The sequence below is a fragment of the Strix uralensis genome, chromosome 11, assembly GCF_047716275.1.
Source record: "Strix uralensis isolate ZFMK-TIS-50842 chromosome 11, bStrUra1, whole genome shotgun sequence".
Lineage (NCBI taxonomy): Eukaryota > Metazoa > Chordata > Aves > Strigiformes > Strigidae > Strix > Strix uralensis.
In genome coordinates this window covers 1,043,828-1,171,597 of record NC_133982.1, presented here as the reverse complement: position 1 = coordinate 1,171,597, position 127,770 = coordinate 1,043,828, and the positions used below count along the sequence as shown (strand labels likewise).

At 48.7% G+C, this 127,770-nt stretch overlaps 1 long non-coding RNA gene and 1 pseudogene across 1 annotated transcript in view; one reads left to right on the top strand and one right to left on the bottom strand.

The window, feature by feature from the left end:
• Positions 1–26,815: 26,815 nt before the first annotated feature.
• Positions 26,816–114,619, top strand: LOC141948420 (hydrocephalus-inducing protein homolog; annotated as a pseudogene).
• Positions 114,620–125,019: 10,400 nt separating this feature from the next.
• LOC141948202 (uncharacterized) overlaps positions 125,020–127,770 on the bottom strand; it is a 5,690-nt gene continuing 2,939 nt past the window's right edge. Inside the window, exon 2 of the long non-coding RNA XR_012630389.1 lies at positions 125,020–127,770. This exon is cut by the window's right edge and continues 90 nt beyond it. This is a non-coding gene — a long non-coding RNA (uncharacterized LOC141948202).

Below are 127,770 nucleotides of genomic sequence, written 5' to 3'. Positions count from 1 at the left end.
TTTTTCTCTTGATATTGCTGAAGGGAGGTGACTGGCAGAAAATGGCAATAGGGAAAATGATGTGGCTTTCTACATATGAATTTAAAGTGATGCTGCAAGTCGATATACGTTCTTTCAGATTTGCAGACCTCTCAAATACCTTGAGAGCAGATGGTGCCTTCAGCTGTGGGTGCAGTTCCCCAGTACAAAAGGAGATGTGTTTAAGGAATGAGGGGTGCGAAGGGGGCGCAAGGCTCTGCCTCAGTGGAAGTAGCAAAATAACCTGGTTTTGTTTTGTGGGACTCCTCCAGGGGTTTGTAGCTATGGTTAGTGCAGCGATTGTGCTGCAGGTAGAAGACTCAAGCATCACAATTTGTTAGTGTTTTGAACCTTTTTTTTTAACGTAGCAGCTATAGGCTCTGTGAGAAGTGTTGGCCCTGTAAGCCAGTGGCAAAACTGCTGCTGATTTTAATGAGGTCTTGCTTATATCCTTAAATAATATTTTAGTATCTGTTTGCTTTGTACAGCATTTATTTTCATCAGGGAATGATTTTCAGAAGTTACTGAGCATGTACTGTTTTGATGGTTTTTGTTACATCATTAAATTCTCGGTAGCTCTAAAATTTAGGTTATCAATTTTTTTTTCTTACAATGAGTTGAGAGTCCAGAAGAATAGGAATAGGAACTTTAGAATGGTCAAGACACTGCAAATAAAATTGATGTCAGTTCGGTGTATCTGAAAAGAGTGTTCTGTATATATGGGCATCTATTCAATACTAATGATAATTATGTAAGGGCACAATATCAGGTGGTAAACAAGGCATTTAGAGTTTTTATGAAGTCCAGCTGGAGCAGAGGTTAAAAAGACCAGGGATGTTAAAGTGATTGCCTGGATTTTAGGTTTTCAGAAGTTTACGAATAATGGGAAAGTAGAGGAAGAATATAAGATTTGGGAAAACTGTTTCAAAATAAAATTGAGAAGAGAGTTGTGGAAAACGTGCATGTGGAGTAGATGGGGACGAAGTAAAAGGAATATAGAGAAATTAGCTGTTAAGAGCTGACACCAGAAATGGCTTCTTTTTATCTGCTAATCTTTATTTTCTAGTGAGCAAACTCTGGGGCATCTGCTGAGATGGGGAAGAAAAAGACGTAGAGGGGAGGTGGTGGGGAATGAAAGAAAAATCAGCTGTTAAGCCTTTGTTCTACTCCACCACAAAAGGGCTGCTAGAAGAAATTCAGGGATCAGTCACATTAGCCACAAGGTAGTCTCGATCCTCTCTAAATCCTCATTTTAAAATTAACATCCCGATCTTGGTCAAATATGTTTTTGGTGGCTGACTGTCTGTGGCAGGTCTCAGCAAATTTCACACCAGTCTTTAGTACTTGCTTATGGCCCTTAAACAGGGTCTAATGTGCAGTTGTTTATTAATGATAGATTTTGTTACAGATTAAACTTTTATCGGGCAGAAATCGGAACCAGAAGCTACAAGGCTGTTTCAGACTGTCAGATCTGCAGCTCTGCTACGCTTTAATGTACAGAAAAGTTAGTTTGAACTTTTTTCATTTAGCGTTTGACATGAGCTAGGAGCATGCAAACAGCCGCCTTAGGTGGCGTAGCTAAAGGCCTAATAACTTGGTTATGCCTCTGAATCTTCTTTGTCAAGAGACACATCATTTATACCTGTAACGGTTTCAAATTAAGAGTGTTAGCAGATGAAGACGACTAGGGTGTTGCAAGACTTGAATGAAGTTTTTAGCTAACCCACCCAGTGAGTTGCTTACAGGGATACATAATATTCCCTAGACACCATGAGGATCAACTTTCTGGGGTAAATACTGCGTACATCCTGTGTGCATACATACACGTGTAAAATTCAAATGTCCTTTGTGACGGTCAGAAGGTAAGCTGTGGTGCTTTTGGTTGAAAGCTGCGCTCTGTTCTGGATGTAGAACAGGAACAGTGAATGCTTCAGAACAAAGAATTTCTTTCATTTACTTGCTCTAGTACAGTAAAATGCAAACGTAAGTTCACAGCTTTTAAAATATACTATCAACTCTCTTAAATGCTTAATAACCAGAGGGGAGAAAATAACAAAAAAACTCCTGCTCACCCTGGTCTTAAGGAGTTTAATATGTTGTGGGCGAGATGTTTCTGAAAACTGTGTATTGGCAATTGTAGCCTTAGTGCAAGAAGGCCTTAGGGTGATACTGTTCACTAGAGTGAGCAAGAAGTGACTGTGGGAAAAGGGTGTCAGAACTCTAGAGTTTGTTTTCTCATGCTTTCATTTGATTTTGGTTGAGATCCTACAGTGTGGCAATTTTATTTTGATTCTATATGCTTTGAAAATGGTCAAGGGAAGAAAAAGTATGTCTAAAGGAATCAATTCTCTACTCATATTAATGATTCTTTTTTTTCCTTATAGTTTGCAATTGCCCAGGACAATGCGTGTGACTTCCAAAATGCTGAAGTTGAACACCAGAGAAATTGTAAAACTCCTACACAGCACTATATCTTTATGCAGCATTTTCTAAATATAGGCTAAGTCCTTGTCTTAAAGAGTTTGTACAGTTAAAATAAAACAAGACTTGACGTGACACGGAACAGCTTGAGAGAGGCATGAGAGCTATTGGTGAGGAACTGTGAGGAGCTGAACAACTGTTTCAAGTCAGGGATTTGAGGGAGGCTTGAAAGGGCAGTGAAGATGGCCCACTTCCCCAGTTCAAATAAAAAAAAAGGTACAGGAGCTTGAACTCCTTTTGTTGCCCAGGTTTTTGTTTCTGGTTTTCAGAAACCACTGTTTCTTTATAATTTAGATGGTGAAAACAGTAACTATATGAAATCTATGGAGATTTTTTTTAGTAGTAAATAATGAAGGAATTAAAAGCTGTTTACAAACACATGCTGCTGGGTCTGGATCCTCAGCTAGTGTTCTAGTGCTGCTGCCTTCGGTGGAGCTAAATGCCCCCATTGCTTGTAGCTTCCTCTGAGCCTTGTGTGTGTTGGGCTGAGCAGTGCTGAGGGAAGGAAGGGTGGGATGGGCAGGCAGTGCAATAGGTTTTCAACTACAGTGCCTTTAGCATTTCTCCCTTGGTATATTGTTGGTCTCCTCCATTCCTCTTGAAACTGTTTTTCTGTCTTGGAAGTCAGAAATGAAGCTTGCAAACCCTTGGTAAATTGTGTTGCTCAGAGGACAGATGAAAACACAATATGGTGAAAAGAGCTTATGCTGATTTCCTATGGAAACAAGACTTGCTGTCCTATGTCCTGGTGTACTGTTTGTATATTAATCTGCACCAGATATTTTTGAAGTTGTTGGTTGCTTTTGCAGTATTTGTCAAAGGAATGAAAGTCTTAAAAATTATTAAGTTTTAGTAAGTTTTGAGAAATTGGAGGAGAGAGACTCCCGTACGGTCTCTGGGTGAGAGAAAAGCTGCCTGGTGAGCTCATTCTATCATCAGTGTCAAAGAGTCAACCTAGAAGAGCTTTGTGTGTGTCCTGGCTGCTGGGAGTGCTTAGACATTAAAATGAACTAGCCACAACATGCAAATCTGTAGGTAACTAGGCCTTGTTAGATCTGGTGCTCATAATTATATGTGAGAAAAAGCCTGAGTAATTATTCTAAATTTTTTTTTTGTGGTATTCTGGTTTGTTTTGGTTTTGTTTGGTTTTTTTTCTTTCTTTTGTTGTTGTTCTTTTGTTGGGTTTTGGTGGTTTTTTTTTTTTTTGGAATGGTCTTCCTCCCTCCCCCTGGGTTATTTTTCTATTACCTTTTCTAAAAGCATAGGGTGGAGCACTTGTTCAGGGTGTTGGGCTGATGAGAATTGATTTGTTTAAGCCCATAGGCTGTATCCATTTACACCACCTGAAGATCTGGCTTTGTGTTTAATCCTTACCTACCTGAAGTCCTCAAGGAGGCATGTTGTGGATATGGAGCTTTTGTGAAACTCGGCTTTTGACTGAAAAGGTAACAGGTGTTGTATATTTAAGTTAGTCTGTTTTCATTGACATCCAACAAACCGATCAGCACAAGCAAAGAAGGCCAGACTTCTTTTTTTTTGTGTGGTGTCAGAAAAGGATGGGGAAAGCCCAAACAAACCCTACTGTCAAGGTGCAGATTAATTGTTTTTGCTTTGAACTAATGCCCCTGAGTGCTTGGAAGAACATGAGCCGTGCCACTTAGTGAGCTGTGTGTTGGGCTGCCCACAGTGTACCTGAAGGAAAGATCCTGGTTCCAGGTACCAGCTGAAGAGGAGAAGCTGCTGAACTGTGCTCTGTTGCCATTCAACATCTCCCTGGTACCTCTGGCTTTAGGAGGTGAGTTAAAAGTAGAGAAGTAGGAGAAAACTTCAGAGGCCGGCATCTGTTTTTGTGTGCAATAGCAAAACCCTTACCAATGAGTAGTGTGTACAAAATCCAAGTATTTGTATTCAAGAGTGTGCAGCCCCACAGAAGTGTTTTAAGTGGCTTGTTGCTCTAGTAGCAAATGAGCTTAGAAGTAAAGCAAGAGTCTTTGTGTCGAGAGGCTTAACAGACATATGGAATGATAAGTTTCTGTACTTCAGTCTTCTAAGATTTAGAAAACTTACATTTCTGAGCTGTAGCTGATCACAATTTACTGTGGAGAACATGCAGAATAAATATTAAAGAGAGTGACTGAAAAATAATGATATGGTGTGAGAGTTTGGCACAGTAACAACAGCAAAAACCTCCTCCTGTGGTTGTTTATTTTGGAAAACAGTTCGGACAGGGCACTACAGTGATTATTCAGAGCGTGTTTCTCTATAAAACCGGGTTTGGTTTGCTCTGTCAGACAGGTGGCATTGCCGTGCTCCTGTAAAACCATTTGCTGAGCTTGTGTGCAGAAAATGCCCCTGTCTGTTGGAATGAAAACTTCCCCTGAGACAGACTGGTCTGGGGGTGCAGCAGAGTGACTCGGTGTGAAGCATCCTTTTGAAGCTGGGATTCTTGCTTTTGCACTGTGATAGTTTTGCCTTTGTTCATGTTAGTTGTGCTTCAGTCAGTGCTGGTTGTGCTTCAGTTGGGCTCTGGTTACTGTATGTGTATATTAGAAAGACCTTTTATAATTTATCGATTATGAATGATTGTTATTCAGGAAGGTTGTTTTGTGGGCTACTTTATTATCTTGAATATCGCAGACCTGTAATGCTTGGGGAGTTAACAGAGGGGTTTAATGACTCTGTGACAATAGGAACAGTTACAGGAATGGTGGGAAGAATCCTTGAATGTATTATTTTTATTTTCCTGGAGTTAATCTTCACATATCAAAGTAAATTAACCAGAATATGCTGCTTAGATGTCTTCTGGCTTCCCAAGTCAAAAGCCATTCTGAACAAAACGTGATTCCCTCTATTCCCTGTCCTACAACCCTTACTCAGTGTGCTCCTAGTGAAGTCAGTGTCACTGAACAAAGTGATATTCTACAGACATTTGGGGTGTTAAGGGAAAGATGCCAGTTACTGCGATATGTATAGGTGAAACTATTTTAGGAGATATTTTGCCATGAGGTTTTTTTTCCTTTCTTAACGAGGTTTTTGCCATTCGTTACTTAATGCATGAAGAATGAAGAGGTGTTTCTCCTGGAACGAATGCTAGGTCATAGCCTGTCATATCATTCTGGGAAGATTTTTATAAAGGGTGCAATGTTTTGTCATGAATCTAGTTTTCAAAATCAGTTGAAGACCTCTGAAGACATGTGCTGTGCTCTTAGAATGGAGTATTTGCGTGCCTTGCTTTGTCCATTTAATGCCCTGAGGGTTTTCCTACTGAGTGGCTCTACTGGGGAGGTCAAATTAGATGGGAATTGAAATCCTATCCTGGCTGGAGATGGAACAGAATATATTTCGTATTTGTTTGTTTGTCTAGGAGTAGGTGCATACAGAGATGAATTTCAGTGTAATCCTCAAACTGTTCACTATGTTGTGCTGATCTCTACAGCTCCATCTGATTGCCAAGGGACAAAAAGCCACGGATGGGCTTTAAAAGTTTCTGCCGTCGGTGCTGGTGCGACCCTTGGTTCACCGTAAGGATGCGTTGGAGCAGCTTGACAGGGTCCCTGTGCATTGCAGCCTTTGCTGCTGCTTTCCCCTTCTGTCTCTGGTTTGGGATCTGTCTGTTCAGATGGAGCAGCGTGTGGGTCCTCCCTTTTTCATCAGAACAACCCCGATCTGGAGATCCTTTGCTTTGGTTGCTCAGCCCAGCAGCTTTGGATTCAGGACCTTCTTTTTCTCCTGTACCTGAACCAGCAGCTTGCACAGCAGAGTTTTCCCAGGGAGCAGGTCTCCAGGCCTGTCCCAGCCAGAGGAGCTGTGTGCTTTCCAGCCCGTCCCTCCTTGGGACCCTTGTGCTGGCAGGCTGGTGTCACCCTGTGTGCCTCATTAGCTGCCGGCGTCTCCAGCCCCCCTGGCAGTGGCTGCACCCCTCAGCCAGCGCTGGGCTGTGCTCGGCCTTCACCTCCCCCGACACTGCCCTGCTCTGGCTGCTGGACAGATCTTGCCAGGGTCGGGACCACAGGAGGAGGGGATAGCGCACCCTGCTCGCAAGGCAAGAGCTTTCTGGCAGCTCCTGGCCATCCTGCGTTCTGGTGCGGAGGAGTTCCTGCAGCTGGAAGGGATGGGATTGCCTGGGATTGCTGGGCAGGAGCAGGCTGTCAGCTCGGGAAGAGCTGAGGAAGGCGACAACTCCCAGCAGGGTTTTCCGTGCTGAAGTGCCTCAGGCATCTCAATCCCATTTTGTCAGTGTCCTGAATGTCATAATATGTCATTACAGCTAGTCATGACCTCCAGGGACTTTGGAGAAAATACTGTCATTGCTGAAGAGCTGGGTTAATCCCTCCCTAAATCCATAAGTAATTCAGGCTGTTACTGTGGTTTCAACACTCTTCCCTAGAAAGCACAGACCGAGCGAGTGATGGAGATCAAGAAAATAATCTACAGGTACAAAATCTGAGAACTAAGCCCTGAATTTTTAAATAGTGAATAATTTATTAAGATATTTTAAATATTTAAAGTGTATTTAAAACACCATTTCAGCAACTCTCCCTTCTTTGGACTTTTCTTTCTAATTATTTTGGTTCAGGATAGAAGTTTCAGGTATCCTGTTATTCCCCCCCACAGGCTGTACTGAAATGAAGTGTTCAAGACATGAACTTGGTAATGTCACTGCTTGGGTGTAGTAAGGCACAGATACCTAAAATACTTTAAATTTCATGGTGACAATCACTTAAATGTGTGGATTTAAGAGAGAAGGCTGTAGTTAATTTGAATTACTCACACAGCTTGATGGAAGGAATGAGTGCTCTCAGGAAATGCAGTTACCAAGTTTTAAAGATTTTTGTTTTGAAGGATTTTTGCTTCCCCAATATATACATTCTCTAGATCAGTTGTGATGTAAAAAATGCAGTCAAAATAATAGTTAAGTTGTTTTTTGTGCTTAAATTATATTATCTGTGTTTATTGATTGTCATTGGCAGTGACACATGGAATGAGGTGTAGCCAGTTTTAAAAAAAATAATGCTTTCTAACATGGTCTTCGTGCAGTGGGTGTGTAAACTGGAAGCTTGGTGCCAAAGTATGTGACGAAGGTTAAAAGTCTGGATGTTTTCAAGGGAATGCAGGACAAGTTTATGGAAGTGAAATCCAAGGAGTGTTACCAAGTCTACAGAAATTCTGATGGGAAAACGGTAGGACAGGGAAGGATATTTCTGGGGGGCAGTACCTTATGCTCTTGCTGGACATAAGATTTTGCCCTGCCTGAGCCCAGTGTGCGGGCTGGCTGCATTTTAGGAGTGGCCACGCCAGATCAAAGTTCTGCAGTCACAAAGCATCCTCAAATTAAAACTGATTACAGTTGTGGAAATTAAGAACTGGAAGTCTTTGTGAGAGCTGGTTATGGCCGCAGTGCCCAACATAATACAAATTGTATGAGCTGACAATCTTATCCCGTGAGCTGAGGGAAAGCTGCTGATCTTCTCTTTGGTTTTTGAACTTTGACAATCCACTGTCCCACGTGGCCAAACAAGGGAGATCTTGTTTTCTGTGTATCAAACGATGGCAACAATTTCTTGGCAGCTGAATTAATTTCAGATTCTGTAACATGACTTCAGATTAACATTAGATTTCTCATGTCTAATGGTATTTTAGCCTCTCAACTCTATTCATAGGAAGAAAAAATCCTGAGGTGTTTGTGTTTTAAGTTTGATCTCCCCTGCATTCTTACATAGCATGTGTATGTCCCAGACCCCTTCACAGATAATGATGTGAAAAGCACTGTGGCCATGACTAGCATCACTTCTTTTCAAAAATCAGTTCTTAAACTTTTGGATTCTAGATGAACAAAAAGGTTGTTAGTGTATACTTCATAAGAGGAATTCCATTTCCAAGACTGATCTGTGCTGCATAATAAGATGAAGTCACTCGTACAGCGTTCATTTTAATAAGCTAAATGAAACATTGCAGGAATAGGAAGCAAAGATTTAGGTCACCCCTAAAATACATGAAAAAAAAAAAGTGACTTACTGAAGTAGTGGGTAACCAATCCCCATTTCACATCGGGGATGAGGCTACAATATGTCTCTGCATGGGGGAGCACTGAGCAGAAATAAAGGAGGTGTTTTTCCTGCTGTGTATTTCGTTAGTGAGACTGCTTGCTGGGATGAGTCAGGTTGGTTTCTTACATTGAAAAATAGGATGTCAGCTTGTGGAAGTTTTAAAGAAAATGAAGGAAGCTTATTCAAGAGTCAGAAAATGTTTTAACCTGGGGGTTTAAAAAAGGTCTGCTTGTTTGAATTAACAGGAAAAGAAAAAGGAACTTGATAAATATAAATAAAAATATGGTAATGTATGTGCAGGTAAGAGGAAGCTTCTTGAAATAGGGTGGTGTTTAGTTAGTTGGAAGTACAAGAGTTTGTATAAAATCTGAAATCTGAATATGAGGGAACTAATTTGTGTGGACTGTTCTATAGGAGGTCTGAAGCAGTGCTCATCTTGGTTACTCTGTCCCTAAAATCTGAGAATAGAGCTATTTCTGGGATGCATACTATCACATGGTAAACTTTAATTTAACGTTCTGTGATAGATGGATTAAAAAAGTGATCCCTTTCAAAGAGTCCGCAGTGCAGGTATCTTCTGTTTAACACTAAAATATGTTTAATATGGAAGCATTTGCACTGCTCATGCTGATTATTCTGTCCATTAATTTAATTTTTTTCACAGCTTGGAGTAGGAAAATGATCTAACCTCTTCATGTTCTTGCGTATTAGGACTGACTTAAAGCTGATGGAGAGAGTTTAATTAATTTAATTGGTTTCCATGGGACTTAAAAAAATAAACATGGATACAGTTCATTTTCTCATAGCAGACTGTTCTGTGTAAGCCTATATATTGAATGAAATTTGTCTTAAAATCTGTTGGAGGAACTTATTTTGATGTGGCCTAAGGGGTAAGATGGCTCAAGTTTTTAGGGTAAAAAGAGGGATCCAGGACCTGAAAAGTGCTTCCTCCATCCTTGGCAGCAGCTGAGGTGCCCCGGGCCACTGCCCAAGTGTCCTCTGGGTTGTCTCCAGGCGGTGTTGAAGAGGGTTCAGCTGCGGGGCTGCGGCCGCTGCTGGCACAGCTGTCCTGGGTCTGCTCTGGGGACGGCCGGAGGGGTGTCCCCGTGCCCCTGTGCCACAGGCTGTCCTCTGCAGGGCCCCATGGCCAGCCAGTGCTTCTCCTGCGCCTGGGGGTGCCTAAAACCCTGCACTTCCGTTGGGGGAGAGTGCACTTAGAGTTGTGCTGGCCTGAGAGTGCTGAGTGAAAAAGAGCAGGCGTTTTTCTAACTCAGAAATTGAGTGATTATGGATTTTGCTAACCAGAAATTTGTGTTTCTTCCCCCCACTCCCCCAGCTATGAGGGCAGCTGCTTTCCTTGTTCCCTGCTGGCCTTTTGCCTCTTCCACCCGTGGGTGCCTGTAGTTCCAGTCGCTCCCTGTCCTGTGTCTGCAGCCTGGTCGGGAGGAGCATCACAGACCCTGGCTTGGCTCTGCTTAGGCTTTGCTGGACAAGCCTGGGGTTAGACAGAGCTTCACACTGAATTCACATTGTCGTTATGAAAACGTGCAGCTCATTGGTTCTTCCAGCTAACTGAAGTGAAGGCTGGGTGGCATCTGTTTAATAAAGTCCATCATCATCTGGAGATTAAAGGGGGAAATATTTATACTCTCCTGTATCCCAGTGCATTGGCTTAGTATTTCTGTGAGCGTTCGATGCTGACCTGGAGGTTTATAAGAGACTTTACGCCACCAGTACATGACTTGAAACTTATGAACACGTTTCCATATTGAAGTTTTCTTGGACTCTGGTGGATATCTGAATACCTTACCATAGATTTGAACCCACAGAAAATGAAAGTGAGCTTTACCAGTTTTTTGTCTGAGCTGCCCAGTACAAAGACCCTAACTTATCCAGGTTTCTCTCATTTATTTCCACCATGATTCTCTGTATTTTTAGGACTTCAGGTGATATTCTTTTTCTTTCTTTCTTTCTTGGAAACAGTACTTCTCAAAAGAAATCTTTATGCCAAGTTATATTCAAACACATTAACATTTCAAGAGGAAAACAAACTGAAAACGTCTGTAGATAGTTGAGGCGTAGGGTATGTTGTCCCTCGCTGTGCCACAGCTGGATCCTTCAGAAGATTGTTGTGGTCGCATCTCATGGGGTGAAGTGTAGGAAGCGTGTGTGGCACATTTCTTGGCTGACTATGAACTTCTGACTTTCTTGTGTATAGCACAGTCCTAATGCTTTTTTAATATAGGTTTTGTGTGAGTGAGAGTTGATTTTATACTACAGTATCATAGTGTCATAAGGTATAATTACCAAGCTATAATTAAACTGGTACTGAGTTATATAGTTTAGGATGACAGATTATTTCCTTTTGGATTGAGGCCATTTCTTTCATGTGGTTTCCACGTCTCTGATTTCTTGTTCTTCAAAATATGATTAAAGACTCAGCAGACCTACACAGCTAATGACACAGTGGGAAGTTCAGTATTTTAATGACTTAGAGGCATAAAGCCCCCCCTCCATGTTTATTTCTTCATTAAAAATGTTATTTAATAATCTATGCTACTGAAATACGACAAAAATGAAACCACAAAATACAGCATCTGTGGCAAAGCTGAAGCTCGGCTGTCCAGGCCATTGCAACTCCAGGGTGGAGCTTGCGAGATGCTGACTCCACACAGGATTTTTCAGCACAGAGATGGAGTCTTGGATGCTTTGACTGTAGCAGACTGGGTTTACTGGAATAGTTATACTGCTTGACTTTGGCTGTTATACCATTACTAAAAAATAATATATGCTAAGATTAAACGACCTTTGTTTTTTTTCCTGCAATAGATCTTAGTGGACAGAAGAGGCAATTCAATCACCAGTAATTTTACTGTCTTCCTTGGGTTTGGAGGTAGCTTGTAACGAAATCGATTCTCCCAAACTCAAATGATTGTATAATGCACCAGTAGACCAAAAAAAGGTTGGCTGCAGAAGATAAACGCGCCATGGCACTTGAAGTGTATTGCAGCCTCCTTGCACACTGCATGTGCCAAAGGTGTGGTTGCAGGAGAACAGGCAGCCTGGTAGTTTGAGAGCCTGGGCCACAGAACTGCCAGCTTTGTTCACTTGTCAGTCGTGTTTCTCAATTCTGTCAGTATTTGGCCTTTGGTATCATCACGGGATGCCCAACTGTCAAGATGGGGAGCTGTTGCCTGGTGAAAGTAAGCAAGATGTAAATGCCAAAATATATCATTATGAAATTGCTTACGAATCTAGTGTTGCTTTCTTTCTGAAGGGCAATAACAGGCAAGACCTTGGCAAGTACTGATGGGCAGGTCTCTCCTACATTGGTGTGGCTAGATAAGTTTATACAAGCTGGGGACTGCAAGGTGCCATTGGGAGATCTGGACTTGTGAAAGTTTAGGTGTCGTACAACAAAGCAAACCTACAAATGCACATAGTTAAAAAGCATGTCAGAAGAAGATGAGATATTAAAAAACCTCCAAACCTTCTCTTTTGTGTCTTTTAGGAGCAGTAGTGATTCATTAGAAGGGTAGATCTAACAGGATGAGAATTATCCTAAAGAACAGCTCACACTTAATGGATAAAAAGCCAGCGTCTATCCCACTAGTGTCATCTCTCGGCAGTGGTTTTCATTTGGCTATGACAATGTGTCAGGGATGTTTCCTTAGCATCTCTTCTTATCCGTAGGCTGCAGACAACAGCTTAGTGACGGTGACTGAAATTCAGGGGAGTTTAACCATGGAGCTTGCATCTCTGGGTCTTGGAGAACCAGGTCCATGTGAGGGATAACGAGCTTCTGCTACAGCAGTAAGAGAGTTGTCTTGTGGGTGCAGCATGGGTTGGGATGTAGGACATGCAGTGTCTGATTTGTGCTCCGTTTCTCAGTCCTGAGAACTGAGTCCTGAACTTGGTTGGATAATTTGAAAATTTCTGATCTTTATCTCTTCCGATAATTTGAAGAGATGAAGATATCTTCAGGAGTGTTATTCCCATCCTGTCCCATCCATCTGAGGGCAGGAGTATGTAGACATGGGGAAGGAGTAGGAAGGTGATGGGATGGGAGGTAGTGCTGAAGTGTTGCCTGGGATCCCCCTTAACTGGCAGCTTTTCTGTTCTGGCAACATTTCTGGGAAAAAAAAAAGGGAAAAACCCCAAAATCTCTGCCTTTCCCACACCAGGCAATGATCCCACCCAAGCCCTGGCAGAGACCTGCAGCAGTCCTGGCATAACCATCAGTGTGGATGCAGGACCATGTAGAACAGCCCAGTTCTGAGGCTGGTGGTGCCTTGTCTTTCCTCCTCTCTCTCCAGAGTCTCAGGTCCAGCACACAAACGTTGCAGGCCCCGTGCTTTAGTGGCAATGCTCTCGCTGGTTGTAATGGGAGCAGGTCAGGCCCCTAATTGCAGCGATATCTCCTTAATGAGCAGAAACTCCAGCAATTTCATCAGCTGTCACTGCTCACATGAACAAAGTTCAGCTTGTGCATGACTCCAGTTGTTCTCAATATTTTTGTGTGTGTTGGATTCTCTAATCATGGTAAAACTCTCCAGAACATGTTTTTAAGGTGAAAAGTTGACCACTAGCAAAGCACTAAAACCAATAACTTTTGTTTTCCAAGTGGGGCTGTAGAAGAGCCACGAAGCCCAGCTGCAGAAGCATGTTTCACCTGACTTGTCCCTTTGCATTAAAGCACTGAGTTTTGTGTCTATCAGCCAAGAGCCGTTTACCTGGTGACAAATCATAATTGCTCATATTAAATCCAAAGTACCCCAACACATTTTCATAATTATTTCCAGTGCATTGCACAGAATTTGCCTGGTGGGCCAAGCAAACAGTTACTGAGGTTGGATTACAACCCAGAGTCCCAGATTGCAGTGCTTGTGAATACACAGAAAACCTCCTGTTAAACTCGCCTTGATGTGCTCCTGGTAATGGCACTTCATGTAGCCAGGGGTTTAATGGTTCAGGCTGTGCATGGGATCCTCCTTCTGCGTCTTGTTTCCATGTTGTTGTATCGCTCTAATCTGTGTTTGCACTTATTCATCTTTTTCTGATTGTTCCTTAGAGCAGCTTTCATTGTAATGCCAATGAAACGTGCCCTTTCTTAGGCTAAACTAGGATGTTTCCAAGGTAAAAAAATGAATTCTGCAAATTAAACCATAATTATTCTCTGGTCTTCCAGAAAGACACTTATCCTCCCTGTCTGATTCCTAGGCTGCAGTCTCACTGGGACAGGTAATGCCCTGACATTTGCATCTCTTGAGGTGGAGTTTATAGATGGCAGGGAAAGACAGATTCCTGAGGAAGTCAGTGTCAAGTTGTGCAGGCAGATAGCTCTCACCCTCTCTGTACTCCTCAAAACCCATCCTCTGGCTGTATTGCTAGCGGTCGGACTCCTGAGCCTCCCTGCAGAGAAGGGGATGCAGAGTATGGGGGAGATGAGGTCGTTTGACACCACAGGATGTTTGGAGAGCTGGATCTCTTCAGAAGTGAGAGTCAGTAGAGCCATTTCTGATCCTCTATGTTCTGGTTTTTTCTACTGACTGTGGCTTGTTTGCTTCTTGCTTGCACAAGTGAGCTGAAGTGGAGTAGACTGCAAAAGGAGTATAGTCCCCGAATCGCCCACAGTAGCCCTGATGTGTCTCTTTCTCTGCGTTGCAGCCCCTTCTCTGTGGATCCCTCCATCGGGACTCTTGGGATTGGTGATGCCATGCAAGTAACAGTGGAGTTTCACCCGCTGAAGACCAGGGATCATTCCAGTTCCCTGGTAGTTCGCTATGACACAGGTAAGTGCTGGGCACTGCGTGGTGCACGCTCTCTGCATCCTTCAGAACAGAGCCCTTTCTAAGCAGAATAATGTTAAATTTGCTTTACAAACTACTTCTAAAAGCTTTTCTTTCAAAACCTCTGCACGTTTCAGTGCTTAGAAGGGAGCAGATAAGGGGCAAAGGCTGAGTCTGTTCTGTGTGTCCTGTGTGGCTGTGTGCTGGTCCATCCCTGGTGTCAGCACGGTGTTCTCCACCCAGCACGCCCCCCGTGACAGTCATCTACCATCATTTCCCGTTGTCGCAGCCACCTTAATTCCCTCTCCAGGTGTGCCTCCCCTGTCCTTTACCTCAGGGAAAAAGTGACAAATAGTTGGTGTTTAGGGCGTTGTTAAAGTGGATCCCCTCAAGCAGGAATGAGATTTTTGGCAGGCTGTTTTGCTGGGAGTTGCTGAGTGGAGGAAGGAGGAACCTTGATTCTCCATTGCAGTGTGCACATGCAGGTGTGAAGTGTTATTCCTAGACAATGCTCCGTTTGAAGTGTAACGTGGGGAATGTGTGTCTCTGTCGGACTCTCTCTAAATGCCCCCTGTCTCTTACACACCTCTGTCCCCTGGACTGCTTCTCCGTTGTCTTGCCACAGACCCTTTTTTTTATGTTGCCCTCTACCCACCTACATCCCATACTTCACAGCATCAGGACTGAAGCAGCCAGGACTTGAGGGCTCTTGGGGTTTGGCAGGGAGTGCTCGCTGCCTCCCGAGATAGGTGTAAAATTTATACTAGGGTACGAGAAGCCAAGCTCAGGCCACAGAAATGCTGTCAGCTTTGTAAGTCACTTTAAGAGTAAGTGGGGAAAACTCAAGAGAAGGTGTGATGTTAAAATGCCTCTGTCTGCCTTGGTTCAGCAGAGGTATCTTGTGATGCTGGTCGAGACACTTCCTCAATGCCTGAATGCATTTGGTGTGCATTTTCTCTTGCCTGAAAGAGAGGTTTGTTTTGTCCCTGTTCCTGAACTTCGGTCCTGGGAAGTGTGAGGTCCTCACCTGGGTGCTGCTGTGATGCTTTAGCCCAGCAACGAGCATTTTATTGTCTTGAGTTTGTAGAAGTTCTAGAAATGCTCCTGTACCTTCCAAATGCTCTTTGTAGGCTTCTGAGTTATCACAGCTTTGTTTAATGGTTTTCAGTCAATGACACATTCACAGAGAATGGTTTGTGCTCACTCAGAGAAGCTCATTGGTTTGGGTAACACTGTCTTGACAGAACTACTGAAATTTCAGATAGAGAAGGACAAAAGGTGCCTCATTTGTATGCATATAGGGAACCTATAGGATAAATTTCAGAAGGATAGATCTTTTTCTGGGTTAGATCAGGGCTAACTACACTAGAGGTTAGGGCTGTGGGGTTTATACCATGTGAAATGAACAGTCCAAGTGAAGAATCCAGGGCCAGGATCTTCACAGCTTGCTTTGAAAACCTGAGTCTTGTTCTTACTGAAACACCTGATTCCTCCATGGTTAATCTTTGCAGAAGTGATTTTCATGGATAGGCCACAGGGACCAAACTATCTGCTGGCTCTGGGATGGGCCACCTCCCGGAACATGGTGCAGCCACCTGGGAGATGAAGGCAGGATTCGTTCCTGCCTGTCAGTGCAGCGCTGCAGTTACTTTTCAATAAACCACAGACTGAGAAGGAGAGCAAGGAATAATTAAGGGATTATCTCTCAAACTTTGAAAGCATACAAATAAGTAAAAGGCTGCTAAGATTAATTGCTGAAGTGAAACCAAAACATTTAATCAGTCTTAAAAGCTGCTTGTTGCAGGTGTAGTGCAGAGCAGCAGACAATGTTGCCCAACCTGGCGGGGCGAGCCCTGGCTGATTTGTCCTGCGCTAAGTCAGACTTCCTGTGACTTGCATACAGAAAGCAGCTGGGTTGCTCTTTCAGAGCCACCGACAGACTGTTTCTTAAGAAACAGAGGCACTAAGAGCAAAATATCAGTGTAGGGTGTTGGGAGGCATTTTCCTTGCTTTACTGTGTGTCTGTATTGACTTGCTCACAAGTGGCAGCAGTTCTCAGTGAATCACACTGTTGTTAGTGTGACTGACGCAGGATCAGGTGCATGGTGCGTGGCTTTAATTTTTGCTGAACTTGAGTCAAATCTGTCCCTAGCATTGGTTAAGCAAACATGGAGCTCTTCCCTTTGCCTGCTATTTGGTTGATTTGAATTGTGCGTCCTTTAGACTGTCCTGGTTAGGAGCACAGGTGTTGTCCCCTGGATAGACTGTCTATGTGGTGGTAGTCATGTTGCTACAAACTTTACAGGTGAGTGTGAAGAAAATGTCTTTGCTGCTAAGAGCATAATGATTTACAATGAAAATTTGACCTTCACTGCTGTACATGTCCAAACTCCTCCATTTCCCCCATGTACATGGATCTGGGTGTGAAAAATCCCAGCTCATACTGAGATGAGGGTGACTTGGGATGTTCTGGGCTACAGCACATCCCTGTTCATCACCTTAACATCAGGTTATGGTATCAGAATGGGTTTCTGAAGCCTGCATGCCAAGCAACATACGGGTTTGGAAGGGGTTCGGCACTCAGTGCCACTAAAAATCCTGTTGGTGGCTCAGCCCTTCCCAGATGACTTTTAGACCACCCCATGTGGATGTGGAAAAATAAGTTTGTGAAGTCTAGTCTCAACCAAGTCAGTATTCATAAAGCTTAGATACTCTTTTAGCTCTCAAGTGGTGCTCAAGTGAGATGCCCAAGCTGGTTGCCCTGAGTGCTGCTGTTTGTACATCAGACCCGGTTTGCTGCAGTCGTGATGTTTATTGCAACCTGCCAGTGTAGCACCAGCTTGGCGTGGGAGGGTGAACTTCGCTCAGGGGCACGTGGTTAAGGAGATGTGTGACAGCTTCCCAGAGCTGTGCCAGAGGTGCAAAACAAACTCAGCAGTCCTGTAGCACCCAGAAACAAAAACATCTGCGTCAGGCGCTCCATGGGAGTAAAGGAGGCTGCCAGAGACAGGAGGTGCTGGAGAGATGCTGGGAGTTGTGGAAGGAGGATCGCTTCTCTACTCAGAGCTCCCTAAATCCTGACTCACGTTAGACTCCTGTCTCCGAGAAGTACCTACTGTGGTCTGATGGGTGGTCTTCAAGGTGTAGGACCAGATTCTGTGCTTGTATGTGGGTGCCTGCAGTGCCCACTGGACCCTGTGGCAAGGTGTTAAAACGTGCTTCTAGTCCAGGGGATCTGTTGTGTGGTGCTGAAATTCCTCTGCACAGTTTTTCCCCATCAGTCACCACATCCCTTGGGATCTCTTTGTCAGCACAGGAAACTTCAGTAATTAGCAAAGCCCCTCTGAGCTTGTATGTGGCTGACAGACACTGTACGGAGATGCTTTTATTGCTGCCAGTAGTAAGAGTAATTACGCAGGTCATTTCCCTTTGGTGGCTCTGCGAGACTAAGCCAGAAGCAAAAGTCTGGGGGCAGGCTCTCGCCCTCTTTGAGGGGAGAGATCAGAGCCAGTACTCGTATGTGAATGTTAGGAGCCAGCGTGTCCAAGAAAAGCCAGCCCTCAGGGAGGAGTGTCTGCTCCATTACTGTCCTGTCTCCTCTTGGTGCAGAGCCCCCGAAAGCAGCTTCCCCAGAAGAGATGGGCACAGCAATAGTTCTCAGTGGCTTTAGTCCCGCTGGAAGCCTCTAGCCTCGTGCTAAAAGCCTGCTGAGGAACCACCTGGGTATTTGGCTGATTAATACCCTGTTTTCCATCAAGTTCCTACACAATTTACAGGGAGGGCTGAGTTCCTGAGCAAAGCTCTCCTCAAGCAAGTCTCAGCTTGTTTGCTGTGGATCACAGACCCAGGCTCAGAGCCGCCTTTGTGGCTCTGCGCACCTAGGGCAAGAAGGGAGCGCTCAGCTTCAGCTCCTGGATTAATTACTTCAAGGGCACATCGAAGATGCGGGCAGCATCTGCCTCCAGCTCTGTAGTTGTCAATCGGATTGAGTTTTCCTGCACTGGGTTAGTTACTGTCCCCGTGGGAAGTGGATGAAGTAACATCTCCCTTCCTGAGCCCTGGGGAGCAAAACTCGATCTCTGCCAGAATCAGGTTATTTGTGTTTGGGAGAAGAGAGCAGCTAAATATGTTTCTCCAGTGCAGCACAGTGGGAGCTGGAGATGATGTGGAGCTGAGCTTGCCCTGCCCTGGGTCGGGGAAGGCTCTGGCTGCCTCGTTCCCCTGCCTCTGAGCTTTGCTGGCTGGCCCTGACCGTACGGGTTCCCCAGCATCGCTTCCCCCCGTTGCTGCTGGCTGGATGTAGGGCAGAACGTCATCAGCCTCGTGTTACCAGCATTAGGCTGCAGCCTGGAGAAGCAAGCCCTGGCCCGAGATGTCCCCTCCCTGGCAGTGTCCCTCTAGTCTCTCTGGTGTCCCCTCCAGCCCTGCAGGCTGGCCGACAGCCAGGTGCTTAGGCTGGCCGTGCTAAGAGGTTGCTGCAGGGGATTTTGGTACTGAGCACCAGAGAGCTACCGTGAGGTGTGGTTGGGGTTGATCAGTAGCTGCCTGTGTGGGCTGCCTCTAGAGCTGCCAGCCCTCTGGGTGTCTGGAGTGAGCGTGATGAGCAGGTCGGTGATCCTCGCCATCCTCTCAGCCAGCTTGGATGCCTGTAGGATAGATACGATTTCCTTGGGGCAATGCAAGAAGGAAAAATAGCATTAAAATATTTCCTGGGTAGATCTCAACTGAATGGGAATTGCTGTCCTCAGTGTGGCAGCAACGCTCAGGGTTGCAGGGGGGTATCAGAGGTCTTCACCCTACACAGGATGCCCTGAGCCACTGCCCTGGGCAGCCTCTGCCCTTCTTGGTCTAACCACAGACGGCTTTTCTGTGCTGCAGCAGCCTCTGGAGCCATGAGTGGTAACTGCCAGCTTGAGAAAACACTGACATTTCATCTCCAATGGGGAAAATGGGGCATGAGATCACAGGAGAAATGAAGGCATGTTTACAAATGCTGCTGTGGAGCTCTTTAGTCACCTGTGCAATGACAGTGAGTTTGCGGTGATGTATTAGAGCTGTCTGGGTTTGGTGGAGATGATGGGTGACTGCAGAACTGGGTGTGCTTGGCTGGCAACAGGGGAAGCAAAGCCTGTGCATCTTGGCCACGGCGATAAACTAGAGTAGGGGCTGCATTGTATTGAAATGGGCCAGGGGGAATTGTCAGCTGTGTTAGTGACAGCTCAGCTCCCACCTGGATCAGCCTGGGCTTGCCAGCTGGGAATGTAAACGTGTCGGGATGATGAATCCCTTTCCTCAGGCAAAATTGGTGCTGGGTTTGGCTGAACTGGATTACTTCGGTGAATGAGGCCACCCATGCAAGGGCTTGGCAGTGTGTGAGTGTCACTGTACACATGCAGGAAACTCATGAAATCCCAGTCCTGGCTGTTTATTGCTGTTTGAGGCTGAACAAGTAACTGTAGCGTGGACGTGCCAGCACCTCTGAACATCTCAGCTACCCACAAGGATAAAGCATCCAAGAAAAGCACTGCCTTGCTGTGATAGTCATCTGTGGCTTTGTGTAGGCTTTGGAGAAAACAACGACCTTTGTAGAGCTCTGCTCTCTTTCCTTTAAGAACCCACTTTCGACCAAGGGTCTTGTCATCTGTCTTGCAAGGCTGGCATTGCAATCAGTGGCTTCCAGGAACTTGTTTGAAAATGAAATGAAAATCCTATTGATGTAGTCTCTAGATCAAGCCTTTTCCTTTCTCTTTTTTCTCCTTTGTAAATCCACTGAGTTATGTGGACAGGCAGCAGGGTTTAACTGAGGTTTAGCCCTTGTGCTGCATTTTCCATTCCTGAGATCACTCAAACAAGTTGCTGAGTGTTCTCAGTTTGCACTGACTTCAGCCAGAATGGAGGAGGCTCAGTACTTGTCTGAGCAGACTCCCTACCTCGTTACATACTTGAGTCATCCCTGTATTGTGCAGGATACCAGGGTGGGATTAAAAACCATTTTCTGGTTTTAATCTTAATCTTGTGCCAGTGTTTACAGGGGCTCTGACGTTGCCGTGAGTAGTGTTAAGTTACTGTTGAGCTGAATTCATGGCAACAGACCGTGAGCTGCCGTCCACCGCTGTGTGCCACTGCCACTCCAGTCCGCAGTTGTTCATCTTCATGCACTTCTCCATTCCTTCCACAGCAGGCAGATTTATAGTAGCTGCTTACAAGTGCCAAGAGGTGGGGAAATCTTCCACTTCCTAAGCAGCAGCCCCTTTTGAATCCAAAGCTTCCCTGTAGTGCACTAACCGATGTAATTCTTTTTTGTGTTTAATGCTGGCACATGGTTAGAAACTTACATTGTTCTGTGAGTTTTTAAAGAAGATCTTGTTTCCCGTGTTATCCCAAGGTGTAAGCCAGACTGATGCTGTACAAGAGGCTTCTCTAGATTTTCCTTGGGCTATCAGGCATTTAAAAACTTTGCAAAAGGATTTTTCTTTCTGCCTGTCGTAGGTGGTGAGTGCACGTTGTGCTTTTTTTCCTTCGCTTGTGAGAATTCCCAGCAGTGTGGCTGGTTTCTGTCAGACGTTTATGTTCTTGTACATCTGCTTCAAAGTGAGTGGAGGGAGTCGTATGTTGTAGGCAAAAAAAGTGTAAATAGGAGTTTGTGCAATTGTATGTTGTCTTTGCATCTTAATAGTAGCAGCACTGCAACAGACCGAGGATTGGTAACTAATACTTTATACAACTGATTGGTTATAGGCTTTTATAGTTCAAATCACTTAGATTGATGGGTGAGTCTAGTTGGTCTCTAAAGTGTTCGTTTCTGTCAAAACAGCTAATAGGTAACAACTGTTTCCTGTCTTTGTTCCCCTTTTCTAGAACTGCTTGTAATAATGAATTTTTCTTATACTGTTTTAGATAAGGCCGTTCTGCTCCTTGCAGAGTATGGCCCCTCTCCAGGGCCTTGTGTTTCAAGAGAGATGATCTGTCACTTTGAGGGTAGATGAAGGGGAATTAAGTTTGTGCTTCATTTGCTTGAGGTTTCTTCGCACAGCTTTGTAGCTCCACAACTCCATAACACCCCTCCGAACAAAAACCCTGCTCCAGCAATCCATGGAGTTGGCTGTGTGGGCACAGACTGGGGTGTATGTACTAGGAGGGTCACTTGGAAGTTAAAAATCTCCTCTGGCTGTTTTGTTCATCCTCAGGCATGCACAGAAACAGACTTCTGCGTGACGCTGCATACCCCATTTTTAGCACATGAAAGATTTCTGGAAGAATGTGGTTTTCATCTCTTTGCAGGTCATCTTTGTCCGCAGCTTGTCTACTCTATCATCAGTGGAAATCACTGACATGTTCTGAAGTGTCATTACTGGGGGATGTGTTTCAGGGCAGAACTGACCATTCATTAACCTCCTTTCCTTGTGGATCGATCAGCATCTGCTGAGAAGCAGAAGAGCAGCTTGAAGGGTCACTGATTTATTAGGTGGTCTATTGGGCATGTCTTTGCCAGGCAATCGGAATGAAAGTTCCTGCACCATTTTCCCCATGGCCAAAAGCAAAGTTTCAGCCAGTCAGGTACCCCAGCGTATCGTTACTGTAGTAGCAATAATGATTAAAAATAGCCTGCGACATCCTGGGTATGCAGCAGTGGTCTTTCATCATCTGACGGTTTCATCGTCCTTTTCAATACATTCTGCGAAGCTCCTTCATGCTGGGCAGGACAAAGCCTCCATGCTGGCTCCCAGATATTCTTGTGCTGGAGTATTTCATCCTGGAACGAGTCAAACAGTTCTTCCTAAGCACAGTGCAGAGGGGTGATGGGGAATGCTGTGGGTGCTCGGTCACAGAAGGATGGACAGCGAGAGCCTGACTCCAAGGAGATGACCTAATGTGCAGGAGAGCTGTCTGAAGAGCCTGCAGCCTGTCCTGTGGAGCACTGCTGGCTGGTCACTGCTTTCCACCTCCCTTTTCATCCCCATCTGTTGCCTTACGGTTCCTTGCAGGGCCTCTGGGGTAGAGACCCTCTTCTTGCACTGTGCTGCGTGGGCTCAGTGGTGCTTTGCTGGGGCCACGCTGGGGACTCTGACCGTTACAGCAATACCTGTGGCCACAGTAATGACGAGGGTGCTCTGAGCTTTGTTGTAGCCTGGGAATGGTTCTTTAGAAACACCTGTGTTAGCAGCAGCAGTGATTTAGTGGTGAGGTTTATAAACGAGGTCTGGAGTAAATAACGTGATGGTTTAATGATGTCTGAAGGCAGCTCCTGAACACCACTTCGGAGAAGCACTTACAAATGACTGTCGCTGCTCTGCGTTTTGCTCTAGGGCTGGAAATACAAGCGTGGGGATGGACAGACGGCCTTTCTCAGGCCGGCGGAGACTCGGTGCATCTTGTAGGTGAAGCCATTAGCTTCCCAACAGCGAAACAGCTCAGAGCAGTGCTCCTGACTCTGATCTAGTGGTAGCTCTGTGGGAGACGCAGCAAAAACCACATGGTGGGGGGGCTGGATCAGGCTGTAGGTGACTTCTCCAGCTTTCCAGAGATCACTTAGCCTGGTGAAGTGACTCGCTTCTCCGGCGGTGAAGTGGTAACAGAGACCTCTGCACGCTGTTTGAAAAACAAGGATATGCCGGCAGTGGAGGCAGCTGGGTATGATAGTAGCAGGAGCAAAAGAATTACTTATCATAGGTCGATATGGGGGTACAGTAACATCCTTTTGAGTGAAGAGCTCTGCTTTCATTGCTTGCTCGTATTTTCAGTGAAAAAGCAGCAGGACCTGTCTCTCTCCAGCTGCATTCATAGAAGAGATGAGAGCAAGGCACTGTCTTCTGACAGACTGGGCAAATGAAATTGCACTTGCTTTCCATGCTACCTAAATATTCCAAATTTGACTGTCATTCACTCCTAAAAAGATTTAAAATCCAAATTCAGCAGAGAAGGAGATACAGGGATAGAGGAAGAATATGTCTTGGTGAAGACAAAATGCATCAGGGTGCTGTTTTGTTTCTGTTCAGTCTAATCAATCTGGCTACCAGCTTCCTAATGTTTAGAGCAGTAATCAATGAAGGAAAGTACCAGCTGTGAATACTAGGAAAGCGTTCTTCATAAAACCTGAGATTTGTTTTGAAATCTTGTGCAAGGGTTTGCTCATCCATTCATTGAGCTATACTTTCAGGCTAAACAAAATCTGTCTTTGTTTAAGAACAGTTTGTACTGCTCTGAAAATTATTCCCTCTTGCACCAGGAAGATCATGTAGTATTAGAAGAATTCAGAAAGATGTTTTAGCTGTTCTGTAAATTCTCTCTTTGTCTGTTTCCCTGCACAACAGGAGCCCCACAGAGGATGACCCAATGCTAGATTTCTCACTTCAAGATAGTGAAAAGTTATCATGGTGTGCTCAGATACCTGTGTCCGTAGTCATGCAGATGGATGCTGGGATAAAACACAGGGGTGTTTCTGCTGTGTCAAAGAGCATCGCTCAGGAGTGCACAACCCAAAGCATCTGCTCTACAAAAGGTCTAGCTTTTAATTTCAAGTTCAGGCATTACTTTGTTCAGGTTGCAGGGTAAAAGCTGTGTCCTGCCACCTGTAGGAAATGTATCAAAAACATGTAAGAATGAGAGAATTGACAACCTGTAATAAGATCATGTTGTGTAAATAACGATAGGGCTGACACATCTAGATTCAGTAAATGTGCTTTCATGGCAGCCAAGCATCCCAAACCACAACCATGGACATTACCCTGTCAAGTGAAATACCTAGTGCTACATCACTGTTACAGTACAGAGGGTTTTTTTAAAAAACTTATATATTAAACAGCCAAGAGTCTTAAATGAAATGTCACATCTAATTTGACACCAAGACATGCAGCCTGCAGCCGCCTGTGGCCGACCCTGGCAGGTCCGCTCTCTGTGTCAGCTCATCGGCCTGGCAGACAGATCCGTGGCTTCCTCCTGACTCGCTGGCAGCTGTGCACACTCTCCTGGACCAAGAGATTTGTGGGTTTATGTATTCAGAACAATGCTGAATCCTCTCTGTGGTAGAAGGTGCTCCAGCAAACCTTCCAGCCTTCAGAAGAGTCCTCGGTGCCTGCAGCCAGGAGCGCAGGGGTGGCTGCGTCCCCAGCTCCTCCCCGGGAGAGCAGCAATAGGGGATGTTTAGCAAATTGTGTGGAAACAGGCAGTGCATATGCTTTCTCCCTCGTGGGCTCTGGAGTTAGCATTTTTCTGTGCTGGAGGCTTTATTCTCATCTCTGTTGAATAGCTTCTGATGGCTTTATCTTCAAAGAATTTGTCCAGTTGCTCTCTGGATTTACAGCTGTTAGCCTCTACAGCCTCCTGTCGCAGTGTGTTCCAAAGGAAGGAATTCTCCCTGGAAAAGTACTACCACTTTTGTGTCATTTCTGACTAATAACAGTATTTCAGGCCCTCAGGTTCCTGTTTTATGACAAAAAGTGACAATTTTTTCCTTATTTACATTTCCCAGGCCATTCATGCTTTTACAAACCTCTCCCATCTATCTCCCATATGATTTCTAGGATGAGGAGTCCTATTCAATCTTCTTATAAAAGCTGCTTCATACTTGTAATTGTTCCTTCTGCCCTTCTCTATTTAGCTTCAAATGCTTCAGCTTGTTTCTTTTGAGATCAGAACTATACCCAGTATTTCAGGACGCACATGGCCATGGGTTTAGACAGTGAGACGATGATAGTTTTCGTGGTGTTTATTTTGCAGTAGTTTGTCATCTTGATCGTTGTAGAGCGCTGGCTCATGTTTCCATAAACCCGAGCTTGAAGCACTGTGCATGTCTCCCATTTCTTGGCTCCTGGCTCCTTCGCTTGCCAATATATGCCAAGGATTCAGTGGGGGGAGAGGCAGTGCTTATAAAGCATACCCGCCTCTGTAACCCTCCTGAACATCAGTTATTTCTGTATGCCAAGTTGTCCGTTATAAAAAGCAGATTGTCCAGTCATTGTAAACATTGCTGCTGTCCTCGCAATGTAACTTGTCTCTGGCCACAAATCCCTACCACTCCGGACTCCCTTAAGAGCAGAGAAATTGAGGCTATACAGGCATGAAGGCTGGATTCTCCGTGTGTGGAGATGAGTGAATGACTCTAGAGATCTACTGTTTTAAGGGTGAGTCTTGCTTCATTCCCCAGTGCCCCCCCAAAAGATGGGACTCCTTTTTTTTTTTTTTTTCCCTGGAATGAATGTGATTCTGCTGTGTTGTGTCTGGCTTAGGATTTCAGGAGTCCACCCAGCACACATCCAGCTCTCTCCCTGTGTTGTTGCCCAGTAGCCGTTTAAAGGCAGGTCCGTTCGCTGGCTGCCTTGCTGTGACCTGTGCAGTGAGGAGGAGGCTCTGCCTTTGCAGAGAGATGCTCTCCATGCTATGGCCGGGTTGCTGCACTTGTCCGTTGGGGCTGGCTCTGAGGCTTTAAGCACCACTCCACAGAAATGCCGTTTCTAGAGAGCATGTCAGATGTTTGCTGTTTGCATCTCACCTGGGAAACACTTGCCTGCAAGAGGAAGAGCGGGCTTGGTACTGAAGTTTGAGCTCAGTTGACTGCCAGGAGTTACTTGGCTGGGAATAAGGAAGGTTTGAAAGCTCTGGAAATGAGGGAGCCTGTGGTGGGAGTCTGTTCGGGAGGGTGACGTGCTGGCAGGTACTCCAGCAAGGCTCCAGTCGTTAGTCAGTTGATGTGCACAGCCCGGGACACTCTCCTCTTCAGCTGGGTCTGAGGTGGAAAGCAAAGATGCCCTCGCTCTGGTCGTTCAATGGCTTGGGAAGACGCAGCGTAGACTTGCAAACTCAGGCATAAGCAACAGGGTCCCGGCTGAGGAAATGGGCTTGCAGGACTGTAATGGGCAGGTTGGGGTGGGCCATGCCCCACCAGTCTTGTTTTGACATCTCTTCACAAACCCACAGCAAGTGAGGGCGTTGCTTCTGCAACACAGTGAAGCTCTCTTCTGTGTCCCATCCTGCCCTGGGCTGTCACTTGTTCCTCTGAACCTCCATTTCCTGCCCACGTGCCCCCAGACATCTTTGCTTGTCAGCAACAAGGGGTCAGGAGAGACACAACACTGGGCAAGCCCTGACTGAGGTGGGACTCCTCAGAGTCACCCGAATGACTTGGATGCAGAATTCCCTGTGACTTGAGAGGGATGGCAACCCAAAGGCCACCTGGGCACATCTGAAAAATCTCACTGTAAATACTGTCCCCTTGGGGATAAATCTCCAGAAACACACCCAGAAATAAGGTGCTGATGGTGGTGCCCAGGACATCCTCATTCTGTACACGGGCAGCTGTCAGAATGTGATAAATGTGCTGATCCATAGAACTGCTAACACAGCTAAAAGCTGTAACAGTTTCTTCTGTTACTGGTGGTTTGCTTTGTTCCTCATACTTCCATCAGCAAGTGAGATGAGCAAAGACTCCCCTTTGCTTTTTTCCAGGTGAAGATATTCACACAAGCCTTTATGGAGCAGCTGTAGATGTCAGCATCAGGCTGGCCAGGAGCTCCCCTGACAGTTGGGAAGACTTACCTCACGCTGTCAAACCACAGATCTGTGGTCATCCACAATCGGAGTGAGATCATAGTGCACTTCCAGTGGAAGGCTTTTGTTACTCAGGAAGAGGAGGATTGTCAGAAGCTGAGGTTCGTTTGAAAGATTCGTTTCAGTAAGATACACTGCCCAAGGGTAAAACTAACGTATGGCCTCAAGGGGTGTTGGTGCATTGCATGGTTTAGGACAAGTAAACCATCTACGGCATCAGGTTACGTGTCCCTGGGCTTTAGGGTAATGGAGCTCAGTGCCTCCCATTCCAGCTCCATCCATGCTTCACCTGATGATGGTGTTTTGGGGAGGAAAGGTTGATTGCAATGACTGGATTTCCTCAGAGAGCAAATTTGCATTGGTGGGAGCACCAAACCACTGAGGTCCAGAGACCCCTGGGCTATGGAGGGTCCATGAGGCTGAGGAAAGTGTCAGCACTCGTTCCCTGGGACTGCACTGAGTAGCAGCACTTAACATAGCTGCAGGTAGCATAACTGTTACGATATTCACTGCAGCTTCTTCCACTCCAGCTTTGATAAGGTGGCAGGCTCCTTCTCCAGTAATGTGCAGGTGAAGTGCTTCGTTGGCCCAGCAAGTTGAGGCCATCCTGCTGTAGGATGTCGAATTGCCTTGCACTGTCCCGGTTTCCAGCACAACGAGGTATTTCTACCCTTCCTTAGAGACTGGGGAGGTGAAGGGTTCCGCAGGGAAGGTAGGGCAGCACAGGACAGAGCACTTCTGGGCTTCAGCACCCTGTGTCTTCATGGTGCTGAGAGATGGGGCAGGTTCTTCAAAGGGTGTCTGTGGTGAAGCTTTGAAATTCCCGTTTCAGGCAGCAAAGAAACACTTATAGCCCGGGGGGATCAACTGGAAGTGACACTTAAAAATTTGGGTGATTAAGGGAATCCTTGTGGGACTTTTCAGACTTGCATGGATGTAGGTGTATAGGAGTTAGCTCATAGCTGATCAGGAAACTGCCTTAAACTGGGACACTTTTTTAAGGGCTTCTGAGCCAGTAAAGTTCAACATAATAGGTCAAAAATGCCTTGAAGGCCAAAACTAGTTTTCCACTGTTGTCTATTTTTAATTACACAGTGTGTGACTTCCATGCAAGCTCAGTGTGTTAAAAGAAAATCTCATTACCTTCTCTGGGCACTTGCCTGGACCATTCCTTTACCGCTCTCCTCTCGCCTGCCTGTCTCAGATTGGACCCTGAGTGATCCTCTTTCCCCTCAGAAGCAACCAGGTTTTCCCACAGTTCACTTCAACCTGATTCTTTTCCAATTACATCTCGTGCCAGTTTGTGTCCTAGAGTCCGATCAGGACATTTTGTTCCTCCTACTTGCAATCTCAGGGATGGTCATAGCTCCAAGGCCACTGTCCTGCTGTCAGAGAAGCTTTTGAGATCTCAGAGCAGAGAGGACTTTCCACGAGACGAGGCAGTGCAGGACCCTGCTCTGGGCTGTGACCCCAGAAGACCTGGATCATTAGAAGGTCTATCCAGGGGTTTGTTCTGTCTCCGTCCTGCAGGAACTTTCTGGGATGTAATGGTGGAATTATTGTCCGCTGATGGAGGTTGAGTTGAGGGTTGCTCATCGGTGGCTGGAAGCCCTCCTCACACGCAGCGCTGTAGGTCAGCCATGGAGAAACATTTCCCACTGCACTCCACGGGGAGTGAGCCAAAGCAAGTATTTTTGGTGCTGGTGCCAGCCTTTGCCCGAGGCTCTGTCTGTGTACATCTAGTAACGTCCATGACAGTATTTCCTTTTGAACTGTATTTGAATTCAGCTGGGTGATGATTGCTATCCTGTTTATACTACATTGCCTCAATCTGCTACACATGGAGCCTTCCACTCATCCCCCCAGAGTTGTCACCTGCTGGTTCTTCATGGCCAGGGACTGGAGCATGCAGAGGGGACAGCGATATGCCAGCTAGGAAACAACTGCTCTGTAGCCGTGCTCCCTTATCTCTTGGTTGTGATCTTTAAACACTAGAATGATTTCTGCTACAGCTACCAAGTGAGGGAGAGATTAACTGCATCAAAGCCCTACAGAGATGGCCAAAAAGAGGAAAAAGATAAGGTGGTTCAAGGCTAGACGTAAGGGTTTGGATTCAGAGATGCTGGTCCAGACTTCTTTAGTGGGTGATGCTAGGCAAAGTCCCTTCCCCTCTCAGGGCCTCTGTTTTCATGCATATAAAGCCATTGGTTTCACCAAAGTGATGCGGTGCCTGAATTCATTGGTTTGCTTTTACAGTGCTCTGGGATCCTCTGGTGGAAGGCAGTATAGGGCACAGAGAGCACATTTAGCTTGCTTATCCCTGCAGGTCCAAAGGGGAAGAAAAGAGTGATGCCAGTAGCTTGCAGCTGAAACCCAGCTGCGTCTCCCCTTGCCAGTGAAGCCCTGCAGTGGGTGCTCCTTCATCTTGATCTGCCTCCCCCAAGCAGCTCTGTAGTAGAAGAAGCTAGTTGGGTTGTTGGTGGATTCTCCATCAGCTGTGGCAGAGGCTTTGAGCCGGGAGGCTCTCGAGGGCTGCTGGCTTTCAGAAACCTCTTCTGAGCTTGTAAGCGTGGGGTAAAACTACGTGCCGTGCCAGGGAACAGCAAGTGATAATCTGATCCGTGTGGGACCCCACGGCTCGGGGTCAGCCCCTTGCTGAGCTGCTGCTGTTCCTCCCCGAGCGCTTTGCTGCCCCTGCGCTCACACGAGTCTCTGCAAATATGTTGCTCATTAAATTATCTGCTTGGATTGTCTCTCCCCGTGACTGCAGGCTGCAGAGGCAGAAAGAGGACGAGATGGATCGTTGTCTGAGGGAGTGCAAGGTGGACCCCGCTCTCCGAGAACGCCTTTCCCTTCTCTCCCGCCCCTCCCAGAACCAGCGGGCAAAGGCACAAGGAGACTCCATGCTTTTCTCTGACGATGTGTTCACCCTTGAGCCGCTGGTAAGCGATAGCTGAGAACCTCCCTTCCTTCTCCTCCCTGGCTGAGGTCACTTGGCAGGTCCCTGCATCAGCTGGCTTGATGTGCCGAGAGAAAACGCCAGGTTTCTAGTGAGGCTGCGAGAGCTTGTTGCAGAAAGCATTTCTGTGGGCTCCTGACAGAGTAAGAGGCTGCCTAAAGCTGAGCTCTGCTGCAAGGGCTATAAATTAAGGGCACTTCATAAGTGTCCTTACACTGTTGAGAGCTATTGATATTTATGAGTAAGGGCAGAGCTTACACATAGTGTATGGGGATTAACAAAGGATATCAGAGCACTCTCAGTTCACATATTGACCTGAGAAATGAAATGGTCCTCTGTGGAAAGGAGGCCAAATTCCACCCAGGTTTGATCACAGACATACCAATCTCTTCATATAACCTGGACGGATACCACAGCTGAATCTCCCTTCCAGTGTCATCTGTGAGCCTGGACACAAGGCTGGCAGGTTTAAACGGACTTTTTGAGTTTCATTGCACATAGGTACAGAAATTTTTTTGCTTTTTCTGTTTATGCAAGCAAAACCCCATATCCTTCAGTCAGCCAGAGCCCTGGTTCTGAGTATTTGCATGGTCTGAGATGAAGAATGCCCACTGTCCAAGCAATGCAAAATCCCTTTTCATCTTGGAGTAAATCCTAGGATAATCTCAACCTCTTCTTCCTTTTAAAATAGGTGAAACTATTTTTTTTTTTCCAAGGAAGGGGATCATCTGCTCAGTTACTCCTATATCCCATATAAGGCTGAGAGCCACCAGTGTTGGCACAGCTGCAGTTTCACACCACTGTAGCTGACAGCAGCATGATGTGACCAAGCAGTTGTGTCAGAGCAGTGGGAATATTGTAGAGAGTGGGAGCCGATCAGCTGAGCATTAAGATCACCCTGTGGTGTGTCAGAGCTGGCTTTGGAGTGTGTTCCAGGGCTCCTGCTGCTTTACAGTCGGATTGTGTCTCCACAACTAGCTTAGCCTGCTCTTGAGCTCCTGAAGTGCGTTAAGGTGAGGTCCAGAAGTCCGGCTGCCCACAGCGCCGAGTCCTGGTACTCCGTGTAGTGACATACAGACATGAAGTGTAGCCTGGCCTCAAGTCTCGAGTGGAAACCTTTCCTGAATGGCTGTGTTAATGTTACACAGTTTGCTCTAGGACTGAATATAAGTGGGCTACCGCATGAGTCTCTCCCCTTCTGTACTGTCCAGCATTATCAACCTTTTGATTTCCATTAATTCCATTATTTATGGAACAATTAGGTTCACATTCAGTTTTGCTCGTGCCTGTCCTTCCCCCTGGCATATGGGTGTCTTTACATCAAATGGTAGTAAGTATTTTCTCCTCTTTATCAAATGTAGAATCTAAAAATCCACTGCTGCTGGCTTCCACAGCCTTCTCTCCGGTAACAGCCCTGTAACTTTTAGCTTGGGCAGACACCCTTCTTGCACTGCCATGTAAATCTGCTGGAGAGACCCCCCAGAGATGGGACCTTGCTGCCTCAGACCTTCTGGCCAAAAGTGGCTGCTCTCTTCTTCCCACCTCTCACCCCTGATGTGTGGGAGCACCCCACAGAAATAATGAAACCCTTGTAACAGGTGACTGGAGGAAATAATTGCTTCCAGAGGTTGGGAAGCTGGTGGAGGGAGAGTAGTCTTGGAAACGCTTTCTGGGTGGGATGGCTTTGCAGGGTTTGTGCAGAAGCTTTGCTGTGCCAGTGGACCATTAGCTGTCAGTATTTTCAGGTGCTTCAATCTGTAGAAGCTGCAGCAGGTCACTTCAGTCTGTATAGGGTTAACTAGCTGATGAAAATAACAACAGAAAAGAGGAGGGATGATTTTGGAATTACTATGTGACCGAGAACATTTTGAGCAGTCGTCCAAGCCTGTGGGGAAACAAGCTGATACGCAGCTCTGACTTTCTGAGCACATCTCAAATTTGGTTTATTTTTGCATCTACACATGGTATGTCAGCAGAGGCAGCTGTGGTAGAGGCCCAGGTGGCTGCCAAAGGACAAAGTCCTTGCTGTTTGCTGCATCCTCCCCGCCACAGCTCAGCTGTAAGTCACATTGCAGACCCATGGGAGCTGACCCCTTGGAAATGGCAACCAGAGGAGAGGGAGGACGAGGACTTGTTACTGTTATGCTGACCTTGACAAGTCATCGCTGTCCTGTCCTTGCCTGGTAGTGACTCCTCAGTGTCACGTGTGAACTCTGAGCTGATGGAGGTGGTCTTCAAGATGTCCAGGTTACGAAGGTGCTACTGTTGTTGATCCAGAGGTTTATTGCTGCAAATCTGCACCTCAGCTGGGGAATCAAGCTGGTCCCCGTCCAGATGAGAGGCTACTGCAGAGCACTGTGTTTTTTGGTGGAAGGCACCATCTCCAGTGGGAGCCGTGGTCCATCCCACAGCTCCCTGTGGATTCAGTTATTTATGGAAAGAGGCAGATGTTAGCTTTGGCACTGCCTTTCTCCTAAGTGCCCTGAGCTGACAGGATGTGCTTTGAGTATTATTTTAGTACTTCTGTTGCCAGCTCTGTCTTTTGTTTCTTTGACTGCTCTGAGCAGTGATTTCCTTCCATTGCCTTCCCCCTCTGCAAAGCAAAGCAGGTGATTTGGCCAGCAGTTGGTGGTGTCTGGCTTTTCAAGACCAGCTTTTTCTTACTCAGACTGGTGGAGATCTAGCAGATTCTCATTATTCAGGGGCTGAGGGAGGAGAAATAGGATCTGCATGTATTTACAGTTGGGCTCTTGCAGAGAGATCACTTGTGTGGCTGTAAGTCACGGTGTGCCATCCCCTCCTGTATCACCTTGCTTTATGCTGTAGCAAAGCCAGGGTACGACAGCTGGAGTGGTTGTGCTGTACCATCATACATGCACTGTCTGTATTTTATGCCACCTGCCAGTTACAGCCTGTCTGAGGCCAGAAGTGTTTCAGCCAGAAGTGTTGCAATACCATGTTCACAGCACTGCATAGTTTTACATCTGTCCTGGTTACCATCCATGGTGGTTCTCCATGCTCTGACTCAACTGCCATCCTATAGAGAACGTGCTAGCCCAGGCAGACCGCTGGCTCCTGAGGTGCCCCGAGGCTTGGACGCATGTAGCAGTAGCCTGCAAGAGTGGGTAATGAAGCATTTCCTTTCAAGCAGCAGTTCTTTTTTCCCCTGTGGGGTAGCAGGAATGCAATGAACCTCTTCAACAGTCTATTTTAATTTCCCAGGAGAAATAACTCACAGTATTTTCTTGAGTTATTTCACAGTTCTTCCCTCTGTTCTGTTGACTCTGAGTGGGCTGTGCATTAGGGAATTATTTGCAGCTGCAGCCCAATAACTCACCATGTCATAGCTCTTCAATTTTTGTGGGGGCTGTCCTTTGAGCTATAAGGGCTAAGTCAGTGGGAAGCTTTATAGTTATTTAATATTTATGCTGCAGGAGTGCCGGAGGCTCCACTCAGTTCAAGACTCTTCTGGACAAAGTAGTGAGGATACCCAGCAGGATGCAGAGTCAAAGCCTCACTTTGCTAATAGAAAAAGAACTCTGTTCGTCTCCTTCTATAAGCTGAATTTTTCCTTTCATGTAGAGTATTATTACAGTTGTCAGAGGTGCCTATATTTATGTCAACAAATACACAAAGAAACATTTGTAATGCTAGGGGTTCAGGGGATGTAAGTGGTGTCTTTGTTTAAACCTGTTGCAAGAAGTGTGAGCCTTCAGAAACCAGACGTGCCTCCGAAACTGTGCGACAAGGCTCCCTGGGACTGAGTGCCAGTGCCAGGACTCTTTGGGCGAGAAGCAGAGAGAGAAGACCCCGAGGAAGCAGCAGAGAGTTGCAGACACACTGGTAGCATGGCCCAGACTTAAATCCCTGAGCAAGAGCATGACACAGAAAAGAGCCTGTTGATTGAAAGAGGTGTGGAGCTGTAAGCAAATCCCGCCTCTTCTTGTCTGAGCCTGTGTTCAGGGAAACAGGATTGTGTGCACCTTGCAGAGAGAAACAGGATGCATCTGTCTCTCAACTTTTTTCCCAGATCATCCGTCAGCTGGAGGAGCCTGCGTGCTGGCTGGCTGCTCACGGCTCGGGGCAGAAGCAGCTGTCAGCGGGCAGGAGCCTGTTCTTCTTTTATCCCCGGGCAGGAGGGCTTGTTCTGCTTGGTGCTGAGTGCCCCCACTCACCGCAGTACGTTAAATACTTACGTGCATGTACAGGTGAAGGGTATAAGAGGCAGCACCTTCATAACTAAGAATGGAAAATTCTATTTGATTTGTTAAATCTCTCCTGATCTGAGTAAAAGTCATCATGTAGCCATAGTGCTACAGGGATATACGGGAAGGTTTGGAGGCGAGAGGGACCTTTTTCTTAAACTGACTGGTACCTCTGGAGAAATCCTACTGGAGTGTGAGCCAGTTTGGTTGCTTCGTTATAGCCCTAATTTAACAAAACGCCTCTACCAGATGCCAGTAAAGGTAAGAGACTTAGAAAGTTTTTTTGCAGCTGCTTCCAAACCCCCATAAATTTTGTTGATAAGTGTTGCTTGTTCCCTGCTCTTCATTGATGCTCTAAATAAAGGCTACAGGGCTGTGGTTGAAAACAAGAAATGTGACGTTTGAAGATAAATGGTTTGCTGTCTCCTTCTGTTTCAGGAGGGAGATATCTGGCCAAATTCCTCAGCTGAAATTAATGTGACCTTTAGACCCTGAGAAGCCAGAGTCTGTCAACAAATGGTCTACTGCGACATCTCAGGTACGGCTCCTTTCTCCTGCTTCTGTTGCCCACAGTGGAGGTGCAAGTAGTCTTGCAGCCCACTCGGTTCTTGTGTAGTTGGTAGGAAGGGTCAGTGGTCAGCAGGGTTCTGGCACATGCCCACTGTCCCTGCGGTTTCCAGGTGGTCTCCTGTCCAAGGCCAGCCCTCGGGATGTGTGGCTACAAGCCTGGATCGCTGATCCCAGAACAACCAAGGCAGTGAAGGGGTAAGTTTTCATGCCATGGGTTTGCCAGCATTTGCTCTGCTGCCAGGTGCCTGTAGAGGCCAAAGAGCTACAGAGCTGAACAGCTTCAGTGGACGAGCACCAAGTCCCTGTAGACCATTTGCCTCCAGGAGGCGTCTTTATTACACGGATGCATCATCAGACTCCTGAGGCGGTAGGAGCTGAGTTACAAATGTGCTTCCAGATCCTGGATCCCCTCTCTCTACCCCAACGCTGCCAGACCTTGGGTGAGCCCTGCTGAGCGTGGGCTGTCTGCAGAAGGACCACCTCTGGCCAGCACGTGGGAATTGTCACCTTGTGGCTCTGAGTCTGTGGTGCCTCCGGGTATGTTGCGCAGGGCTTGCTGTACTCAGCGGGGTGAGCACCCTCCCTGGAAATCAGAGTCCGAGCAGTCTGCTAGGCAAGCTTTATGCTCATTCTGTCTTACAGCAGTGCCATCGTGTCTTTTGCTGGGAGCAGTTATCTCTGGCGCACCTGAGCTGTACCGTCTCTGCCCTGGGAGAGGTGATGGCTTTGCTGTGCTAGCACGGGGCAGGGAATGCCTGCAGCAGGCTGCGGGGTTCGGGTGACCTCGCCCTTCCTCTCTGTCTCTGCGTGGTGCTGCTTAAGGTGTTTTTCAAGACTGGAGAGCGCTGTCAGGCTTCCATCCAGGGAACATTATGGTTTTTCCCCATCAAAGAGGAAGAGGTGCGAGGCCTGTGGTCCTCCAGCAGCCAGGCGCCTGTCCTGGAGTGTGCTGAAGTCACTAACCCAGCTGCTTTGTCACTTTCCTTACTGCTCTGAGCTGAGGGATACAAATGTCATGAAACAGCTTTTTATTTATACTGTAATTGTGCAGAGTTTACTTGGCAAATGCCACCTACAGTCATTACCCAGGGCTTGTGTTAACAAAGTGTCTTCCTGCCCACCAGCTGCAGTTGCTAGAGCTGTGGAAGGAAAGGATTGATTTAAAAAGTTGCTCCCAAGGGATTCCTCACTCAGTGCTGTGCTCCTGGCTCTGGGATTTTTGCTCTGGTGATGGGGGTGTCCGTCATTTTGCTGCAGGCGTCTCCAGGGGTTGTGCCAGGAGAGTGTTTTTGTTGCAGAGAAATAGGAAAACTACTTGCATACAACCCTTGAGCTGGTCTGAGAGTTATAGGAAACAGAGCTGGGCAAATGATCTGTGTTTAGAGAGAGAAGCCTGCTCTTGAAAAGGTCCTGATGAGCCCTTGGGAGAACTTAACTCCCCCACTGGCTCCTTGGAAGAGGACCTCAAGGAGGTAATTTAAATGATGCACCTAGCTCCCTCCCTTACAAACCAGAGCTGATCCGCTGTATTATCAGGGTGGAAACTGTCCCAGATTCAAGGTCCCTGAGTGCAAGAAGAGTTTAAAGAAGAAAACAGTGATCTCTAACTAGAGAGTCAGTTAACTTTGCTTCTTGATTCCTCTGAGAAGTGTGACTGCCTTCCTCATGCATGTGCATGCCAGTCACAAATCCCTTTGGAGCATCGTTTGCAGAGGGTGTGTGTCCCTTCTGGGAATGCTTGGGAGCTTTGCCCCAGTGCAGCCCTGTGAGTTGTGCAGCTGGATCTCATGCCCCACTGGAAAGGGGCTTTGCTGGCCTTCACTTTTTTGCAGGTGCCTCCATAAATTGCTTAGCAGATGCTTCTGCAGGCAGTGATTTACAGAACTAATCAGCACTGTGCAACTTGCAAAGCTGGCAGTTAAGAAGTGGTTTGAAATTTGCCCTCGGCAAATATTTAATCTCAAAATGAACTTTATAGTTATTCATGCAAATGAAGCTGTGGCTCTTGAGTGCTGGAAGGAAGCACATGGTGGGGGGCTCTGACACCTAAAACTCAGTTTTAGGTTTGTCTGTACACAGAACTGTATTGGGTTACACCTTACAAAACCCTTTCTTTAGCCACTCTTGCAGGGAGAAGCAAAATCCCAAGTGATGATCACTCCCTTACCTTGTGACAGAACTGTCCTGCATCATGTAACACTGTTTATTGGTGTGGTCAGATGAGAATCATGTTCAAAACCAGTCCCAAAGGACAGGGACATTCTGTGAAGAAGCGACTGAGTGTCAGAAAGCAGCAGAAGTTAAGGACTTTGGCAGCAAAGCCCAGTGCTGTTGGGCCACCTACACCCCTATTTATTTGAAAGTGAGGCAGCAGTGCCACCCTGTGCACCCTGTGACATGCCACTGCATTATTCCTACTGAGATCCCAGTGCTCGCTCCACAGCACCAGGTGTGGGGTTGGGACTGAGGACAAGGAGGCTGTAGCCCCTCCATGCCCTTAGCCTATGTTATGGTGGGAGTGTCACAGGGCCACAGCCCAGCTGTAGCCAGGCCTTGGGCAAAGGCTGGGTGCTCCTGGAAGCCCCAGCTCCTAGCAAAGAGGAGGACATCCTCTCTCTTTTTCCCTCTCAGCTCTCCTGAATGCTGCCTGCAGTTTAGTCTGCTGCTCCTCCTTTGGGAAAAGCCCGCTCTGCGGTTCACCTGGAAGGAGGAAGAGCAACATTTCTGGGATTTCCTAAAGTTTCAAGTTCAACGTGGGGGTAGAAGAAAAGATGGTTTCCAGAGACCTTCTGGAGAGGATGAGGACCTACTGCAGAAGGGGAAGAACTGCCACTGATTTTTTGATTGCAGTCGCCATGGGATGTGTGTCTCAGCATGATCATGGGCAAAAGCTTGTCACTTGGAAATCATTGCCATTTCCTAAGAGCTTCCATGGTTTAGACCTAGAGATTTAATGAAAATTAAGCCACATGTGATGCAAGGTAGCATCACATCTTTTGACAGGTAGCACCCAATACTGTCTCTTTTATGGTGTCTATGAAATAGAAATACACAGCCCTCCAATTAATGCCTGAGCTGTGCAACCTAACTCTCATCTCTGCTATCAGCTGGGCTTTGTCTGAATCCACTTAAAAAATGTTGAATTCAACAAAAGCTCCCTCGCTCTTCCTTTCTGGCTTGGACATTATCAAACATCCTCATTCCGTGGTTGCAAGATCAGAAAGTCAGCAATCATTGAAAGGGCTGTTCCCAGGAGAGTTTTTTCAAGTTGTGATCTAGTCACTGTGTTGTCCCACCTGGGCTGCTCTTTGCAATAGGAAGTAGTTTTGGACATTCTGGAATAACTATGCAGCAGATAAAAAAAATCAGCCTTCAATCCCTAATCTTTAATTAATGGTGAGCATTAAACAAAAGGACAGAGGAATATTTTTGCACGAAAGCTACACTGAAGGTTAGATACAACTTCTGGGCCTTTCTTTTTTCGCTTGTGCTACTCACTTTCTGTGCAGAGTAGGATGGGATGGCAGGGAGACCCAAGCCGAAACTGGAGCTAGGGTTCAGGCACTTGAGGCTGCTCCAGTGGTTCAGAACACAGACTGAAAGATCCCACACTGTCATCTTAGCAGGCTTATGGAAGAAAATGAGCACCTTAGAGTTCAGCTATAAGCCCTGCAGTCTCAGTTCCTTTGCAGCAAGGGGTGTGTGCATTAGCAGTATGTTGATGGCTTTGACCTCAGCAGTGAGGTTTTCCATAACTGTTCAGCGTGCTTCAGGTAAGGTGTCTTTACAAAGCTGAGCTCTCGGTATCATGGTGGGCATAGGTGAGTGCTTCTCTCTGGAGATCACAAAGCCCTGTCTTATTTAGGTGCTGCTGCAGGAGGTGAGCCCTGGGGCCCCAGGCACGGAGCTGTGTGTCAGTGGCTGAGCTGCTCTGCCTGCTGGAGGCAGCTCTCAGACGTGCATACCGCCGTTAGCAGGGAGCTTCGCCTTGCCTGGGCTCGTACTTCTCGGCTTCTGTGCTCTTGTCTCCGATTGCATGAGTATAGATGGCGTATTTTTATCTTCAGTTCTGTTTCATGAGCTTTGTGCCTTCACTGAATGGATTTCAGAGCTCATCTAAGCACATGGGAAGAAATTCAGAGATTGTGTTTTAAACTCAGCATCGCTTTTTCAGGGTGCAAACTGATGGCTAAATGAGAAACCAGCCGGAGGGATTGGTTAGAAATTAGAAGCCAGCCCCAAGGCATGTCTCCTGAGGGAAGGGAAGAGTCCTGTATCTCCTCCTGGAGCACCTAGAGCTGGTCCCATCCAGCCCCGAGTCAGGGATTAGCACTGAGGCAGTCTGGGCAGTCCAGGATAACAGAGGGAATTACTGTACTGAAGTGGAAATCTCTCCCCAGGCCGCGAGACCAGGCTGCCCCTGCGCATCAAAGGGGAAGGCATAGGGCCTCGGCTCCGCTTCAGCTTTGAGCAGCTGGACATCGGGAGGGTTTTTGTTGGATTAGAGCACAGCTATGAGGTGAGCAGTCGGGATTCTGAGGGGCTGGCGGGGGATCCTCATGGCTCCCAGGGCAGCAGTGAGCCTCGTGGACCTGTGGGATTCTGGCAACTCGGGTCATTGTGAGTAGGGAGTACTTGACATACTAGTCAAATTCGGGGGCTTTCCCAGAATCTGGATACTTCTGATGGGATCTGAAAGGTGCATATGTTGTTTGTGAAGTCTTAATCCCTGCTTTTTGGCAACCTTCCTTGGAGATCAGCTGGGAGGCTTCATGTGAAAAAATACCCCCTTTTGACACATGAAAGCAACACTGGGACAAAAAGATAAATATTCAGAGGCTTTTGTTTCAGCCCTGGATGCAATGCACCTTTGTACCCGGGCTGTTAAAAAGCAGCTGGAACAAATTTACTGTGTTTGAACTCCAGTCCACTGCAGCCAGGTTTTGGTTAAGTGCATGCTGCCGGTTTCTGGGAGTTGGAGGAAAGCTGTCCAGCCTCTGGCTCAGAGCTGTGTCCTGCAACGGGACTGGGAGTGCTTTCCCTTGCTGACCGGTCTCTCGCCACTCTTCAGATTTGCTGCATCTCTATGAAGAGCAAAGCATTTCTGGAAATGAAGCAAAGGACCTTTCTACATATTTGCCTCCCCCTGCCAATGGTGTCAAGTCTTCCGCAAAAAAGTAAGATAGGGCAACTGAAAGAGGTAGAAAATGAGGCAATACCTTCAAAAGCTTGACTGTGTCAGGGAAGGACACATTAAGGTGTTTTCTTACCAAAATATTGTGCTCTCTATGCATCTGTAATGGTGATACTTTATTGATTCTCTATCACTTTATTATTTTCATTACTTGAGAAAATGTGACTAGATGATACTGTTAGTGCTGTACTAAGCAGCTAGACTGGAGGTAAACATCAGCTCAGCGTAGGATCCCTAAGTGCAATTTGTAACTGAGGTGTAAACAACACGAGAGGAGAGAGTAGTTTTCAGGTTACCCTTGCAGAGCTTGAATACGTGAATATTTTTAACAGCAGCTGTAAAATTAAAAAATACAGGACATCTCTCTGCTTCTGTCTCAGTTTTTCTACCAGGTTTTACAAGGACAAACATTAGGGAGAAGAAATCCAAAGCAGATAGCTAAGTCCATGGAAATGGCAGGATTTCACCCTGCAGCAATCAGAACCTTTACCGCTTTGCTTCAGGTGGGTTTGTTGGTGCCTGACAGCGTGCTGGTACTTGCAGCAGCTGTGGGCATTTCTTGCCCAACATGAGAAGAGCTGACTCTCAACAAGTGCTGCGGGATTGTGTCACTTGATTGAGGCAGTAGATCTCTCAAGTGTTCAACAAAATAAGGCTTAGTTCTAAATTTGCAGTTTATTCTGATAACGGTAAAGTCTTAGATGGTGGCTGTGAATGAGAAATTCTTTGGAATAGATGGAGCTGCTGTGCACCGCACGCTCATCCTTTCCTGACACGTCTGTTTGAGCAAAGACTAAGAAAGTATCCCATTAAAGAAAAAATAAGAAACCTAAATCACATACCGTAGCAGGGTTGGGGAGTGCTTCTGAAGTTGGTTATAGTGCTGCCCTGAGGTGTCTTCTACATGAGTAAACTTGTTGGCTGCAACGTGTTCTGCCCTTGGGAGGATCAGACTCGTCGGGAGCAGAATCAGTTGTGTGATGATTCACTAGTAATGCTGCAACTGCCCTTCCTTGCTCTTAGGGACAGGTCTGAATCGACTTGGTGATGCTGAGCAGCTCCTCTGCACTGCAAGTCGAAGTGGGCTGCTCTGTGTCAGTGGAATAAACCCCGAGTGACTGTTTCTATGAAGCTGTCACTGCTTTGCATGAAAAACCCAAAGGCAGAACTTGTCCTGTTGCATTTTCTTTGGCTTCTGCCAAGCAGCAGCACACAGCATCTTCTGCTTTTTACAGACGTTAATTGCTTAATCAGAAAACAAATCAGCCTTCTGTAAGAAATGAAGATTCCTTATGTATTTCCCTTTTGCTTTCTTGCTGCTGCAGGTGGTCCTGTTTAACAAAGGAGCCATCGATGCTGTCTTCAACTTGGTCCCTCCAGCTACAGCTCTGGGCTCCTGCTTCACCTTCCTCCCCCAGGAGGGCATCGTTTTGCCGGACGGGCTCCAAGTCATCCGGATCTCCTTCAGTTCCACCATCCTGGGGGAGTTCACAGAAGAATTCAGGTTCAGTGTGAATGGATCCCCTGAGCCTGTGACCTTGACTATCAGGTGAGGAGGGTTATAGGAGCTTGATGGGCACATCTGTAGCTGTCTCTGGGTAATCATCTCCCACCTACCTCATTTTAGGATGAAACAGAGAAAAAAAGGTGTTGTCTAAGGTCTTAGTCTTGGCTCGGATCCTAGCATCCCCATGCTAAGAGCCAAGGCTTTTTAACCTTGACTCCAGCTTGAACCTTGCAGTTGCATCAGCAAATGAAGTGTAATTGTCTGCGAGAGGAAATCATAGAATTGTAGAATAGTTTGTGTTGGAAGGGACCTTTAAAGGTCATTTAGTCCAACCACTCTGCAATGTGCAGGGACGTCATCGACTCGATCAGGTTGTTCAGAGCCCCATCCAACCTGACCTTGGATGTTTCCAGGGATGGGGCATCTACCACTGCTCTAGGCAACCTGTGCCAGTGTCTCACCACCCTCACTGTAAAAAATTTTTTCCTTTATATCTAGTCTGAATCCTTCCTCTTTAAGTTTAAAACCATTACCCCTTGCCCTATCATGACAGGCCCTACTAAAAAGCCAGTCAAAATCTTTCTTATAAGCCCCCCTGAAGTGTGGAAAGGCCACAGTAAGGTCTCCCTGGAGCCTTCTCTTCTCTAGGCTGAACAACCCCAACTCTCTCGGCCTGTCCTCACAGGAAAGGTGTTCCATCCCTCTGATCATTCTTGTGGCCTCCTCTGGACCCACTCCAACAGGTCCATGTCTTTCGTGTGCTGAGGACCCCAGAGCTGGACACAGCACTGCAGGGGGGATCTCACCAGAGTGGAGTAGAGGGGCAGGATCAGCTCCCTCGACCTGCTGCCACCTGTAACCATGCCTCCTGTGCCCTCAATACCCAGTTTAACTTTCAAAGTCTTGGGTTCCTCTGGGAAGCAGCTTTGCCTTCATGGTTGAGGTGGGTGGCTCTGTGACTTTCCAGGACACTGTTTGCACAGAATTTGGCAGCAGCAGGTTCTCACATGTCTCTGTGTGAGGGCCCCGGGGCTTTAAGTGACTACCCATGCTGGAAAACAGTTTGACTGGAGGCGGTACAGGAAAGGTGTAGAGATGCCTGCTGCCCGGTCTGGGTACCCAGGAGCTGGAGTTACTTCTTCCTACAGGTAGCTCATTCCCCCTTGGGCCACGGCAGACAGCAGGATGGCATCAGCTTTCGGTGGTAGATGGTCTGGGCCATCCCCCCTGAACACACAGCAAGGCCAGCAGGGCTTTGGGGATGGGCCAGCCTGGGTGACTGCAGCCAGAGGCAGTGTTTTTAAAATCCTCTGTTAATAATCCATCCCAAATGGGTAGCAGCAGCGTCAGCATCATCTCTCATGCTCATGGGTTGGGACAAGCTGTCCTCTTGTGCAGCCAGCGCTGTGGTACCTCCTCTCTGCAGCCAGAGCAGTGCTGACGTGGGAGACGGGGAGCTCTGCGGCAGGTCACACGGACTCGGGCATCATCCCGTGGGCTGGTGCCACGGCAAGAGATAATCCTCACCAAGCAAAGGGTAGAAGGGGGGGGAAAAAGCTGATGATAGGAGAGGCAAAGCTCACTTCTCAGGACTGCAGCAGCATGCAAACTTGACCCAGCTGGTCTTTAACCACGGGTTGGCGGGATGACGTGGTTTAGGCAGGAAAGCTGGTGCTGGGTGCTCTGGAGCTGTGGGGCTGGCTGTGCCTCCTCGGCAACCAGCCTCCTGGGCTGGTGCTGCTGGGAGGCACTAGACAAAGGCAGTAAAGCAATGAGAGGAATCTGTGGTCGGTTTTACCAATAAGGTGAGGGAAATGGATAAAAAAGAACAAAAAGGTTATCACTTCTCAAGAGAAGAGTGGTGAGTAGGTCTGTTGACCTCAGTAGAGAAACAGTTACGTTGGCTTTGTGTTTGGAGGGAAAGTTCTGCTTTATTTGGAAATCAAGAGGGAACATTTCACAATCAAATAATTTATTCTCCTCTGTCCCTCCCCCAAATTGGTCACGGGGTTTATTGCATAAGCAGCTTTCTCCTTGAGCAAGGGCAGGTTTTGCTGGTAAGGCTGCACTTATCACAGGTAGAATACAGCACTGCTTGGACAGTGCCTGCTGCCTCTGCCCCGCAGTGGCCTTGCTCCTGGGGAAGGAAGGAAGGAGCTGTCAGAGGGATGGTTGTGTTTTGGCTTCCCCACAGCCAAATGAAGTGGTCCTTTTTTCCCCAGTGATGCCTTGGCTCCCAGTGTGCAGCACGCCCTCCCCTTCTCTGTGGCCACTGTTTGGCCAGCACCCCTCTGGGCTCAGTTTAGACCTTCTGTCTCAGTGAAAGAGGATTGCTGGTCTTTTTTTATTTATTTCTTCCTCATCCCTATACTCCTCCTCCCTGGATGGTTGCTCCTATGCAGCCCATCTGATGGCACCCCAGCACACCTGCCTGCTCCCATGCAGCTGTCCCTCAGCAGCAATTCCCATTGCAGTCCTCTCCTCCCTGAGATGGCATCTGCCTCCTTGAGCTCTCTCTTGCATTTTTTCAAGGATCCCTCTCCAGCCCCACAGCTCAAGCTGTTTGTTTTCAGATGCCCTGGAGATGTCCACCCACCAGGTGCAGCTGAGCCTCCCTCTTCGGAAGGTTTTGTGCACTGGATTTCGTCCTCCGTGGAGAAAAGCTTCTGGTTCTTTTGAACGGAGGCGAGCTGGCTGGTGGGACGCTGGTCTGCAAAGGAAGGAACGGGGATGAGAATTCAAGCAGTTCCTCTCCCGACTTGTGTTATCCTTCCTGCTCTGCCAGGACCCTGATCTCCCTTCACACATGCATTACTTAATGCTACTGTAAAACACAGTTGTTGCCAAAACCACTGCCTTTTCCCCCATTCTCTTGCAAGCTGTACTGTTATCAGCTCTGGGTTGGCCTTGCCTGAGCCTTCTGGGCAGTCATTCCAGTTTAACTTCCTAGAGCACAGATTCGATCCACTCAGCAGAAATGGCAGTCATTTCCCCACTTGCCTGGCAAGGCTCAGCCTTGGCAGTTTCCCGGTGTCATCCCCAGTTGTGGCTGGTTTGGAGGTAGTTTTCCATCATCTCCTGGCAAATGCTGTGACGGAAAGCGTGTCTGCTCCCTTTGCTCCGTCTAGAGTAAGCTGTTAGGGCTTGGGAGGTCAAGTCTGTTATGTGAGGTCCCTGGAGAGGGAACCCCACCATCAGCAGGGATTTGGTACCTGGCTCATTCTTAGGAGCTGATTCAGCTGCAAGAATCGAGAAGTAGTGTTGGATTGAAACTCCTGAAAGTCAGTTTTTGAGTGCTCTTTGACTGTGCAGTCGGAAGGTGCCAAGACCATAGGTGATCATTTGTTACTTGGAAACCAACCTTACGAGGTGCTGGATGCTTGTTTCTTTGGTGTTTGGAAAGGGATGCTGGAAATGGGACAGCACGGATGGACGCAGGTCCCTCCTGCGGGATGCTGGGATCTGTTCATGTGCAGAACATGTGGACAATGACAGTGGCAGTCCTGTGAATAAAATGAGAAGGCACTGTTCACTGCGGCCCTTGATTTTTAACTGAGGCAGAGCTGGCATTGATTGTCATCAACCATGAAGTCAATTAATAAATGTTGTGCAGCTCCAAGTACTGATTTCAGTGGATGTGAGTGAGTTTTGGAGTTTGGAGCCTGTCTGCTGAGTTGAAGGACGGGTGAGGTGGTGAGGTGGGTTCGGGACACCCGTGTTCAGCGGTTTAAGACGTGTTGCTCTTGGATGTGTCAGCTGGTGCACTGGTGACAAGCTGATACTTCCCTCCAAGATTCAACTGTCTGCTGTGTAGAACTGTTGCTGCTCTTCTCAATGGATGTTTGGGGCTCTCCTGGATTCATGTCTCAAAGTCCTGCATGTGTAATGATTGTGTGGATCAGGTCTTCTGAGAAAGGTGTTCATATACTCCATGGAAACACCAGTTCCAGCTAAGAAATACCAAAGCAGGGAACCTGTGGCTGGGAAGACTAGTCACAATGAGTCCCCTTGTGTGTGGACACCTCTGTCCCTGACATTACGGGTGGGGAAACTGAGGCACAGAGCCATCACTTGTTCAGGGACCTTCATGGGGCTAGCAGCAGCGTGGGGGCACACCCTGCCGTGGTGCCCTGAGCCTCAGCAGCAGCTGTTGGCTGCTGACCACTTTGCTTTGGCTGCCTGCTGTCCACATGGGTGCTGTGCTGAGCATAGGGGTGGCAGGTTGATTTGAAACCCACCGTGGTTCCGAGAGCAGCATTTACCCACCCGAGCGGTAAGGAAAGCTGAACGCTTTGCCATTCTCTCTAACCGAGCCAACGCCTCCTCTGCCTGTCTTTGTCCTTGCAGGGGCTGTGTCATTGGACTGACTTTTCATTTCGACGTCCCTGCCCTCCACTTCGGTGATGTCTCCTTTGGTGAGTGTGCCCTGGGCTTGGGCCACAGGTTGAGAGCTCTGTGAATTACCAAAATGGAGCACTTTAACATAAGACCATCTGTCACTTGTGTTCCTCCATAGCAGCCTTCAGGGTGTTAAAGCCAGGGCTGCTGGTTGCTTAGGCGGTCTTGTGCCATCGTGAGATCAAATAGGACCAAAGGGATAGAAAGTCAGTATTTTCTGGTGTCCTCCTAGCCTGTTCAGCCGCAATCTCCCAATTCTTGGCAGCAGAATGACTGTGAAAATCCTTGTCCCAGAAGGGCCCAGGGGACGGGACTGCAGCAGAAGGGAGTTTAAGCCACGTACTGGCCTGTAGCTGCTCTGGGTAAATGTTGCAAGGCAAGGATACCATTTACCCGCCTGACCTTTAGTGCGAGATGTTAATTAACGCTGTGAGGGCCCCTTGTCGTCACCCACCAGGTAACATGCCCAGGCAGTAGCTCTGAATCAGGCACTGATGTCCTCGGACCATGGGCTCCTCCTTCCCCACCACAAGCCCAGCTCTGCTGACAGAGCCGGCGCCTGAGCATCCAGAGCGTCTCCATTGAAACGCAGATTCTGGTTCTCCATCTCAGTCTCACAAAAGGCTTTTTACTGAGAGGATCTAGAGTTTAAATGTGAAATCAGTTGTGGATTGATTGAAGGGCCGTTATCATTCTGTGTCCAGGATACCTCTGTGTTTTCATGCTGTTCATGGACTTTTTAAGAAGACTCATTACCTTTCCTGAGCCACTTCTCCTCTCCCTCCATCACACTCTGCCACTTCTTTATTTCCTTTTGAATAAAACAACAAGAAACACACCAGGCAGAAATGTGGTTATGTAATAGGAGATTCATCCTCCCTAATCTCATTTCATTAGTAAGGCCTTTTCAGCTGAAGGCAGCTATTGTATTTTTGCTTCTTTTAACTGTGCTGCTGACTGTTGACCTGCATCTGGCAACTTTGGTTTCGTTTGGGACTGTGAAGTCTGTGTTTGTCTTTTTTGTGCCCCTCCTGCCTCCCTGCTGGAGTAACTGCTGGAGGTGGACACTGGTGTTGGACATGGAGAAACTCCCCGCTGTGACTGCAGTTGGTTTTCCTCCCTGTCTGTATTCAAATGACGCTTGGTAAGCAGGCCACGGGAGATATCTCCTTCTCGCAGAGCTGGCCAGCCAAGCCAGATGTCCACGCCAGAGCAGCCTGTGGGCTGATGTCCTGTCTCTGCAGAACACCCCACCAGGTGTGGTTGTGTCACTGGTTTTCCATGAGGGAAGGGGAGTATCACAGCTAAAGTGATGTCGACCTTTGCGGGCCAGTGTGCAGTGTGGAAGCCATGTCCCATTCGTTAGGGAAGGTGGAACATGGCTCCTGCTGATTTCTGAGCAAGCTGGGAGTTGTCATGTGCTCAGTCTGGTAGCCCCAGACAGGAGATGCCTTAAGGATCCTGCCTAGAGAAACTGTGTTAGAGTGCTTTGCATCATGCTGTCGTTCCCAGTTTCATCCTTCCTTTCTTTTACTGTAGCTTCTTCTCGATGACTTTATATACTGAAAACTGTGGGAGTGTTCGCAGAGTTCACAGGGCATTTTACGGATTGAATTTTCAGAAAAAATGGTCTGTCTGGATGGACACTCGTAAGTGAGAAATAGTTGGTGCTGGTTTGGGGGCAGGTGAGAGAGGTCCTCACAGTTAGAGAGAAACTTCTGGTGTTCAGCATCGCCAAGAGTGGGCATTTCCAAGGAAGGAATCTGTGATCAGCGTAAAAGGGAACTTAAGTGACAATTAATTCCTTGCGTAGCTTCTCAGTTAGCTGTACTTCAGATTGAAAAGAGCTAAACTCCAAACACAGTTTTATCACAACAGGCTATTCACACCAGGAATCACAGGACAGTTGGTGCATAAATTCATATTTCTGTCATTTTCCCAGGCTTTCCTCACACCTTGTCGTGTCGCCTCACTAACACCTCCTTGGTGCCCCTGACCTTCAACCTTCGCATTCCTGGGGACGGCTTGGGAGAGCCCAGTGTCAGCAGTTCTGTTCAGATGTCAGACAACACTCGCCTACTCTGGAGAAAGGGAGCCCAACGTCACCTCAGGCCAACCGAATTTACCATAAAGCCCCGCAGAGGGACCATCTGCCCCCTGGGATTCCTGGATATCCAGGTATGGGAAGAGTCCGGCCATACGTGCTCGGCGGGTGGAGCTGGAGCTTCTCTGAGGGATGAGAGGGCTTTAGCACCTCTAGCTCTGAGCATAACGTGGGTAAGATACCTGCACTAGTGTTAGGCATTTGTTAGCTGGGTTACTCTAGGGCTTTTCTGAAGGACCACTGCTTTCTTTCCGAAATCGTAAGCTGAAGATCATGTACCATATGGTCAAGTACAGAAGGCATTCGTATGTTTTTGAGAGCTGCTTTGAGCAGTTTCCTTGATTTAAAGTGGGCAGAGGAAGAATAAGGACAGAAGGTGGCTGTTAAAAAGAGAGATGTCATTGTATAAAGCAGTTTTCTTTTCTTCCCAGTCTTATTTCTCCTCTCCTGATGAGCAGAATGAGTTGTATTCACTGCGGTGATCTCCAGTGGGGACTGGAGAAGCTCTGGCAGCCATGAACTGCACAGCACCTGCTGGGCTGCATTTTGCCCTCAGCTTCCCAACGTAAAGCTGAATGTTGAAGTCAACAGATTGCCTCTGGACTTATGCTGTTGTAGTTGAGATTAAAAATTAGTCCCTTAATTTTAATACAGTGGTGAGTAGAGCATTAATCTAATCGTGCTTACATATGCCCTGGTAAGTGCAAGGTGTATTTAACAAAGCAGATTTGTCAGAAGACTTTTGTTACTCCCAGCAACTGTGCTCTGTACATGGACCAGCAGAAGAGTTAGGGCAAAATCCTCCCTTTCCCGCCCGTGGAACGAGAACTGGAGGACAGCACACGTGGACGATGGCTTTTGGGAGTGATGAAGTGTTTGATGCTCTTCTCTTCCCCCAGGTCACCCTGTGTTCCAACACTGTGAAGAGCTACGAGCTGGCACTGGTGGTGGACGTGTGCGGTGTTGGCAAGGCGGTGTCGGCGCTGCTCCTCACAGCCAGGTATCGGCGCTTTCCTTGCAGCTCGTCGTCTCTCCTCGCGCATCCATCACCACGCTGCCTTGCACGTGGTTTGCTGGCTCCATCTCCAAATGACAAGTGTTGCTTAATGAGCTAGTTCTGCCCAGCTAGATGTGAGATCGGCAGTGTTCTGAAAGCAGCACCTGTGCTCCGTGGACAGGCATGGCCCTGAGCCTTTTTCGAAGGGGAACAGTAATTCATTATTGTCCTGTTTTTCGGTGCTTGAGGTGTAATAAGTTTCCAAAGGGCCATCATTCCTCCTTCCTGCAAGTGGTGGACTTGTGCTGGATTGCAACCAAACTACAGCATTCATTTGGGCTGCAGTGAGCAGCCTGCTGAGAGCTGGTGTCTGGGTCAGTTAACGAAGGTGCATGCGAATGGGAAAGGGACTTATGGCAGGACTGGTGAGGGAAAGCACGATCTTATGAAGGGGAAAATAGTCCTTGATGTGGAAGGTGAGCTCATGTTTCAGTTCTTCCCTCTGGTTCTTTTGAGCATTAATGTTCTCAGACTTAAGCCAAAAGTTGTTCTTGCTGCAGCCAGATTCAATGCTGTTGTGCTGCAGGGGGTGTCAGTTTAATTACAAGAGGGGTGAGTTCACTGTGCTGTTCCCTCTCCCAGGCAGAGTCACCCAGTCAGTGCCTGGGCTGCAGTTTTGTAAAACAAGTGCAAATAGGGACAGACAGTGCATGGAGCCGTGGGGGTGCAGGAACTGGGAGAGGGGGATCCCCCACTGCCTAAGGCAGGGGGTGGCTTGTGCCCTCCATCGCTGGGGCAAAGGGCTGAGTTCTCAGGCAGGGCAACAGCGGTGTGGGAGAGGAGGGAGTCGTTTTCACTGAGACCCTGGAATCTTGTGCTCTTTGAGCCTTGGTGAGCGCTGGTCCTCGGTGGGAAGGCTCCCCCAGAGCTCACACCTTGCTGGGACTGTTGGGAGGGTCCTTGCAAGCCTCCTGGGGCAAAGAGCGGGCAGAGCTGATCAGGCAGCTCTGGGACAGGGCACCGTGCGCTGCCTCGGCACTTGGCAGCCTCTGCGAGGCTGAGTCCCAGGGCTCTGCCCCATCTTTACAGGAGGTGGTGGAGTCAGAAGAAGTTAAAGACGACTTATCGCCGTAGGGGTATTAAGTGTCCATTTGACAAGTGTGTTATGCTCTATTTCATGCTACTTGGGGAGTAAACGAACTCTACATTCTCGCAGTGTCTCTAATTCCCTTTTAGTCATCTCTTCGCCTAGATGCGTGGTTCCTCCACTGTGAGTGCTCGACCCCGTCGTGATGTTTGGACGGTGCTTTCTAAAATTACTTTATCAGCAGATGCTGACCCTTGTGAACGACAGCGATCTTCCAGGCTGCTACAGGATTCTCCCTCAGGTTTGGCATTGCATCTGCCTCCTGCCCTCAGATGTTATCAAGGGGTTTATTAGGGAAAAAAAGGGTTTTAGGTAAGACCTTGCTGGTTTATATTCAAACCTAAAGATTGCTGAGAAAAGGAAGCTACCTGAATATAAACTTCAGGAAGCAGTTAAATAGGAAGCTACCTGAATATAAACTTCAGGAAGCAGTTTAAACTTTTTAGGAAGCAGTTTATATTCTAGTCTTTGGGATGCTTTCATGCAGGAGAACGTAGAGGGTTGTGAAAAGCTGCTACAAGGAGGCTGCCAGCACAGGAGTGGGTGTTTGTGGGTGCAGCAGCTTTTGGCCCCCCTGAGGATGCTAAGCCCATACAAGTCTTGCATCTTGCTTTGTACCTTTCTGCTTTCTCCTGAGGATTTTTGAAAATGTGTGTGAATTGCCATTGTGTAGATGTTGAGGAGTTCAAAGTTTCCTCAAAGGTCACTCCTGTGTGTTGCGTTTCACTCTGTCCCTTACAGGAACACAAGGAGGACTCTTCTGTGTGGTACTCCAGCCCCATGCAGTGGGGGATTGTCCAGCCTCGCGGCTCAGTGGAGGTCCCATTGACCCTGGAGGCCCAGGTGACGGGAGAGCAGGACACTGTTGCTCATGTTGCAGTGTTTGGGAGTGAAGGATCCCCTCTGGTGAGTTCCAGGGGATGTGGGCCTTTGTGCGACTTATCTTAGTGGGGTGTGAAGCATCAGGCAGGGTTGCTAATTCGGGGGATCCTTCCCGGGAAAACAAGAACTTGTAATATATGCTGGTGTGGACAAGGAAAGAAGGGGTTTTTGTGGCATACGCAACAGCTAATGCCTGTGAAACAAAGATCTTCACTCCACAGTCAGTATAACTGTTCAGCAGGGATTCTTTATTCGCAGCGCTGGGCAGCACTGGGGATCGCTCCACCATGAGTGCCATGCTTACTAACAAAACTCTCTGACTAATATACACAAAAAGCATACATATGCATCAGGTTTCCTAGAAAAGACAGTCTTATGCTAATGGGTTCTCAGAATTCATTTACATAGTCTGAGCGTGCGTAGTAAAAATAGAGTGAGGGTCTTCTCCCCCCTTGGTGGTCCACATCGTCTTCCTCACACTGTCTGCTAGCTGAACTTTAGGTTTCCCATGTCCGTACATGGTCATGGAGTGACCTCATCCCTCCTTCGGCTCCTGTTTGTTTCGAGGGGGTTGGTTTAAACCAGCTTCCAGTCGCTTTTCTTGACACTGGCGTCTTCTCAGGCGCTTGTCTTGCATTTTTAGGTCCCTGTTATCAGGGATGTACTCAGGGAGTTTACCAGACTGTCCAAGGCCTGTTTTATCTCCACTAGGCAAAGAGTTACAGGTTTCAAGATGTTTTACAAGTGGGTAAGATGTCAGAGGGTAGTTAGGAAAAGAATATAAATGAAATTATATACATTGCAGTAAAATACAGGAAAAATAAAAGCTAGTGAAACACTAGTGATGGTTAATGTTAAAACTAAACGTCCTACTTTACTGGTTTCTATACATTAACAAGGTCAGGAGGTCTTGTAATCTCAAGTATACTTGCAGCCACTTCCCTTCACCTAGAGAAGAGGAAGGATGTATCATCTTAGGTGGTAATCTAAGTGTCTGACACAGCATTTAATTACGGTAGGTCAGATGGGATAAGAAGGCCAGTCTGAAGCCCAGAACAACCCCTGGGTCTCGTACTCTGCTGTGCTGTTAGATGAACAGCACTGGTGCTTCGTTAGGCCTTTTGTTCAGGAACATGCAGGGACGTCCCTGAATCCTGATAAAGCAAGTGCTGTGTAAGAGGCCATGCTGAAAGTCAGGCCCATCACTCTGAGAAACATCCATCATATCTCTTTGCCAAGAGCCCCAGCCAAAGACTCATGAGTCTCCACATTGCTTGCGCCTGGAGCACAGAGACTTTTTTTTTTCTATTAAGCTTAGAAATGGATGGGGCAAAACATTGCTGGACTAAAGCCTCCTGAAAGATGATGTTCACATTCAGGCATACACAACAGCAGCAATGACAACAAAATGTAGGCAAGAGAATGTTGTCTGTAGTGTCCTGGCTTCATCTAGCTGAAATCGAGAACAAATATAGTTAATTAAAATTTAATTTAAAATGATATCAACTTTTGAAGCAGCTGTTTTAAACCGTCTTCTCATCTCTCTGAGCATGAAAGAGGATGTCAGAGGATTCCTGGGAACCTTAAGCTTTCTGTAACAGAAAGAAAGGCTGACATTTTGAAAGTAGTTACAGGGATTTAAACTTTTAATAAAACAAGTGGAAATGATGCTGCTAAATCTCCTGAATGCCTCATGAATGTTTTTAATGATGTGAGAAGGTGTTTTAGCAAAGGGATCCATCCACATTCCTCCTCCAATAGTCTGTGCCAGTTCTGCAAGAACAGAACTTCTGGGTCTCAGACTGTCAAAAGAAAAAAATTACTGCTTGAATGATGTAATTAACAATTAATGCACATTATCCATATAATACCAGGAATACACGTCTGTGCAAATCAGAGGCAACTAACTTGCGTGATCTCTACTCTAAAGGGCCTGCTTTGCCTCTGACTTGTGCTGGCTTTCATAGGTGTAGCTTTGGGACTAAAGTCACTGTCCAAGTGTGCTGTGCAGCAGCAGATGTCAGGGAGGGTGGTCTGGAGCAAGACTGAGCAGTAAAAGGAGTGGGAGCAGGCACAAGGTAGTGGAGGGAGAGTTAACAGTGTGGAGGAGGTGTGAAAAAGCAAGCACGGGAAACAGGGTTTCTTTATCCCCTGATAACGTGAGTTTGTGGCTTTCAGATGGGATCAGTCCAGGTCCCACACTTGCTCCAGGCCTTCTGTTTTGGTTTTACAACACTGAAAAAACTTCAAACAGCCATAATTATCCCCCAGTCTAGGAGTACCCTTAGAGCTGTCTAATCATTTTAAACTTTGTCTGTTGGTTTTTTTTGATCTTTCCTACCCGCTTTCTGGAGCGGAAAATCCATTTAGTGAGCACTGGAGAAAGACCAGTTGTCTATGTGCATCCAAGTAAGATAAATTTTGGCAGTATCCAAGTTATACAAGATGCTTCCTGAACTCTCCACCTCTCCAATCAGAGTGTCATCCCTGCATCCTTCAGGGCAAAGATGGTAAGTATCTGTGGGGCTATTTTCCAACAACAATGACTGACAAGCAACCTGTGACTTGATTTTTATATGCAACATTTGCATATCACTATATGATTGAGAAAGCAACGTATTCTGTCACAATGCAGCAAGAGGAGCCTGCCTCTGGGGGCAGTTTTAGCTGGGGGACCCCTCAGTAAAACAGAGAATTTGCATAGATGTTTGAGCAGAAATGAGTCTGGATCATTTTTGCAAGTTCTCCCTTTATTTTGTGGAAGGTGTTTAGCTCTGAGTCATGTGTTTGGAGCTCCGAGACCAAGAGAACGCTGTGGCCCTTTGCTCCTGAAAGGGCATGGGTTTCCGCACTGTTTCCTTGTTAGATCTGCATTTGCTTTGTGTCGAACTGCTGTTAATGGTAGAGACTAGGGTGTGAGGTCTGTCCTCAAACTGCTCGCAGTGAGGTGAGTTTCGCACCTACTGGGGGTCAAACCAGCTGGGTTGTTGCACAAGAATGTACGTGTAAGGGTCGTGTACCTATGGAGTCTGTAAGGGTCATGTACCTACAGAGTCTGTGGACTCCGCCGCATTGCAGAGCACCTCTGGAGACTGGCTGCAGAAAAAGGCTCTTTAATTCATGGAGGCTGCGTAGTGTGAGAAGCTGCAGAGCCGAAGGAGGTTGGGTTGCTCCCTGGCAGGGGGAGCAGGGCTGATGCAGCCAGGACGGGCTCGTGTGCTGAGGCCGGGTGGGGTGTGCTCCCAACTGGAGGGGGGATCTGTGAGGGGCTTGAAAACAGGGTTCAGAGGAGGTTTGTTCTTCTCCATGCTAGGTGGGTCAGACTTCAGGGGCTGGTTAGCCCAGACCTGGCACTGTGGACTTGGTGTTGTGGATGGAGCATCAGGCAGTGTGTGAGAGTACAGGCTCAGTCCCTGGGCCAAAGAGGGGGCTGAATTTCCCTCATGCTGCTTTTCCAGCTGTTTGGGGGATAAATGCAACCTCAAAGTGGGGGATTCCCAGGGCAGCTTGCTTTGATTCCACAATGAAAACCTGCTTTCCATCTCTGCAGACAGCAAGCCATCTGGGGTGGGTGGTACTGGTGTGTGAATGATGGGGTTTGCGTGCTCATACGAGGCACTGACCCACAGAGCTGCTCAGGCACTGCTGTCCCAGTCTCACGCCTTCCCTCCCTCCCCGGGCAGCTTGCAGTGTACCCGGGGGGCTCGCAGGGTATATCTGCCTCTGCATTGCCTCAGGGCCCTAAGGTGTGGGACTGGGCAATAAATCCTATCCTGCTTCACTGCAATCTCTGCAAATATTGTGGCTAATCAATAAATAGAACAATAATACGGGGTGGTTCAGGGATAGTTTCTTTCCCTGCAGTAAGGGTGGGCTCTACTGCTCCGTAGTCCCCCCTGCTGACCCCACAGGCTTGACTTACCCCACGGTGAGCATCTTGGCTTCTCAGGACAGCTGCTGCTATCACGGAGTGTTCAAGGAAACAGGTCCTGAGAACCTGCTCGATCAGTTGTTTCAGCAAGGGGTCTTCAGACTCTTCAGCCCCCTGATGCTGAGCATGCTGGGCAGGAGCAGCACTGTGGCAGGCGAGGTGTGCTCCAGCTGCTCCCCTGCCCTCAGCAGCTGCCTCCTTTGGTGCTGCTTTGCTGCCTCAGTTGAAGTTTCGCCCTTTGCTGCTGCCTTAGGCTGCCTGGCCGTTTATTGATGGGGAGAGGACTGAATAGTTTTGGAGATAAAATTTGAGATGCAGTCGGGCGTCAGGGTGAACTGCACACGTACCTCTGAGAGCAGAGGCTGTCCCTTAGCCTAGCTGGTGGGTGACTTGGGCATCCTGCATCCAGTTGTGCCCCTGAACCCAAGTCTTGTGTTCTCTAAGATGGAAAAGCTGCTGCTTTGATTTCCTGCTTGGAGATTGCTGCAGGACGGTAAGCTGTGATTTTCCAGTCTCCCGTTTGATGGCTGATCTCAAAACTGTGGCTGTTTGCAGTTAGGCTTATAGATCATGGTCCCTGCTCAAATGAAGGTGCTATGATTCACAGCAGCATTGGATCAGCAATGTTACAGCACGCTGACTGGCAGCTCCACAAACCAAATGAGATTAAATTAAGGGACAGCAACAGGGCAAGTAAAAGGTTGGTATCTTGTTTGAAACAAGAAAGGAAAATGCTGTAATGCAGATGGCCATGGTGCCACCTTGGTGGTGGTGTTAACCATCACATGCAAATTGCTGTTCCTGTCAAGCCAAGATTTCTTCTTGCTCTATGGGAGAAAAGACCATTATCTGAGCAAGCCAAGATGCGTTTTTGTGGATAACTTCACTTTGGGGTGGTGACTTAAGGAATTACCTGGAGTCCCCCTCGTGCACAGGCTTCCCCGTACCATCTTCTCTTTCTCTGTTGGATGAGTTGAGTCTTTTATATTCTGAGTTGTAGGGAGCAGAACTGAACATTTCTGCCACCAGAAATAAATAAATAAAAACCCTCCAAGTCTGTGCATTGAGATGGGCCTTTTTTTTGGTTTGAAGAAGAGCGTAGGGACTTCGTAGCCTAGTCCTCTGTTGGCTTATCCCTGCGTGCCAGGGTGTCTGCAGGTCTGTGACCCCTGGGACCAGTGTGTCATCCCGTGCTGAATCCTGTGTGTGTCTGACATACTTTTCCTTGTCAGATTGCTTTCCCAGCTGCCAGGCAGCCCTGTTAGAGGATCCTCTGGATCCAGCAAGGAGAGGGTTTGTGCCTTTTTGGGCAGAAAAGACTGGAGGAACAGGTCAATGTGAAGGGGCTGCTGCAGCTTAGCTGGGACTGATGCGACCTGCTGAAAAAGATGGCTGTTTCTCCTCCTTGCTGCCACTGTCATCTTCTTTCCCTAAGTGTCTGATTTTTTTGCCATATTGACAAGTGCAAAAGAGTTGTATTGGTTAATGGGAGTGTTTGCTCTCCCTGCAGAAAGGAAAAAGCATCGTTCTTTGATCATTTCCTACTTGTTCTTTGTCACTCTGTCTTCTTGAGGATCTTTTATTCAGCTGCTAAGAATGACATCTCTTGGCACCACAGAAGGCAGCTGCATATCATGCCTGTGTGATCAGGAAAGAAAATACAGAGGTGTAATTTTTGTTAATCAGTGGCAGCTTTCTTCTCCCTGCATAGCCACCATGCTGGGACGGTCATGTGCCACCATAGGGAGCTAAACAGCGGTTTCCCAGTGCCTTGTAATGAGGGAGGAGGGAGAAGACCTTTCTTGGGATTTTCTCTTCTTATGACAGTCCTAATTTGGGGTCCTGACTCCTTTGACCTGATCCTTGACCTCCCTAATCCAGAGCCCTGTGCTGCTGGTGGAGCTCGCTGCTGCCTGGTTTCCAGCAGCAGTCGTACAGCCAGATGTGTTGTCTTCTTCAGGAGGGTGCCTGGTGAGTGGATCCCCCTCCACCTTCCCAGGGACGAGCTGCCGTCAGATTCAAGTGGAGCTGACATTGCAGAAGAGACCCAGTTTTCTTTATTTAAAAAAAAAAAAAGCTGTAACTGTTTATCTTCTCACTGGCATTCACTGAAGAAAAGTCAATTGATTTTCAGGCAGTGTGTAAAGGCTCATGGTCAAACGTGATGTAAGCAAGGGGAGAACACGCAGTTCCCATTCCCGTACTTGCTTCTCTCCTCATTAGTGCAGGATTTGTTTCATTTACTAATTTCATTGCTTACTATCTCAAGCTTTTGACAACATTCCCTTTATTAAAGAAATGGCCATATGGAGAGATGACAAAACATGGAGATAAGGGATGCTGCTTTAGTGATTCTGTTTCCTGTTCTGGCTGATGGGCAGTTTTGCTGATATCCAAGCGAATTGTTCAGGCTGTGGAGAGGGAAGGCTTTGAAGAGTGTGTTGGCATTGTTTGTAGCTCTCTCCAACTGCAGTTGGAGCAGACTTGAATTGACAAGAGGGGCTGGTTTTTATTTTTTTTTCCCCCCAAGCATCTGAATAATTAGCCAGCCCATCAGTGTTTGCTTGTAGCAAGACACAGGCAGACAGACAGTGCTGTGCCCTTCAAATGATATCTGCAATGCTATTTAGAAATGAGTGTTAAATTAACTTTCCAGGATATGGGCAGCACTGGCCCTGAATATGTGGTCTCTTCCAAGGTGAGCAAAACTTTTGAAGATAAGATGCACAGGCTTAAATCTTTCCAGAGCTGTCCCACCAGAGCCTCATGGTGCTCCAAAAGCTCACCTTTAGGCTTAAACCATTGCTTTGGGTTTTAAAGGCCATGTTTTGCTAATACAGCAGTACCAGTTTGCTGATTTCCACCCAGTTTGGTCTTGCCAGAGCTGGAGGGAACCATTCATTGTAGCCAACTGTGCCTGGAAACACACGGCATCAGTCATGAGCAGGGGTCATGGCCAGGAGCGTCAGTCTTGCCCTGGTGACCGGTTCTACCAAAACCTGAGGAAGGTGGAAGGCTCTGTCCCTCCCAGTATCACACAGGCTTAGGTCCAGCAGGCTTAAGTCCAGAGCATGTGGCTCTTAGAAAGGGGAGCAGAGGTGTGGAGGAGACCTTGGAAAAGGTGCCTGAAACCCAGCCACAGGGGAGAGTTTGTTTTTTATCACGTAAGGTATCTTACATGAGTTCATGCCCTTTCAGAATTGCTGTTTTTCAGTAATAGGAGAAATTGTTATTCTGCTTGTCGTATCATGCTGCACCTGTTGGTTAACTGAATTAAAGAAGGGTAGAATCTTCAAGGCAATTATGCTCCTACAAGCAAGAGTGACTCAGCCGGGTGCTTTTCCCAAAGGAAAAGCAGGAGGAGTTTGGTTATCAAACCAGGTGGCCCTGATCTCCCCAGCCCAGCAAGGAAGTGCAGATGGGATCTGGAGGGGTGAGCTATGGACCGGGGACACAAGCGGAGACAAGCTTCGTTAGCTCACTCAGCAGTCTGCTATTGGCTGAACCAAGCTTGACAAGTTAGGCTCTGTTGTCAGTGGCACTGAGTGCCACACTACTTTTTTTTTTTAGAGCCTCTGCCTTTTGATTTCATAAAACATCCCCTTGATGGTGCTCTGGGGCAGAGGCTAAACCAAAGTGGTCCCCATCCGTGCTTTTGCCGAGGAGATGCTGGTGCTGAGGTGCCAGGAGGCGGCTGGTGGTTGGTGGGAGCATCTAGCCAGCCTCATGCCCTGACCTCCACCTCCTGCTGGGGCTCAGGGCGGTTTGGGGCTCTCTTCTGCCACTGGCAGTTTGTGTGGATAAAGAGCAGCTTCAAAATGAAGAACGCAGGGTCCCCGACCTCAGGACTGCTGAAACACCTGGGACGAGACTCTGTGCACAACTGATGTAGGATGAGGTTTTATTTCCCCTTCTTGTGCAGCCTCTGTGAGGAGCGATGGGTCAGCTGACAAAGGTATGAATGCTCTCTCTCTAGAGCTGTGGCTTGGTAAAGTACAGCTGCATTTTTAATATCTGCGTTCTGCTTCCTCTTTCACTCGTGCAAGGCCAGAATGACCAGATCACTTTAATTAACTAGCTTTAAGTAGCTCTGAGAGAACTGAGTGTGATGGCTCCTCAGTCGTCCCTTAGGGCAGCCATCCCCCTCTCCCATCCCCCCATCCCTCCCCTCCCCTCCCTTGGATGCACGGTGGTGTCTTACAACCAAATTTTGGCACCTCTTACTCGCAATGGAAATCTGTCCTGGGAGAAGCTAATCATCTCAGCATTGAACTTCTTGAGTAAGTGATTGATCCCCACCCTTGCCTAGCACTCAGGGACTCTGTGCAAGCCCCTACAGGGACAAAAATAGCCACCGTCTTTGTCTATCCAGGGCACAGGGTGACTGGGTTGTGTTCTGGAGCATTCAAGGATAAGCGAGTAGCAGGAACGTTATCAGAAGTTAGATCGTGGTCTTCAAAGTGGGGGGACTTTTTAGCCTGGCTCCAAGAGATTCCTTGTCTCTGGGACACAGCCTGGATCCACGTAGGCAGAAGCTGACCTGGAAACCTGAGTGAGTCTGGCCCGGCAGAGCCTTTTGGTCTCGGCAGGTCTCCTGTTTAGTGGTGCCCCTTGGACCCACACCAAATGCTAACCGAAAGAATGAGGACACGATGCGAATCCTGCTCCTCTGGAGTGGGCTGTTGGCCCTGGCTCACCCTGGGAAATTCAAAGTCTGGCTCCATCGAGACAGCCTGTCATTATTTCTCAATCATAGTTTCTTGGGTAAAATTTACTGCCTGGCTTGTTGCCAAGCTTTGATAACTGAGCTTTGCCAGATAGCAGACATGCAGATTCACCTCTGGAGCAGAGCTATCGGGTCTCCTTTTCCGGCGAGCTACCATGAATCAGAGGGCAAAGAAAAACTAACACCCACCAGCTTGGTGTGAACGTGTTGGCTGGGTAGCCCTTGGCTGGTGGCAGCGCAGTGGATGCCTCTGAGGCTGGTGATGGGCTGCACACGGGATGCAGGGGCAGCAGAGGAAGTTGGTGGGATCCTCTGTGAGGCCCCAGAGTACACCCTGTGCCAACGACCTTCCTCTATCCCACTCTCATCTTGCTTTTTTTAAGACTTTCTTTTGCAGCTCTAGAGGACAGATTAAATGGAGCGGAGCTGATTGATTTTGCCAACACCTGAAATAATTTTGATGCCTTTGGCATGCTCCATCCTGGGATGCAGACATGCAGACCTGACCTGCTCTCTGTGCAGGGCACAGCCAGCCTAAGGAGCTATCCTAGCTGGGGCATCCTACACACGCTGCTGGGACGCTGCCTGCTCAGCAAGTTATTGCTTCCCTGGCCCGCAGATAGTCTTACCCTTGCTAGCAGAGGTCGCTTTGGGGGGTTATTTAAAATGCTTCCCAAGACTTCAAAGTGCTGCTTGGTTTTCTGATGCTCTTCTCCCTTGGGCTTGCTGGTGTCCTGTTAGAGCTGAGTGCTGCCAGTCTGACGGATGGAAACTTGAGCTAACTTCACCTGGATCAAGCATTTGCTTGGATCATGTCAGGATCATGTTGCTTTCCATTAAAAAAAAAAAAAGGGGGGGGGGAACCTCTTCTCTTACAATACTGCAGAGTTTTGGGTGAGTAGTGCCTGTTGTCCCAAACACAGCACTGAACTGTGGGGTGCAGGCACCACTGCCACCGTGATGGACACTTGGAAGCCGTACATCTGCCTCCCAGTGCGGTTCCTGCTGGCCAGGGAGCACTGTGTGCGTTTCCTCTCTGCAGGCTTGCTCCCTGGGAATGTGGTTTTAGAGGGGCCGGGGATCCAGCACCTTCACTGCCCCATCCGTGGAGGGAGGTCCATGAGAAACCAGAGGGAAGAGAGTGCTTGGGAAGCTTGGGCCATGCTTACAGGGCACGTGCCTTCCAGTTTGCTTTCTGCTTATTGCTTTACTGCCCTGCTATGGACATTTATAGCTGAATTTTCCAAAGCAGAGGGCACTGGGGCACCTCACTGCAGCTGGTGATCAGTGGGAACCGAGTGCTTCAGTTCTTCAGGGGCTGTTGAGAAGCACTGAGTAACTCTTGGGAAAGAAGGCGTTGGTGTCAGGGTTTTGATCAGCTGGTTTTGCAGAGTTATTCTTTAGGCTCTCAGCAGTATCCCCCAGCCGTGTGGCTGCTGCGGTGGGATTTGAGCAGTCCTGGCTTCCTCTGGCCTTGAGCCTTTATGCCAACCCAACCACCATTGTCAGGAAGCCAAGAGAGGTAAAGTAGCTTCCTTTGGTATGCACTCCAAAAGAGAGACTGGAGGGGGAATAACCTCCTCCTGAGGATGAGCATCCCTTGGGTTGAGAAAACTGGGTTAATGAAGTGAGTCTGTTAAAGGAAGGTAAAATACAGGTTGTAGAAGCTCCTGCATAGTTGCTGTTTCCAGACACTAGCTTGGATTTAGGGAAATGGAGCCTTTATGGTTTTTATCCTCATATCTTTAGTCCTTCCTTTTCCTGCACCCCACAAGAGACCAGGGTCCATGGTTTCCATGCTAAGTTAGTGTTTGGCTTGTCTTACAGGCTGGCAAATGCTCGTGCTGGAGGATTGAACCCAGTGAAGGAGTGATTCCCCCTGAGACAGAGGTGTCTGTGTCTGTCATAGCAAACTTGGATGACACGGAGAAATTCAAGGATGAGGTGAACCTGTTCATAGAGAACAGCCACACCTACGTTATCCTCGTCCGGGCTGTTGGCATTGGCACCACGATTGTCACCGACAAACCCTTTGCTCCGGAGCTCAACTTGGGACCCCACTTCAGGTAGGGGATCTCTCAGCGTCCGCTTCTGCCGTGGGCTCAGCAAGGAGCAGTTTTGCTGTAGTCCTTCAGGCTAGTTGTTCTTCAACGTTCAAGGTCCTGGCTCTGTTCTCCTGAAGCCACAGGGCTTCCTTTAGAAACCTTCTATGGCCATTCGAAAGTTGTTAGATACCCTCAAAAGACACCAAAATGGAAAGCAGTTGTTAAATTGTCACTGACTTGTCTTTAGCTATAATACATATATTTCCTCACTTTATCAAGTAAAGATTTGGAGGAAAACAGCAGGTCCTGGAAGCCTCTGGGTGGAAAATGCTACATTACAAGTATAAACATATTTCCCTTTGCAATAATGTTGCTTGTTTTTCCCTTCACTTGGAGTATCATCTTGCAACAGCAGAAAACCTTGGTGGTAGCTTGTTAGCAGGTTCTTCACTAAATTAATGGTGCTGTTTTGTTTGCCCTCTGCCTGCAGTCCTGGAGGAGCAGCAGAATTTCTTTGCCCCATATCACCCCTCAGTTTGCTCGCCTTCCCCGTCTCCCCTGCCAGGCAGCAGCAGCCTGAGGCGCGGGCAGGCGAGGGTGGCTGCAGGACCAGCTCTGAAAGGGAAAGGAGGAGAAGTCCACTGAGTTTGGGCGGGATAAATGGAAAGTGTTAATTAAAGAGCTTAGCTCAAAGGAGGGGATTCACTGGTCCTAACACCTGTGTCTGAAACCAGGCATGTTCCCGTAAATGGGAGAAAAACAAACCTTTTCAAAGTGCTGTCTGCCTTGTGTTGGAGACCTCTTGGGATGAGAAGAATAGTCTTCTCGAGGTGCCTGTTCCTTTCCCTGCCTGCAAAGACGGTCCCCAGTGGTCGGATACCTAAATTTTGGGGTAGAAAGAGCAGGTTGATCCTACTCTTTAGGATAGATTTCGGGGATTTAAATGTGCATGCACAAGCCACCCACATAAGCAGGGACATTGCAGGGAGGTTGACGCTTGTCCAGCGTGGCCTGTGCTCTGTGCAGCCACAAATTGGCTACCCAACGGATTGGACAATGTCAGTGTGATTTGTGTCATCGTCCTCTGCCCCCTTTCACGTCTTGGTCTGCAGACTCTGGAGTTGTTGCCATTGCTGCCGGCTGCAGGCTGCTGCCAGGTGAGCTGAGATGGGACCCACGTATTGTCTCAGATGAGTTGGGCTTTCCCAGAGCCTCAAATTCTGCATCCACCCAGAGCTTCTCCAGGCTTTCATCTGTGCTGTCCACCACATAAACCATTTCACACTAAGCTTGTACGCATCATGTTTTAACAATCTATGGCTGGTGACTGAAAGCCTGATGGGGGGGTGTGCTTGTGTTCAAAGGAGGAAGTTAAATGGCTTCTCCAAGTCCCTGGGGCTTTGACTATTGAGTTGAGCTGGACCAAGATTTTGCCATTAACACTGAGATCAATATTTCGCTCCTCTGGGATTGGGAGCAGTCCCACCAGCTGTATTCTGCCTTCTTGATGTGGAGACAGAGTTGAGCTGCTGAGCCAAGGGCACAGGGCGAGATGTGTGGGACCCACGAGAACAGCGTGGGCCTTGCACAGCCACCTCGTGTGCTGGGGCTGCAGGTGGGCGAGCAGAGGGCTGCAGCTGAGCGATGCTAAACCCCCTCCTCACCCGTCCTGAGGTGTTTCATAAAGTAAGTGAGGATGTTTTTAGAGATGGGACTGGTTTTTAACTTCACCCAAGTAAAACTGAGATAACAGCTGCTCTGCTGAGGGGGATCATGGCTACATCTAGAGAGACACCAGTTCCTGTACTCAGTGTGAAGGGAGGTTTTTGGGGATCCTCCAAGGCACAGTGATGTCTGAATACCGATCCTGTAGGGAAGCTGAGAAGAACTGAGATTCCTGTCAGCTCCTCAGCTGATGGAAAAAAACCTGTCATCTTGTCTATTTGCCTTCTCTGCTGTTGGTATGGTAGCTCTTTGCAATTCCCCAAGCTTCACCTTCTTCAAAGGACCCACAGACATCCTTCAGCTGCAGTGATGATAACACCAGCGCAAAGCAGGTGCCCTTTAGCCTCTGGATCCTGACTGCTGCATCACCTTTCCCTCTCCCGCGAGGTGTCTGAAAAAGAGAAGATATTTCATTATTTAGTTTCTGTGTCTGCAGATCTCTTCTCTGGTTCCCAGGCTTCCAGAGAAGCACAAAATCCTGTGAGCAAGCAATTCAGGTTTAATTAGAAGCTTTTCAGCTATCCCTGATGTCTGCCTGTGGTCTGCTTGACACCATGCGCTCTGATTTATCAAGTGTTATGACGCTGCAGCTGTTTGATATCGATACATCCAGAACCAGTTTCCCAAACACTGTCTAGTTTATGTAAACCATGCAGGAAGCCCAGAGCAATGCATAAACAGGAGGAAATAGCTTAGGTGGAGCCAAGCTTTGAGGCTACAGAGAGCTTGTCACTGGAGCAGGGGCAGCAGGACACCCGTTGCAGCCCGACTGTTGAGGTTTCTAGCTGGCTGTATGTGCCTGTAGATGTTCAAAGCTAACCTTAGGCTGCTGCAGGCTCTCCACTATGGGCCAAATCCTGCTCACTTTTCTCCTCTGACCAGTATCACTGCTTTTATGAGGCTACTAGAGCTGATAAGGTTGTAAGAAATTACTGTATGTGAGTGAAAATCATCTTGTGCCATTCTTCTTGAGAGAGGATACAAAACTGGAGACAAGTGGTCTGGGTTCACTTTCTGCTAATGATCTGGTTCATGCAGCTGCCTCCTCTCGGGGTCCTATTCCCTCCTCTGTATGCAAGAGTGTTTCCCTGTCCCCGGGGGATGCTGTGGTTTCTAAACATGAAAGGATCTGATATACTTAGAGAAAAACCACCTAGAAGGGTAGAAACTAATAAAAATAGTAAATAGAGGTGTATGCACTTTTGGGGTTGAAAAACTTGAAATGCATCAGGAAGGGAAGGAGTTCCGTGGCCACTTCATGTTGGTTTTTTCCCTTGTGTCCTGTTTCTGTAGCACCCCAGTGATGTCCTAACTCTGCAGTACCAGCCTCTTTCTTTAAAAAACGCGTCCTCCCTGCCACTCAGCATTGTCCTGGCCTTAGAGCAGCCCTTCTTAATCTGCGGTGCAGACCAGCAGCCCCTCTCTGCAGACGTTCAGGTGAGCAGCCGTGGGCCTTCCTGCTGGTGGGGTTTGAAGAGGGGGGAGTGTGGTGGTACGTTTCTGTTGGGAGGTCCTCTAGTAGAGAAGTTTGTTCTTTAGACTCAGTGGTAGACTGGCCTGAACTAAATCAGATTTGAAAAGAGCTGCTGAAGGAAACGAGATATCATCTGAACTGGGGAAATACATCCTGGTTCTAAGACGTGAGGAGAGGGGAGCAGGCAACTGGGTCTGGGCAAGCCATGTAGTAAAGGTGTCTCTTGGAGGCCATCGAGCTCTCCAGCAGCCATTCTCAGATAACCTCAAGAGCAGCTTGCTTTCTTCAAGGGCAGCCCTGCTTTCAGGAAGGCTGAGGAAGCTCCTCCAGCTGCTGCCTGGCCCCTGCCCTATTGTTGGTGGAAGGTATTGGACATGGGCTCTGCTAAACACTTGTTGTAGGCACGGCCACCACTTCTGTGCTGTGCCAGTGACTAGCTCCTGCAAGGGTGAGCCTGCAGTGCCATGCTGCTTGTGCCGTGATGGTAAAGGAGTTCCTCTAGAGCTGGGGCAAAAGGCCCTGGTGTGCCAGAGTGCTGATTTAGTTGTGTATTTAGCTCATCGCTTCTGTGGGTCCCGAATTCAGCAGAATAATATTTATTTTCCTTGTGTATTGATACAGAGCACAGTGAGATGAGCCTGAGATAGTCTCAGACAAGAGCTTGGTGGTGCTTGCAGTCAGGTGCACACAGTGAAGAAAACGCAGGATGAACTGAGAAGCCTACGCTGGGGTCACACATTGAACATTTACATGTTTTGTGCTGCCAGACCTTGGGACTTCATCACACTGGTGATTAATACTCTTCATTTCCTTGCAGCCCATGAAGCTGGAGATAGGGGAGGAACTTCATCTCTCCATCAGATTTAACCCTGCTTATGAAGAGGATTTGTGTAGCCGGGTAGTAGAGAAGGTTCTGAAGATACAGTTTCTTGAGCATCCTCATGAGGAGCGGGTCACCGTTCGGGGAGAAGTCTACTTTCCGAATCTCCATATCCAGCCCATGGCCCTGGACTTTGGCTGCATCTTGAACGACACTGAAGGTGTGCGTTACGTCGAGATGACCAACTGCAGCCCGCTTCTTGTCCAGTACCACTGGGTGTTCCTGATGGACAGCCATGTGAGCCAGATGAGGTATGTGCCCCTTCGCTCTCTCCTTGAAGCTCTTCTCCTTCCTCGTGTCCTGTTTGTGCTTTGCAAAGACCAAGGCTGTTTGCCTGTGATCTGACAAATTGCTTTCAACTTTCCCTGTGGGAGTAACACCTACCAGCCGTGGTCGGGCTTAGGTGCTCAGGGAATAAGTGATCTCCACCAGTTTGACGCTGGGAAGGAGACAACATTCTCCAGCCAAGCTGGGGCTGTGAGATGCTACCAACGCTTTTTGCATCGTCCATAACCTAGAGTCCTGCTTTATTTCTGGAGCTACAAACCTATACTTAGGCACTGGGACAAGAAGATATATGATGTGACCTCTTTTTCTTCCCTGCCAACCCTATGTGTTGTCATTTTACACTAAGAACCTACACAGGCACTGCCACCAGAACAATGTGCTGCCGCCTCAGTCTCTTGCTGCTGCTTTGCTGTAGCCCCCATACTGGTTCCCCTGGGAAGGAAGGCTGCTGTTGGAAAGCTGCTTTCTCAGACCTTTGTGGCCTGAGGCAAACACCACACTGGTGAAGTGAGTTTTCATCTGTTAAACTGCACATCACATTCCCCAAACAGCTATTTAGTGTTTTACAGGGAAACAGCAGGTTCTGCTGCAGCTTTGGGTACAGCTGTAGGTGTTGGTGGGAGCACTTGTTTGAACGTCCCTGGGAAGCAGGGCAAGCCAGCGCTGGGCTGTGGTTTCCAAGCCCAAGAGCAATCTTGCAGTCATGCTGGAGCACATTTATAAACACATTTCCAGCAGTTCCTCCCGCTGTGGCCTCTCTGCATAGTACAAAAGTCTAGTCTGGGCAGTTTTAATTACAGTAGCAAATGATTTTTCCATAATGCCCTAGGAAACTGAGCAAAGTTAACCATTGTGTGTTGAACTGCTGCCATTACAAATAATAGACATCATCAATAAAGAGGTTTGTTTAGAGAATTGGGATCTGGCTCAGAGGACACAACCTGCTGGGAACTGGAGATTAGCTATGGCTATGAGGAGAGCTTGGGGGAGAAGACCTCCAAAGCAGAGCCCAGGTACCTGCTGGTCCTCGACCCCCAGGATGCCCCAGCACAGGCTTGGGCTGCTTTTTGGCTTCCTTTAGGGTGAAACTGGCCTGCCAAGCCCACCCAGCCTGGTTCCTACCACCTTAGACTGCATCCTGTTCAGCCCTTTCACAAACTTGTTGAGATCCAGCTTCAGCCTCCTGCAGCCTTTCCCTAAGGAGAGGAAGAATTGAGAATCTCTCTCTTCCCAGGGCTGGAAGCCTCCTGCTTGTCTTTCTAATCACCCAGGAGCAGCCTGCTGCTCTCAGCTGGTTATGCTCAACTACTTCTTCTGCTCCCCCCTGCTTCCTAGTATTCTTAACCCTTTCCAAGCTCTAGCGCTTGTCCCCATGAAGGCATCCTGAAATGGTGAGTGTCCAGATCCCTGGCACAAAGACGGCTGGAGCACATCTCTCCTCCTTTGCTATCGGTCACGGGAGTCAATACAGTCATCTGTTGGCAGAGCTGGTTTTTGAAGCAGCTGGTACAATTGTAATTGGTGCCAATTACTTTAACTAGCATCTGCAAAATACAGCTGTCAGGCCTCGTTTAATTTTGAACAAAGACTACAATTTTATTTATTGTTAGAGCTGCTGATTTGTTCAGAGGGACCTCTGGCCAGAGTAGCATTGAGAAACGTTTTTCGATCTGATAGAGAATCAGGAGCTCACCTGATGCTTATAAATCGCCTGGCTGATGTGCAAAGCACGTGGAAGGAGAGGACTTACTGGGTCATGTTTTGCCATCTGTAAAAGCAGTGCAAGTCGGAATAACTCCAGTAAAGTCAATGGAGACTTCGTCCAGGGCTGTGACCTGTCAAGAGAGGGAAGTACTGCTGCCGAAGGATGATCTCCACAAAGAGCTGCTGTGCCTGCAGTGCCAGTGGTGGCTGGCTCTGGTCCAGCTTCGGTTGAAGCAAAGTGCCTGAGGATCTTTAGTGCCTGTCCCCTGCAAAACTGGACCAGCCACATCCTGTGGAAATACTCTGGGAGAGGCACAAGCCCTGTCAGGTGGAGCTTGAGGGGCCTCAGACCCTCCTCTGACTCTTCTCATCGAAAGTGATGGGATGGTCAAGGTCTGTGGGCTTCAGCAGGAGCCGAGGAATCTTGTGCACCCAAAAATCAAATCCTGTGGCTCCTGTTTAAAGGTGCTGGCGAGCTTTGGTTGCTGCCCCAGGAACATGAGACACTTCACTTCCGCTGCATCCATTCCCACACAATTTGTGCTTTCAAACAAGAAATCAAAATTCTCCCTCATCTCTCAAAACTGACATTTTTTTGACTTGGATAAGTAAGTGGCTGTTGAAATTGCATATGAACTTCGAGTTAATTAATATTTGGTCACAGTGGGACTGCTCGCTGCATTTAGATGAATGCCAAATCCAGCTTAATCCCTTCCAGCGTGTGCAAGACAGCAGTTGGAGGTGTCGGATCTCACCGCAGCAATGTTGCTTCTCTTCTCTGTCTCTCCGCTGCCTGGTCTGAATTTCAGTGGGTGGTTCAGTAAATACACAAACCTTAGCTCAGCAGGGGAATTTATCTAAGCAAAGAAATAGGCTTCAAGGCCATTTGGATGAAATGCTGTTCAATAGTCACTCTTGATGAGGGCAAACCTTTGCCACTACCTTCCTCAGCTGCTGGCCAGGTGGCCCAGCTCAAGCCCAGTGTTCCCACATGGTGCACTGGGAAGGCTTTTGGTTTGCGCCTGTACTATATTATTTTGTTTTCAGCTGCAAACACCCTTGAGCTGTCTGTAGCTTGCTCCAAAGTGCCTTTTTAACATGCATCTGATGGCCGGAAGGAGAAATAAAAGTGCACTGTAGGGGCCCGTAGCCTGTTCAGGTGCCTCATGGGCATGCGGTCTCTGGTGCTTTTCCCTGTGATGACCTGAGAAGAGCTTGTGCTTTGTTGGGAGGCTCGTTTTAACCCACTGCCATGGGTAGTGGGGCACCAGCGGGTAGTCTTTGGGGTCCTGGGCAAGGATGCTCCACACGTGGGTGCCATGTACTAGGGAAGCAGTCTCAGCACTATTAAAACTCTGGCATTTAATGTGAAGGGGTGGTGGCTTCTGGCTCATGTCCCTGGTGCTGGCCGGGGCTGTGGGGAGCTGGGACACTCCTCTTGCAGCACTGCAGAGTTGAGGGGACAGTCCTCATGTTGCTGGCTCTCACACAGCCTCAGCCGGCCGGGTCACATCATCCTGTGTGAATCTTCACGTGTAGTTTGCAGAAGCGGTGTGATTTCTAGCTCCTCTATTCTGGGAGGAGGGTGTGGGAAGCTGTGGCCCTAGCAGGCTCAGAAACCAAGAGACAGGCTGAGATATTTTCTTTTAACATCTCAGAGGTTGGGGACAGTGGGTGACACAAGGTTGTCCTGGCCTTAACAGGAAGGACTCCTCTCCCCCTGGTGTCAATCTGCCCATACTCCCATTAAATCCCCACTGTTAATTCCTGGATGCATTTTGTCTCACCTGAGGGGTGGCCAGGTTGGGTGAGATGGACCTGGAGGGCTTAACCCCTTGCTTTCAGCCCCTCTAGCTCCAGGCTGACCTGCTTATGTCAGGAGGCTCCATCTCTCAGCTCCATGGTGCTGGTGGAGGCACGTCCACAGCCCTTCGGCCCCTCTGGTTTGGGATGGGTCCTCTCTGCAGGTGGAGGAGCTGCTTTCTGCTCCTTGCCTTTCTCCCTGCATTCACAGCCTTGGCCAGAAGGTGCTGGAGGGAAAGAGCTTGGGCTGATGCTGAGCATCTTATCTTCCCCTTTCTTCTCCTTTTTGTCTCCCTTTTGAAGACAACCCCCTTTTCTTCAGCACCAGGAAGATTTCTTGTCCCAGGGGTCAGCTTTCTATTGACACCTTGGGTTCCTCTCTCCCTTCCTTTTCATGTTACATTTCTTGTTGTTCATTCTGATTTCCCTCACTGGAAAAAGTCCCTCGCTGTGCTTTGTGCTTCTCCACAGCAGGACTCACTAATCACATCATCTCCCAGCACCAGGTCCCAGAGGCTTCTGCTTTAGAGTGAAAAATATTGTTGTCTAGGCACCACAATCCCATGAAGTTGCCTCAAGCCATTCTATAAAACTAAGGGTAATTTCATAAGTGATTATGGATTTTGCATCTCAGGGGTTTACCTCTCCTCAGGAGCTGTTCTTAACCTACAGTATTTATCATAAGCAGCTCTGAGAGACGCGCTTTCATTTCCTCGCTAGGACGGGTCACAGCTTAGTGGTTTTGGCACAATCACCATGACAATGGCCAGACCCATGCGCTGAACTGGTGCATGGACTGGTGTGTAGCTGGAGGGCTTCGAGGTGCTCCTGGCCCTGGATGTGTCTGCCCCTGTGCTGCGGGCATCTCCCTATCACCAGGGACAGGCAGTGTCCAGCTGCAGGCTGCCCGGAGGCACCGTTGTTGCAGGTGAGGTGGATTTATTTCATCCTGAGGCAGATGCCCAAGTTAGCGGCTGCTGGAGGTGTTGAGCAGGTGGGTTACCCCTCAAGGCACCCCAATACTTGTTAAGGTGCCTCGGCTGAGAGAGGCGAAGGTTGCACTGGTGGAACTGGAGATGGACGATGCTCTGCAGGGGCAAGCGCGCGCCTTCGTCTGCTCCAGTCCTGCTTTGCTCTTCCACGTGGACGGTGCCGAGGTCGCCTTTGGGGTCCCCCATGTGGTCCCAGTAGCAGGCAGAGGGGGCTGGGGAGGGGTGACAGTGCTGCTGCCCATTGGTCCCTGCTTGGGGCAGCTCGCCTGGGCAGAGCCTTGTTCTTGCATGTTGTTGCAAGAAGGACAAGTCAGGTGGGATCTCTTGGGGGTTGTGAGGAGCAGAGCCTCTAATCCAGAAATGGAAACCAGCCTTCAATGATAAGCTGCAAAGCTAGAGACAAATACTCATTTAGGAGCACGTCGCTAAAGGCACTGAGTTCCCAGCTGGGAATGAAGCACCCACATTGCTGTAAAAGATGGGCCTTGTTTGCCCCCGGGAACACTTGCAGATAGGCGTGGTGACAGGCAGGCATGGTTCCAGTGTGTCCCTCCATGGGGCATCAGAAGGGTGAACAGAGTTACTGTGAGCACCTGCTGCAATTTGAAACAGGGAATGTAGTCTGAGTCACTGGGAATGTTTGAAAATGTTAAACTGAACACTTTTTACCGATACGTGTTGGTCAAACTATCAACTCAGTCCTGTCAGTAAGATGAGCTGTTGAACTGCTTTGCTGAATCATTTGCCAAATTGACCCTCAAATGGTTTGTGTTTAGAAGCTGCTGGGGAGGTGACCATGCCATTGGTAAGTGCCACATCGGTTATAGCCTTGTTTCAGCAGAGCTGCTGCCCTTTTAGCGCGAGGTGCGGTTGGAGCCGTTGTTTCACAACCAGGGAATACCGGTGGCACAGCAGGAGCTGAACCTTGTCATCGGCGTTTGCTGTGTATTGATTAAAAATGACCAAAGCTTCCTTCCCCAGAGCACCAGTCGCTGCTGCTTCAATGCTCCTCAGGGATCAACGGGCTGTTCAGTTGTAAGTCGCTGCCTGGAGTTGCTCAGCGTGTCTTTCCACGCTGCCCTGCGTGTGTGGGGGTGTCCTGTGCCGGGCTCCGTGGGTGCCCCTGCACGGTGCTGGGCTCTGTCGGGTTTCGGGCACAGCAGGCTCCGGGCTCTATCCCTGCTCCTGCCTTACGGCGCTTGGAGAAAGCCTCGGGCATTGCTGCTTGCTTGTGCTGACCTGCAGCTGCGGGTGGGTGTCAGGGGAAATATTCCGCATTAGCACCTGGTAGAGCTGCAGAAGTTCTGGCTTTGGCCCTCTGGGTGGGGGAGGCACAGTCTGCAGCTGTGGGTGCTTTCAGGAGGACACTGGTGGGTCTGCACTGGCTTTTTGCTCTCCGGATCTGCCCCTTTGTGTCTCAGGTTTACCTTTTTGCACAGTTCGTGTGTTTCTTCCTTTCCTGCTGTGCCTTTTACCTCCCTACAAGGCTTTCACCCGTGTCCTCTTCCGTTCCTCCTTGCAACCAGTTGCCAGCTGCCTGCGCTGCCGCTATACCAGCATCATCCCTAGGCAGCCCCATATGCTGACCTGCTCCATCCTGGTTTTGGAGCTGCTGGGTCAGACCCATTACTGAGTTCACACCACCAGTGCCCAGTCGGGGGCCGCATCCTGCCGAGGAGCTGCTCGTGCAGGCTTCCCTCCCTCCCACTGCAGGTCCACAATCAAAGTTATGTTATTTCCCAGGTTCAGCCCTCCAGTACCTAAATTTTTCATCAAACCCCGCCACTAAAGGAGGAGGGAGCCTGGTCGGAGCGCTCAGTGTCTGCAGGGAGCAGCTGCAGAGATGGAGGTGTGGAGGAGCCAGCCAAAGCCCTGGGAGCCACAGGGGATCCTGCCTAAGAGCCAGCAGATGCAGATGACTCCCTGGAAGCAAAGTTTGATTTTCTTGTACACCTACTGCTTGCGTTGCCTCCCCCAGCTTGCCACCAAAAAGCCGTGCTTGTGCCAATCCCCCTTTTTTCTGCCCTGCTGTCATGTGCCCTGAGGGCGGGCTGGGCAGCAGGGCCAGCGGCTGGACACGGGGCTTCTGGGGAGGGAGAAATCGATAGTTTTGCTTGGAGAAGCCCACTCAGATCCTACGGACCTATGCTGAGTTTGGGTTTTTTTGGCTTGTTTTTACACTGTAAAATGAGACTTTTATCTGCATCATGATGTGAAGGCTTCCAGTTTCCTTCCTGTATCAAGCTGTGCCAAGTACTGTGATCTCCATGTACCACCTTCTCAACCCCAGCTGAGAAAGCAGAAGGAAGTTCCCAGTATCAGGCCTGTGCCTTCAGCTTCCCACTCCTCTGTCCTCTCTTCAGCCATTTAACAAAGTCACCGAAGCAGAGGTCACCCTGCAGAACAGCAGGAAGATGGGATTCACCTACGTGGTGCTAAGGCCCAGCGCGGGCACCGCAGACAGCCCTCTGTCCGGCGTGCCCCTGGTCCTGCCCAGCATGGTGAGTACGGAGGTGGCGTGAGTGATTGACCCTGGCTCTGGGTCAGGCTGCCCAGGAGGGGGTTGTAGGGGAAAAAAACAAAATTAAAAAGAAAACAACCCACAAAAGCAGACAGGAGAGACAGGGCTGTAAGCAGCTGCTGCTGGGGGGCAGGGAGGGTCAAGCAAGCGTGGTCCTAATTGACGCCCTTCACGGCCTTTGCCGGCGGGTGACCCTGCAGCCACTGGCTGGAGGCACCAGCGCTTCGGTGGCTCTGGGGACCCCAACTGCTGAGCGCTCCAGCTGTGTGGGCACTGGGGCCGCACTGTGCCGGCTCTCCTGAGGATCACCTTGCCCAGGGTGTGTGATTGGACAGGGCTTACTCCTTGTCACTGCCTGTAGCACACCTGCCAGCCCCCTGCCAGCACTGAGCGGGACTTAAATGCTCTCACTTGGGCATGAAGCTGCTTTGCCAGAAATTGTAGCAGCCCCTGTACCGGTCCCCCACTCCCCCAGCTTTGCTGCTCCACAGCAGCTTTGTGGGGCAGTGAGGGGGCCAGGCAGGAGCAGGGCTGGAACAGTGAGGAGAGGAGTGTGCAGCATCCCACCATCCCAACTTCTCAGTCCTGTGTGACTGTCTTTGGGCTGGAGCAGCATTCCTGTCTAGTCCCTTTTTGCAGTGGGAAGAGGAAGCCAAACGGTGTTCACATTTCCTCATGTCTGTCTCCTACAAGGGGTGACACACTGATGCCCTCTTCCTGTGAGCTTCCAAAGACCCAGCTCTGCTCAGATACATGCAGTCAGTTGCTGTAACAGCCCCATTGGCGCTGGCAGCTTGGCAGGGCTGGCTTTCGCTGCAGCTGTGTTCTGCGCTGCACCAGGGGCTCAGGGGACCAAGTGGCAGGATCTGTCCCGCTCAGCAGCTTCTCCCGGCAGCATGAAGCGGGGTGGGGAGCCAAGGGTCCAGCCCGGTGTGCAGAGGGCGAGCCGAGGAAAGCTGCGGCTGTGTCCCTCACCCAGGGCTGTGTTGCTGTCTGCTCACATTTGCTCTCAGCCTGGTGGGAGCCTAGCCTGGGGCTCGGGCAGCCTTTCTGGAAGCCCGAAGAGGAGGTGCCCTTCCTGGCAACACCTTCCCTAGATCTCGTCCAAGTCTCTGCTCCTGCCTTTTCAGAGATGCATGTTTGCAGGTCACCGTGAGTCTGGATAGGCTCACGCACCCCCGGTGTAACTGCACAGTCAGGAGGTGTTTGGTTGGGATCATTATAAGGGGTCAGGCCCTTCAACACCAGGCTGGGAACCGCTGATGTGCTGTGGCAGGAGCTGCTGGCCATGCTGAGAGTGTGGGCACTTCACTTATTTTGCATAGTGGCTGGTAAAAGAGCTTTTTATTTCTTTAGTCTGGCTCTTGCTAGCAGAGGGTAAACACCGTTAGGGGCAGAGCTGTGCTCATGCTGAGCAAGGGGCAGTCTGTAGGTCTGTCCTGGGGGAGTGCATCCCTATGAGCCCTCTGAAGGACCTGGTGTAGGAGACTTCAGTTTCTGGATACAAGAAAGCTAGAAGGTGATGATGTTGTCTGATACTTTCTTATATATGAGAACCCGCCTTCTCTTCTCGGTGTGTCTGTCGTCTGAGCCATCCCTCCACCAAACCCTCTTTGGTGCATTCTCTCCCTCTTCTCCCACACCCTACAGGGTTATGTTGGACCTGGCAAGGAGCAAGTGCTGAAAGTCTATTACCTGCCAGGAGTGCCTGGAGCCTTCTGCAGGACTTTTCAGATCCAAGTGGGTCACCTGGAACCAGAAGAAATCTCCCTGAAAGGAGAGGGGAGCTTTCCCAGGATCTACTTGGACCTGCCCAGGAACATCAAAGGTGAGCATGGCCTGTCTGCTCCCTAGGAGGGTCCCCTGTTTCTCCCCCATGTCAGATGCCCATAGGGCAGCTCACACCTGCCTTCACCGAGCCTGGAGGTTTCAGGGCTGTCAGACCAACACTCACCCCTGGTTGCTTTCTGAGGCTCTGGCAGATGAGCCCGCGTGGGCTTTGCCCCAGGAACCATCCTGCAGAGCTTGCCAGCATGTGTCGGAGTCCTGGGGAGATGGTGGCTGGACAGAAATGCTCGGGAAAGCTGAGCACAGGCTGGCAGGGATTTTGGCAGGTTTGGATTTGCATCACATTGCGGAGGATGAGATACTCCTATGTGGGGAGGAAGATGGGTGGGAATGAACATCAGGGTTGATAGAGGAAAAGCAGCATCTACTTTCCATACATTGCTTGAGGAGGGTGTTTCTGGGAGAGGCCAGAGTCGGGGGAGTGGGGCTTCCCAGCTTAAATGGGAATGGCGCTGTGCCACGCTTCTATTTGTGGATGTTTTCTTCCTTCAGGAAATGAAAAATATGAGAAGGTCCTCAAGGAGGTGATAGAAAAGATGGAAGAAGATGGCCAGAGAGAGGAAACAGTTGTTCTGGGGGAGGCTGTGGCCGTGGAGCCACCCCCAGATCCCTTGGACGCCGTGGTGAGAATGGCTGCTGCCCCGTTTGACATGTGCCACCCTCCCCCAGTGTCATTTGGTCCCTTGCAGCTCGCAGCAGGCTTCCCGGTGCCCTGCTGGCACTTGGGACCTCCCTGCCCACACCTGGCCATGATCCTGCATCAGCTTAGCATTGCCTCTGGGACTGCCCTAGGGAGAGATCCTGAAGACCCTGCTCAAGTGATTGAATTTATGGTACTTCGTGAGGGAGATGTAGGTCATCACTGGGGCATTTGCTGCTCACCACCCAAGCCCTGCCAGGTTACAGAGCTTAATAGCAGCAGCCTGATTGTGCCCGGGGACTGTGCTGTCAGTGCTGATCTCTAAGAGACAGCAGCTTTATCGTGGCTCCCTTTACAAGAGAGCTTTTGTCCGAGCTGCTTTGGCACTGGCTGGGGGCAGGCAAAGACTTGGAGCTCTAGAAGGTTCCTGGCTTGTCTGTCTGTTTGTCTGGCCAGATCAGCTTTTGTAACAGCAACTGGGCAGGCAAAGATGTTGGAATTCATTGCCCTTGAGATGAGGCCCTGACTAAGAGCAGGAGGTGTCACAGACACTGAGCAGCGAGACAGAAGGACCCCATCACCCCTCTCAACACGAGCAGTGGGGAGCCTTGGGAAGGACCGTTGCTAACCAGCCACTGCCTTTCCTTCCTTCAGCTCGACCCTCGGCTGCAGATGCAGATGGAGCAGATGCTGATAGAGGAACACGCCCTGGAGCAGCAGAAAGCTCTCACCTCTGGTCCCCCAGAGGCCACTGCCTTTGACCAGCACGCTTGTCGGAGGCTTCTCAAGTTAGTAGGGCCTCCTGTACCCTATCTCCAGGTGCCCCGAGGGTAACACCCAGCAGTGCACCCCTGCTCCTGAGAGCTCCCTGTGTCTGCAGAGCTGGGGATAGTGGGGACTTCAGAAAGAGTCTGATCCTGGTAGCTTTGAGATGCTCCCTGTGAGCAGCTGAGTGTCCTCACTTCCACAGAACCACCCTGAGCTTTGGAGGTGCTCAGCTCCCCACAGGCGCTGGGTCCTGCTCTTAGGGAGAGCATCAAGCCCTCCCAGAGAGCACCAACACCATCCCTGCTGACCAGCTCTGAAAGAGGCAACTCAAAGCTGGCATCTTTGTTCCAGCTAACAGACCACACTGAGCAAAAAGAGTAGGGAACCACAGAGATTGACACACCTTTGACAAACCCTAAATCAGGTGGCTGGGATGCTGGTGGGACTGCAGGGCTTACCTCGGTACCTTCCCTCTGCTCCTTCATGAGGAGGCACGGGCACGGTAGGCTCCAGTTCAGGAAGATGCTCTGCAAAACAGATCACTTATGTGCTTTCCCGAGTGTGATTGCTCTGGAAAAGGACCCTCCCATGAATCTTGTAGGTGTTGATTACTGCATCTGTCGGTGCTGCTTTGGGGACAGATCTGGTTGCAGAGCAGTGAAGATTTCCTGTGCAGGCGAATCTTATGACAAGGTCCTGAAGCAGTTTCAGGCTGGGGCTGTACACCAGGCTTAGCAGTTTCACTGAGACCAGTGGAGGTCCACTGGACTTATCTACAGTGGCTTTCCATAGCAGAAGAGCTGTGACCAGTATTCATTTTAAACCAGTTTTATTTTAAGGTCCCACTGGTAGCTGATAAAACCTAGGTCCTATGCTCCTCGTGACTTACCAAAGTCTTATTACCAGGTGGTCAGGCCTTAGGTTTCATGGGCTTGAGTTGAGTTTTTACAGCAGTGAATCCAGAAATACTCACTTCATTTGCATCTTCCATGCTCTTGGAAATGTAGCCAGGCTGTGGTTTAAGGACTGTCCCTACTTCTCCTTTCAGAGCTGAGCTGCCCGAGTACCTCCTGGACTTTGGGTACGTGATTCTCGGTAACACCCCCACGCACGTCGTGAGGATCACCAACACCAGGCAGTTCCCTGTGTCCTTCCGTGCTGATAGACGGGTCCTGCGTGACACAGGTAACCAGTGCTGGAGAGACTTCACGTGGGCTTGAAGGAGCTGTCTCTGACAGATGAGCTTAACTCACTGGACATGGGGAGTTTTTTTGAGTGCTGTATGTATAACTTTTTCCTCCTTGGGACCCTCTGCCTCGTGCTTTAGAGCCTGAGTTCTCCTGGCCAGCAGTGCTCAGAGACCCGGCCTGCCCGTGCCTGCCCTAACACTTCCCTGCAGCGGCTGGATGGGCTGATCACCTTGGTCACCTCTCAGCATCTTCTACTCTTGGCTACCATGAGCATCATCTGATGGGCACTCCATGGGCTTGTGTTGCAAATAGATGGATGCTTTGTGGTTTGGAAGTGCTTTGTTTAAAGTTCATAATGCCATAGCACTTCTTTCTGTTCAGCCTTTATTGAGAAGACAGCCTGTGAGGTCTTCTGTTGTATCAAAATAGGCTTTCGAAACAGGCCTTGACATAAGGCTGCAGTACCAGCAAACGGTGACTTGCCATATCTGAAGGGTGGTCAGGTGCCTCCTCTAAATTGTTTTTCAGGGAGCACCATGGCATGGGGGGAATCTTAGTTGGAAATTCTCCTTTGGAGAGGTCTGTGCGTCCTTCCCTGGGATGCCTAGTGAAGGAATGGCTGGAGCTCCTCAACTGAGATGTTTCCTTTTTACCATGTGGGTCTTGGATTCTGGCTGTGAAAACCCTTTCTCCTTGTGCGATGACAATGGAGAAGGAGTGGCAGTCTTCTCCACAGGTACAAAGGGGTCCTTCACAGAGCTGCCAGCCAGGACATACGGCCTTAACGTGCTTGTGACACGTTCATGTCGATTGTGTATCTCAGCTGCTTTATTTTCATCTGTTCAAGGTTTCAGTGTGGATCTGGACCATGTGAAGCACCTGCTCTGCTGCGAGACCAAGGTGTTTGAAGTGCACTTCGACCCACAGAGTGCCAACCTGCCACTGGGAGAGGTGGACGTGCTCCTGCCCATCAAGGTACCCACGGTGTGCTTCCTCACCCCGCTGTGCCCGTGCACCTCTCGGGGCAGGTGGAGGGTCGGTGACAGCAGCAGATGTCACCGGGCCTCTCAGCTGGATGCTCTGTCCTTCCCTAGGTAGCAGGAGGCCCCACGTTCCACGTCCGCCTCCATGCCAGCATGGCCATGCCATCCCTCTGCATCTCTAGGGACAGACTGGAGTTCTCCACTCTCCAGTGTGGGCAGTGCCAGGAAGAAACTGTCCAGCTCCACAATCAGCTCCAGGACCCCTGTAACTGGCTCATCACTATAAATGAGCCTGTTCAGAATGTAAAGCACAGACAACGTGTAACATGTAACTTCTCAGCTGGGTTTTCTTTGCCTCTCTTGCCCTTTCTGCCCCTGTGGCTGCATGAGCACTTGGGCTACACCTCATCTGAGGAAGCTTTGGAGGGTACAGAGCAAGGCTGGCTCACCTGGACCTGTGCATTAGCTGGTGCTTCACTTCTCTGTTAGGTTTTCCCGTTCCTCCTCTTCTGAGGACGGTGCCTCCCCATCTGCCTGCCCTGACGACATGTTTTCCCTCCAGTTCTAGGCCAGGGGTGGCCGCGGCTGGTTTGGCTGTGGGTGCCTTCAGCACCATGATGGTGTCTCAGAGCACTGCAGGAACCAAGGGTCTCTCCTCACAGACCAAGGAGACCTCACACAATTGGTTTTTCTGCTCAGGTGGACAAACATTGGCCAGCAAGGGTGCGTCGGAAGGTGCCCCAGAAGTTGAAGGCTGTTGAGGCTTGAACTCAGCCGGCAGGCAGACGCCACGTGGCTGGCCGTTCACCTCCCCCTTCCTGGTGAAATAGGGGAGGAGCAAAAAAGAAGAGAATTCGTTGGTTGAATAAAAAGAAAGAATTTACTAAATATAACAAGAGAACAACAGTAACAATAGCGAGTCCAAAAAGAAACGGAGAAAATGCAGCAGTGGCTTACCGAGCACGGCGACCACCTCCACAGCAACACGCGACCGGACCAGACCCGAAATCGGTGCCCGTCCGAGAGAGCCCGGCCACCTGTATCCCTGGGCATGGCATCACATGGTGTGAAATACTCCAATGAAAGTTAACTCCATCCTGGTCAAAACTAGGATAAAGGCCCAGCCCTGTGTCTTCGAGGCGCTGCCCTCGGCTGGAGCCCTTGCTCCAGGACAGCGCTGCAACATGTGAGTCGGGTTTTCACCCACAGAAGAGGTGAGATCAGCGAGTGGTCACCCCCAGGAGGTCTGGCAGGGCAGTGTGGTAATGAGAGCCCAGTACAGGGAGGAGGAGACAGCGTCTGCCTCCACAGAGAGCTTTCTGCAAGCCCTGTACCCACTGTGCCTCAGTTTCCCCTGCAGCACACTCTTCTGAAAGGGGCTTTGAAATCCCCCTGGGGAGCTTGCTTAGCATCAGGGCACGGTGGGGTGGCTGCCTCTCGGCACATGGGGGGAAATCTGCCTGTTTGCCCTCGTCTCCCCCTTTCATGGGCCTGTTTGCAGACTGCAACGCCCTGGTGCAGAGCAGCTGGCGCGCTCGCAGGGGATAACCCTGGAAGGCCCAATATAGGCAAGTCCTGCTGCTGGTACCAGCAGACAAAACAGCCGCCAGGCACCTTCCTGGGCACGGCAGGACAGTCGCCTGGAGTGGTGTGCTGCTAGCAGTCCCTGTGGCTCTGGCCCAGCCTGCCTGCACGTTCCCAGGCAGTCTGGGAGTCAGCTGAAATGATGGAGCATTCCCAAAGGCAGTTTGCCTGTGGCCACCGTGACTTGGAAACTGGCAGTGGGTAACAGGATGGACACAAGTGCCTCCGTGCCTGGGAACAGTCCCAGGGATGTTCTAATTGCTGTAGAGTTGTAACCATCTTGTGTCTGGCTTTGATCAGAGCCAAACACTGAGCAGAGAAGACGACCCTTATTTCTAGCCAGTGAGAGCTCATCTGCCTCATTCATAGAGCTGATGTTTGCCTGAGGGAGCAGTGCCAGGCCTATGGAGCAGTCATGGAGCAGCTGGCTCAAGAGGTTGAGGAAAAGCACCAGCAGGAGCTAGAACGCTTGAGGGAGGAAGAAGAGCTGAAGAAGTTGTATAAGTGGAGCAAGGGAAAGCTTGGAAAAGACAAAGATAATGCTTCAAGGAAGAAAAGCCATCCTGGAGTCAGACAGGTGGGTGGTTGTGTTTATAGAGATGAGTGAAAGCCCTGGGGACCCTCCTGCTGAGCCGTACCACTCCTGGCGAAGCCAGCAGCCACCTGTGGTGCTGGGGATGAGTACCTGGCCGTCAGCAACACATGAGGCTGTGCTGGGAAACAGCAGCCAGTGTTTGATTGTGCTGCTGCTTCACAAGGGCTATTTTCACATGGGTTCATTGGGTAGAGCTGTTTCTCTAGGGTCATGCTGCCTTTGAGTCATGGCTTCATGTAACTCCAAGCCCTAGATAGTTTTAGTCCAGCATTTCTTCCCATTCTGCATGTGACTTACACCTCTGAGCCATGACCCACCTGGGATGTGGTGTCTTTTGCTACCTGACTGGCAGGAGATACCACCAGGGCCTTTAGGTATTCATTAACAGTCAGGCTTCCCAAAGCGTCAGCCAGACACAGGGATGGATGCTCAGCACACCAGAAACGTGCCCGGAGGACTGCACAGGAGTGAGGAGGTGTCTTAAGTTCCCTGTTTGGGTCGGGGAAGCTGTTCTGTTTCTCAGCTGGTTTGCAGGACTCCTCATCAGTCTGGTGCTGGGGAGTTTAGTTTCAGTTGAGCTCAACTGGGTACCAGCTGCGTTCTGAATTAGGATTTGTAGAGCACCTAGCACCGGTCTCAGATGAGGCGTGGGGTGCTATTGCAAAGATCGCCGCTGTCCTACAGCATTTCAGTTGGTGCTTTGAAATGCTCACCGCTTTGTCCTGCTCCTCCTGCCCAGAATACAAACGCATCCGCTAGCAACACCAGCACATCCATCGGCAAGCTGTCTGATGTCACCGAGGGGGAAGAGAAGGGATCTGCAAAGGAGCACCCAGACTCTCTTGCAAGTGACAAGGAAGATAAGAAAAAGCAGAGCAAGGCTCCGCTAACAGATGCCTGCCCAGTGGAGGTTGTGCAACCTGCAGACCCAGAACAGGGGGAAACCAAAACCGAGGCACAGAGTGACAGCAAGAACTTGGCCCTGAGGTTTAAGATCTACGAGGCATTGCAGAAGGATGTCACACATATTTTGTCATCCTGGGACAGGGCTCAGGGTATCCTGCTGTCCCCTCTGAACTAAGAGGTGGTGCAGCACCAAGTACAAGGCCAGCGCCAGCATTTATCCAGTCGCAGGGGCTGGAGGGACAGAGAGAAGGAGCTCCAGGAGGGGCTGGAGAAGGAGCGTCTGGAAAAACTGAAGGGTCTGGAGGACTCCAAGTTATCTGGGCTGGAAGGGGAAGGTGCAGAAGGGTCAGCCAGAGGCCAGGAGGTCGGGGTGCCCTGTCTGGACATCCAGGTGCTGAGCTCTGCAGATGTGACTAGGGCGATCCTGGAGAGTAGCAAGCTGCCAGCGGCAGAGCAGGTAGAGCCCTGCGAGGCTCATATCCTGAGCCTGCCGTGGTCTGGGCCCTGGTGCATTGTGTCCCACCAGGTGACAACAGCACAGAGCCTTGTCCAGGCCACTGATGATGTTCCATGATGGCTTCACAGCAGCCACATGGCTGGGGAAGTTCTTGCCATCCCTCAGATGGGTGGGAAGAGGGAGGGCTCTCTGTTCGAACATCCTCTCTGTTCGGAGAGTTTCCCAGTCTGGAAATCATTAAAAATGGTCCCAGGGCAGGGCAGCTCCTGGTCATTGTTTCCTTCAGCCGAGTCACTCAGAGTTGAGATTTCTCTCTAAGTCCCACTTCTAGGTCCTGGCACTGCTCTGGAGCCTGCCCACCCCACTGGGTGTAAAAAAGTATCTAAATAAAAAAACCCATTGCCAAAAGCTCAGTGCCTTTCAGGAAGTGTGAGGATGAAGGCGACGGGAGTATAAACAGGGTTTTCTCTTACTCTTTAGATCCTGCATGACCTGGGACTGGGTCCCTTGGGGCCTCCCATTCCACCTACCGCTTTTTACTCTGTGATCCATTACCCGGAGAAGTGGATGGTCCCTGCAGCAGGATAAGCCCTCGAGCACTTCACCTTTGTGGTGCCAGAAGGTGCCACTGCAGAAGGAAAGAAGGAAACCAGAAGTCTCTTGGATGTCCCTGTTGTGCCTGCAGTGAAGGTGCCAGGGCAGGGGCCAGGCTGCATGGGGGCATGGGGGGCGGGTGGGATGGAAAAGGATCACTGTGGAAGGGCAGTGAAGACAGGATGGGGCCCCGTGTCTGCAGGCATCCCTCCTGTCTGTTTAAAAGGGACGACTCTGCTTGAGACATAGGGCAGTTCTGTGAGATGAGAGAAAAAAAAATCAGCTAAAACCTTCAACTTCCGTTGAGGAGAGGGTCCTGGGCAAGGAGGGGTCCTGGGCAAGGAGGGGTGTTGTAGGCGAAACAAAGTCCCATAAGGAAGACCAAATCCATGGGCAGAGGGGGTTGGTGGTTTATTCTCTCTCCTGTCTGTTACCAAACCTGCAGCTTTCTCTCCAGGATGGGGGTGTCTCAGGGCAGGTCTCACCTCTCTCCCTTTCCTCTCTCCCTTGCTGTGAAGGTGTCAGAGGAGCAGGTCACGCCAAGCAGGGGCCGGTCGGGGAAGGAGAAAGCCGCGGGCAGGCGGGAGGCTGTGAGGCAGAAGCGGAGCTCCAGCCGGGGCAGGAGAGGTCTCCAGGCGCCAGGCATGGGAGCACCCACACGGCCCCCCAAGGCGCACCAAAGAGACGTGGACACAGTCCCATCCCCGGGGAAATCCATCAGGTGAGCTGTGAGGGAGGAGGTGATCCCTCTGCTTCACGTCCATCTTGCCAAATGGGGTCCATCATCCCCAGCTCTGCAGGGACCCTCTGCCGGTGCCTTCACGGGATGGTGAGTCCATGAGCCTCCTCCTTCTCTCGTTTGCTCGTTAGCAATGTCTGAAGCCTCCTCTTTAATTGCCAGGCTGAGCAGCTGCCGGTGGATAGTGCCTGCCCACGGTGAGGTGGAACTGAAGGTCCAATTCAGCTCCACGGTGCTGGGGCAGTTTGACGAGACGCTGCATTTTGAAGTCCTGGGGACAAACCGACAGTACCAGGTGCACTGCAGGGGTACCTGCCTGTATCCCACCGTCAGCCAGGACCCATGGTAAGGCTGGGGCATGGGAGCCTCCCACACTGCTTCCCCCTGAACTCAGAGCCAGGGCTGCCCCTTGTGCCCCAGTGACCTTCTGGCTTGGGCAGAGCATGCGGCCTGAGCCGCCCAGCATCTCTTCCCATGCTTGGAGCTGGGAACCAGTACTGGTACCTCAGCCACCAATAAGGGTTATGGCTTTCTGACCAGTTTTTCTACTTAGAGCGTCTCACAGCTCCTCGTTCCCCATTTTCTCTGCCCAGGCCGGTGTTTCCTCGCCGGAGGAAGAGGAAGGCGGATGATGACATCATCACCAAGCAGTGTGTCATGAACACAGGCATATTCCACTTTGGACTGCTGCTGTGTGGGAAGTCAAGAGACTGGTACGTACTCCCCGCTCCGAGCGAACATCCTGATGCGCTGCCTGCGTGGAGTGAGACGTTGGGATGGGATCTCCAGGGCCTTGGGCTTTCATGGACACGCTCGGAGACGTGCTGTCCCAGGGGCACAACTCAGGACAGGCCCAGGCAGAGATGTGGGAGCTCCGTGGGGTTGAAGGGCCACGGATGTGTGAACTTGGGTAGATAACAGGCACATGAGTCTTGGAGGAGCTGGGGAGAGATGGAGCTGATCTTCCTACCTGGGGGGTGCGTTGGTGGCCAGAGCCACGTGCTGCTTCCAGCCTGAACATGACTTGGGGCAACTTCTGTTCCCCCTCCAAATCTCACACCACCTATGAAATGAACTCTGTGGTCTTTTTTAAAGTGCTGTGAGCTCTATGGGTAGACTGAATGAGCAATTACTCTGCTGATGGTTTTGTAAACCATATGTTAATCTGTAATATTAGTAGGCCTTTATGATTTGACCTGCCAGTATGGGGAGGGAGGTGTGGGAACCTGAAAAGGAATTAAAATGGGATTTACATTTTCCTGGTCCTCGCTGCTGGATAACATCTGCCTAGAAGAGTGGTCATTGTGATTGCTGGCATATTTTTATTTTTAACATTGTCCTTTTTATTCTTTTTTTTAATTAGAAATTAAGTTCTTGTCTTCATGGGAGTTCTGGAGTGTTAGTGGTATTTTGACAACCCAAGGAAATTAAATCAAACCAGTTTAAAAAACAAAAGAGGATCTTCAGCCAGGCTGATGAATGGTCTCAGGTTTCTATTTGCCTTTTTAACCCTTTAACTTCAAATTCTGTTCCACACCTGAGAGAAGGGACATTTGTTAAATTTAGCATTTCTCTTGGGAATTAATCCTTTCTATCTCCTTCCCTCAGACTTTGAGCTAACCCGTGGAAGACAAGGCAGTCTCATGACTTTTTTGAAAGAGATAACTTAAACTATTTCTAAAACCTCTTTTCAAAAACATTTCTTTATTATAGTGTGCAGGGAAGGAAATCCAACAAAGAAGGGGGAAGAACCCATGTGCCTGGCGTGCTTTTAGTTTTCCAGGCACCTTTGAATGTAGATTTCGTAAAACGTTCTTTAAGTGGCCCGTGTGTCGTCACGCTTCTGGGGTGGAGGCACCAAGTATGGGGGCAGACATCAAAGTAATGCAAGGCTGAGCACGCATACCGTGCAATGTGCCCCTGAAAGCCATCCTTTTTCTTAGCCTGTTGGGTAGACCATGATCCTCCAGTGCAGCCTCCCACTGCCGGGACACGGTGCTGTCCTCGAGGTGTGATAAAGGCAACAGTCTCCTCTGCAGCCTTTTCCCCTTTTGTGGACAGGTACAAGGCAAAGCACTTTCCCAGCAACTGCGAGAAGATAATCATCCTCAACATCACCCCCTTGGAAGCAGAGTTTCACTTCTCCTTTGAGCATGATCTCAAAGCGGACACGTTCCTTTTAGACCCTCCCAAGCATGAGGCTGAAAGCAAATGAGAAGCAGGTAGGAGACGGGCAGGTAGAGTGGGCACTGCTTGAAGTGCCCAGGAGCTGTTCCTCCTGCTCACTGAATGCTCTTCTGTATTTCTTTTTGTGGGGACGGGGCTAGGAGCTGAGCGTTTGGGCGTACCCCACTTCAGCTGGCCTTGTGGAAGACAACCTCATCTGCCGCATTAAGGGGAACCCAGAGCCAGTGGTCTTCCACCTGTGCTGCCAGGGGGTGCAGGTGGAGCTGGGGGTCAGCCCCAAGCAGGTGCATTTCAACAAGCTGCTTCTGCACAGGTCAGTCCTCCCGTGGCCGCGCTGCTGGGACGAGAGCTGTCAGCGAGCTCCCTGTCAGCTTCTCCTGCTGGCTGTGTAGCCGCTCAGATTGGAGGCTGGGCTCGCGCCCCTCTTTCCCCCAGCAGTTCCTGGTCTCTTGCTCACTGTTCCGTGCTGGTTTGGGTGTCTCATGGCAGCCACAAGCTCTGTAGCCCCCAGCAATGCTGCTGATGGCCATCTTGATGATGCATTTGTATCTTGTCTGCTGGTTCCGAGAGAGTCCGGTTGCTGCTCCTGATCTCCCTTCTCTTGGTTACACTTTTAGCACCCAGCTCTCCTCCAGGACATCACCTCTGAGACTTGTGACAAAGAGAAAACATTTAACTGTGGTTTCAGACACTGGATAGGGCTGCTCCAAGTTGCATTCCACTGCAAGGCTAGCAGGACTGTCGAGCAGCTCGTGCTGAGTGTCTTCCTGTCTCTGCAGGAGGGACAGCAAGACCCTGGTCCTGCAAAACGGCACCCCACTGCCTGTGGCCTGGCGGCTCAGTGGGCTGGAAAAGCTCAGTGAGGACTTTTCCCGTGTTGCAAGAGGAGGGCATTGTTGGTCCCCGCACGGAGTTTGGCGTGCATCTGTAGTTCAAGGCCACGCAGGCTCTCAGCATTAAGGTGATCCGACTGGAGGTGAGGGGGACTGTGCCCGCCCTGGCAGAGCAGGGCAGAGACATCAGCCTGGTGCTCTTTAGGGTGGAGACTGTGCTTGAAGGGTACCCTGCAAAGAGAGCAAAAGGATGAGCCTTCATTAGATTCCTTTCTACGGGCATTGCAGGGGGGCCAGTCCCTCAGCAAGGGACTGTCACTGCAGGACAATGTTTTGGAAACTAAGTGGCTGCTGGGGTGCCTTTGTAGGTGAGCTTCATGGGGCAAGTATGCTGTGGAGTCAGGAAGGGATGCACCTGATGGGCACAAGGGTGCTCTGAGCCCAACTTCTGCTGCTTCAAAGGGGGTTCGCCAGAACACACGGTGCATGCCTGAGCATCCACGTTACCCCAGATAACCAGGCACTGCCTCTGCGGGGCTTACGCCTGGGTTACGAGGCTACGTGCCAAGCCCATACTACAACCACCTTGCTGCTGTGCGTGATTGAATGCTGTCCTTTGGTTGTCCAGACTTCGGCATGCTCCCTGCACCCATCCTGGAGTCCTTCTGGGGCACTTAACATAGAGCAACACGCTTTCGCTCTGGGATTTTGTTCCCCATGGTTTAGGGACTGCATTTCAGTGAGGATGCTGGGTGATTGAAGAGGAGAGAGTTGATTGTCAGTGCCACGTGCTCTGGGACACCTCACACTTCTTGAGTTGTTTTTGCATCACTGTGCTTCCCAGGGCGCTTTAGTAGCAGCGTTCCCTGCTGTAGGAGTGCAGAGTGGGGCTGACAGGGCTTCTTACTGCGGCAGAATCCTGCTGGGTCAGCCCATGAGGTGAACAGGTTAGGAAGGCTTGGGAGTCCACAAGTGCTTGTCAAGCAAGGGAGACCATGGTGGAAGCAGCCGACAGAGACAAGGACTCCTGTGTTGTCCACCAAAAGAATTTAGGAGAATGGTCTAAGGGGTGTTTGTTTCTTGCTGCCTCAGGTTTCAGATGCAGAAAATGTCCTGGGGATTGTTCAGGTTGAAAATATCCAAATCCTTGTGGAGGCCTATGATGTTGCTCTGAGCATCAACATTTCTAAAGGTCAGTGGATGCCCCCAAACCAAAGTAGTCCAGGTGTATTGCATTGCCTTGTCAGGTGGGCAACTAAAGCCGCCTGGCCTGGCATGGCATGGCATGGCATGGGATGGGATGGAAGTGTATCACGGATACGTAAAGCACGTATCCTGCACCCTGTGAGGAATGAAGCACTGTCAGGGCACAGACAGTCTCTCACTTCCCAGCTTTGAGGTGTGCGACTTCCTGCGCAGATTGACTTGGGAGCTTTGAAATGTATCTTGTCACTTGGTGTAGTCTGCAGCAGCTCAGAAATATTCACTGTTTCTTACCTGGCTCTGGGGGTTTTCTGTAGGTGCAGATGGCAGCGTGGATTTTGGAATCCTTAAGGTCCTGGATGAGACAAAGCAAGTGCTGACTCTGAAGAACAAAGGGAAGTACGAAATTGCATACAGGTGGGTCTGTGAATTCATGGTGCCACCATCTGCCCAGGCCTGCATTCTTCTTCTGTCCGTGGCTAGAACCTGTTCCCATGCTGGCTACCTCATGGCCTGGGTAAATAGAAAGCCTGGGCTCTCAGATCTCAAATATTTTAATAGAGAATCCAGCCACGCACCAGCAGTTCTTCACAGCTCAGCAGGAAGCAGAAAGTGAGACGGGGAAATTTAAGGCACTCACTGCTGAGATTCATTGCCATCCTTCGAGGGTCAGCTCCTTTCTTTATGAGACTGTAAAGGAGGGAATGAAAACATTCAGTGTCGAGGTTAGCTTGCAACACTTGTGATTGTGCTCTGTGTCAGGATCTGGGATTCCCCAAGCAGAGCTGGGCTCTTTCCCTTTTATTTTTTTTATGGGCCTATGCAAAGTCCTGGCTGTGCTGGTGGCACCTGGACTTTCAACTGCAGAGGTCTCTGTTCCTTCCCTTTCTCCCCAGTTTCAAGCTGGAAACGGCAGATACCAACATACCCGACTTGGCATCCCACCTCACTGTCCAGCCGCAGAAGGGCGTGCTGACTGTCTCCAAGCACCTCGTGCAGGTCCAGCTGCTCTTCCACCCCAAGATGGAAATGGCTATCGAGGACAAACCCATCCTGCACTGCCGGGTGAGCTGCCTGGGCCAGGCAGTGTTAGCACACCGTGTCTTGAGAGTCTAAGCAGGACACGTGCTTTCTGGGTTTAGCCGGAGCATCCTCTCTCCTACATATACAACAGTCTTTCAGAAAGCATTTGTGACATTTCCTAAGTGGAGCTGAAAATCTGGCTCTGGAGGAGGCATTTAAACAGGGAGAGTGAGCTGATGGGGACCAGAGATGGGGTCAGGGGACAGAGATAGAGGCTGTTCTCTGCTGTATTTACCAACCCCTCCTCCGGTTGCAGGTGATTGAGCCCAGTATCTGTGAGGAAGGTGAGACCATCGCCATCATCCCAGTGAGGGTGTCAGCAAAAGCTGTGTTCAGCAAGAACAGCATTTACCCTGCCTCATTCATCAGCTTTGGTGCCCTGGTGAACGGCAGCAGGAAAACCTGCACCTTCATGCTGGAGAACAAAGGCACCCTCGACTTCAAATTCCTCATCTACAGAGCAGACCGGAATGCAGCTCTATCGCCAAGGAAAAGGTGAGAGAAGACCTGCACCACCCTTCCTGCCTGAGGAGGCACCACTGCATGGCAGCCAGAACACCTGGGTTATTGTCCATCTGCATCGCTGGCTTGTGAACGGGGAGCAGAAAAATGCCTCCGTATCCCCCTGTGCAGGACAAAGCTGGGGATGGAGCTGTTCTATCCATAAGCTACAGCAATAGGTGGTGCAGGCAGCCCTCCGGGGGCAGGAGGGCTTTGCTCCATGGGGAGGAAGGCCAGCTTTGGCCCCAGAGAAAGGCAGGTGGAGCTCAGCATGATGTTCTCTGCTTTCTCCTCTCAGTGCACATCAAAGGAAATCCGCCTGCTCCCAGGAGAGTGAGAATTTAAGCAAAATGACTCTCTTGGTCAAGCAAAGCAAACACTCGCTGCAGAAGGATGCAAACCCCTTTATGCAGGTGGGTGGCTCCTGCTCCCCAAGGCGTGCTGCTGCTGATGGTGTGGGAGGACGCTGCTGTGCCCCAGGTGGGTGATGAGACATGGTCTGCATGATGGAGGTCTGTCATCTCCCCACCACAGGCAGAGGCAGGAGCTGCTCAGTCCCACTGACAGTCCCATGCTCTGGCTCAGACCTGGAGTTGTGGGGTTGAGAGAGGGAAGCAGGTCCTGTGTTTGGTAGCTGCCAGCCAAAATAGGTCTGTGAATACCACAGGTGTGGAACATCCCTGTCTGAACTCCCAGTCCATAGATAGCAGATGACCTTTCTTTTTTTTCTTCCCAGTCCCCTCTCTTCTCTCCTGTCATTCCTCACAGTTATTTCTGCTCTCCTGTTTTACCCCTGGAGGTTGAAGGATCCCAGCTACCACCTTCACCCTTTACACCCAAACTCCTTTCTCTGTGCCACTCAGGACAGGCCTGCAGTTCCTTCTGGCGGGTTCATCTCATCCTGGGGCTGCCTTTGGGCTGTGGAGTCATCTCCCCGTGCCCTGGGACTGGGTGCTTGGGCCTGGCTGAAGGCCAAGGAGTGACATATTCCTTGCTGGAGAGGTGCTCAGGGCAAGGCTGGTAGTCATCAGCCTCTCCTGGGACTCTTTCTGCAGGCTCACTTCACACTAGGCATGTTCATGGTGTACCCTGGCTCTGGCTCCATCCCTCCTGTGGACCAGCAGGTGATCACAGTGGATTGCTACGCAAAGGGACTGGGGACATGCAAGGAGCACCTGTCCATCGATATCAGCGACAGAGACCCCAAGGACAATCCCGTTGGCATCCCCTATACGCTATTTGCCGAGTCCTGCCTCCCAGGTACGCCCCGTCCACAGATTCCCATGGCCAGACCTGCTGCTGATAGCACCTAAACTTCCTGCTTGGATAGAGAGCCACCCCGACCCTGAAGTCCCATCTTAAAATCCTCAGAGGTTCCAGTCCTTTTCAAGTCAGCCAGTGGGGAGAGGCTGGGAGGGATGCATGGAAGGATGAAAGGAAAGCAATACCCTCTAAGACTGAGGACAACTGAGTTCCATCCTCACAGCAAACCCCCGACCCAAGGTTGGGGTTTGCAGTGACCTGGGTAGGTTATCAAGGCTTCTGAGAGGCCAGCGGGCTCCAGGTAAATTCCGCAGGAAGGCTTCTCCATCCTCAGCCCTCCCTCTGGTCTGCTTGCAGCATTTGTGGTTGACGACGTAGAGTCCATCTTTGAGGAGCATCGAATCTGCAGCAACATCAACCTCTGCCACATCCTACAGACAGTGCAAGACAAGGGCGTGTTCGCCACAGATGAGAACAAGTTTATCTTCACTAATGTTCTGGTTAGGCACCGGGCCACAGCTCGCTTCAAGATCCACAATGTGGACAAAGTCCCCTGTGATGTGGTCCTCTCCATCAAACCCATCCACGGTAAGGTAAGATCAAGAGGCCGAGGTGACTGGTGATCTCTGAAGGCTGTGGGATAGCCTGCCTCATCCCACAGATTCCTGGTTTCCTCCTGCCTGGACTAGTCCAGCTCAGTGCAGGTCAAACTGCAGGAGAGAGCAGCAGTGCCGGGGTGACAGTTGGGTTGAATTCATCATGTCTCAATCAAGGTTTTGGCTCACCCCTCTGGGTCTTTGTGGGGAGACCTGAACCCTCCTGAGTATCTCTTGGAAGCACACTCAGAGGGGGACTTTTACTGGACTGATGTGCCAGGGCTCAAAGCAGACTATTTCCTCAGGCTCCCTGGTCTTTTCCTTCTCTTTAAAGGCCAATTCTAGGTTATTTGCAGGGTTTTCCATGCAGCCCCTACCTCCCATGGGTGCTGGGGTGGCTGCCCAGCACTTCAAAGTGAGCTTTTGCACGCCTGGGCTTTATGGCTGCTCCCTGTGCAAGGTCAGCACCACTTTGGAGTCACCCCCTGGGATGGAAGGAGCCTGTCCAGGGAAGCAGGAAGAAAGACACTCTGTCGGGACTGTTCCCCACAATGCATAGATGAATAAGACTGCATCACGTTGAAGGATGTTTCCTCCTAACACTGCTCTGTGGGTTCCCCCAAGCTTAACAGCCACATTAGCGACATTTTCAAGGTGGAACCCATTCGGATGTGTGTGCCCAGCCGCTCCCACACCTTTGCCACAGTGACCTTCACTCCGCAAAGGATGCAGAACTACCAGTGCACTTTTGAGGCTTCCCTTGATGTCCAGGCAAGGTAACTCACTCTGGGAAACCTTGGGGGTGACCTTTCTAATAGCTACCTCTCCTCAGGGAGCACCTAAGGCCCTCGTTAACTCTGACTCTTTCAGTAGGCCTAGGCAGGGTACTTAGCATTAGATCCTATAGAAAGCAGTAACTACTAGATAGAGCAGAGCAGAAAAGTAAGAGTCTTAGTTTAGCCTGTGGGAGTAACTATGAGGACAGTGTAATATTAGGTAGCCAACTGGAAGTTACTAAATCAGAAAAAAACGGAGATGTGCAACAGCTGACCTGGGGCTCTCCAAGGCCAGAGGATTAGATGCAGCGGTTTCTGTGCCAGCAAGTCAGCAGGCATTATTTCCTCCTTGTTTATGTTAAAATGAGATGATCCTATGTGATTACCAGGGCTATATTAAGATATTTGATGTTAAAGGAGCGATTGGACCCTTTATAAAAGAGGAGCCCAGTTCCTCTGTCCTGGTACCTGTGTACCGGGGCTCTGACCTGCTCTTCCCCAACCCTTTAGTCTCTGAACTGGGACGAGATAAGTCAGCTTTCTGCCATAACAAGCTATTCCTTTTTTAGTGTCCTTAGAAATAATCTTTACTGATGGTGTTATTTATTTTTCCCTTCTTGGTTTTATACTGTTTCCATGCTGTGCTTGTGCTTTTTGCACGTCTCTCATCACCGCTGCCAGCAAATTTGCCACATCTCATCTGTTGCCTCATTATTTACGTGCTGTACTGCATGATTTGATGAAGTGAAATGATATTTAACTGTTATTCTGGAAGGCTCTGGCTCTTCAGAGCAGATTCCTCTTGTGAATGGCCCTGATAGGACTGGGAGGAGAGGGGTGAGGGGGAGCTGTGTCGTGGGGTACAGGAGCACCAGCCAGGGAAAACACAGCGGGCAGCACTCGCTTCATTGCTTGCCAAGTGGTGAATGGATTAGTAGCAGCCCTAATGATTTCTCCTCTGCCTCTCCTGCAGCCCTGCAGCAGTTAAAGCACAGAGCCTGACCTTCAATATCAGTGGGGATGGGAATCTGCCTCAGGTGACAGTCCTGCGCCCGGTCCTTCACAGTAAGAGCGGGAACCCTCTGCTGCTCTTCAAGAAGCTGTTGCTGGGTGATTCAGAAAGACTCCCCCTGGTCCTTCATAACAGCGGCATCGTACCTGTCCAGGTGAGGACCTGCTCAGGGGGTGCTCTGGTCTGGGAAGGTTCCAGAAAACATGGGAAAATGACTGACTTCTGCTTTGCAGGAAGGGAATTCCTCTTGGAAATGTGTTTCTTCTGACTAGTCTGTCCTTTTCAGTTAAACACAACACAAGAAGGTTGGTGGACTACTTTTCCCCCGTCTCCCTTCTCATGTTTTGGTTCTTACCTGGGCACATGTGATGTCCTAGTTACATTAGATTGTATATGATCCCATTTTACTACATTTGAATTAAACTCTGTTGTAGTTTAATTACATTCTGCTCCTTTTAGTATTTTCTGTCCTGTTTGGTTGTATTTTAATTACATTCCAATGCCTCTGAACAGTTTTTTTTCCTGTCTGATTTTACTTAAACTTTGTGCTAACAGCTGTGTTTGAAGCAGGGTAGCATGCTGGATTCTCCATGCTGGACCAGCAGCAGTGCGGTGTCAATCCACATGCCATCCTGTACCCACACCAGTGGGGTTGTGTTCTGTGTTCCCTTTTCTTAGTTGATGATAGACCTGTTGGATGAAGGGGGAGTTTTCTTCTTGAAAGCCAGGCCCGCCACACACTGCATCTACCAAGCTGCAGGCATGGAGGAGGACGCTCCTGGAGAAGGTAAATTCAATAACCATCAAGTGTGGTCAGTCACGGGGAAGATGTGTGCCCTGCTCTTGGCTTGGCCAAGCAGCAGCCAGATGTTAGACACAGTTTCTTTCCTGGGGCTCTCTGTACCCCTAGTTTTTCATGTGGATGCTTTGTAGGGTTTCCTCCTAACAAGTTGTAGGAAGTTTTTCTGTTCTTCTGGACATGGTGGGTTGAGTTGTGGGGGACTATCACCACTTCAGTGAGGTCTTCGCTGCATTTGGGAAGTTACCAGCCTGAATGGAGGCAGCCCTTGAGCCCACAGCCAGCCAACAGAAATCAAAACCACTCTTTGACTCAGCTTTATGTATAGCAGGAGCTGGCTGGGTGCAGTTTGAGTGAGAGCTGGGTGGTACCCCAAGGTTAAGACACTTTAACAGTGATATGCACAGTGGTGTCATAGTCTTGTGACCATAGGAGGAGGGTCTGGAACCATCGGTGGGAGAACCTGTGCTTAGAGACAGCTGGGTTTCAACCTCTTATTCCTCCTATACCCCATGGAAATATTTTTCTCTCTACAGCTGTATCACTTTTCTCTGATTTCCATTGTTGTGCAGAGAGGAGGCCTCACACCGCTTCCTTGGTCCTGCATCACGGGGAATCAACGGAGTTTGATGTGCTTTTCAAACCCACCGTGGCCCAATGTGTGGAAGGGAGGATCCACCTATCAGTGGTGGACAACCCCTACGAAGAAACCAACATTCAGCTGGTGGGTGAAGGCTACGAGGATGACTTCATGCTAGATAACATCCATGAACTAATGGCAAACAGCGAGGAGAATGCTGAGGGCAATATGGAGGAAGACATAATTGAGGGTAAGAGAGGAGAGACTGACAAGATGGAGCAAGGAATAGGAAAATCCACATTTCTGCTCACCTTGTGCTGGTGCAGGTGTGGTCCAACCTTAGGAGACAGATCCTGTTGCCTTTTGTAGCCTGGAGAGCAGCCACACTTGAGAACAAAGAGAAGATCCTCTGTCAAGGGAGAAGCTTACAGGCTAGTAGGGTGGGGTCAGAGATACCAGCATTCAGCTGAGTATCTCTAAAAGGAGGTCTGCTCGCCCATGGGATACTGTGGAGATGAAGACCGTGTATGATAATCTGTGTCCTCTATGTGAGCAGGCCTGTGCTGTCACCCAGCGGAGCTGGCGGTCTGTGAGCGTGCCAGCCGTGTGCACAGAGGCAGTGCAGGCTGTACTGCATGTCTCTGCACAGCTGCAACCACATGTTTAGGGATGTGTCAGGGCGTTTCCCTGAAAGTGGTAGGATGGGGAGCAGCTGCATCTCCCAGGGGGAGGAAGGTTTGGAGCAAGGAAGAGTTGGACATAATGTGTCTGTAGATGGGGGGGGGGCAGATGGACCTCACCACACGCTGAGATCCCTTGCTCTCATTCTTAACAGCTGCCAGAGGTGGATCACATCCAGTTCGGGGACTGTCAGATCGGGACACCCTACACCGTGAGCTTCACGATCACCAATCGCAGCAGGACGGAGGCGATGTGGTTTGAGTGGCTGGCAGGCGCCCTGTTTCACTTCTCCCCCCAGGTGAGCTTGGACGGCTCTGCCTTTCCCCGCTGCTCAAGCAGTGCCCGGCGGGTTCCCGGGAGCTCGCAGGGAGTCCCCACAGACTGGTAGAGAGCCATGTAGGAGCTGCGATCCCTGGCTTTGCTGGGGCAGGGCTGTCTGCCCCACAGAAAAGGCTCCATGTTACGGGAGGTGGCATCTTTTGTTTGTACTTTATCAAACCTCAGATAGATACACAGTAAGACGCAGATTCCTGGCACAGCTGCTCAGCACATCAGTCCCTTTGCTGTCAGTCCTGCCCTTGCCAGGGATTCCAGTTTGGTCTTCGGTCTCTGGTTCTGCCTCGGTGGGACACCTCCATGCTGGCTGTGCTAAGAACATCACAGTGACCCTGAGATCTGACATCGCAGTCGCCTTCAAAAAGCACCCTGTGAGGTGTAAGGTGGCTCGGATCACTTTGCAGCTGCTGCCAGAGCAGGTTCCTGACTGGGACGACTGCCTGCACACCGTCAAGTGGGTGGATGCCATGAGGGGCCCGGCAGCCACATGGCCTGTCAAGAAGAAGGTAAGAAGCACAATAGCAAAAGCTAACTGAGCGTCCACAAGAAGAACAGCCGACGGCAGCAGGCTGCCATCTCTGCTGGCTAAGCAGCTCCTGCCTCCTCCTGACATTTAATCCACCCGTGCGGTTAACCAGCAGTGCATTTCAGGAGAGAGGTGGATGCACGGTGGCCTGATACACCCCCACAAGATGGGGAAGTCTTTTTGACAAGAGACATTTTGCCACTTGCAAACTATTGGTCTCTGCCAAAAGCAGAAGTGTTGCAGCCTGTGTTGAATGCCACATTTTATGATAATACATTTTATGGTGTTAAAATCTCTTCACCTGATTCAGTACCTTTTCACCAACAAGGAGTTAAATCCACTGTGCTCTGTCTCTTGTTCTGAAGTGGAGAGCAACACTAGTGCTCTTCTGTGTGTGCTGGCTAGCCCACCAGCACGCTGTGGGCGAGCTCTGAGCTCTGCCTACACTGGTACCAGAGGTTCTGGTTGTGGTCTCTGTATGGTGTAGGATGTCTCATTATGGAGCAGCCCAGGTACTGTATGGCAGTCACGCAGGAGTCTGGAGAAGTGTCATCTCCAGAAACTCTTGCTTTTTACTATTGTTGTTGCCAGACACATTTATCTTGGGTGATGGTTCTTCCCCAGTTTCTGAACCATTTTAAGACCTGTAAACCGAACTTCTTCCCCATCAGAGCATCAGCAGTCGGAGACTTTCCTAGTGAGTTCACTCCCATCCCAAAATGCCCATCCCCAGCCACCACCAGTGTGGCTGTTGCCCCGCACATGACATCTGGAAAGCACTTTCTCCTGAGACAAGAAGGAAAAGGTGCTTTCTAGGTTTGTTCAGTCTTGGGGTTCTCCATCCACAGAGCTCCAGCAGGGGAACTTAATCCTGATTTGGAAGCCTGCTGGATTTGTAGGAGGCCAGGAAAAAGGTCAGACACTACAGGGTTGAAACACAGAGGCTGATACCCGGTCATAGTCCCCATGGGTGTATTCACAGTCGTGGTGACTGCTGTGATCAGTAGGTAGAAACAAATACTATAGCGGAAGGGTCAAATTTGGTTATCTTTCGAGGGAAATAAATGGGAATGGTCCTTTCTAGCCCTTATATGTGGCTGATTTTAGAGGCCAAAAGATTCCCTGCTCAGCCTGGCTTTCTGGGCTCTGGTCAGTGATTCTTCCCTCTCCTGTTTGGAGGTGATCGAGACCGACCCGGAACCAGCTCACACTGTCCTGGAGAAGAGCATCCGCGAGGTGGAACTTCGCCTCAGTGCTGTCGTTGACTATGCCGAGTTCAAGCTGAAGACGGACATGATTGAGTTCAAGGAGACCTTGCTCTTCCAGACGAGGATGTTCACATGAGTGCTGGAGGCCAGACAGGGACCTGCAAGTGGGGACTGCCTTTGCCCAGGGCTGACCCATGTCTGCTTCCCCAGAGCTGCGCTGTGCTCTCCAGTGGCCACTGCTTTTCCTTCTACTCATGGTCCTGTGCCCGCTAAAGTTACACTGACATGTTTATTGCTCAGCCACTTAATAAACCTCTTCTGATTTCTAACAGGCTGATCAGCCTTAGAGGGGGGTGCTCCTGCCTGCTGAGTCTGAGGTTTCAGCTTCCACACATAATCTGGCACATCCCAGGGCCTGGAGATCTCCCACATGTGGACCTGAGTCCCTTCTAGGGCTTTACATTCAGTCTCACCTGCTGTTCATCCTTTTAAACAAATCCTTTATTGTTTCATCCTTTCCAAGTCCTGGCTGGGTGCTGGGGCCCATATATATGCACAGAAAGCCAAGCAGGAGATGGTGGCTGCCATCGCACCAAGGCATGCCAGCAGAGGTTCAATTCTGCTGTGCCTTTCTGCTGAGAACAGCCGTGGTTTTGTTTTCATTGCATGGTGCCTGTCCTTATCTGCTCAAGGATGGGTTTGCAGTCAAAATAACGTGAAACGGAGACGTAAGACCAGAATAAGTGTCCTGGGCACCATGTCTGCCCTTTCCTCTGTAACTTCCAAACTTGGAAATACTTCTGGGGCAGCCCAGGGCAGCAATCTAGATGTGGCAGAGTTGTCTGGGAAAGAAGATGCTACTCAGCATAAAGAAAGGGGTGTCAGGAGCCCACCACGCAGTGTTACTTCTCTACTCACTTTGTATTTATTAGGCTTTTTCTTTTTTTTTTTTTTTTAAACTCCTCCTTGCTTTCCAGTTTCCAGCTGTCCAATACAGGGAATGTGGCCCTGGAATACACCTGGATGGCGGCCGTGGAGGATGAAAGTGCAGTGAGCCATGCTGGGGAGCCGCTCCCGCCCAGTCTGGATGGTAAGGGACTGGCTCTGTGTGACAGCTCAGGGTGCCCAGGGCATTTTGGTTGGCAGCTGAGGGCTTGGGGAGATGACCATGCCGCTTCCCCCCAAAACATGAATTTCTTTTTTGTCCCTGTCTGGTTGTCCACTTTCATCAGCATCTTCCCAGCTGCAGCTGGAGACTTTTTCCCTGCCCCTTCTCTACCTCTCAGAGCCTCCTATGAGTGCTCTGACACTTGTGCTCTGCACGGGAGCTGAGCCTGGCTCGGGGGAGAGCCACGTGGTGGGTCAGGTCTGGGAAGGGGGAGATTCAGGCACCTCTTTGGGAAGTCTCTGAGACTGGGGAAAATTGATGGTGTAACGACGAGTTAGCTGACCTGCAGTCACTGTCCATGTGCAATTCCCTGATCCAGGGAAAATGCAACGTCACTGTCGAAAACTAACCCTCCTAACCCGGGCAGGGGAGTGTTTGCTGCAGGTAGAGCCCCTGCTCGCAGCAGCCATTGGAGCTCAATGGCCGGGCCGTGACTCACCAACCCGCAGTAACGCGGTTGTGTCTGAGCGCACAGTCTGCTTGGGAGCAGCGTGGTTCTGCGGGGAAACAGGGCTGTGTGTCCAAGAGGTCTCATCAGAAACAGGAGTGAGGAGAGCTGGCAACCCGTGTGTTTCCTAGCACAGGCAGCTTGCCTGATGGTCAAGATGGGACAACTCAGCCCAAGTCCTTGATGCCCTGAACATGATTATCTCCCTCCTCTGTGCGTCCTGGCATTGGCTCTTCCCCGGCACAGGGCACACTTGTGCTGAAGCCAGTCTGCTGGGCTGTGCCATCAGCTCTCTGGTCATTGGTTATGAAAGCCCAACAAAGAGGAAGGGGGGAAAGGGTGTGAAGGTCAGAGCAGCGCTGTTCCCCAAAGCCTTCTCTCCACCACATGTAACAAGCAAAACTCAATTCTGCAGGCGACAGGGGAGCAGGACTTAATGCTGTCCTTAATGCTAAGCACTGAGGCTTGTATCGGCAGTAGCGTGGCCAGCAGGGACAGGGAAGTGATCTTCCCCCTGTGCTCGGCACTTGTGAGGCCGCACCTCGATTACTGTGTTCAGTTTTGGGCCCCTCACTACAAAAAGGACATTGAATTACTCGAGCATTGTGGCATTGCTGGAGAACAACGGACATGTTGTGAGCGATCCAGACCAAGGGGCCTCACTGTAACAGCAAGCTGCAGCTGTGTTCAAGGACATAAACAAGGTCGAGACGGCCTGAGAAACTACATTCCTGGCCAAGAGATAAAGATGTTGGAATGTCGAAAACAGGGGGTCTACCTGGGGGGAGAGCAGCGCGTGGACACCACACTGGGACCAATCATAGAAGGCAGAAGGGCGAGTGAACAAGTAGCTTTAGCCTATTAACAAGAAGATAGCGCCGCGTGAAGCTTCTGATAGTGTATAAATTGATGTGTATCCTGTAATAAAGTGGCATCAACTTGATCAAATTGGTCATATAAGTTGTGTCCGGGACTTCCACGTCGGCAGAGCGTGTCCAGAGAAGGGCAACGAAGCTGGTGAAGGGTCTGGAGCACATGTCGTACGAGGAGCGGCTAAGGGAACTGGGGTTGTTTAGTCTGGAGAAGAGGAGGCTGAGGGGAGACCTCATCACCCTCTACAACTCCCTGAAAGAAGGTTGCAGAGAACTGGGGATGAGTCTCTTTAACCAAGTCATAGGCGATAGGACAAGAGGGAATGGCCTCAAGTTGCACCAGGGAAGGTTTAGACTGGATATTAGGAAGTATTTCTTTCCAGAAGGGGTTGTTGGGTGTTGGAATGGGCTGCCAGGGAGGTGGTGGAGTCCCCATCCCTGGAGGTGTTTAAGAGTAGAGTCGACATAGCGCTTAGAAATATGATGTAGTTGGGAACTGTCAGTGCTAGGTTAACGGTTGGACTGGATGATCTTCAAGGTCTTTTCCAATCTAGATGATTCTGTGATTCTGAGGCTGGCTGTACTGGGACATGAAATGATGCCCAGAAATTTATCCAGGTGCTGTAACACACACATCTCTACTGTCAGTTCCTGGACATGATTTGGGAATGAAAGCTGGCCAGAAACCATTCTGCAGAAGTTTGCATTTAGGTCCCCAGTCCTGGAGATGGAGAGAGTTTAACAGACTGGAGTGAAGCAGTTGGCTTCAGTCCTGGGCCCGTTGAATTTGCTAACATACACATAGTCTCCTGTCCGTCATCTCAGTATCTTTACGGAGTGATGTTCAGTGGTGTGTTTTGATTCAGGCAGCTCTCTGGGTCTCTGCTGGGCCTTGTCATGGTATTTGCTGCCCTGCACCCTGTTCTCCACCTGTCCTCACTTTCCCACCTGTCCCCAGGACTTTCTGGGATTATGATTTAGCGGGCAGTTACACAGAAGCAAAAAGCAAACCGTGCACTTTCCCTGTGCTTCACTGGGAGTCCTGCTGAAAACCCTTGGCCAGAGGTGCTCCAAGTGCATCCCAGCTCCCTTCTGTCCACCTGCAGCAGGAGGCAGAGTTGCTGGGAACAAAGGATTTTCTCCTTGAAAGAAGATGTCATGCTATAACCTCTTCCTTTACTGCAGGGGGTTTCCTCGCCTCCACTTCTGGTGCCTCTGTGAAGCTCCAGTCTAGCCGCTGTTCGAGCCAGCTGGGCCGCGCTCTGGAGCAGGTCTCTTCCTGAGCTCATCTCTGAACACCGTCAGTGCCACCTCACCGTTCTCTGTCAAGCCCCGCAGCAGCACCATCCCTGCAGGACAGGAGCAGCTCTTGTAGATGAAGTTCTCTCCGGTGTACGTGGGGGACTTTGAGAGCCGTATGCTCTGCAGGTAGGAAGCATCCAGGCACTTTTCAACTCGTGCTACCGCTGGGTAGTTGTGGTATTGCCTGTGATTGGGGTGGGTGGGAGTGCAGACCTGGGGACAGCCAGCCCCAGCGAGGCAGCAGAAACAACCAACATACAGGAGCAAAGGCAAATTATCATCCAGCCTTGGTAGAAGCAGGTATGGAGACACTGGGACAAGACACTGTATGAAATACTAAGCTTCTGGAGGGTTCCAAAATCTGGAACGAGAGATCCAGAAAGGCTGTCAAGGGGCCAGCTAGTCCCTAGCTATGCTTTCTTATCAGACAAGCATGGCCACCTTATCTACCTAGAAACCTGTGTGCTGCAGTCAGTCTCTGTGTTTCTGCCATTTCACCTCCACTGCCTCTGATGGGGAGTGCAGTTCTGTTTGATTTGCTGATCGGTGCTTGCATGGAGAGAGGATGCAACACTGTGCTGCACAAGGAGATAAACAAGCAGCTGGCTGGCTGGAAATGTTAGTCTGGCTAATACTGGTCCCTTTCTTTCTAGTATTCCTAACCTGAGGCCAAATCAGAAGGGCCCAGAGGTGGCTGTGGAGGGGAGAAGCCTGATGTCACTTTGACACTTTGAGCTGGAAGACTCTGACTACATCACTGCAAAAAGGCGTGTACCAGAGTTGCAGGGACCAAAGGGGGCAACGTTAGATCTCAACACAAGAGTGATTGAGTTTGAGGCAATTGGAGTGCGTGGCAGGCACAGCAGGTAAGTGTGTGGACATGGCTTCTCCTGATGACCGTCTCCTGGTCACCCTTCTTAACCAGAGACCTCTCCAGTTGCTCTTCCAAGCCTCAGGGCACATTTGTGCCTTGTCTGTGATCTGCTGACCCTTGGCCACGAGTCTGTTTTGGACCTGGCACAAGGTGGTCACTGAAGTCCAACTGGCCCATTTTTTGTTCTCTTTGTCCCTTTTTTCAGTAAGGTATGGGTCAGTCTGGGACGACCACGTAACCCCAGCTTGTGCAATAGGGCCAGTACAACCTTCGTCCCTTTGAAGAGCATCCTTGGGACATTCTTGCTCTTTTGAGATACCAGTCAGACATGGTCAATGAAGGCTGCAACCACAACCAAGAGTACCATCTTCCAAAGGAGTTTGACTGGACTTGATTTTACCATTTTCGCTTGATCTTATCGTTTTAGCATGCAAGACTTTGGCTATATCCTTGCGAATTTCTTTGTCAATAGACGTTAATCTGTAGCCACCCAGGAAACAGACAGGGCCCTTATAAAGCAGATGAAATGTTTGTGCTCCCAATCTTGTTCCACTGTACCAAATAACTCCTTCCGGGTAGTGTCGAGGACGGGCAGTGCCTGATGTCTGCTGCAGGACAGAGTCGCTAATGTCCCAGCACCACCTTAGTAGTCCTTTTTGCTTTGTGTTCCCAGGACCTTCATGGTTATGAACCCAACCAGTTCCACGTATTCCTTCCAGTGGACTTGCCAAGACCCTGAAGCCCCACCAGAACAGGTGGCCGCCTTCTGCCACACAGAGAGAGGTCGCATCCAGCCAGGGAAGCAAGCAGAGGTGGGTGCAGAAATTCAGGCTTTGGATCTTCTAGTTTTGATGACAGAAGCATGTTTGGGGGTATTACCCCTGTGACCCCTGAGCCAGCAGCTCTAAGTGGGCAAGGTCTCCTCTCTTCCCTGTGTTCCTTTAGCGAGAAAGCCCACCATGCGCGGTCGGTGCAGGGCCAAGAGCAACAAAGCACAGAAGCAGCACTGCAGGCAGCATTTGAGCCCATCATGGGGGACAGCAACAGGCTTAGGCGACTAGCTGTGTTTTGCAGGATCACCTGTCAGAAAGCAGATGCTCTTTTCTTGTAAACTGCAGCCATGATTTGTGCTCAGACGTGATTGTGAGTTCAAGCGGTATAAGCAGTCACCAACTCATTTGCTGATCCATCATGGATGTCCCTGTGCCCACTCCCAGCCTGCCAGGGTGTAAGGAGAACACATTAGCTCCAGGCAGCTTTGCTGTGTCTTAAAAGATGCTGAATTTTGGCTTGCCACAGAGTGCAAGAAAGCATCCTGTATCAGTTACTGTGGCTCACCTGAGAAGTGGTAATTCCTTAAATCTCTGTAGTTTGTTTGGTTTTGATCACATACCCAGAAATTACCCACAAAAATTACAAAGAGGCAGTTTGGTGGCACCCACGTTGTGCTGCTGTCACGGGAGCTTGACGACTCCTCTTGGCAAAGAGGATGTTACTTACCCTTGTCATATAGATCAGAGAGACTGGGGGTCTCCACGAGTGCCCTCCTCTGTGTCTGGGACAGAAGCGGGGTCTCGACCCGGTGGTGCCCTGTAGCACGTGGACAGGGCAGTAAGGTCAGTGTTAGCTCAGGGTTTGATGCCTTGTTGTTGTATCCTCTGGCATTTCATTGCATGGGATCATCATACCCTAAGCAGGGCTGACCAGGGCTTGCTCCATAGTGGAAGGCCCTGGAAGGGCAGAGTGCTGCTCCTGCTTTCTCCCAGGCCTGGGGCCTCACCAGGGCCATTGCACAGCTGCTCTCCCATAGAGCAGGCAACGTGTGGCCAGGAAAGCCAAGAGATGGCAAATGGAGCAAAAAGGGTCTTCTCTCGCCAGGTTTCCCATTACAGTCTTCTTCACACCAACACTAGAAGGAGAGGCGGTCTTCAGCCTCAAGTGCGATGTCAAGAGGAAGACCCAGCCCCTCTCCTTGAATATCAAGGCCACCAGCTATAGCGTGCACACGTCTGTCAGGTGTGAGGACAGCGACGTCTGTGTCACGGAGCTCAGTGCACAGGAGATCAACGTCATTGATTTCAAGGAGTGAGCAGCACTGCTTCCCTGAACCATTTGCCCCACAAAGGCCTGCAACGTTGGGCCTGAACCAGGAGCTTCACAGAGACGTTTGAACACAAGGGAATGTTTTTCTTCATTTATGGGTCTCTGGAGGGAGGGAGATTGATCTTTCATACAGGTCATTAGCTGAATATGAAAAATGCAGGAGCACATTAGAGAGGAGCACTTGCTGGGCCAGCTGACACTTTGCATGTGCTCTAACCCCCAGTCCTCACTGCTTTTCCCTGCAGGTACAGCTGAACAAGAATGTCTAGCATCTCTTTAGCATCCACAATAACAGCAAGTTCAGCTTCACCTTCTCGTGGGAACTGAGTGGCCCCGCAGCCTGTAAGCAGGTCCTTACTGTCACCCCTCAGACAGTCGTGCAGGCGAAGGGGAAAGCAGAGACCCAGCTGGCTTTTCACCCACAGAGGATGTGCTCTTTAAAAGACATAGAGCTGACGCTGCAGGTGAGGCACCAGGGTTTAATACGGGACCTTCACCTTCCCTACACAGCAGCTTGGCAGCAGGAGCCCAGAGCTAGGGGTGAGCTCTGTCACTGAAGAGCCTGAACGAGGCAAAGAGGCTCCTGTTGCAGAAATAAAGAGCCTGACAGCTTCTGAATGGAGTATTTTAATAAGTGCTTACCCAGGATGACTTTGGGAAGCACTTTTGTGGCAGGGCGTATCCCCCAGGCCCCCTCTGCCCCTAATCTGGGGGGGTCCTAGATGTGTGTGGAGATGGAGCTGTTTCTCCTTGCCAGGCCTCTGCTGTGCTGGTCCCACCGTGCAGAAAGGTCCTGCCAGCATGTGGCCGCACAGCTCAGCATGTGGCTGCACAAAGCAGGGCCACGACTCTCCAAAAACCCATTCCCTCTTGGACCAAGCCTTCTACCTTCTATTGCCATTCTGGAGTCTTTTGGCACTTGCTTTTCCTTATTGTCAGTGCAGCCAGCTGCCCCCCATCCTCTTCCTCGGTGTTTGCAGTTGTAGTTCCCATCTCTTCAGTGGGCTCATGCTGTCTTTCTCCTCGCCAGATCAACAAGGTTTACCTGCGTGTTCCTGGCCACTGTGGTAGTGCCCACTGTCCACTTCTCCACTACCAGACTCAACTTTGGAACCTGCTTCATCTACTACGCTGGAATGGCACCTTCCCATCAGAGCCTCATCATCACGAACCAGCCAGATAAGGATGTGAGGTAGGCCTTCTCCACACACTCCTTCGGCCCTTGCTTAGCATGTGCCTGCTCCATGTCCTCATGAGCACTGTGGGTGACATCCTGAGGACGCAGGGAGAGGAGACAGGAGAGCCCTAAGTAGCCCTGATGTTGCACACACAGCCTTGTGACACCTCTGCTCCTCTCAGCTGTGCTTTCTGCCAGTCTGAGCTGCTTGTTCACCAGCACCTCACACCTCCATGTGGACTTCCCAGGGTACGTCCTACGCCCAGGAGGGACAGTGGCGGTGCCCATCACTTTCTATCCCAGAGAGATTGCGTCTTACCATGAGCTCATCCCTTTTGAAATCAACGGTCTTTGCCAGCAAACTATTGAGGTCCGAGGAAGGGGCACGGAAATGAAGGTGAGATGAAATCCAAATCTTAAAACCCCAGGTGGCGCAGGCTGCGGGCACAGCTTTCTCGCTCATTTTCCTCGTCTCTTCCCCAGCCTACCATGTTTTAGTTTTCTGCCACAAGGGTGTCAGAAAATCTTTTCTCCTTCTTTCCTTTTGCTTTATATTAATTTCTCCTGCCTTAGGTTGACGTTGTGGTTTTTTGCTGATTAGGGATATCAAACAAACTCAGACACCAGAGTGAAAAGAGCAGGCATATTTTACTAGAAATAACTAAATAATATAACAGAATAATACAGAAAACATACAGTAAGAAAAGACAGAATAGTGCACTTAAACAAATAGGAAAATACAGGGTAATGCATCAAATCTTTGCTACCTGAGAGAGAGAATAGTGATTAAGAAAGATCCATCACCACTTGCACCCGTTCCCACCATCCAGACCCGCAGGCAGCGAGGATTTGTTGAGCCTTTCCCGGCGAGTGGGAAATCCTACGCAGTGCGTCCACCCATAGGTGAGGCATCCAAAGTTGCTGTGAGCGGGTCCAGCCTTATATACCTAAAAATCAGCAAGCCAGAATAGCTGGCACCTTTGTTTTAAGTGGAAATATCTGGTTTAAATTTCACATTAGGTTCCCCCCAGAGCCTGGCCAGGGCTCAAGGAAGAAACTAAGGGAATTTCTCTGCTTATCGGATCGGATTATGCACAAGGTCTCACATCAGGCCTCGAGGACAGGCACCTGTCTTCATGACTCTGTTATTCTATTCATATACAAAGGAAGGGAAAGATACATCCAAGATAGCTCCATCCTCCATGCATATTTCATTAATGATTACATACTGAGTTAACAGTTTTGGTTCAGGGCCTGTTGCTCAGGCTTCAACACTTCCACCCTTTATATCAGAGTAGGTGGTTTGTTATAACTTAGTATAATACCTGTTAGCACAATGGTTATAAAATATACAGGATTCATCTATAGGTCAACTCTGGCTTGGGCCTATTGTCCAAGCCTTAGCACTTCATGTGGAACCACAAGGAAAGGTGGTGAAGCTGGGAGCCCTCTCCATCGGACAGACGGTGAAGAAGATTGTCACCATAGCCAACAACAGTGCTGCTCCTCTCACTTTTAAGCTCAGTCTCAAGTCAACCATGCCAGAGCTGCAGGAAGGCCCCTTCCTTCACTGGAGAGTGCTTTGCTGTGCCTCCAGGGATGCCTGCAGGTAGCTGTGAGCTGCTCTGGGGGGAGCTAGTAGCTAATTACAGTTGTGTGCTGTCCTGTCCTCCCTGCTGGGCAGTGTGAGTGCCTCATCTGAGCCAGGTGTCAGGACTCCCCTCATAGCCAGAAGTGAGAAGAAGGTACCATTCCTCACCTGTTTCAGACACATATGTTAGGATGTATTAGGTATGGAAATGTAATCTTTAAAGACCCAAGAGTTATGGCTCTCCTGGAGCTCAAGTGAAATTACTTTGGAAGACGTAGTCCAGCTCACCGTGGCTGGATGCACACATCACAGGAAAATTCCTTTGGTAGCTGAGGATGTGTACCTGGGAATGAGTAGGACTGGGGCAATGTTGATGGGAACAGAACAGGAATGGGAAGACTCTATGGAGGATTCACAGCTCGGTTGCCCGATGAAGTAGTCTCCACTCATTTCTTTGGGCAGGTTCTCTTCTTGAAGCCCACCAATGAACTAAGCCTGAAGCCCAAAGGAGAGACCTGTAAAGTGGAAGTGATCTCCCCAAAGTGCTGCATCCAGCCGTTCACTGAAGAAGTGATGTTGGAGTGCAGTGGCCTGGTGCGCTCCCTCTTCATGGTGCGGGGCTCCTGCCAGGGCACCCACGTGAGCTTGGACCAGGAACACCTCAGCTTTGGAGTGGTGGTGCAGCAGAGCTACACATCCTGGCACCTCACCATGCAGAACACGGGCGACATAGGAGTCAAGTAATGCAAAACCCTGTCCTCTCTGGTGGCCAAGAGCTTGGGTGAGGGTTGGATGGAGCTGTAGCTTGCCCAGAGAGTTGTCCTCTGCTTTTCCATTCCAGTGGGGAGTTGTGCAGCCAAGGCTGTGCAGTCAGGCCCTGGAACTTAGCAAGGGGTACAACCAAAAGCTTGTTTACAGATGGGTGCAGCTGAGTCCTGCCCAACCTGAAGCCTTAGTGCCAGGTGGCTCAGCACCCTGCCTGAGATGCTGTGGAAAAGCCCACAAGAGAATTAGAAACGGCACGTTGTGTTCACAGTCTCCCGGTTGTTAATCGTTCCTTTCTGTCCTTGTGCTTTCCTTGGCAAGGTTTAAGTGGGACATCAAGAGCTTCAAGCCAGATTTCTGCATCAGCGCCACAAAGGGTTATATCTTCCCAGGAATGGACGTCCCCTTCGTTGTGACCTTCTGCCCCTCTAAGCTGAGCTGTGCTATCCAGTGCGAGGGCCTGCAGTGCTTCATCGAGGGCAGTGAGCCGCTCCAGCTTACGCTGGCAGGATGCTGCATGGAGACCCCTGTGTCCAAAGAGGTAACTGGAACAGAGACAGGACAGGTGCCCCCTTACCCCACCATTTGCACCACATCTCTCCCAGGGCAGGAACTAGAGGAATCTTACAGGCATAGAGTCACTCCTGCCTGTCATCCTGTCTGGGTGTCCCAGAGAGCTGAGAAAACCCCTGGGCAGGGTTCCCAAAATCTGTGAGCCCTGTAGTTGCCTTCCTCCCCTATTAAAGGTGCTGTTCCTCCAGCGAGTACCTCAGCTGTCCTGGCTCTGCCCTGCAGCACCTTTGCCATGGGGACACCCTGCAGGGCTTTTCTGAGACCCCCCCCACGTCCCCCAGAGCCACCCAGCTATAGCCACAATATGGCACCCGCACCCACATTTTTCCTGCCTGTCGGGGTGGGGGAGGGCATTCAGCACTAGGAGCGGACAAGGCATCTGCATCCAGCTCCTGGGGAACAGGGATGCCACGTGGAGGACTCCTGGCCCTTACAGGCCTTGCAGGAGCGTGCACCTGGGAGGTGTTGGCTCTTGCTCCCAAGAGAGAATCAGGAACTGCTCATCAGCCTGCCCACGAAGGGACTGCGCGGCTGCAGGACTTGTCCTTGCACAGGAGAGAGATCCTTCCAGGGCTTTCAGTTTTCTTTCTCCCCTCCTAGGGAGGCAGCAGCCCCCTTCACCCAGCATGCAAAAGACTCATTCCTCTTCCTTCTCTAAGAACCAACAATTTGATTTACGCCAAAATCTATGGCTCAAATGGAAATTTGGTATACGACAAGGAAAAGCTGCTCCCTGTGCATAAAGCTAGTCAGAGTGGAAAGGGTTCCTCGCTGTGACCAAGCAGCCTCTGTGCTCCTCTGTTGCAGACGCTGACTTTCACGTGTGCCGTGCGCGAGAAGCACAGTCAGACCATCCTCCTGTCCAACCCAAACAATAAGGACATGCACTGTGCAAGGCGTCAATTGAGGGGCAACACTGGAAGGGGCCTGAATTTTTCCACAAGCCCTACACGATCACTTACGAACCCCTAACCATGAGCTCTGAGAACAAGAAGCATCAGGTATGTGAGCTGTGCCAGCACGCTGACCCTCAGAGCATGACCCTCATTGCTTTGGGCAGGAGGTTGGACGAGATGACCTTCAGAGGTCCCCTATGAACAGAAATTATCCTGAGATCCTATGTTGGAAACTGGGTTTCTTGGTGGCTAGAGGCCAGGTGTAAGGGAAGTTCAGGTGGGAGGTCTGGACTGACTACTAAACGTACTGGAGCAGCTAACCTAAAAAGCCAGGCTGTCTGATGGTGCAGGAAATGAAGTTTGTTTTGTGCAGCTCCTGGTCGTTGCCTGTGCAGCCCAGGGGGGCTCAGAGACCCCTGTGCTCAGCCCTGTGGGCTGCACAGGCTCCCCACGCCCTGGGCATGACCACTTCTGCCTGCACTGCCCTGCTGGGGCCCTTTTGCAGCACGCAGGGAACTAGAGGGGAGAAGCTGCCTTGCCATTTCTCAGTGCCCCCCCCGGCCATGAGCAGCCAGGTGGGAAATTACACTGAGATCTCTCTTGACATCTCCTTCAGGAGCTTTGGAAAGAGCCCTTCCTGCAGGTCTGGGACTGGGCAGATGGGGGTGACTGGCCCCTCTGGTCGCATGGGCAGACCAGGGGCAAGCTCTTAAATCAAGGGGGTCAGTGCAGAAGGGCTCTGGGGTGCTGGAGCTGCTGGGGTCCTTGTCCCACTCCAGCTGACCTTCTCCCACACCAGAATTCAGGCCTGAGTGGAGGCTGGAGACTTGTGGGCACAATCTCCAGGGTGCTCAGCAGATCTGTGCCCTGTGGGGTTGGACATGCTCAGCATCTCTTTAACATACAGCCCTGCATGAAGAGTCCCGCAGTTTTCAGCTTCTCTGGAGGCAGAGGAGATGCCCCAGGGTAGGTGACTGTGACCCACTGGCACCCCAAATGAGGACTGGATATGAACTTTCCATGGCTCACCCTGGCTGGTGGGACCCTGCTGTGCCAGCTGACAGGCAGTAATGCTGGGGCAGTTGAGCTTAGCAGGGACTGCCACCCCCTTAGCACGGCTGTCCCTGCACGAGCACAGGGCTGGCAGCTGATGTGCCCAGGGAAAGGGGTGTTAGGATGGTCAGAGCAGCTCTGCTGCAGGGCCGCTGTGAGCTTGCTCTGCCCAGACATGCTGCCCGTGTCCTGTGACTGCGCCAGCCCCAGTGGGTACGACGATGCCATCTCCACCGGCGCAAGACACGGGGCTGCGGTCACAGCTCTGCCAGCTGGACCTGCCCAAAGCTGCTCAGGTGGCAGCCTGAGACATGGGACTGTCCAGGTGTGCTGAAGAGCCAGTAACTGGTCCAGGCAGAGAGCAGGCAAGCTCACTTACCCTATTTCTTGTCTCTAGGGCTCCCTCTATTTCCCATTGCCAGATGGGACAGGCTTGTACTATCTCCTGCAAGGGACTGCTGAGACCCCAAAGTGTTCAGGGACCATTTCCAGCAGGTGCCATGTAGGACTTCCTACACTGAGCTCATCCCTGTCTCCAACTGGCTGAACAGGCCACACAGTGGTGACTCTAGCCCAGGAAGTCTCATCCCATCAGCAATCCCTGCAGCAGTGCAAGGAAGAGCTTCCCACTGCCTGGAAGCTCCTTCCTGCAAGCTTTTCACTCTCCTTGGCTATTTCTGCCTGTAGGTGTCTGGGATCACACTGACCATGTTCTGCCTACGCAGACCCGTCCTGGAGGGCTTTCCTCCCAGGCGGATGAGAGCTGGCTCCCTCGGGGGCATTGAGGAAGAGAGGGGCTGGGTTGTACCCCACCATGAGGGGTGTCCTGTGGGAGTCCTTCCTGTTGACCTTCACTGCATTCTTCTCACCCACAGGTTCCTCGTGGTGGTAGACATGCTCAAACCAGAAAACCTGGAAAGCAGTTCTGTGCTGCAGGGGCTGGAATACATTGATGTGCCAGGCTCTGCCAAGAAGGACTACAAGCTCACCTTCCTCTCCTACAAGGAAGCAGTCTTTAACGCAATGGTAAGTGTGGACATGGGGCTGTGGGGCCTTCCAAGGAGCTGTTGGCTTCCTGAGAAGCTACACACCTGCTCTCATACCTCCCCGTGCCCACTGGTGGGACTGTAGGTGTCCTGGGTGGGTACTGAACAGCAGGCATCTCTCCACACCCCCCACTCACCTGTCAGTCTCTGCGAGGGTCCCACCGGGGGCTGCTAAGCACAGGTGGACCAGGACACTGGTGAGCTGGAATCAATGGGCAGTCGGGAGAGTATCAAGTAGAAATACCTCACACGCTTTCCCCAGCCTCGCACTCTTCCTTGATGGCTGCTTACAGCCGTTCTTGGAAGCAGGGTGCTGAGCTTGGTGCTCTTGAGGCTGGCTTCAGCACAGCTGGTATATTTTTATGTGCAGAATGACCAGCGCTGCCCTTTTTCTCTGATTCAGGTGACCTTCCTCAACAAGGTGACCAAGGAGTACTTGTTCTACATGGTGACTTTCAAGGCCACTGCTTCAGGACCCATCAGCACTCTTGAAGTGACCGCTGCTGTTGGGCAGAGAGTGTCTGCCACCGTCAAGGTGGACAACCCTCTGCCTGTCCCGGTGACGTTTGCTGTACATTGCAAAGTGCCCGACATCAGTGTTCCCCCACATTTCACTGTTCCTGCGCAGTCGGAGGTAGGAGCAAAGCTCATGCAGTGTGCTCTCCTCTCCTGCAGCCTTTCTGGGAGTGGGTGGTCCTGAGGGGTGACGCCCTGCATGAACCATCTGGGGCTTCTTCCCAAGGGTGACAGCTCCCACCTACTAATAATCTGGAGGGGAAGCAGAGTGTAAGAAGATGCCTAGTGGGAATCGCCCTGCGCTGGTGAAGTCTGCCATGCTACCCCTTCTGAGATGCTTCCATCAGGCCTCACAGGGCGGGTCCTTGTGCCACAGGCTCTGTATTTAGTGTGGGTATTTTCAGTTTACAGTGGCTGCAGGGCATGCCTCACCCCACTGGCAGGGAGTTTGCAGCCTCGATCGATAGGTGTTTTGTGCCCTGGGGGAGTAGAGGGGCATTTAGGGTGGGAAGCTTCTGGGATAGTGCTGGAGGGCTCTGAGCTGTTGGGGACGGTCCCCCGAGTGAACTGTCCCCCAGATGTAGCAAGGCTCTGCCCCAGAGAGAGGGACCTGGAGCAAGGGAGGGTGCTGGGCTGCCTTCCAGCACTGCTGGAGCACACCAGGGACCGATTTCCCCTGTTGCAGGCCCTGCTTTCCCCATCTCTGCCTGACTCAGTGGCTTCTCCTTTGGTTCCTCCCAGGATGATCTTGTCTTTGAGTATCAGCCTGTGAAAGTGGGCGAGAGCACCGGGTGCCTGCTGCTCCGGAGCAGCAGCTTGGGCTCTTTCTATTACAATCTGCACCTGAAAGCCACCATGAGTGGGCCGGAGAAGCCCCTCTACTTCTGCACCACACTGGGCTCTAGTCAGACCATGACCACCAAAATAATGAATTACGCCCAGCAGAAGACCAACTACCACTCCAGGTGACCCCAGCCTGCCCTGGGCCCTTGCTGGGAAGCAGCTTGTCTGGCCAGCATCAGCCCTCTCTGTCAAGGGATCCTACCCCTCTAGCTTGGCCTGGCTGAGCTGGGGTGGCCACATGAGCCCGCGGGTCTCCCCACCAATGCTGGGCTTGTCCCCAGCCGGCCTGTCTTCACTTGCAGATGTTCTCTGCTGCCCTTTCTGGAGCTGCTCTTGCAGGTTCCGTGGCCCATGCAAGACTTCCCCATTACTGCCAGGGCCGGGGTTTAAGGTCCTCCAGAACTTGGGTGCAGGGTTGTCCCTGCTGGGCACGTTTGGACAGTCCTGATGGCCATTCCTCACTGGCAAGTGGTGGGGGGGACAGGCGCAGTGACAGGCAAGGGACAGGGACCCTAGACAATGTGACGGTGGGGACCTTCTGTTTCTTCCTGAGGTGCTGGATCTGCTTTTGTGACCCGCCCCCTCCATGGTCTCTTCTCTCCCCTGTGCAGACCAACTGCGCCGGCTTCCTGACGGAGAAAACCATCGGCGTGTCCCCTGCCAACCTGGGAGGCTCGGAGGTGAGCATGGATGTGACCTTCGAGCCCTGCCAGCTGGGTGAAGCCAGGGCCACACTGCAGCTCTCCTCCCTGCTTGGTGGGGAATACAGCATCCCCCTCTTGGGCCTGGCCCTCCCCCCAAGTCCCAGGGCCCCTTCCCTATCCAGGCTGATGACAGCACCTCCATCCCCTTCAAGAACATCTTCCTGCAGCCCATGGCCTTCCAGTACCGGGTGGAGCACCTGGCCTTCACCCTCAGGGCCCCCGAGAGCTTGCGCTCCAAGCAGACCACCTCCCTCTCCGTCTCCTTCGAGGGTGGCCTGACCCCTGGCACAGCCCCCGTCACCCGCAAGATGGTGGTGTCCTGCACTGGGGCGGGGGGTGTCTCCTGAGTCTACTACCTCCGGGGCCTTCCCCCTCACAGGTGAGCTGTGCCCCCCCAGGAGCCCCTTGGGGTCAAGGCCGTGGCCGTTGGGGCGTGACCTGAGGGCGCAGTTACTGCTACAGCGGTTGCTCTGGACTAACCCCCTTCCCTTTGCAATAAACCCGCTGGCTTTGCAATAACCGTGCTAGTTTTGGACTAAACCGTTGGTTTTGGACTAAACCTGCTTGCTTTGGAGTAAACCCAGCGCAGACCGGGGTGCGGGGCCGGTGGCGCCGGGGCTGGGGCAAGTGCAGGAGTCCTCCGCACTGCGCAGGGGTGCTCTGCAGCGTGGCGGAGGGGTCCAGTGGTGGCTGAGCGGGAGGCAGCGGTCGGGTGCTGAAATATGAGCTCTGCAGGGGGTGGAAGGCGGTGGCCTACAAGGCTGAGGAGATGGATGGGGGTGGCGGGAGCTGGCCCGTGCTGCTTGGCTCACACTGCTGGCTCACACTGAGCCTGCTGTCAGCCAGCGCCCCTGCATCCCTTTCTGCAGGGATTCTCTCCAGCCACTCCTCTCCCCATTATGCTTGTGCCTGCCATAGTGCCCTCCCAAGTGCAGAAGCCGGTATTTTCATTTCTTAAATTTCATCCCATTAATGATTGCCCAGTGCTCCAATCTATCTAGATCCCTCTGCAAGGCCTCCTGTCCTTCAAGTGAGTCATCAGCACCTCCCAGTTTGGTATCACTGGCAAACTTGCCAAGGGTACGTTCAACTCCTCCAGCGAGATCATTGATAAAATACTGAACAGAGCTGGCCCTAGGACTGAATCCTGAGGAACGCCGATGGTGGCTTGTCTCCAACCAGATGTAGCCTCAGTCACTACAAGGCTTTGAGCTCTGCCCTTCAGCCAGTTCTTCACCCAGTGCACCATCAACCTGCTCATCCCACAGTTGGACAACTTGTCCAGAAGGATGCTATGAGGGACACTATCAAAAACCTTTACTAGAATCCAGAAGAACTACATCCACTGCCATCCCTTCACCACTAGGTGGGTGAAATGTCAAAACTTATAAACTTTCTCAAGTCTCAAAAACATCTAAGAAGGAAATACAAAAAAAATTCTGAGATAAGAATCCACATTAGTATATTTGTGATAAGCTTTCTTCCCAGTCCTCCTCAGTTCAGTGTAACACAGTGAAGCCGATAATATAGAAGGGGTTTTTTAACATGATGGCTAAGGATTTCAAAGTAAAACATATTTTTAACACATACAGTTAAATTAGAGAACATTTGCCAAATGATTTGTATGTGATTCTTTAAAGCGACTCGAGTTGCTGGATGATGCTGGCATCACCCCTGTGAAATCAGAGTTTCTGCTGTCACAAGCATGATTTAACATTACCATGTCACCAATCCCTTCTTCAAAAACACTGATAATATTGTGCATGCTGACATCATTCACTGAACGAAACCCATTAATTCTCCTTACTAGAAATTAGGTTTGACCCTGTAAAACATTTCAATAAATAAAGTTATTAAAACGTAGGTTTAACTAGGATGGTCTGATGCAGTTTTAAATGGTGACGCATAAATACATTCTTTCAAGTGAAGGAAGGCCTGGAACAACTGCAGAATTCATTTTGAAAAACTCATGGCTAAATGCTTCTGCAAGAATTTGAAAAAATGAGAATGCATCACATCTAGAAAACCACATTCTAGCCCCAAAAGAACGCTTAATGCGTCTAAACTAAGAGTTTAGTAATTCACAGTTTTCAGCATAATTAAAGAGGTCAAATATGTCTTTCTCTAAGTACCAAGTCAGAGAGAGAGAGAGAGAGACGGGGCTTTGCGACCAAGGCAGCCTGGCTCCCCGCAGGAGCGTCTGACCTTGTGTCTGCCGAGACGACCTCATGTAACAGCAGGGAGGGAGTCAGACCTGTGTCACTGCGGGGGGGGGGGGGGGGGGGGGGGGGCGGCGCGTGGTGTGATCACCGTCAATCGTATGGGAATCCTCTCTATTCCAAAGACTGACAACTCATTGACACCAACACGCCTCCCGTCAACCAACTCAAGCCCCCGCTGGTAATCACGGCTCACCTCTCAGGATGGGCAGAAGAAACCTTTCCCACCAGGAAAGCTGCTACTGTGCCAGTGCTCAAAATGCTCTTGCCAGAAATCATTCCCACATACGCAACGCCTGGACCCAGAGGAGCCGGCCAGGATTCTCATTCCGCAGCAGCAATACTAAGCAACATTTATCAAAGTGGAAGAATACAGTGACAGCTACATCCTCCACATCATCTGCAGTTCTCAGGACAGATGGAAAGAAGGAATAAATGACAAGTGCTAAAAAGATTAAAATAAAAGGTCTTAAAACATGGAGTCAGGTAGGTCTGAAGTTTTATCTGAATTGGAGTTTGAATCTGAAATTTTAGGGATAGCGCTTTGGGATATTCCAAGTACCCCTCGCCAACCTCTGGGCTTCTCACCAGCAGAAAGAGCGTTTGGCAGGCACTGAGCTCCACCTGGGACCTTCGTCCCTGCTAGGACCAGCCTCCTCGATGGAGATGAACGGTTGAGCCAAGACGTCCTGTTATTAGGAAGCATTTGTTTGCCAAGAGGGAGGTCAAACACTGGAACAAAATTCCTGGAGAGGTGGTTGATGCCCCAAGCCTGTCAGTGTTTAAGAGGCATCTGGACAAGGCCCTTAACAACAGGCTTTAACTTTCGGTCAGCCCTGAATTGATCAAGCAGTTGGACTGGATGGTCGCTGTACGTCCCTTCCACATGAAACAGTCTATTCTAGTCTGTTCTAAACGATACGACCTGTCTTTTTGGATGTGGCAGTCAGTGCAGTGATCGATTGATACTGAGCACTGTCTGGGAATGCAGTTAGTACTGCCAGAGTTAAATTCTTTCAGGATGTGCTATTTCAGCACCTCTTGGCCTTGCAGGGCCCTTGCAAAGAGGAAAGCATGCTCTTAAGATGCACTGCCTTGGAAACTGGTTCGTTTCCAAGCGTGACTCAAAGTGCAGGTTTTAGTTGATAAAGTAGATGTGGTTTGAAGTCCTGACTCCTGACAGGCTGTCTTCTTCCTAACAGCCCTCTGCAGAGGGGGCACTCCTGGCAAGGGAACTCATCTCTAGCCTCACTCTGCCTGCTGCTCCATCAGAGCCACGTCTGGACAGGGGCGAGGGCCTGTCTCTTCACACCTGGCTGGCATCAAAATGTTGTGATTCTTTAACTGAGTCGACATAGCCTGGCAGCTTTCCGCCCTCATTTCACTAGTTTTGCAGATTGATTCATTACCAGGCATGTGCTAGAGGATTGGTTTATATCGTTGCTTTTATTAATTTAAAAGAAAACCAATAAAAGCAGCTCCTTTGCATCTGAATAACCTCATCAGTAACTTCATCCCCCCCACCATTCCAGGCGGTTTCAGCTGTGCCCAGCGCATGGCCACCAAGGGCAGGGACAGCCCCTGGGCCTCCTGGGCACAGCGACTGCCTCGGGGCCAGCACCCCAAAGGCTTCCTCCGAAGGGTGCTGGGCGGAGGGGGCAGGCGGGGCTGTGCGTGGGGGGCCCTGTCAGTCACCCCCATGTCACAATGCTGCCCCCATGTCACAGTGTCGCCCCCGGCAACGCAGCAGTCGCAGTGCCCCGGGGCAGTATAAAAGGGGGCACCCGCCAGTGTTCAGCTGTGCCAGAGCTGCCCCAGGGGCAGCCCAAAGACATCTGAGAGGAAGCCCTTGAGGAGAGGGTGGGATTACTGGGAGGGGGCTGAGGGAGGAAGGCTGGAACCTGCTCGAGGATGCTGGAGGTTCTCTGCTGCCAGGCCAGCTCCTGGCAGGGCCACCTTCAAATCTCACCTGACGGATGGAAATCCTGCTTCAAGCCTTCCGGGAGCAGATGCAAACCCCTCAGGAGATGAGCCACCAAGCGCTGGATGTGCCCTAGGCTATCAGGCCGTTTCTGCTGGAGCACTGCAGAGCTCGCCGTCCTCACCCCTGCGGAGCCAGGGGCAGCAGCCGTAAGAAATGGGATGCAGGGATGTTGCCAGGGGTCCCAGTGCTTTGGAGCACCCGCTAGACAGGCACAGGAAAGATTCTTGCCCCCAAGGTCAATCTGACCAGGGGCATTTGGCCACTCTCGGAAGCCCCTGAGATGGCTCCAAGGTGAGGGAGAACAGGGCTTGGGCATCTCCTGGGAGGCGTGACCAGCCTGTGGGATGAGGAGGCAGGTCTTGCTCACCTGCTCAGGGAATAGCTGATCGCCAGCACTCTGGGGTCAGGAAGGAATTTTCCCCCAGGGCACATTGGCACTGGTCCCCGGGGGTTTTTTGCCTTCCTCTGCAGCACTGAGCATGACCACTTGCCAGGGCTCCTCCGGTCCCTTTTGGCTGGCTTACTGCCTGCTGCTCGTGCACCGCGAAGATGGCCTCTCATGCCCTGCAGCTGGGGGGAGGAAGGCTTTTTTCCCCCCACAGTGCGCTAGCAGGTGTCCCCGGGGGTTTTTTGCCTTCCTCTGCAGCGCTGAGCACGGCCCCTGGCCAGGGCTCCTTTGGGCCATGCTGGCCAGGTGCCTGCTGCTCCTGCTCCATGAAGGTGGCCCTCGTGCCCCACATCCGGCGGGAGGAAGCTTTCTAGAATCCCAGGGTGGGCCCCAAGGGTGGCCCCCAGGGGTTGCTGCTTGTCCTCTGTAGCACTGAGCACAGCCCCTTGTCAGGGCTCCTCTGAGCCCTTTTGGCTCCGTCCTTGCCTGCGGCTCTGGCACCACCAAGCCAGAAACACCCCTCGTGCCCAGGCTCTCCTTCCCATGCCTGGCCCAGAAGCACAGCAGAGCAGGTTTTGGAGAGCCGAAAGTATGACTGGCGTTGGCAAGTGTAATACTTTGGAAAATACCACGTACCTCCTTCTCGCTCCTCCTCTTTTCAAAGTGTGTCATTGGTCCTGGTCCTCACTCTGCAGATTCTCGCTCTTGAGGAAAGAGGGACTACCTGGCCTGCTTTCTTGCTGCCACTTTATCATCCTAAGTCAAATGTGGCATTGATAGCCCTTTCTTACAGTCTGAAACAAAGGATTTAGAAACACGAGAGCAAAACTAAGGATAAAAATAATAAAGCCCAATTAAAAGAATAAAAAGAGCAAAATTAATAATAAAAATAGCCATTCAAATATTATAAAATAGTTATAGGAATAGCTATAAAAACATATAAACACTTATAAAATTGAATTATAAAAATAGAATTCTAAAATTATATAAATCAAACGTGGCATTGATGATCTTTATACTGACTGAAACAAAGGATTTAGAAACGAGAGCAAAACTAAGGATAATAGTAAAAGCCCAATTAAAAGAATAAAAAGAGCAAAATTAATAATAAAAATAGCCATTCAAATAGTTATAAAAGTTATAGGAATAGCTATAAAAACAAATATAAACACTTATAAAATTGAATTATCACAATAGAATTCTAGAAATTATTTAAGTCAAACGTGGCATTGATGATCGTCCTTTCTTAGAGTCTGAAACAAAGGATTTAGAAACACGAGACCAAAACTAAGGACAAAAATAATAAAAAAAAGCCCAATTAAAAGAATAAAAGTAAAGAGCAAAATTAATAATAAAAATAGCCATTCAAATAGTTATAAAATAGATACAGGAATAGCTATAAAACCAAATATAAACAGTTATAAAATCAAATTATCACAACGGAATTCTAGAAATTATTTAAATCAAAGGTGGCATTGATGATAGTCCTTTCTTACAGTCTGAAACAAAGAATTTAGAAACACGAGAGCAAAACTAAGGATAAAAATAATAAAAAAAGCCCAATTAAAAGAATAAAAAGTAAAGAGCAAAATTAATAATAAAAATAGCCATTCAAATAGTTATAAAATAGTTATAGGAATAGCTATAAAAAGAAATATAACAGTTATAAAATCAAATTATCACAATAGAATTCTAGAAATTATTTAAGTCAAAGGTGGCATTGATGATAGTCCTTTCTTACAGTCTGAAACAAAGAATTTAGAAGCACGAGAGCAAAACTAAGGATAAAAATAAAAAAAAAAAAACCCAATTAAAAGAATAAAAAGTAAAGAGCAGAATTAATAATAAAAATAGCCATTCAAATAATTATAAAAATAGTTATACGAATAGCTATAAAACCAAATATAAACAGTTATACAATCGAATTATCACAACGGAATTCTAGAAATTATTTAAGTCAAAGGTCGCATTGATGATCGTCCTTTCTTAGAGTCTGAAACAAAGGATTTAGAAACACGAGAGCAAAACTAAGGATAAAAATAATTAAAAAAGCCCAATTAAAATAATAAAAATTAGAGACGAAAATTAATCATAAAAATAGCCATTCAAATAGATATAAAATAGTTATAGGAATAGCTATAAAAACAAATATAAAAAGCTATAAAATCGAATTATCACAATAGAATTCTAGAAATTATTTAAGTCAAACATGGCATTGATGATCGTCCTTTCTTACAGTCTGAAACAAAGAATTTAGAAACACGAGAGCAAAACTAAGGATAAAAATAATTTAAAAAGCCCAATTAAAAGAATAAAAGTAAAGAGCAAAATTAATAATAAAAATAGCCATTCAAATAGTTATAAAATAGTTATAGGAATAGCTATAAAAACAAATATAAACAGTTATAAAATCAAATTATCACAACGGAATTCTAGAAATTATTTAAGTCAAAGGTGGCATTGATGATCGTCCTTTCTTACAGTCTGAAACAAAGGATTTAGAAACACGAGAGCAAAACTAAGGATAAAAATAATAAAAAAAGCCCAATTAAAAGAATAAAAAGTAAAGAGCAAAATTAATAATAAAAATAGCCATTCAAATAGTTATAAAATATAGGAATAGCTATAAAAACAAATATAAACAGTTATAAAATCAAATTATCACAATAGAATTGTAAAAATTATATAAATCAAACGTGGCATTGATGATAGTCCTTTTTACTGACTGAAACAAAGAATTTAGAAACACGAGAGCAAAACTAAGCATAAAAATAATAAAAAAAGCCCAATTAAAAGAATAAAAATTAAAGATGAAAATTAATCTTAAAAATAGCCATTCAAATAGATATAAAATAGTTATAGGAATAGCTATAAAAACAAATATAAAAAGCTATAAAATCGAATTATCACAATAGAATTCTAGAAATTAAGTCAAACGTGGCATTGATGATCGTCCTTTCTTAGAGTCTGAAACAAAGAATTTAGAAACACGAGAGCAAAACTAAGGATAAAAATAATAAAAAAAGCCCAATTAAAAGAATAAAAGTAAAGAGCAAAATTAATAATAAAAATAGCCATTCAAATAGTTATAAAATATAGGAATAGCTATAAAAACAAATATAAACAGTTATAAAATCAAATTATCACAACAGAATTCTAAAAATTATTTAAGTCAAAGGTGGCATTGATGATAGTCCTTTCTTACAGTCTGAAACAAAGAATTTAGAAACACGAGACCAAAACTAAGGACAAAAATAATAAAAAAAAGCCCAATTAAAAGAATAAAAAGTAAAGAGCAAAAATAATATTAAAAATACCCATTCAAATAGTTATAAAACAGTTATAGGAATAGCTATAAAAACAAATATGAACAGTTATAAAATCGAATTATCAAAATAGAATTCTAGAAATTATATAAATCAAATGTGGCATTGATGATAGTCCTTTTTACTGACTGAAACAAAGGATTTAGAAACACGAGAGCAAAACTAAGGATAAAAATAATTAAAAAAGCCCAATTAAAAGAATAAAAGTAAAGAGCGAAATTAATAATAAAAATAGCCATTCAAATAGTTATAAAATATAGGAATAGCTATAAAAACAAATATAAACAGTTATAAAATCAAATTATCACAACGGAATTCTAGAAATTATTTAAGTCAAAGGTGGCATTGATGATAGTCCTTTCTTAGAGTCTGAAACAAAGAATTTAGAAACACGAGAGCAAAACTAAGGATAAAAATAATAAAAAAAGCCCAATTAAAAGAATAAAAAGTAAAGAGCAAAATTAATAATAAAAATAGCCATTCAAATAGTTATAAAATATAGGAATAGCTATAAAAACAAATATAAACAGTTATAAAATCAAATTATCACAATAGAATTGTAAAAATTATATAAATCAAAGGTGGCATTGATGATAGTCCTTTCTTACAGTCTGAAACAAAGAATTTAGAAACACGAGAGCAAAACTAAGCATAAAAATAATAAAAAAAGCCCAAATTAAAGAATAAAAATTAAAGACGAAAATTAATCTTAAAAATAGCCATTCAAATAGATATAAAATAGTTATAGGAATAGCTATAAAAACAAATATAAAAAGCTATAAAATCGAATTATCACAATAGAATTCTAGAAATTAAGTCAAACGTGGCATTGATGATCGTCCTTTCTTACATTCTGAAACAAAGAATTTAGAAACACGAGAGCAAAACTAAGGATAAAAATAATAAAAAAAGCCCAATTAAAAGAATAAAAGTAAAGAGCAAAATTAATAATAAAAATAGCCATTCAAATAGTTATAAAATATAGGAATAGCTATAAAAACAAATATAAACAGTTATAAAATCAAATTATCACAATAGAATTCTAGAAATTATTTAAGTCAAAGGTGGCATTGATGATCGTCCTTTCTTACAGTCTGAAACAAAGAATTTAGAAACACGAGAGCAAAACTAAGGATAAAAATAATAAAAAAAAAGTCCAATTAAAAGAATAAAAGTAAAGAGCAAAATTAATAATAAAAATAGCCATTCAAATAGTTATAAAATAGTTATAGGAATAGCTATAAAAACAAATATAAACAGTTATAAAATCAAATTATCACAACGGAATTCTAGAAATTATTTAAGTCAAAGGTAGCATTGATGATAGTCCTTTCTTACAGTCTGAAACAAAGAATTTAGAAACACGAGAGCAAAACTAAGGATAAAAATAATTTAAAAAGCCCAATTAAAAGAATAAAAAGTAAAGAGCAAAATTAATAATAAAAATAGCTATTCAAATAGTTATAGGATTAGCTAGAAAAACAAATATAAAAAGCTATAAAATCGAATTATCACAATAGAATTCTAAAAATTATATAAATCAAACGTGGCATAGATTATAGTCCTTTTTACTGACTGAAACAAAGGATTTAGAAACACGAGAGCAAAACTAAGGATAAAAATAATTAAAAAAGCCCAATTAAAATAATAAAAATTAGAGACGAAAATTAATCATAAAAATAGCCATTCAAATAGATATAAAATAGTTATAGGAATAGCTATAAAAACAAATATAAAAAGCTATAAAATCAAATTATCACAATAGAATTCTAGAAATTATTTAAGTCAAACATGGCATTGATGATCGTCCTTTCTTAAGGTCTGAAACAAAGAATTTAGAAACACGAGAGCAAAACTAAGGATAAAAATAATAAAAAAAGCCCAATTAAAAGAATAAAAAGTAAAGAGCAAAATTAATAATAAAAATAGCTATTCAAATAGTTATAGGAATATCTATAAAAACAAATATAAAAAGCTATAAAATCAAATTATCACAATAGAATTCTAAAAATTATTTAAGTCAAAGGTGGCATTGATGATCGTCCTTTCTTAGAGTCTGAAACAAAGGATTTAGAAACACGAGAGCAAAACTAAGGATAAAAATAATAAAAAAAAAAAGTCCAATTAAAAGAATAAAAAGTAAAGAGCAAAATTAATAATAAAAATAGCCATTCAAATAGTTATAAAAGTTATAGGAATAGCTATAAAAACAAATATAAACAGTTATAAAATCAAATTATCACAACGGAATTCTAGAAATTATTTAAGTCAAAGCTGGCATTGATGATCGTCCTTTCTTACAGTCTGAAACAAAGAATTTAGAAACACGAGAGCAAAACTAAGGATAAAAATAATTTTAAAAGCCCAATTAAAAGAATAAAAATTAAAGAGCAAAAATAATATTAAAAATACCCATTCAAATAGTTATAAAACAGTTATAGGAATAGCTATAAAAACAAATATGAACAGTTATAAAATCGAATTATCAAAATAGAATTCTAGAAATTATATAAATCAAATGTGGCATTGATGATAGTCCTTTTTACTGACTGAAACAAAGAATTTAGAAACACGAGAGCAAAACTAAGGATAAAAATAATAAAAAAAGCCCAATTAAAAGAATAAAAGTAAAGAGCGAAATTAATAATAAAAATAGCCATTCAAATAGTTATAAAATAGTTATAGGAATAGCTATAAAAACAAATATAAACAGTTATAAAATCAAATTATCACAACGGAATTCTAGAAATTATTTAAGTCAAAGGTGGCATTGATGATCGTCCTTTCTTACAGTCTGAAACAAAGAATTTAGAAACACGAGAGCAAAACTAAGGATAAAAATAATAAAAAAAGCCCAATTAAAAGAATAAAAGTAAAGAGCAAAATTAATAATAAAAATAGCTATTCAAATAGTTATAAAAATAGTTATAGGAATAGCTATAAACCCAAATATAAACAGTTATAAAATTGAATTATCACAATAGAATTGTAAAAATTATTTAAGTCAAAGGTCGCATTGATGATCGTCCTTTCTTACAGTCTGAAACAAAGGATTTAGAAACACGAGAGCAAAACTAAGGATAAAAATAATTTTAAAAGCCCAATTAAAAGAATAAAAAGTAAAGAGCAAAAAAATATAATAATAAAAAATAAAATTATAAAAATATAAATATTATTAAAATGTAATTATAAAAATATAATTATAAAAATCTAAAAATAATTATAAACTAGGTGCAGGAATGTTTGGGTGGTTTTTGGATGCCAGGATGGAAATTCATGTGAAAATAATTTATTCCCCAAAAAAGAGAGAAAGGTCACATTCTTAAAACTTTTCAGTTTGCTCTCAAGAGCACCTTCTCTGTGCATCAGTCAGTTATCTGCTTTCCTTTTTCCGGCAAAGATTAATATTTTCTTAACCATAATATCGACACATCTGTCCCTCCACACGACGCAGGGCATTTGTGACTTTCTGTGGCTCTCACTTGCCTTTGCCAGGCTTCAAGTGATGTTTTTTCAAGCTAAACCGAGGACTGCATCAGCCTGCTACTGGCTACACATCTGCACCATATTAATGCTTGTGAGCATCTGCTCTGAAACAGCTTGAGGAAAAGACAATAAAATCCTGTTAGCCCTTGTAACCTTTGTGATGCGTGTCCTTGAACGTGGTTTTGGAGCTGAAAAAGCCCTGACATTTCAGGCAAGTGACAGTCTCCTTGCTGTTCGTCTCACTGGGAGGGAAGTGGAAGTGGGGAAGGGAAATGGGAAATGGGGAAGGGAAGGTCTAGTTCAGCTGGAAGAAACCTACTAGGATTGTCCAGTCCCACTGCGTGACCACTTCAGTGCTGACCAAAAGTTAAAGCCTGTTGTTAAGGGCGTTGTCCAGATGCCTCTTAAACACTGACAGGCTTGGGGCATCAACCACCTCTGCAGGAATTTTGTTCCAGTGTTTGACCTCCCTCTTGGCAAACAAATGCTTCCTAATGTCCGCCCTAAACCTCCCCTGGCGCAGCTTTGAGCCTTTCCCACACACCCTCGCCCTGGATACCAGGGAGAAGAGATCAGCACCTCCCCCTCCCCTTCCCCCTCCTCAGGAAGCTCTAGAGAACAATGAGGTCACCCCTCAGCCTCCTTCTCACCAAGCTAGACAAACCCAAAGTGTTGCTGTTAGCTCTGCCTCTTTGAACCTGCCTCTCCACGTGTCAGTGGCGCTCAGGTCGCAGAGACTAATACTGCAACACCGCAATTAGCCTGCCTCATTAAACCTGCCAATCCACATATCAGTGGCGCTCAGATCGCAGACTAATGCTGCAGGAGGTTAAGACCTTCACGGGGACATCAGTACAAACACCAATATGATGGATACAAAATGTCCGTTTATTAACTGTGTATCTTACCTATATACACTCACCAAGTACCTCCTTCGTGGGTGTGTCCTTAACATTACAAGCCTATCCATCACCTTACCTCGTAACAAGGGGGGCTACAGCTATTCCTTCCGTACATCGCGAGATCTTCCGAACGCCACTCCCTACATTTCCCCCTCCCCATGCTTTATAACATCATTATTCCTGATTGATTGTCATTATTGCGCTGTTCCAAGCGGTGATGAGCAAGACCCATATGTCGATCTAAGAACAAAACATTAACCTTCTTAAACAATCTACAAACTACAGCACTAATACATGTAAAGGCGATACAAGTAGCAAGAAGCACACCACATATTCCAATAATTCCCCAAATGAGCCAATCCCAACTAAGCTAACTAGTAATCTAAGTCCACACGTTGTCAAGCTACCCAAACCATTCTGGTTTTACCAAGGTGGCTGTGATGAAGACATAGCAAGATTCTGCCCCTGTATCCAGAGGAAAACAGACGTCTTCGCGGTGATGTTCTCGCGCCCGCTCTCTCCAATATCCTGCGTGAGTTGGCAACACGCAACCAAGGAGGGTGATCCACCACCAACGCTGTAACACAAAACTCCATCTTATGTTAGATCAGGTTTTACACACCATGCAGGTATCCATTTGATTAGGCCGTCCTTTTCCACTGCTGTGTACCCACACCCAAACACCCTCAGTGACCACTCCGACTCCCAAGCTATCGCGCCCAGTTCCCTGATCTGGACCAAAGGATAGTTCTTCGTCCCCTGGGCTGGTATAAAATGTTTCCACAGGGGAGGTGTAGACTCATCGCCTCGAACAAAATGATTTAGGGTATACAAAGCGCGTCACAAAAGAGCCTGTTGGCAGTCTATGGGTATTGTCCCTCTATGACCTTCCCCCTCCCCAAGCTGTTGGAGCTTTGCTTTCAGGGTGCGATGTGCACGTTCCACCATCGCTTGTCCTTGACTGTTATAAGGAAGGCCGTGTACTAATTTGATGTCCCACAATGCACACCATTCTTTTGTGCGTCTAGCAATAAAACAAGGGCCGTTATCTGTTTTGATCTCTTGTGGCTTCCCTAACAAGGCGATAACGCCTTCCCAATGAACAATAATGTGTCTGGCTGTTTATTGTAGAGCTAAAGGTGTCAATGGTTACTATGAGATACTTATTTGGTTTTAACAATTCACATGTTGTTACATCAGTTTGCCATATCTGATTGGAAGAGAGACCCCGTGGATTGACACCTGCCTCCCACAGTGGGCCTTTTTGACAGTAGGGACAAAGTGCCACTATGTTTTTTGCTTGTAACAGAGAAATATGACATGTTTTTGCTAAGGCTTTTGCTCCAAGGTGTAAAAAGGAATGTAAACTCTTTGCGGCGTCCAATGATGACACACCCCGTGCCGCTTGGTCAGCCTTATGATTGCCTTCTACAATCGGACCTGGTAGGGATTGGTGACTATTCACATGTGTAATAAAGGCCTGCCCTATGCGCTGTTGTAGAGCTTCATAAAGTAAGGTCGACACTTCCGTCTGCACAAATCCTACTGTTGCCATTTTGTGTACAAGTTTATAAACATATAAAGAGTCTGTAACAATATTAACAGGATTCTCTGCCTCTTGCTGGAGTGCCATTTGGACTGCTTTGGCCTCTAACCATTGTACAGATTTGTTAGTCTGAGTCCACATCCTCTTTTCTTTGTTTTGCAGCAGCACCTGCAACACTTATTTCAAGACTTTGTGAATTAAGGGTTAGGGAAACTTCAAAAAATGCAGCATACTCAAAATAGTTCCACAGAAGGCTAGAAACAATACAGCAGTTACAGTTACTAGTTAAAAGAGTAGGCTAATTTCACTACTTTGAGCGATATGACTAAATATTACAAAAATAAACAATAAGGAAAATACGGAATAGCACACTTAATAGGGTACTAACATTCAGATCCGCACCTGCTGGGGAACCCTGGATGCAGCGAGAATTTAGAGCACCCTTCCTCACAAACCGGAAATCCTACGCGATGCGTCCATCCATAGGTGAGGCATCCAACATCGCTGCAGGCAGGTCCAGCCTCATTTATATCTAATTCAGCAGGCCAAAATAACTGGCAATTTTCTTTGAGCGGAAACATCTGATTTCATCCTCCTGTTGGGTTCCACCCAGAGTCTGGCCACCACTCAAGGGGGAAAACCAAGGGAGTTTCTAATAAGGTTAAACACTTGAGGTCCTGCTTCTTGATACTGCTAAACAAGGAACTTAAATACACACATTCTTATAGCATTCCATCCTTATTAATAACTACATTTTATCTAAGCTATATCTTTTACTAGTGACTAATAAGCCTATATATTTCATCAAGGAGTTACAATTACTGTTAGCATTTTTTCTTAAAAAGGTTGGCAACCATAGTGTGATTAAGGACAGAGATATTTTGTCCTATTGCAGTTGCAAGCATTACCCATACATTCTGCTTAAATGATCAGCCGAAGAGATCGCGAACTGTTGGCACAGAGGCATCCATAGCACCCACCGCTGGCTCCTGAGTGTCCACCAAAAGCTGCCTCTCACACCTCAGGTGTGGTCACACACAGCTTGCTGGTAACCACTGGGATTGTGACCTGTGAAAATACAAGCATAACCTCTTCCCCAGGTTAGTAAAGGATATGGTCCTTCCCAATTACCACTTTCCAGGACTTGAACCCTGCCCTGGACTTCTTGTT